Below are 121,762 nucleotides of genomic sequence, written 5' to 3' on the forward strand. Positions count from 1 at the left end.
TTGTTGCCAACTCACAATAAGATAATAATAATTTATAATATGTAAAATAATAAAACTGTGTATTCAAAACACAATTAAACATAACTCCTTGTTTGTGTGAACAATCTGAGAACGTTTCGTGATATGAGAAATGAGAACTGTTATATTCAAACCTGTACATAATTTGAATGACGCGCCACACACAAAATCAAGTGCGATTGGATTGGTCAGGATTATCCTGACCTGCCAACGGCTAGACGCTGCTAGTATAAAACTGCAATAATTGTTTGTTACATAAAACATAAAATCAAATTTAATAATATGGAAATAAAACAAGAAGTTAGTGAGAAAACTTGTAAATTAGAAATAGATAATGGCACGTATATTATCCCTTTTGATGCCTCCAAAATTGAAATTAAGGAAGAACCCAAGACAGAAACTGCTTACCAAGCATTTGATTATTTAGACTTAAATGAATTGACTATAAACACTGAAGTAGAAGGTGAAGATAAATTTATACCATTTGAAGAAAAGCAAACAACAAATGAAGAAAGTAAGTATAATCACTGACGAATAAAATAACATGGTAACAAATTAATGTAGGATGAGGAAGTTTATTTTTAAATTAAAATTTATAGAATACATATACAATAATTACTTAAAATAGATTTTAAAGAATATTTTGTGATACCTAAGAATAACTTTTACAAGGTATCACAAAAAGGATGGTCATAGATTATACCACGATTTTTAAGGATGAAAATAAGTTGATTTGGCCTCACTTATCATCATCATTTTGGCTTTACAACCCTATGTGGGTCCTAGCCTCCTCAAGAATTTCTCTCCAGTTATCCCTCTCCATCACCCTTCTCCGCCAATCACATATTCCCATATTTCTCATGTCTTCATCAATGTTATCAAGAAACCTTGATCTAGACCTCACTTGCAAAAGTCCACCCAGAAAAAGTTATGAGGTAACTTTTTTACAGCATAACATTGGATTAAAAATGAGACATTGAAGGAATGAAATACCTATTATACATTTTTTTTTTGTATATTATTAGCATTCTGTGATTTTGGGATATAAATTATTTGATAATTAAGAATTTTTTGAAGAATTTTTGTTGTTTAACTAGTTTTATGTAGCGGTACTTTATTTTTGTTTATTCAAAAATGCAGTACACATTATTAGGATTTTGATAAATTGAAACTATCATGTTCTGTTATTTTGTGGCTACTTGTAAAAATAAAAATGAACAAACTCAAGAAAACATTTTTTATTAATAAGCTTGTTTGTGGGAGAAACAAGCTTACAGTCTCTGGCCAAATTATTAGATGCACTGCAAGATTTCATGTAAAATATTAACTTTTAACTGAGTTACTAACATTGTACCGTTTTATTATTTTCAATTGATTTGTTTTTTATTTTTATATTATCCAATCAATTACTAATATATTTGACATAAATAAACAGCATTTATTTAGAAAAGCAACTGTTTATTACGCTTTAAAGAAAAGTGAAATTAATGCTAGTAAAAGTCAGTATTTAGTTGAGCAACCTCCAGCCACTATCAATGCTTTAATTCTGAATGGCATGCTATCAATGCAAGACTACTGTTTCCTGCATTTAAAGATGATGATGCCACACATAAATAATCTTTTCTAGGAGCTGGTTTTTGTTGGTAATCACATCTTCTCTTTTCATCAGCTCACACACATTTTCAGTTGGGTTCATATTAGGGCTATTACCCAACCAATTCAACAGGTGGATATTTTTTCTGCCAAAAAAGCTAACAGACCGAGCAGTGTGACAGGGAGCTCCATCTTGCATGAAAGTGAAGGGTTCCCCATTTGTAATACTTCTTTGTACTGATCTTGCCTCATTATTCCTTTGAAAACATACATATGTCTAGTGCCCTTGCCGCTGATGACTAGCCAAATCATCACTTTGGTGGGATGTTTAACTGTCAGGATCACACAATCAGGATGAAACTTTTCTTCATGATGACTACAGATACTGAACTTTATTCTGCAAAATTTCGAATGTGATAAAATAGGAAAAATATATAAATTTCCATATTTATTTGCTTTATTTAACTATAAATAATAATGTATCAATTTTTGATTGAATGGCTGTATCTTACTCATCTCCAGAAGTCCATATCTTTGTCTTGCCATTGTTTTGCCTATTTCCGGCATTTTTCTTTAATTGCAGCTGTTAATTTAAGCTTCCTGGCTGGGTGACAGGCTTTTAAATCTAATTCTTTCAATTTTCTTTGAAAAGTGTACTCAGAAACATTTACGCTAGCATCCCGGAGTTGTAATTTTATTACCTTTGTGGCTATCAAATCTGTTTTATAGACAAATTTTCTTCAAATGTCTCTCTGACTGTGGAGTGAAAATTGGTTTTCTACCACGCATCTTTTCTTTCTTTTCGGGCTTAATTCCTCCCTTGACTAAATTTTCTTTTTTTTCTGCGTCATACACTAGCTTCAGAAACCTCCAATCTTCTTGATATTTCTCGGTTATATATATATATATATATATATATATATATATATATATATATATATATATATATATATATATATATATATATATATGCTGTCACTATTTTTCCGGGTTTGACTCCGCATTGTATAATGCTGGTTTTCTTGAAAACCATTGTTTTGGCGACGTTTCGGCAAGGTCTCACTTGCCATTCTCAAGCCTGGTGGATCTACTTCTCGTCGTTACTCGATTAGTACTGGTCGACTGGGCATTTCGGCGCTCGTTTAAATTTAGTCACTTTAAATTTAAACGAGCGCCGAAATGCCCAGTCGACCAGTACTAATCGAGTAACGACGAGAAGTAGGTCCACCAGGCTTGAGAATGGCAAGTGAGACCTTGCCGAAACGTCGCCAAAACAATGGTTTTCAAGAAAACCAGCATTTTACAACGCGGAGTCAAACCCGGAAAAATAGTGACAGCACATATAGCTCCCGCGGAAACCTCAAAACAAACATATATATATATATATATATATATATATATATATATATATATATATATATATATATATATATATATATAATATATATATATATATATACAACGCAAAAGTCTAAGCATATTTTAATAATTTGACAATACCAATGACAGAAATTTCATGACCATATAAATTTGCTTGTATTATAATTGTTGATACAGACATTTCTAACCAAAAAAAAAATTGTAAAACTGATAGCAACACGTGTTTTAGAATGTTTTTTATAAGGGACAAAAAAATCTACATTTTTATATTTTGTTTATTTTTAATTTTAGTCACTTTATACCATTCTTGCTTAATAGGTGAGTTAAAAATATTGACTTTTTGCCATGCAACGACAACATTTAATGTTGGACGGGATGAATAGAGCCGTGGGCCTCCTTCAAGCTGGTATGAGACAAACTCAAGTTGCTGACCAGCTGGGTGTCTCCCAAAGCGTCGTAAGTCGTTTGTGGAGTTCGTTTAGGGACACTGGGAGTCCAGCCAAGCAACATCCAGGACGTGGTCGCTCTACAACTGTCGCTCAAGACCGATATTTAATTTTAAATGCCAGAAGGCAGCCAAAAATCACAGCACTCGAACTGGTTAATGAATTACAGCTTGCACATAATGTAACAATTAGAATAGAATAGAAAAAAGCTTTATTCTCAGGATTCACAAGTTACACACAAATATAAATTATCAATAGAGAGAATGGTGTCAATTATAATTTGTAATGGTTGCTGTAACAACCTACACTTAACATAAAAGTAATATTAAAATATAAGGATAATAACAGTGACATTTAGATTCAGATAAGAGCCCTCAATTTCCCTGCAGGTCAGCTTGAAGGTATTCTTCCACTTTGTATGGTTCAAGGTGTATGAGCAACTGTTGAACAGACTTTCTATATTTATTTATGTCAGTTTCTATTTTGATGCTATAAGGCAGTTTATTAAAGAATTTAATACAGGCATATTCTGTGGTTTTCTCAGATGCTGTTAGTCTGTGTATTGGTATATTATAGTTTATGAGATTGTTTCGTGTATTAGTATTATGGTTTGTTATGTGTTTCAAGAATTTATGTCTATTTTTAAAAATGAAAACTAAGCATTCATATATGTATGTTCCAGCCATTGTTAGTATGTTTTAGTTTTTTGAAATTACCTCTACATGAATCCCTCTATTTCAAGTTAAGTAGAGTTCTGATTGCTCTTTTTTGTAATATAAAAACCTGTTCAGCGTTACCACTTCCCACCCAGAAAACTATTCCAAATCGCATTACAGAATGAAAATTTGAAAAATATACAACTCGTTTACATTTTTCGTCCAAATAATTTGCTGTTATTCTGAAAGAATAGCAGATAGATGTTAACCTGTTACATATCTCATTTATATGCACTCCAAAATCTAAATTTTGGTCAATATGTACCCCCAGAAATTTTGTGCTTTGGTTTAGAGTAACCATTTGCGATTGAATTGAGACAGTTTCTGGTAAGGTACTATTATTTGTTTTAGTGACGAAACAATTATAATTTGTTTTTTCTCTATTCAGTATGAGTTTATTCATATTGAAGCCATCTCTGTGCTTTATCCAATCTATTATTAGCAATATTCAATAAATTATTCAAGGATGACCCTATAGTTAAAATGTTAGTGTCATCTGCAAATTTCACAATAAGAGTATTCTGATTGTTGGCTGTAATGTCGAAAGCTAAATCATTTACATAAAAAACAAAGAGAAGAGGATCCATAATACTTCCCTGAGGAATTCCCACCGAAATGAGTCCTTCATCAGAGAAGCAATTTCTTCCCTCGTACTCAAATTTTACTTTCTGTTTTCTGTTTGATAGGTATGATTTTATCCAATTGTAACCAGGCCCTCTAATGCCATATCTGTAAAGCTTTTCCATTAGTATTTTGTGATTTAAAGTATCAAATGCCTTTGATAAATCTAAAAATATGCCCATGGATATATCTTTGTTTTCATAACCCCCATTTATCTTTGTTATAAAATCATAAATGGCAGTCTCTATAGATTTTCCCTTAAGGTACCCATGTTGTGCATGGCACAACAGTCCCTCACTATAGAAAAAACTGAGAAGCCTGACACACATGACTGTTTCAAAAACCTTAGAGAATGATGGTAAGAGGCTTATAGGACGATAATTTTCTAGTAAAGTAGCATCATCTTTTTTATACACTGGTTTTACTACAGCTATTTTTAAGTTGTCTGGAAATTTCCCATTTATGAAGGTATTGTTTATTATATGACATAAACAATACCTTTATATCATTCATATCATATCATTCATAATTAGCAGCAGTACTGTGAGGAATCGTCCATGAAGCCAATCTTCGTTGTCGGCGACCACTAAGATGTCCACCTCTATCTAGAGGCAATCGCGCTGCAAGATTAACCTGGTGTCAAGAGTTTCAGAATTGGACTGACAATGACTGGGCCACAGTTTTGTTTAGTGGCGAGTCTTGATATGGATTTCATCCAGATTCTCGTGGGACAAGAGTTTGGAGACGACCCGGAAATGAATATGTATGCATGAGTATGCATACAGAGGTGGTACATTAATGGTATGGGGCGAAATCATGATTGACGGAAGAACCGACCTCATTTTCCCACGTGGCTTTCCCACAAGTCAGCAATATTTGGACACTGTTCTTGAACCTGTTGTGCGCCCGTTTGCTGCTGCTATTGCAGAAAAGTTTTACTTTATGCATGATAACGCTCAACCACATGTTGCGCATATTGTAACAAACTGGTTGGATAACGAGGGTATTGATGTATTGCCGTGGCCAGAACAATCACCAGCCCATTGAGCATGTATGGGACATGCTCCAACGAAGAATTACTCCACATATGGGCAATATCTACAATGAGTTTCAATTAAAAGAGCTTCTGAGAGAACAATGGACACAACTACCTCAAGCAGACATTAACAATGTGATTCGGAGCATGAACAGTAGATGTGATAAACCAACGTGGTGGCCATACTTTATTTTAAGTTTATATTTCGTATTTTTGACATTTTATGGTGGTATGTGAAACATGGGTGATTTGCAATATATTTTTTTTGCTCCAATTTTCTGTTTTTTGCAATTTATGGTTTTTGACATATTAAACAACAATTTAAACTACAAATTTTGTATTACTTTTTTTAAGTTGATTACAGATAAACAAAATACATCTATTTATAAAAATACCCCTAGTAGACTATATATATATATATATATATATATATATATATATATATATATATATATATATATATATATATATATATATATATATATATTGAGATGATTGGTGTTTATAATTTATAAATTATATACTAGATAATATTAGATATAAAAAGTATTTGGTTATTTTAAGAAGTTATATACTAGAGAATTTAATAAAAATTATTTATGTGAGGGCATTTTTAAGAAATTAGCATGTAATAAGTGTAAGAAGTTTTTTTTATTATAATGTTGTAGATATATTTAAGTGAGCCATGTGATTAGGCAACCAAAAATACTCTATAAAGTGACGTTTAAGGAATGGTTGCGAATATAAAGTGGGGTTATAATAATAGGTTGTTTAAAATGTGTAGTTTATTAAATTAGAATGTTAAGTTACTGATTTAAGTGTATATTCTGATCTGAAAAGCCTAAATGTCGACAAAATTCTCGATAGAAAAGTAAGGAATTCTCTAGATCACCAAAGATGGCCTTGTTGCGAAATGGATTGTTCCAGAAAATTCAAACATTTATATATAGAACAAAATCGAATATGATTTATTGCCAGATGGTTCTGGAACATTGAAAAGGTATAAATACTCGGTGATTTAGTTTCAAGATGGCCAGTTTTAGTATGAAAGTTAGTTAGAGTCAGTCAATAAGTTACAATTCAGTAAGTTCAAGATAGTCAGAAGGTCCAATTGTTCAATATAGTGAGTTAAATGAAGGTTAAGAAACAGTATAAAGAAAATATTATTGAAGATTAAAAATTATGTTATGTATAAATGGTGATTGGATAATGGAAGAAGTATTAATTGAATATTAAAATTATATAATATATTTGGTGATTGGATATTGGTATATTGAAAAGAAGAATAAATATAAATGCTGTTTGCTGGTTTGCTTGGTGGTTTATAAATGCTTAAGAAGAAATATATTTTAAATTGGTGGAAGCTGATAATTGGAAAAAGTAATTTCACAAAAACAAGGATAACCGAAGCACGAAGACATTGAGTGGTGATTAGAATCTATATAGTGGAAAACAGTTCATTTAGGCATTCAGTGACAGAAAGGTACAAAATTTTGTTAATATAATTTAGTTAGTGTCATAACAATTTCAATTTTGAAGATAGTTTGTTTAAATTTTACATTGTCTATAGAATTTAATTAGTTTCATAAGAATTTCAATTTAAAGATAGTTTATTTTAAATTTACATTGGCTAGGTTAGATATATATGTGTGTTTCATAATAGTTATAATAAAGATAATTTAAAAAAGTACTTACAAACTAATTCTTTGAGAACCGCGATAAAAACCCTATATATATATATATTAGTAAAAAACACTCATTGCTCATCATTCACAAATAATACATCATAACAATATATATATATATATATATATATATATATATATATATATATATATATATATATATATATATCTTCTTCTTCAAGTGCCGTCTCCATCAATGGAGGTTAGCGGTTATGGTGGCAAACGTTTGTCTATCTTCAGCTGTTCTTAAGAGTTCCTCAAATCCAAGTCCTGTCCAGTTTCTGATATTACGTAACCAGGACAATTTTTTTCTTCCAATTCCTCGCTTTCCTTCTATTTTGCCTTTTATTATCAACTGAGGGATGTAGTATTTCTCGTTGCGCAACAAATGCCCTAAATAACTGGTTTTTCTTCTTTTGACTGTTCTCAATAGTTCTTTTTCTAAATTGAGTCTCGCTAGTACTTCTTCATTTGTTTTTCGTGCTGTCCAAGGAATTTTTAAAATTCTACGGTACACCCACATTTCCACCCACATATATATATATATATATATATATATATATATATATATATATATATATATATATATATATATATATATATATATATATATATATATATATATATATATTGTTACGATAAATTCTGACCCAAAACCGTAAATATATTTATTACTAATATTTTCATTCATTCACGTATTTTTTAGGTAATGCCTACCTGACACACGATGGGTCCCCCTTTGTAATAAAAACAACAATTCGAACCTTCTGGAGACAAGCCGATTTAACCATACCGGTTCTGAGAACAATTCGCCGCTCTGTCTAGAAGGCCGTAGACATTTCCAGTCTAACAGTAGTGAATATATAACAGGACTTTTTGGAGAATAGAAAACAGTTAATTCTGAAGACGCGCTCGCGATAAAATGTTACGTTCGCTTTTTAATAAATTATGTATATTCAGTGATAAATAAATTAATATCAGTTATTGTGCTTTTTAATGAATTAAGATAAGAACAAGACATTATAAATTAAATAGACATTGAAATAAAAGCATCACAGTGGTGTCAGAAGTGAGATCGAACATAAATTAGACTTATAATAATAATACAAGTGAATATAAAATAAATTGTGAAAATGGCTACGATTTATGAGCTGACAGTGACTAATTTAAGAAGACATCTTGAAGACAGAGAATTAGCTTCTACCGGAAAAAAGGCTGAGTTAGTCCAACGACTAAAGAACGCTTTGCTAGAAGAAGGACTAGATCCAGAGACTTATATATTTGAAGATGCTGTCCTCTCGTCGATTTCGAAAGTTTCCGGCGACATCGCATCATTAGAGAACAAAGTTTCTGACGATATTTCGAAAGTTTCTTCTGATGTAGCCAAAGTTTCTGGTGATGTAGCCAAAGTTTCCGGCGACATCGCTTCGTTGGAAGACAAAGTTTCTAACGAGATTTCTTCGCTGGAAAGCAAAGTCTCTGCTAACATCTCTTCGGAAATCTCTAAAGTCACTTCTGAGATGTCTGCCCTCGACGATAGAATATCTTCGTTAAAAAATCAAGTTGCTGCCGATATGTTGGCCTTCGAAGAAAAGATGAAAGAAATGGAAAGGAAGATGGAGGAAACAGGGACAGCAGAGAGAGGTAACAATCCGATTACAGTGGAGATAAAAGAAGACGAGACGAAATGTAAGTTGGAGACACGGCCGAAATTTGAAGGAAGTGGAGGTTCTATTCATGTTAAAGTCCCAACTTTCGATGGAAAATCGTCATGGAACAACTACATGAAACAGTTCGAATCAGCCGCAAGAGCAAATGGATGGTCTGAAAAAGAAAAGGCGGTAAACCTGACTATCGCTCTTCGAGGAGATGCCTTAGATGTGCTTCAGACCATAGCCGTAGAGGAGACCGATGATTTCGAACAACTGAAGAAGAGGTTAAATATGCGATATGGCCACGAACATTTGGAGCATGTATATCAGTCGCAGCTTAAAAATCGTAGACAGAAGAAAGATGAGGCTCTTCAAGAATATGAGGTAGATATTGCCAGATTAGTACGATATGCTTATCCAACAGCTCCCGAAGACATGATGGAAAAATTGGCCGTTCAAACGTTTATTGATGGTCTTCGTGATCATGAAATGCAGAGAACACTACGATTAGCTCGTCACAAGACGCTGGTTGATGTCTTATCCGCCGCCCTCGAATACGAGTCAGCTACGCAGGCATCTGGCGGGTACAGTAAAGTTAGGACTGTAAAAGAGGAAGGAGATGAAGATAAACTTGACCAGCTCGTTAATATGATAAAAAGCATGACATACAAGAAAACGAAGACCATCAGATGCTGGAATTGTGGCGAAATAGGACACGTACGAAGCTCCTGTAAGCACCCTAGGTACGACGCAAATCAAGAAACTCACCATCAGGAAAACTAGAACGGGTCAGCCTTAGGGGGACAGCTTCGACCCAGAACTTTTCCAAAGACCCTCTCATACTAATAGCTTCTTTGAAATGTCGTGAAGATAGTATATATGTGGATGGAGACATAAATGGTAAAAAGCATACGTTGTTGGTGGATACCGGAGCGACCAGAACCATTATACGCCCGACAGTTATAAACAGCCGAAAGAAACTGTTACCAACGAGGTTGCGACTTCGGACCGCTACAGGTGAAAATGCTAACATTCATGGAGAAATCCAGGTACAATTGGGAATTGGAGCAGAAAAGTTCGTCCATACTGTTATAGTTGCTGACATCGAAGAGGATGTTATATTAGGAATGGACGTAATGAATATGCATGGATTCCAATTGGATTTTAAGAATAAGGTAATCAAAGTTGGCAACGAGGAGGTATTTCTCCATCCACATAATGACAACACTGTGCAAGCAGCCATTACAGAAGATACAGTCGTGCCTGCGAGAAGCGAAACGATCATAGTAGCGCGGCTACAGGGAATTGTGGACGAAGGGAGACCTGTTATGATGGAGCCTTGGAACCACGACGATGAGGTTGGCCGTGGAATCATAATTGGAAAGGAATTGGTGACTTCGGCTAAAGAAATTCCTGTGAGACTTATCAATGTCAACTACTACCCAGTGACCATAAAGAAAGAGACAAAAGTAGGAACTTGTGTACCTGTGACATCCATAATCCGTCAGGCGACAACATCTGATAATTCCAACGACAAATTCGACCAAATGGTTGCAGTTGCAGGACAGTCTCTAAATCAGATGGAGAAAAGGAAATTAAGGGAATTTCTGCGGCAGTATCGTGATATTTTCGTACCGAAAGGAGGAAAGACGGGAAGAACTACCGTTGTTAAGCATAAAATTGATACTGGTAATGCTAAGCCAATTCGTCAAACAGCTCGACGATTACCACAGGCGAAGAGAGAGGAAGCTGAAACGATTGTTCAGGAAATGAAGAAAGACGGGGTGATAGAACCTTCTACGAGCCCATGGGTCTCTCCGGTGGTCCTGGTTAAGAAGAAAGACGGAACGACGAGGTTCTGTGTGGATTACCGTTTGCTGAACAACGTTACCAAGAAAGATAGTTATCCTCTGCCTCGGATCGATGACACATTGGACACATTGGCTGGAAGTAAATTGTTTTCTACTTTAGATTTGAAGTCTGGATACTGGCAGGTAGAAATGGACCCAGTCGATAAAGAAAAGACAGCCTTCACCACAGGATCTGGATTGTGGCAATTCAACGTTATGCCATTTGGACTTTGTAATGCTCCTGCGACATTTGAGAGGCTTATGGAAAATGTGTTGAGAGGGTTATCTTGGAAAACATGCCTGGTTTATTTAGATGACATAATCGTCTTGGGGGAGACATTCGAAGATCATTTGAGGAATTTAGAAAACGTTTTTAATCGACTTAAAGCTGCCCAATTGATGCTAAACCCCAAGAAGTGCCAGCTATTTCAAGGTAAAGTCAATTATCTGGGTCATATAGTCAGTAAAGAAGGAGTGGCCGTGGATAAGGGAAAAATCGATTCCATTAAGGAATGGCCAAAACCAACTGACAAACATCAAGTGAGAAGTTTTCTTGGACTATGTACTTACTACCGGAGGTTTATTAAGAAGTTTGCAGATATCGCTAAGCCATTAACGCGACTTACAGAGGAAGCAAGAGAATACCGCTGGGATACAGACTGCCAAAATGCCTTTGAGACCTTAAAAAAACATCTAATAACAGCACCAATTTTAGGGTATCCACTGCCAGAAGGAGAGTTCATCTTAGATACGGATGCAAGTAATGTGGGAATTGGAGGAGTGCTGTCTCAGATTCAAGGAGGACAGGAACGAGTCCTCGGATATTTTAGTAAAGTTCTTTCAAAACCTGAGCGGAATTATTGCGTCACGAGAAGAGAACTTCTAGCAGTAGTTAAATCAGTAGAGCACTTCTATCAATACCTCTATGGCAGAAAGTTTCTAATCCGAACCGACCATGCCGCCCTTAAGTGGTTGATGCAGTTTAAGAATCCAGAGGGTCAGATAGCCAGGTGGATCGAACGACTCCAAGAATACGATTTTAAGATTGAGCACCGGGCCGGAGTTAGCCACAGAAACGCTGATTCTCTTTCCAGAAGGCCATGCCCAGCAGAGTGTTCCCACTGCAACAAAACGGAATCCAAGGAAGCAGCAGTGCTAAGAACGACGATTGTCAACGACGACTGGACGCCTACTAAGATAAGGGCAGAACAAGAGAGAGATCCAGTTATACAGAAAATCCGAAAATGGAAAGAGGAAAACCGTCGACCACCTTGGCAGGAAATATCAAACCTATGCTCAGTAGTTAAGACGTATTGGGCCCAGTGGGACTCATTTATCATCGAAGATGGCTTGCTCAAACGAGTCCTGGAAAATGATGACGGTTCAGAGAAGAGAAGACAGTTGGTGATCCCAAAGAGCAGAATAGCCGAAGTACTTCGTCAGTTACACGACAGTCCATCGGGAGGGCATTTTGGTGTAAGGAAAACCCTTCAGCGAATTCGGGAACGGTTTTATTGGATGGACACAATGGCCTACAGATCTGCTGTTAACGAATCAACAGGCCAGACACCAGCCAAAGTCCTATTCGGACGCGAAATGCGACTACCTTGTGATCTCGAGTTTGGATGTAAACCTGGAGAAGATGTAGCAGGTGAAGATTATGTGATCGAATTACGAAGAAGAATGGACGATGTACATGAGTTGGTCCGTTCCCACCTTCAGATCGCTAGCGACAGAATGAAGAAACGGTACGATACACAAGCCGAAAAGGGTTGCTTTAAGAAGAACGACAAAGTATGGCTGTATAATCCCAAGAAGCGAAAAGGTTGTTCTCCCAAATTGCAGCAGTTTTGGGAAGGTCCATACCTCATTATGGAGAAGATCAACGATGTCATCTACCGAATAAGCAAGATTCCGAGGGGAAAGCCGATGATAGTACACCATAACCGGTTGGCGTCTTTCGAAGGTGACCACAACGTAGATGGAGAAGTGGAAGTAAACCAAGTCCACGATGTGTCTGACCTCACGTTTGAGGAATTCATGGGTGCCTATGGAGGTACCGGTAAAGCGAGACATGGTGTTACTACTGAAGAAAAGCAAGATCTACTCGTGCTCCCCGATGACTACTCGCTGGCCCTTACCATCCCGGCCAGTATCAAAGACGCACCAGGGTTGGCATCCGTCTTTCGAAGGAAGTTTGGTCGAGTTGCAGAACTTCAATGCCAAGTGCCAGCTCCCGGTAAAACCTTGAAACTCCAAGATGCATCACGTTACCTTTTCTACCTGGTAACAAAAGACACTGCCCGTGACCAACCTACCTACCGAGATGTATGGGAAGCCTTACTTCAATTGAGAGAGCACGTACTGGAGTCCGACGTGCAAAAGTTAGCCATGCCAAAGTTGGAGTGCCGCCAATTAGATTGGAGGGTTATCCGAAATATGGTGGAAGAGATCTTTAAAGACACCGAAGTCCAGGTGTTAGTCTGTTGCAATCCGCATAGTTACTGGTGCGGAGAGAAAACCGTCCCTTGTCATTTTTATACAACTGGAAGTTGTACAAGAGGGTCCAGTTGCCGATACCAGCATACCGTTCCGGTTCCAGTCCCGACAAGGTTCCAGGAGGAACAATCTTTTAAGAGGGGGGCAATGTTACGATAAATTCTGACCCAAAACCGTAAATATATTTATTACTAATATTTTCATTCATTCACGTATTTTTTAGGTAATGCCTACCTGACACACGATGGGTCCCCCTTTGTAATAAAAACAACAATTCGAACCTTCTGGAGACAAGCCGATTTAACCATACCGGTTCTGAGAACAATTCGCCGCTCTGTCTAGAAGGCCGTAGACGTTTCCAGTCTAACAGTAGTGAATATATAACAGGACTTTTTGGAGAATAGAAAACAGTTAATTCTGAAGACGCGCTCGCGATAAAATGTTACGTTCGCTTTTTAATAAATTATGTATATTCAGTGATAAATAAATTAATATCAGTTATTGTGCTTTTTAATGAATTAAGATAAGAACAAGACATTATAAATTAAATAGACATTGAAATAAAATCATCACAATATATATATATATATATATATATATATATATATATATATATATATATATATATATATATATATGTATATTCTGTTCCTTTACTTCTGCAATAATTTTTCTGTTTCAGTAAAATGTTTATAGTTGGTTTATATTTCAGGTTGTCCCCAAGAGGAGAACAAAATGAAAATTATGGAAAAGTTACTTTCATCTCATAAAGGAAAATATACAGGTCAACAAGCTGAAGAACAAATATTAAATAAAAATATGAAAGTTGGGACTGGCCAAAGACCTTATAAATGTGAAATTTGTTTCAAACAGTTTTCTCAAACACAACACTTAAAACAACACTTGTTGGTACATACTGGAGAAAAATCTTACAAGTGTAAAATTTGTTTTAAGCAGCTTACTGCTAAAAGGAATTTGAAAAGACATTTGACTAATCATATTCGTGAGAAACTTCACAAGTGTGAAACTTGTTTAAAGCAGTTTATTACTAAATATGAGTTGAAAATACATTTGAGATGTCACACTGGAGAAAAACCGTATAAGTGTGAAACTTGTTTAAAGCAATTTATTACTAAAAGTAAATTAAATGTACATTTGAGAGTGCATACTGGAGAAAAACCATACAAGTGTGAAATTTGTTTAAAGCAGTTTATTACTACAAGTGATTTGAAAAGACATTTGATGAGAGTGCATACTGGACAAAAAACATACAAGTGTGAGATTTGTTTTAAACAGTTTAGTGAAGCAGGTAGTTTGAAAACACATTTGAGAGTGCACACTGTAGAAAATCCTTACAAGTGTGAAACTTGTTTAAAGCAGTTTATTACTACAGGTAATTTGAAAACACATTTAAGAGTGCACACTGGAGAAAAACCTTATATATGTGAAATTTGTTTAAAGCAGTACACTAGTTCAAGTGTTTTGAAAAGACATTTGATAACACATACTGAAAAAAAACATAAGTGTGAAATTTGTTTTAAACAGTTTAGTGAAGCTGGTAGTTTGAAAATACATTTGAGATGGCACACTGGAGAAAAACCGTATAAGTGTGAAACTTGTTTAAAGCAATTTATTACTAAAAGTAATTTAAATGTACATTTGAGAGTACACACTGGAGAAAAACTGTACAAATGTGAAATTTGTTTAAAGCAGTTTATTAATATAAGTGGTTTGAAAATTCATTTGAGAATACACACTGGAGAAAAACCATACAAGTGTAAAATTTGTTTAAAGCGATTTGTTACTACAAGTGATTTAAAAACACATTTAAGAGTGCACACTGGAGAAAAACCTTATGCATGTGAAATTTGTTTAAAGCAGTACACTAGTTCAAGTGTTTTGAAAAGACATTTGATAACACATACTGAAAAAAAACATAAGTGTGAAATTTGTTTTAAACAGTTCAGTGAAGCTGGTAGTTTGAAAACACATTTGAGAGTTCACACCGGAGAAAAACCTTATACATGTGCAATTTGTTTAAAGCAGTGTATTACTGTAAGTTTTTTAAAAAGACATTTAAGAACACATACTGGAGAAAAACTTCACAAGTGTGAAATTTGTTTTAAACAGTTTAGTGAAGCTGGTAGTTTGAAAACACATTTGAGAGTTCACACTGGAGAAAAACCATACAACTGTGAAATTTGTTTAAAGCAGTTTATTAATATGAGTGCTTTGAAAATTCATTTGAGAATACACACTGGAGAAAAACCATACAAGTGTGAAATTTGTTTAAAGCAGTACACTAGTTCAAGGGTTTTGAAAAGACATTTGATAACACATACTGGAAAAAAACATAAGTGTGAAATTTGTTTTAAACAGTTTAGTGAAGCTGGTAGTTTGAAAACACATTTGAGAGTGCACACTCTAGAAAAGCCTTACAAGTGTGAAACTTGTTTAAAGCAGTTTATTACTACAGGTAATTTGAAAACACATTTGAGAACACACACTGGAGAAAAACCATACAAGTGCGAAACTTGTTTAAAGCGATTTGTTACTACAAGTGATTTAAAAACACATTTAAGAGTGCACACTGGAGAAAAACCTTATACATGTGAAATTTGTTTAAAGCAGTGTATTACTGCAAGTGTTTTAAAAAGACATTTAAGAACACATACTGGAGAAAAACTTCACAAGTGTGAAATTTGTTGTAAACGGTTTAGTGAAGCTGGTAGTTTGAAAACACATTTGAGAGTTCACACTGGAGAAAAACCGTACAAGTGTGAAATTTGTTTTAAACAATTTAGTCAAACAAGTAATTTTAAAAAACATTTGAGAGTGCACACTGGAGAAAAACCGTACAAATGTGAAATTTATCTAAAACAGTTTATTTACTAGATCAAGTAATTTAAAAATACATTTGAGTGTACACACTTGAAAAAACTGTACATACCTTAAACTTGTTTAAAGTAGTTTGTGTTGCATTTTCGCAACTATACATAAAGATTTATATAACATTAACAGACTTTGTGGTAGTTTTGATTCTCCCCGTATTTAAAGATTACAGCTTACAGTCCGGACAAAATACATCTGTGTTAAAAACTGCATATTACGAGACGGGCCATCTGCAAAATGACATAAATGCGTATTTGAGATAAGCGACGCATCTACAAAATAAGAGTCGAATTTTATCTTCGAACCAGCACAGATGTGTATGTGTGTGGTTTAAGAGTACCTGAGACACTTGGTATCGCTCTTGCGGCCGAGAGAGTCGTAAAATGCAGTAAGGGTGGTGCATTATCAACTTGTGGTTCCTGTGTATGTCGCTGAAGACGTCGTTTGCGATAGCGGTGGTGCTATTATTTCATGGGGTAAAGTACACCTTATACTATTTGTTGCCAAAATTAAATTGCTGCATATCAAGTACTGTTTAACTGGTATATGCATATTGTTAAGAAATTCATCTTGTGTACTGAACTAGCTATTTCGCATTTGTGTCGTGATTTGAACTTTTAAAATAACATTTTACGTATATATAAACATTCATTTTAGCGTGTTTATTGTATAGTTTAATTGTATATTTTATTTTACTATAAATTGATTTGTGTAACTATGCTTATTACTTATAATATTGTTTGGTTTTGTTTACCTTTATATATACACAAAAGTATTCTATTGCATTGACTTTGGTATTGCCTGTGGTATCATATTCTAGCATATCCCTGTTATGATTTCATCCGGAGACAAGCGGTTTGTGTGATATATAGATATCCATCTTATCATATTAAGTTCCAAACAGCTGTGTTTTTTTTACGTTAATTCATTATCTTCATTCATTCATTCTCATTTGTTTGAGATATGGCAAGGTCTCAATAGGACTGGATAGAATTCTTCCCTTAACACGTTAAGCGCCACCATGTTAAAAACAAATACAGTTCCGGGGGACACTTGGTAAAAATCATAAATATGTATTAAAAATGCCCCACTTAACTGTGTCTTTTATAATTTATATGTTATAATGTTATTTTCTCATAAAAACATTCTTCTTCTTCTTCTTCCTACTTTATAAATAGGCTTAATGCCTGTTTTACTTCGGTTTTTAGCCTCAATTGACGTTGTCTGACCATCTTTTCCTCGGTCGTCCCAATGATCTTCTTCCATTTGGCGATTTGTCTCTTGCTATTCGTACCATTCTATTTTCTGTCATTCTTTCGATATGTTGATTCCATTCCACTTTTCTTCTTTTGGTCCACGCGTTTATTTCCTCTATACCACATTTCGCTCGTATTTTCTCCCTTCTTACTCTGTCTCTTAGAGTTTGGTTTGTTATTTTTCGTAAGACTTTCATTTCTGTTTTTCCAGTAGTCTTTGTGTTTTCGCCGTATCTGCTGTAGTTTCCGCTGTGTACGTCATTATCGGTCTTATTGTTGATTTATATATCCTGGTTTTCCATTTCCGTTGTGAGGTATTTGTTTCTCCAGATGGTGTTGTTGAGACATCCTGCTGCTCTGTTTGCCATGTTCACTTGTTTTTGTACTTCCACTTTTCCGTAGCTTGACAGTTTTATTCCCAAGTATTCAGTTTCCATCACTTGTTCTATTATTTTGTTATTTACGACTAGTTTACATCGTCTCGGTTCCGCTGATATCACGATCGCTTTAGTTTTCTCTGTTGAGATCTTCATGTTGTATATTAGCGCCGTATCTTCGAATTCTTTAATTAATCTTTGTAGGTCATCTTCATTTTCGGCTGTTATTATGGCGTCGTCGGCGACGCATATTATCCTTATTTCCTTTTCTTTATGTATTAGTAGTATAAACAAATTTATTTCAAGTTGGAAATTTATCAGGTAACGTATCAAGAATTACGTATTTATAATATAACTTTTTAGTTATATTCATTTAAAATTTTCAGAGATATAAAAATGTTTCCTTAAGTTGTTTGAACAGTATTTTATTTGTAAAATATCATGATAAAATGTTTATTATAGTTATTGAAATTAAATATTGTTAGTACATATACGCTTTATTTTATGTAATTACAAAATAAAACTATAATCGATCATTGATCATTATGCAAATGTGCAATTTTTCAACATGGGGAATTTGTTTTATTTTCTTTACAAAATCAATTCTAGTTGAAATGTTGTTTCCTAACGGAGGTTAGATATCATCCTGATTTTGATATTATCCACTTCTATTCTAAACAGTTCTATTAAACTGGATTGGAACCACTCCCTTAAATACTGCATTATTTCTCTTATTTTTACTTGTATTGAAATAAGTGGAAAAGTTTATGGGGGCCGATGTTCCGCAGTGGACAAATATAGGCTAATTGATTAGACCAAAATATAGACACGATGGACAGCAATGAGTGGCGACAACGAGTAAGGAACAGCGATCCCTGAAAAGGGAAAAGCTGAGGAGGAAGAGGATGGGACCAAAATAAGAATAAAACTAGAAAATAGGAAAAATTACCAAAAATTAGAAACTCGAGAAGACTTAAAAGGAACAAACCAAAGTTGGAATTAGAAGAGAGATAGAAAGAATATTATATAAGATAATAAGAAATTCTAATAAAACAAAACAATGAAAATATGTAGAGTAGTCAATATAATTCAATGAATTAAAAAAAAGTACGATATTGTGGAATAAGTATGTTCAAATAGTAGTTAAAAGAAAGAAAGAGGCGTGGAAAAAATAAGTGGAAACAAAAAATGAACACGATATTATATTAACTCTGTGTCCCCTAAGAGAGCAAAAAGGATGTTGGGAAGAATTTGAAAGATAATTTAGTCAATGTTATTGCAAAAATAATAGAATATTCTAGAATAAAATGAAATATTTGAAGGGAAAATGAAAAGAAATATGAGGATTAAAAGACCAAATAATAAAATTATGACAGAAACAATGAAAATAAATTTAAACTAAGTAATGGGGGATATAAAAGCGAGAGAGACGACAAAATCTCACCAACAAACGAAGATGATGAAATAAATACAGAAGAATTTAGAGAAGCTTTAGTGAATTTGAAAATTGTAAAAGCAGGTGGAGCGGATCACATGGCACCAGACATATTGAAATACATAGGAAAAGAAGGAGAAGCATGGTTGCTCAACTATGATTCTCTATAGAAACGGCACTGTACCATCTCTTACAGAGGGTGGAGTATGTTCTGAAAAACCAAGCGGTGATGTTTGGTGAATTTCTCTATACTTATGGAAGAAGCATTCGACAACACCTACGAAGCAATGTCAAGGGTGATTCGTCTAAAAGAAATAGTCGAAAAAAGCAGCGTGCAGAGGAAACGTGTGACATACACAACGTTACTGGAGGATACAGTGTCAGCACAGACATGTGGGAGTTTTATCTTCTCTCTTGTAGAATCGGGTGATTAATGCTTTGATATCTAGACTCAGCAACGACAGGCATCATGTTCTGGGCTATGCGGAAGACCTCTTTATCTTATCATCCTGGCTCTTAACAACCCGGCGTGGGTCCTAGCCTCCTCAAGAATTTCTCTCCAATCGTCCCCTATCCATCGCCTTCCTCTGCCAAGCACGTATCCCCATATTTTTTCATGTCTTTATCGATTACGACTTTTTTATGAGTAAAAAATTTTAGTATATAACCAATCAACTAAAAAATGTGTTTTTATAAATAAGTACATATGACGGTTGTTCGGTGATATGACATATAATATTTATTATAAGTCATTGTTAAATATGTCTGTACGAAAAACATGGCGACTGATGAAAAGGTATTTTTGAAGCATACCACATATACATTATAAAAACATTGCAACACAGCCAAACCGAAAATTCTTGTTCCATGAGTGACACTTGCGCCTATCTTCAGGTTATACTTTCCTGAATGCTGATTTTGCTTTTTGGAATTGGATTGGATGTAAACACAAAACAACAATATATTTATACAATCTGCATAAAACTGCAATTTGTTAATAAAATCTCAAGTTTAATAATATGGAAATAAAACAAGAAGTTAGTGAGAAAACTTGTAAATTACAAATAGATAATGACACGTGTGTTGGTCCTTTGGATGCCTTCAAAATTGAAATTAAGGAAGAACCCAAGATAGAAACTACTTACCAAGCATTTGATTATTTAGACTTAAATGAAATCACTGTAAACACTGAAGTAGAAAGTGAAGATAAATTTATACTATTTGAAGAAAAGCAAACAACAATTGAAGAAAGTAAGTAAATACACTGATTAATACAATAACATAACAAATTATTTGTATGTTGAGGAAGTTTGTTTTTCAATTAAAGGTTAAATAATAACAATACATATACAATTACTTATAGTAGATTTTAAATGTATTGGATATGCTGTTTATGTTATACAGGGTATCACAAAAAGAATAGTCATAGATTATACCGAGATTTTTAGGGATGGAAATAAGTCGATTTAGCCTTTACCTACAGCCAAAAGCCCACCCAGAAAAAGTTACAAGGTAACTTGTTTCTAGTATATTTAATTAAAAACGGGACGTCAATGAAGCGAAATACTATTATACAATTTTTTTGTCTCTTAGCATTTGTTTGTAAAATGAATTTTTACTGTTTTGGAGCACTATTAAAAGCAAATATAGTCGCACTTTCCAACAGGCCCTCAATAGTCTTATCACTTCAGTTGTCCATTTTTTTGAATACTGCAGAAGGTAATTTTAACCTCCGATAGGAGCCTCATCAAGTGCGTGCTCCAGTTTGTTAATGATCAAATTTGCTTGAGCCCGATCTAGTTGAGTATCAGGATGATGTCTGTGTACTACCACCATTCTGAATACTTTTGTCACAGTGCTTTATGGCCTAGTCTGCTCGTTAGAACCCCTTGGTTTCTTAGCAACTCTGTTATGAGGGGGCTCATGGTGTTCTCCTGAAGTCTCTTTTTATCCTCAGATGTTGCTGATTTGGTTTTCTTGGGATTTGCTATGGTCCATGTCCTAGCAGCCATTTTTGCCTTTTTTCTCATCTTCCTTTGATGAGCTCTAGTAAGGCATATTTGAGACTTACTTATTTATTTTTTTAATTTAAAAATCCAAAATTATACTTCACAATTACTAATTTTCAAATTGTAAAAAATAATTCTTTGGTGTATGTTCTAAAACGCAATTCTATCATACTAACAAGATCAGAAATTGTTACGAAACCCCTTACAATTTTTTGAGCTTTCTCTCCTGGTGATTGACTTTTAATTAATTTTATTTATAGTTTATAAGTAGAGAGTTTTAATTATATTATTTGTAAATATTTAAATTAAAAATTTGAATCATATTTTTTTTTGAAGATTCATTTATTAATAGTTAAAATAATATTTTATTGTCTTAAAAAAATTTTATAAAATGCAAAAATTAAAAATATAGGAAAATTAAATCATTTACTTTTCAAGTGATTGGAATTAAATTTTAAAGCCACTGTTTGAGGTATACACATCATCGCTTAAGTAATTACTTATCAGGCTTCATATATCGTTTTACCTTTATGCTTATACTGTTTCGTATTTGAGTGTTTGAACCATTATTATTGTGAAATATTTTAATTGAGTTTTGATATTGTGTGTTTATAATTTGGGATTCTCATTTTTATTGCTAAAAAAGATAGTAAGATGTAAATTTAATACATTTTCATGTGTACAAATATCATATTTCAGACATGGTGGAAAAGTTTAGAATTTGTTAAAGTTTCTGATTCAAAATTAGAATATTCAATTCAACAGATGTTCAACATAAAGTGTATTAATAATACAAACTGATCCAACACAATAAAACAAAGGATTGAATATTTATTGTTGAAATTTTATTGTTGTTTATAGAATAGTATTTATAAATGGAATATCTTCTGTGTCAACTTCCTCTATATCAATATCAACAACATCCGTTTGCTAGCCATAACTATATAAAAACAGCCTGTAGCATAAATTCGTTAAGTTGTTAAAACTTATGCTGTGATATCAAGCCGATGGTACCTAAAACAAAAAGATTTTTACTGTTACTCTACATATAAAAAAAATTTGACTAAATATGTTTCAATGAAAGAAAGGTAATGTATACTTGCTGAAGATTTGTATGTCATAAAGCAGGACCCACCTATTGTATGAATTGTCTCACTGTATTTTTATGGAAATCTTAACAAAAATTCGTTATCATCAAATTCTTCCATATAATTTTCTCGTTCTCGTAAATAGGTTCGGCCGTTATTTAAAAAGTATGTTATTCTTTCATTATCATCAAAATGTTCCTCAAATTCGTTAAGGTCTATTTTGTCGATATAAAATGTAGATTTTGCCAAAAATAAATTAAAATAATAGTTCAAACACTGACACGCGAAACAAAACGAATATATAATAGTTTATTTTATAAATTTAAGGTTATAATGTCTTGATTATCTATAAACGGCTCTTAATTGTACTACTTTTGGCTGATTAAAGTTAATTGGCTAACAAAATTGGTCTAATCAGGGTTTAATCAGAACTGAAAGTATCGGCCCTACTAACATTTTAAAGATGATAAACTCAAACCTTCAAAAATGCTTTGTGCTGATATTATAGAATCTCCAAAAAAACGGTTTATGTCACAACTTTAAGACAACCAGGGATACAATAACTTCACTGCAATGAGGGTACGCAAATTTGTTATAGGCAACCAACATTCCATTTATATCGTGCCAGAGCAGAACAATACACGAATTTTAAAGCGACCGGTATTCCCCCACTGTACCCCATATATACTACTATTGTATTCCTTTATTTCTGCAATATTTTTTCTGTTCCAGTAAAATGTTTATAGTTAGTTTGTATTTTAGGTTGCCCCCAGGAGGAAAACAAAATGAAAATTATGGAAATGTTCCTTTCGTCTCATAAAGGAACATATACTTGTCAACATGCTGAAGAAAAATTATTAAATAAAAATATGAAAGTTGGGACTGGACAGAGACCTTCCAAATGTGAAATTTGTTTTAAACAGTTTAGTGATGCAGGTGGTTTGAAAAAACATTTGAAGGTGCACACTGGAGAAAAACCGTATAAGTGTGAAATTTGTTTAAAGCATTTTATTACTATGCATGACTTGAAAGTACATTTGAGAGAACACACTGATGATTTGAAAGTACATTTGAGAATACACACTGGAGAAAAACCATACAAGTGTGAAATTTGTTTTAAACAATTTAGTGAAGCAGGTGGTTTAAAAAAACATTTAATGGTGCACACCGGAGAAAAGCCATACAAGTGTGAAATTTGTTTTAAGCAGTTTTCCCAAACAAGTCATTTGAAAATACATTTGAGGTGGCATGCTGGAGACAAGCCTCATAAGTGTAAAACTTGTTTAAAACAGTTTATTACTACAAGTGATTTAAAAAGACATTTGAGAATACATACTGGAAAAAAACTTCACCAGTGTGAAATTTGTTTTCAACAGTTTAGTGAAGCAAGTAGTTTGAAAACACATTTGAGAGTGCACACTGGAGAAAAACCATATAAGTGTGAAATTTGTTTAAAGCAGTTTATTAAGATGAATGCTTTGAAAATTCATTTGAGAATACACACTGGAGAAAAACCATACAAGTGTGAAATTTGTTTAAAGCAGTGTATTACTGCATTTGTTTTAAAAAGACATTTAAGAACACATACCGGAGAAAAACTTCACAAGTGTGAAATTTGTTTTAAACAGTTTAGTGAAGCAAGTAATTTGAAAACACATTTGAGAGTGCACACTGGAGAAAAACCTTATACATGTGAAATTTGTTTAAAGCAGTGTATTACTGTAAGTGTTTTAAAAAGACATTTAAGAACACATACTGGAGAAAAACTTCACAAGTGTGAATTTTGTTTTAAACAGTTTAGTGAAGCTGGTAGTTTGAAAACACATTTGAGAGTTCACACCGGCGAAAAACCATACAACTGTAAAATTTGTTTAAAGAAGTTTATTAATATAAGTGTTTTGAAAATTCATTTGAGAATACACACTGGAGAAAAACCATATAAGTGTGAAATTTGTTTAAAGCAGTTTAATGATATGAGTGCTTTGAAAATTCATTTGAGAATACACACTGGAGAAAAACCATACAACTGTGAAATTTGTTTAAAGCAGTTTATTAATATGAGTACTTTGAAAAGACATTTGAGAACACATACTGGAGAAAAACCTCACAAGTGCGAAATTTGTTTTAAACAGTTTAGTGTAGCAAGTAGTTTGAAACGTCATTTGAGAGTGCACACTGGAGAAAAAACCTAAAAGTGTGAAATTTGTTTAAAACAGTTTAGTGATGCAAGAAATTTGAAAACACATTTTTTGAGAGCAGTTTATTACTGCAAGTGATTAAAAAGAAACACGTGAGCATGCTCTGGAGGAAAATTTCACAATTTTGAAATTTGTTTTAAACAGATTATTACTAAAAGTAATTTGAAAACATGTGAGAGTGCACAGTGAATATTTATAAGCTTAAGATAATATGGATGTTGGTGTAGTATTATATAAATCAGAATTTACTCTTCGTAGTGTTTGTGGCAGATGAGTCTAGAATTTTCAATCTCATAAGCAGTCATAGTAGCAGTTGTAATATTATGTAATATAATATAAATGTAAAATAATGATAAATATATAAACTATTGTAAATTGATTTATTTTAAAATAAATAATAGTTTTTTTAATTTTATCTATGGTGAATAATAACATATAATATATATAAACAGATTTTTTCAAAATTAATAATTAAACACTGATATAATGTTCACGTTTTCAACACGATTTTATCATTGGATATTTTTAGTAGATCGATATAGTGTTTATTCCCACTTAACGTGTGTGTGTTTGTACTTAAACTAATACGCTCCTGTACGCGCCGCCCCTATGAAACTTAAGGGAGGCGAAGCTATTTCAGACTACACGCATCTCAGTTTTGTATAGATCAGCGCGATAAACACTCCAGTTTTTTGTGTAAAATCAACCACGCAACTTTAAGAAGACTCTGCCCCCCTGAGATTCACTTAAATTTCATTCCTTGTCTTACTCCGTTTCATATTTTTATTATTTCTCTCTAGGAAACGTATGTGTTTCTCCGTCGCACTTATAGTTTTCTCTATTACTTGTTTTAGCGTATGTATATCTATCGTGGATCTTCCTTTTCTGAAACCGTACTGATAATCTCATATGCTTTGTTCTGTGTACATTGTTAGTCTGTCTAATTATACCAGCCATACTTTATGTTCAATCAATTAGTTTATAACGTTCTACGCCGTCTTCTGATTTCCAGTCTCCATTTATCTCGGTCGTTCCAAAGGTTTTCTTCAACTCACCTCTCCCTTAAGTCTTTATCTATTCCTTCTCTCCAACTTAATCTCGGTCTACCTTGCTTTCTTCTTCTATTTGGTGCCCAGTTCAATACTTTCTTTGGTATTCTGTGTTCATTCATTCTTTGTACCATACCATCTTAGTTGATTTATTCTGATGTCCTCTGTTATATTGTGCTTAATACCCGTAGTTTCTCATATTTTTTCGTTTTTAACTCTGTCTAATTTTGATTTTCCAGCCGCTCTTCTCCAGATGTCCATTTCTGTTGCTTCTAATGCTTTTAAGTTTTTTTCCTTTCAGAGGCCATACCTCACTTCCATATGTAACAATGCGTTTTATAATGCTGTTATAGATTTTGTGTTTGTTTTCTTTGAAAATTGTTTATTCCACAGTACACTGTTTAATTGCATAATGGTTTGTCTTCCCTGGTTATTTCTATGTTTATTTTCTTCGTCTAATTTGCCATCGTTGGTTATTTCAGTGCCTAAATATTTGTATTTTGACAGTGATTTATTTCTCGCAGTATTTCTTTTAAGATTAGATTTTGTTGAATTCCCCCAATACACATGTATTCAGTTTTCTTAATATTTACTTCTAGCCCCTATAGTTATTCTTCGATAAGTTTACAGGTCATATATTCGAAGGCTTCATAGTCTTGGGCCATCACTATCTGGTCGTCTGCACAACTCAACGTATACAATATTGCGTCTTTTAGAGAAATTCCCGTGTTTCTGCATTTTTTTTCCACATTTTCATCGCTTACTCCGAGTAGATCTTAAACAAAGTAGGAGACACGCAACATCCTTGTTTGAATCCTTTGCTGATAGTGAAACTCTTGGATACGACTTTTCTTTATTGTACTTGTGTTGTTCTTGTAGAGGTCTTTAACAGCCTTGATAGAGGTCTTGAGAAGCCTCACAAACAAAGATGATGAAATAAATACAGAAAGGAAGGAGAAGCAGGGTTGCTCAATCATGAGTCTCTATAGAAACTGCAGTACACCTTCTCTTACAGAGTGTACAACTACGAAGCAATCACAAGGGCGATTCGTCTAAAAGAAATAGACGAAAAAAGCTGCATATGGATATACAGCATGCTGAGGGAACGTGTGATATACACAACGTTACTTGGGGATACAGTGTCATCACAAATATGTGGGAGCTTTATCTTCTCTCTTGTAGAATCGGGTCATTGATGTTTTAATAGCTAGACTCAGCAACGACAATCATGTTCTGGGCTATGCGGAAGACCTCTTCATCTTATCATCCTGACTTAACAACTTGACGTGGATCCTAGCCTCCTCAAGAATTTCTCTCCAGTCGTCCCTATCCATCGCCTTCCTCTGCTAAGCATATTTCTCATGTCTTTATTACGCCTTTTTTATGTCTAAAAAATTTTCGTATATCACCAATCAACTAAAAATATTTAATAAATATTTCTTTACAAATTTATAAACATGTACGTATGAAGTATGTGGTATTTATTATACGTCATTGTTGAATCTGTCTACGAAAAATATGGCGGCTGATGAAAAGTCAACCTTAGTAAGTCTACGAACCGTGAGTATAGTGTGTATTCATTGTACCATGAGTATAGACAACTTTATACTGTGCTTGTCATGTGCTTGTACTTTCTTTAACCTAACACCAAAGAATATAGACGTCTATTCTTTGCTAACACTGAACCTAACCCACGGTTTCTAGACTGAGAACTAGATTCTAGGAACCGTGAACCTAACCCCCCTTTCCCTTGTCTGATCTTGCTTTTTGGATGTAAACATAAAGCTGCAATTGTTTGTTACATAAATTCATATTTAATATGGAAATGGAACAAGGTCCTAACCTCAAGAATTTCTCTCCAGTCGCCCCTATCCATCGCCTTCCTCTGCCAAGCACGTATTCCCATATTTCACATGTCTTTATCGATTACGTCATTTTTATGCGTAAAAAATGTTGGTATATAACCTATCAACTAAAAAATATTTATAAATTTATAAACAAGTACATACATTATACGTCATTGTTAAATCTGTCTGTTCGAAAAACATGGTGGATGATGAAAAGTCCTTTTTGAAGCATTCAACATAGCCATTATAAAAATATGGCAACACTGCTAAATCGAAATGTTATTCCATTCCATGGTACACTGTCTACAATGATGTTATTCCATCCATGGTTGACATTTGCGGCTATCTTCAGTTTTTTTTGTACTTCTACCAACGAATATAGACTAGACGCTTATCTATATTCTTTGCTTCTACTTCATAAATCTGCAATAATTGTTTGTTACATAAAACATAAAATCAAATTTAATAATATGGAAATAAAACAAGAAGTTAGCGAGAAAACTTGTAAATTAGAAATAGATAATGGCACGTATATTATCCCTTTTGATGCCTTCAAAATTGAAATTAAGGAAGAACCCAAGACAGAAACTGCTCACCAAGCATTTGATTATTTAGACTTAAATGAATTGACTATAAACACTGAAGTAGAAGGTGAAGATAAATTTATACCATTTGAAGAAAAGCAAACAACAAATGAAGAAAGTAAGTAAATATCACTGACGAATAAAATAACAGGTAACAAATTATTGTAGGATGAGGAAGTTTATTTTTAAATTAAAATTTATAGAATACATATACAATAATTACTTAAAAGAGATTTTAAAGAATATTTTGTGATACCTAAGAATAACTTTTACAAGGTATCACAAAAAGGATGGTCATAGATTGTACCACAATTTTTAAGGATGAAAATAAGTTGATTTGGCCTCACTTATCATTATCATTTTGGCTTTACAACCCTATGTAGGTCCTATTCTCTTCAAGAATTTCTCTCCAGTTATCCCTCTCCATCACCTTTCTCTGCCAAGCACATATTCCCATATTTCTCATGTCTTCATCTATGTTATCAAGAAACCTTGATCTAGACCTCACTTGCAAAAGTCCACCCAGAAAAAGTTATGAGCTAACTTTTTTACAGCACAACATTGGATTAAAAATGAGACATTGAAGGAATGAAATACCTATTATACATTTTTTTTTGTATATTATTAGCATTCTGTGATTTTGGGATATAAATTATTTGATAATTAAGAATTTTTTGTTGTTTAACTGGTTTTATGTAGCGGTACTTTATTTTTGTTTATTCAAAAATGCAGTACACATTATTAGGATTTTGATAAATTGAAACTATCATGTTCTGTTGTTTTGTGGCTACTTGTAAAAATAAAAATGAACAAACTCAAGAAAACATTTTTTATTAATAAGCTTGTTTGTGGGAGAAACAAGCTTACAGTCTCTGGCCAAATTATTAAATGCACTGCAAGATTTCATGTAAAATATTACCTTTTAACTGAGTAACTAACATTGTACTGTTTTATTACTTTCAATTGATTTGTTTTTTATTTTTATATTATCCAATCAATTACTAATATATTTGACATAAATAAACAGCATTTATTTAGAAAAGCAACTGTTTATTACGCTTTAAAGAAAAGTGAAATTAATGCTAGTAAAAGTCAGTATATAGTTGAGCAACCTCCAGCCACTATCAATGCTTTAATTCTGAATGGCATGCTATCAATGCAAGACTACTGTTTCCTGCATTTGAAGATGATGATCACACACATAAATAATCTTTTCTAGGATCTGGTTTTTGTTGGTAATCACATCTTCAGCCACTTCTCTTTTCATCAGCTCCCACACATTTTCAGTTGGGTTCATATTAGGGCTATTACCCAACCAATTCAACAGGTAGATATTTTTTCTGCCAAAAAAGCTAACAGACTGAGCAGTGTGACAGGGAGCTCCATCTTGCATGAAAGTGAATGGTTCCCCATTTGTAATACTTTGTAATACTTCTTTGTACTGATCTTGCCTCATTATTTCTTTGAAGACATACATATGTCTAGTGCCCTTGCTGCTGATGACTAACCAAATCATCACTTTGGTGGGATGTTTAACTGTCAGGATCACACAATCAGGTTGAAACTTTTCTCCATGATGACTACAGATACTGAACTTTATTCTGCAAAATTTCGAATGTGATAAAATAGGAAAAATATATAAACTTCCATATTTATTTGCTTTATTTAACTAAAAATAATAATGTATCAATTTTTGATTAAATGGCTGTATCTTACTCATCTCCAGAAGTCCATATCTTTGTCTTGCCATTGTTTCGCCTATTTCTGGCATTTTGCTTTAATTGCAGCTGTTAATTTGGGCTTCCTGACTGGGTAACAGGCTTTTAAATCTAATTCTTTCAATTTTCTTTGAAAAGTGTTTTCACAAACATTTACGCTAGCATCCCGGAGTTGTGATTTTATTACCTTTGTGGCTATCAAATCTGTTTTCTAGACAAATTTTCTTCAAATTTCTCTCTGACTGTGGAGTGAAAATTGGTTTTCTACCCCGCATCTTTTCTTTCTTTTCGGGCTTAATTCCTCCCTTGACTCAATTTTCTTTTTTTTTGCGTCATACACTAGCTTCAGAAACCTTCAATCTTTTATTTATTTATTTATTTAATTAACGGATATACCATTTTTACAGAAATATGACGTCAACCTTTACAAAGCTTATATATAGGTTGCGTTAATAAAAAACAAACCAAAATTAAAATCAAACAAAATTCAATTAAAGTAGTACCTTAAGTTATTAAACAATGCTCAAAATCTCTCAAATGATTTCTTAAATGTTGCTGTAGATATTCCAAATAACTCTAAACTATTGCTGTACTCATTGGCAGTTCATAAAATTCTTGTAATGGGTTCATTTTGGCCATAATTCGTAGTGTGGAATGGAATGTTGAAAATCTCAGTGTTACGAGTTCTTCTAGTATTAACATTAAAATTTAATAAACTTAGTAACTCTGGATCTTGAACATCTTACTTACTTACTTAGTCCTAAGCCTTTCTACCGTTAGGTGTAAGGCTGGTGGGGTTAAGATTTGCACTGTTGTCTCCATGCTATCCGGTCTTGTGTTAGATTTCGTGCACTTTCCCATGTCAATCCTTTCTTCTCAACTTCTTTTCTGATTTCGTCTACCCACCTAACTCTTGGTCTTCCTCGTTTGTTTTTCCCTTGCATTCTCGTTTCAAACACTCGTTTTGTTAATCTTTCATTCGACATTCTACACACGTGTCCGAACCATCTTAGTTGCCCCTCTACTATTTTTTCGTTTATTGGTTCTAGTTTTAGGTTTTGTCTGATTGTTTCGTTTCGAAACGATCTTGAACATATCCATTTATAATTTTAAAAAGGAAACATAAATCCGCTTGACATCTTCTATCATGTAGTGATTGGATATTTAGTATTGACAGTATATCATCATATGTGTATTGATGTCTAATAAAACCAATTTTGTAAGCACATACCCTCAAGAATTTATTTTGAACTCTCTCGATACTGTAGATGTCACTGTTATATGAAGGAGACCAAATGAGAGAACCATACTCCAAAACTGATCGAACTAAACTACAGTATAACATTTTTAAAGTTTGTACTGAAAACTGATTACAGTTTCTAAGAATAAATCCCAACATTTTTAAAGCTTTAGCTGAAGATTCGTTAATGTGATATTTAAAAGTTAGTTTAGAATCAAAATTTATACCTAAATCTTTAATATTATGACGTGCCTCTAAAGGTACATTATTTATACAATAATCATAATTTACAAACTCTCTTGTTCTTCCAAAAGTAATTTTAAAACATTTTTGTATATTTAAGTATAGCATGTTTACCTCACACTAACTAGCTAAGCTTTTAATGTCATTCTGTAACAAAGAGGCATCAACTAGGTCATTAACTATTCGAAATATTTTAAGGTCATCAGCAAACATTAGAAATTTACTATTTTTAATCACTGAGGATATATCATTAACAAATATATTAAATAAGAGAGGTCCAATATGAGACCCCTGAGGTTACAGATATTCGTTGAGATAAACAATTTCCATATTTAACATACTGACATCTACCAGATATATAACTACCTATCCACTCAATTATTTTACCTCCAAATCCATAGCCATTTAATTTAGCAATAAGCACATCATGGTTAACTCTATCGAAGGCTTTTGAGAAGTCTGTGTAGATAGCGTCAACCTGACCCTTCTATTCCACTGAATTAGCTATAAAATTCGTATACAATATTAAGTTCGTGCATGTAGACTTACCTTTAGAAAAGCCATGTTGTCCAACATCAATTAAATCTTTACAATTCCATGTCAAAAAGTTATTTACAAGACACTCAAAAAGTTTGGGTAATACAGATTGGTTACAAACCGCTTGATAATTTTCAACATCATTTTTATTACCAGATTTGAAAATTGGTGTTAGATAACTAGTCTTCCAAAGATCAGGAAAGATGCCGGTACTCAATGAGGAATTAAATAATAAGCAGATAGGTTTTACAAGAGTGAAAATGCAATGCTTGAGAACATAAGCTGGCAAACAATCAGGTCCAAGCGATAATTTCCAAGGCATCTTTAAAACACTATCAATTATGTCAGAGACCTCAATACTATAATTATTTACATTTACACTCTGCTGATAGTTAAAAATTGGGGTCTGATTAATTATAGAATTAGAATATGTAGTTGAGAAAAACTTACTAAATAGATTAACTACGTCTTGAGTATTATCCCTTGTACTATCACCGTAGAACATATCAAATGGCAGATTATAACTTTTACGTTTATTATTGATATACTTCCAAAAATGTCGAGGATTAGATATAATCCCATTCTCAATATTATTCAAATAGTTACTATAACATTGAGAGGAGACTTGCTTACATTCATTTCTTAACTGAGAAAATCTTAAATAATCATCCCTTCTGCCAAACAATTTATACTGCTTATGTATTTTCTTTTTTAAATATATCAACTTCCTTAATTTACCATTAAACCAAATCGGAAACGAACTTGTTTTAAATGTTTTGATCGGAACAAAGAAGTCAAAACCTATAAACATAAAATCATAAAATACTGCTAAGCATAATCTTCTTGATATTTCTCGGTTTATATATATATATATATATATATATATATATATATATATATATATATATATATATATATATATATATATATATATATATACAACGCAAAAGTCTAAGCATATTTTAATAATTTGACAATACCAATGACAGAAATTTCATGACCATATAAATTTGCTTGTATTATAATTGTTGATACAGACATTTCTTATCAAAAAAAAAATTGTAAAACTGATAGCAATACGTGTTTTAGAATGTTTTTTATAAGGAACAAGAAAATCTACATTTTTATATTTTGTTTATTTTTAATTTTAGTCACTTTATACCATTCTTGCTTAATAGGTGAGTTAAAAATATTGACTTTTTGCCATGCAACGACAACATTTAACGTTGGATGGGATGAATAGAGCCGTGGGCCTCCTTCAAGCTGGTATGAGACAAACTCAAGTTGCTGACCAGCTGGGTGTCTCCCAAAGCGTCGTAAGTCGTTTGTGGAGTTGGTTTAGAGACACTGGGAGTCCAGCCAAGCAACATCCAGGACGTGGTCGCTCTACAACCGTCGCTCAAGACCGATATTTAATTTTAAATGCCAGAAGGCTGCCAACAATCACAGCATCCGAACTGGTTAATGAATTACAGCTTGCAGATAACGTAACAATTAGAATAGAATAAAAAAAAGCTTTATTCTCAGGATTCACAAGTTACACACAAATATAAATTGTCAATAGAGAGAATGGTGTCAATTATAATTTGTAATGGTTGCTGTAACAACCTACACTTAACATAAAAGTAATATTAAAATATGTATAAGGATAATGACAGTGACATTTAGATTCAGATAAGAGCCCTCAGCTTCCCTGCAGGTCAGCTTCAAGGTATTCTTCCACTTTGTATGGTTCAAGGTGTATGAGCAACTGTTGAACAGACTTTCTATATTTATTTATGTCAGTTTCTATTTTGATGCTATAAGGCAGTTTATTAAAGAATTTAATACAGGCATATTCTGTGGTTTTCTCAGATACTGTTAGTCTGTGTATTGGTATATTATAGTTTATGAGATTGTTTCGTGTATTAGTATTATGGTTTGTTATGTGTTTCAAGAATTTATGTCTATTTGTAAAAATGAAAACTAAGCATTCAAATATGTATGTTCCAGCCTTTGATATTATGTTTAGTTTTTTGAAATTACCTCTACATGAATCCCTGTATTTCAAGTTAAGTAGAGTTCTGATTGCTCTGTTTTATAATATAAAAACCTGTTCAGCATTACCACTTCCCCCCCCAGAAAACTATTCCAAATCGCATTACAGAATGAAAATTTGAAAAATATACAACTCGTTTACATTTTTCGTCCAAATAATTTGCTGTTATTCTGAAAGAATAGCAGATAGATGCTAACCTGTTACATATCTCATTTATATGCACTCCAAAATCTAAATTTTGGCCAATATGTACCCCCAGAAATTTTGTGCTTTGGTTTAGAGTAACCATTTGCGATTGAATTGAGACAGTTTCTGGTAAGGTACTATTATTTGTTTTAGTGACGAAACAGATATAATTTGTTTTTTCTCTATTCAGTATGAGTTTATTCATATTGAAGCCATCTCTGTGCTTTATCCAATCTATTATTAGCAATATTCAAGGATGACCCTATAGTTAAAATGTTAGTGTCATCTGCAAATTTCACAATAAGAGTATTCTGATTGTTGTCTGTAATGTCGAAAGCTAAATCATTTACATAAAAAACAAAGAGAAGAGGACCCATAATACTTCCCTGAGGAATTCCCACCGAAATGAGTCCTTCATCAGAGAAGCAATTTCTTCCCTCGTACTCAAATTTTACTTTCTGTTTTCTGTTTGATAGGTATGATTTTATCCAATTGTAACCAGGCCCTCTAATGCCATATATGTAAAGCTTCCCCATTAGTATTTTGTGATTTAAAGTATCATACATATCTTTGTTTTCATAACCCCTTATTTATCTTTGTTATAAAATCATAAATGGCAGTCTCTATAGATTTTCCCTTAAGGTACATATGTTGTGCATGGCACAACAGTCCCTCACTATAGAAAAAACTAAGAAGCCTGACACACATGACTGTTTCAAAAACCTTAAAGAATGATGGTAAGAGCAAAGAAGATAGACGCTTATATAAGACCAGTTCAAATGGGCGATTTGGTTACGGTTTAAGAGGGTGGCTGCATAAACTCACAGCGTGGTGCCGTGGCCGTCGGCTTAAAACTATCTTGAAAATTTCATAATGAAATATGTAGTTAGGGGGAGGTGGGAAAGGAGTACGAACGGGTAACTTTGCATCTAGGCCTAAACAAATTTTGATGCCATTGATTTGCAAACTGTCTTTTTTTTTGTTTTTTCACAATAAAATCTTTATTTTCAATATATTAAATTGTTAAATTTTTAATTTTAAAACTTAAAAATGTATGATATTTACAATATTCAAAGTATTTATTTTTTTAATTGTATAACTTTGAATTAAAAATTGGTTTGTTCCAACACAACGAAAAACAGTCACATAACTTTTTATTATACTGTTTTTCTGCCCAGAAATTAACGAAACAATTTTAAAAAATTTCAATTTAAAAAAAAAGTATTCAATGAAACTTTTTACTAAATTATGAAATTTTCCATTTCGCCAAAACTTCCATTTCATCCATAATTTTTCAATAACAACAAAAAGCATTCCTGATTTATTTTTGAAATAACAAAATAAACTTTAACAGTACATTTTAATGAATAGTACCTATATGTGAAAGTTTTTACGCTGTATGGGTAATATTTAATCTTGTTTTAAAATAACAACTAATAGTATCTAAAACATAATTTTCACAATGAATGAATATTGGTGAAATTATTACAATATAGTCTTAAACTGATTTATACTTAAGATTTGTACATATTTCAATTAAAAATTTGAATTATAATAATTTTTCTAAAAAGATTAATTTATTAAAAGTTAAAATAATATTATTTTCTTTAAACAATTTTATAAAACGCAAAAATTTAATCCTATTCTACGACCACGCGGCATCTACATATAAAAATATCTAAAGTTGCATTTATTGCCCCACTCTTTCATATTTTAGAAGCAAACCGCTCCTTAGTGGTACCACGTGCAACACGTGCGTTCCACTCGACCCACTTTTCTTTATCTATGTCCCATCTTTTGCTAACACTCAAAAATAACAGTGAACAATTCTTCTATAAGCGTCTATCTTCTTTGGTAAGAGGCTTATAGGACGATAATTTTCTAGTAAAGTGGCATCACCTTTTTTATACACTGGTTTTACTACAGCTATTTTTAAGTTGTCTGGAAATATCCCATTTATGAAGGTATTGTTTATTATATGACATAAACAATACCTTCATATCATATCATTCATAATTAGCAGCAGTACTGTGAGGAATCGTCCATGAAGCCAATCTTCGTTGTCGGCGACCACTGAGATGTCCACCTCTATCTAGAGGCAATCGCGCTGCAAGATTAACCTGGTGTCAAGAGTTTCAGAATTGGACTGACAATCACTGGGCCACATTTTTGTTTAGTGGCGAGTCTTGATATGGATTTCATCCAGATTCTCGTCGGACAAGAGTTTGGAGACGACCCGGAAATGAAGAATGATTACAACATCTTCAAGAAGTGTATGCATACAGAGGTGGTACATTAATGGTATGGGGCGGAATCATGATTGACGGAAGAACCGACCACGCATATTGTAACAAACTGGTTGGATAACGAGGGTATTGATGTATTGCCGTGGCCAGAACAATCACCAGACTTGAATCCCATTGAGCATGTATGGGACATGCTCCAACGAAGAATGACTCTACATATGGGCAATATCTACAATGAGTTTCAATTAAAAGAGCTTCTGAGAGAACAATGGACACAACTACCTCAAGCAGTGATTAACAATGTGATTCGGAGCATGAAGAGTAGATGTACAGCTGTGAGAAACCAACGTGGTGGCCATACTTTATTTTAAGTTCATATTTCGTATTGTTGTGAATTTATTAAAAGGTTCAATATTTATAACACTTACGAATTTAATTTATTTTTTATTTATATTAATTTATCTGACAATAATTTATATATATCCGAACGTAACAATTAAATCGCGGGCGCGGGTCCTCAAATATTAACTGACTTCTTCCAAATAAAATGTCCTGTTATATACTCAGTACCGTTAGACTCGAAAAGTCGACGGCCCTCTCGACTAGACAGAGCGGCGAAATGGTCTCTCAAAACTGGTATATACATCGGCTCGTGTCCAGAAGGTTCGAATCGTGTTTTTATAACAAAGGGGGACCCATCGTGTGTCAGGTAGGCATTACCTGAATCGGATGATTCATCTACATCCTTCGTCGAAATTTCTACAACAAAACAGAATTAGTCATAATATTTAGTTATTTCAGGCCATGATAATTATCGTAACAGTATTTTTGACATTTTATGGTGGTATGTGAAACATGGGTGATTTGCAATATATTTTTTTGCTCCAATTTTCTGTTTTTTGCAATTTATGGTTTTTGACATATTAAACAACAATTTAAACTACAAATTTTGTATTACTTTTTTTAAGCTGATTACAGACAAACAAAATACATCTATTTATAAAAATATCCGTAGTAGACTTTATATATATATATATATATATATATATATATATATATATATATATATATATATAAATATATATATATATATATATACATATATATATATATATATATATATATATATATATATATATATATATATATATATATATATATATATATATACTTACAGTAAAATCTTCGTTAACCGAAATAATTGGGGGGAAGGCCGTTTCGGATAACAAGAATTTTGGTTAAAAATGACATTGTTTTTCCTAGTATCCTTGGTCACAGTATTGGTACTTATTTAAAAATACGATGAGGTGGTTTTTAATGTTTTCTAATAATCAAATACAGAATAAAGTAATAAAATTAAGGAAAATGAACAAGTTTAACAAGCTTTTTTAAAGAAATCTTCTGTTTTCATTTGACAACGATGTTTTGCAGCTATATCTCCATCGTTCATTTCCAGAACGTTATGATTTGCCTCATTCGATTGTTCGACGAAACGTAAAACAATCTGAAAAGGACAAAACTTTATACAATGACAACAAAAATTAAGAACCTAGTTGTGTCCCTAACTAATTAGGCCTACTGTATAAAATTCTTACCTCTAAGGCATTGAAAATATCGTCGGCGGTCTCGTGCTGCCTGTTGTCTGTTGGGTCCTCATCTTCGTCGTCTGATACGCTCAGGTTGTCTGTATGAAGAACCATATCATTGATGTCCTGATCGGTGAATTTACTTTCTGAGTCATCGGCTGCTAACCACTCACGCATCTCTTCTTGGTTAATTTCGTCACATGCCGGCAAATTTTTTATTAAAGGTTTAATTTCTTCTGCCGTTTCCATACCATTTTCTTCTTTAGGATCGTCAATCAAAATCCCATCAAACAGTTTGTTCCAGCATTTTTTCAAAATTGAAAATTTGATCTTGACCCACGACTTAGGACACCAATAAACAACATGTTTCATTGTTAAAGATTTGAGAATTTCGGGAACACTTTTGGATTTATTCGTCTGCTGTTATAACAGATGTCTTAAAAATACTCCTCTATAATGTCTCTTGGATGTCTCTATTACCCCCTGGTCTAACGGCTGAATTAAGCTCGTGACATTCGATGGCAAAAATCTGACAATTGTCACCATTTCGTAGATTTTGAGGGTGAGTTGGTGTATTGTAAACAAGCAACAATGCTTTGATGGGAAGGTTTTTTAATTTTAAAAAGGATTTTACACTCTGAACGAATTTATTTTCAAACCATTCTGATAATAAAGTGGTCGACATTCATGACCTTATTTGGCTTCTATAAAAAAATGGAAGTGCTTTTTCGGAAATATCTTTTAGAACTCTTAGTTTTTTTTTTATTTACATAAATAGGCATCAATCAGTAAGTGAAATTAATGGAGTTGTTACGTTTTACGATAAAAATTTATTTTTTTTGACGAAATTATTGAAACTCTCAGCCGTTTCGGTTAAACGATGTTTCGGTTTAAAAGGTTTCGGTTAAGGGAGGTTTTACTGTATATAAATATAAATAAATAAATAAATAAATATATATATATATATATATATATATATATATATATATATATATATATATATATATATATATATATATATATTCTGTTCCTTTACTTCTGCAATAATTTTTCTGTTTCAGTAAAATGTTTATAGTTGGTTTATATTTCAGGTTGTCCCCAAGAGGAGAACAAATTGAAAATTATGGAAAAGTTACTTTCATCTCATAAAGGAAAATATACAGGTCAACAAGCTGAAGAACAAATATTAAATAAAAATATGAAAGTTGGGACTGGCCAAAGACCTTACAAATGTGAAATTTGTTTCAAACAGTTTTCTCAAACACAACACTTAAAACAACACTTGTTGGTACATACTGGAGAAAAATCTTACAAGTGTAAAATTTGTTTTAAGCAGCTTACTGCTAAAAGACATTTGAAAAGACATTTGACTAATCATATTCGTGAGAAACTTCACAAGTGTGAAACTTGTTTAAAGCAGTTTATTACTAAATATGAGTTGAAAATACATTTGAGATGGCACACTGGAGAAAAACTGTATAAGTGTGAAACTTGTTTAAAGCAATTTATTACTAAAAGTAAATTAAATGTACATTTGAGAGTGCATACCGGAGATAAACCATACAAGTGTGAAATTTGTTTAAAGCAATTTATTACTACAAGTGATTTGAAACGACATTTGAGAATACATACTGGAGAAAAATTTCACAAGTGTGAAATTTGTTTTAAACAGTTTAGTGAAGCTGGTAATTTGAAAACACATTTGAGAGTTCACACCGGAGAAAAACCATACAACTGTGAAATTTGTTTAAAGCAGTTTATTAATATGAGTGCTTTGAAAATTCATTTGAGAATACACACTGGAGAAAAACCATACAAGTGTGAAATTTGTTTAAAGCAGTACACTAGTTCAAGGGTTTTGAAAAGACATTTGATAACACATGCTGGAAAAAAACATAAGTGTGAAATTTGTTTTAAACAGTTTAGTGAAGCTGGTAGTTTGAACACACATTTGAGAGTGCACACTCTAGAAAAGCCTTACAAGTGTGAAACTTGTTTAAAGCAGTTTATTACTACAGGTAATTTGAAAACACATTTGAGAACACACACTGGAGAAAAACCATACAAGTGCGAAACTTGTTTAAAGCGATTTGTTACTACAAGTGATTTAAAAACACATTTAAGAGTGCACACTGGAGAAAAACCTTATACATGTGAAATTTGTTTAAAGCAGTGTATTACTGCAGGTGTTTTAAAAAGACATTTAAGAACACATACTGGAGAAAAACTTCACAAGTGTGAAATTTGTTGTAAACGGTTTAGTGAAGCTGGTAGTTTGAAAACACATTTGAGAGTTCACACTGGAGAAAAACCGTACAAGTGTGAAATTTGTTTTAAACAATTTAGTCAAACAAGTACTTTTAAAAAACATTTGAGAGTGCACACTGGAGAAAAACCGTACAAATGTGAAATTTATCTAAAACAGTTTACTAGAATCAAGTAATTTAAAAATACATTTGAGTGTACACACTTGAAAAAACTGTACACATCTTAAACTTGTTTAAAGCAGTTTGTTGTTACAAATTATTAGAAAAAACACTTGAGAGTGGACACTGGAGCAAAATCATACAAGTGTGAAACTTGTTTAAAGCAGTTTGCGATTGGAAGTGAATTGAAAAATATTTGATAATGTCCACTGGAGAAAAACCCTACAGTGTGAAATTTTATTTTAATTGGTTTTCTCACAAAAATATATTTGGGGGTGCACAGTACATAAAAACAAGTATGACAGTTGTTTTAAGCAGTTTTCTCAAGTATTTAATATGAAACTGCATATAAGAATGTTCACTGGAGAACAATTTCTTTTAAATAATTTGATGCTGCATATGATTTGAAACAGCATACAAGAACCTTAAATTAATTTTGCTCACCTCTCAATATTTGCAATTCACAAAATACTTCATTCATATCACCTTTTGCATCTTCGACTGTCATATCAGTAGGTTATGATTACGGTCACGGGGCTCTAGGCACAATGTATGGAGACTCTTTGTCAGTTGTCACTACTTGTCAAGATCATTGTTAGAACTTAGAACATGGGTTTTGGGACATTGTTGATTCTTGGAGACTTTGTTAAAAAGTATGTTTAAATAAATGTATTAAACCCAATGAAATATTATTACTTGGCGCAGTCAGTAGGATATTAAACAAAAATCATGGAAGCAAGGTTACCAAATCCATTATCATTTGAAGGCAATGTGGCCGAAAATTTTAATGGATTTGGTAACCTTGCTTCCATGATTTTTGTTTAATATCCTACTGACTGCGCCAAGTAATAATATTTCATTGGGTTTAATACATTTATTTAAACATACTTTTTAACAAAGTCTCCAAGAATCAACAATGTCCCAAAACCCATGCATTACTTTTTTTTAAGAGTTCTCTTAAGGGCGTGGAAATCTCTGACAAGTGTGGAATGAATGCCCTTAAATAATTTACCATTCCCAAAATTTGTTGTAATTCCTTTTTATTTTCTGGATCCTTCAATCTTCTTATCGCTTCTACTTTTTTGTTGTCAGCTCTCATCCCATCTTTATCAAAGATATGACCCAAGTATCTAACACTTTCAACGCAATATTGTATTTTGTTTGGGTTAAATTTCACATTTAGTTCTCTAGCCCTATCTAACACCTTATTCAGTGTATTATTATGCTCTTCTATTGACTCACCACAAATTAATAGATCATCGAAGTAGACTATACAACCTGGAATATCTGCAAAATTTTCAGAATTTAATTTCTGGAAGTATTCAGGTGCTATGTTAAGACCAAATGGCAGGCGGCAAAATTTATATGTGCCAAATATAGTGCCAAAAGCACATAAATTACTGGATTGCTCATCCAGTTCTACTTGGTAAAAACCCTCCTTAATATCTAGAACTGTAAAAAATGACTTACCCTGTAACATTGAACGAATCTCATCAACAGTAGGTATTATATAAAATTCCCGTTCCAATGCCTTGTTCAGGTCACGAGGATCTAGGCAGATACGTAATGATTTATCAGTTTTCTCAACAATTACCAGGTTACTAAGCCACTGCGTAGGACCATCAACCTTTGCTATGATTCCTCGCTTTTCAAGATCAATTAGTTGATCTTGAATACCCTATGAAGTCATATCAGATAACATGCCTTATAATTCGTGGCATTGTCAGCAATTTGCTAAAGACTGGGATTTTCGGTTTGTAACGTCCAGTCCCCGCTATCCACGGTCTAATGGGCAGGCAGAACGAGCCGTTCAAATTGCAAAAAACATGCTTAGAAAGTGTGACGACTTAGATATGGCGCTCCTGGAGTATCGAAATACTCCAATAAATGGAACAGATAAAACACCGGCCCAATTAGTGACTAACAGGGTTCTTAGATCGAAGCTACCATCAAATAAAAAGCACAAAGACGTTAATCTAAAGGAAGAGTGGGAGAAACTAGAGGCAAAAAGAAACGAATATAAAAATTATTATGATAGAAACACCAAGGTAAGAAGAGAAATAGTGCCAGGAGAGAATGTAGGTGTCAGAGAGGGTAGAGAATGGAGACCAGGTAAAATTCTGGAAAAAATAGATGAGGCACCCAGATCTTATTTAGTGCAGAAAGAAAATGGGGAAGTGGTCAAACAGTTATCACTTGAGGCCTTCCCTAGTTAAAGCGGAAATTAAGAAGAATACTGATTTCGCACATAATGATAGATCATTAAACTCCTCATCTGGGAATCAGAGTTGTGGAGTAGAGGAATCTTCAACCTCCCAGATGAATGCTGAAAATAGAACTAGTGCTAGAATCAAAAGGCCTCCAGTGCGTTTTAAGGACTATCAAATGTAAGGGGAAAGATGTCATATCAGTAGGTTATGATTACGGTCACGGGGCTCTAGGCACAATGTATGGAGACTCTTTGTCAGTTGTCACTACTTGTCAAGATCATTGTTAGAACTTAGAACATGGGTTTTGGGACATTGTTGATTCTTGGAGACTTTGTTAAAAAGTATGTTTAAATAAATGTATTAAACCCAATGAAATATTATTACTTCGACTATTGTTAGTAACCTGTCTAATTGATCCTCACATCTTAATTTTATTGATGTTCTAAGCAACTTCCTACTTCTCGGAAATAATTCCGCTTCAACTTCATCTCCCTTTCTTCTTCTCTTACTATCGTCATCTCTCTTTTAAGTCAGACAATATGTATTCTACATTGTGAGACCAAGAGAAAAAGTCAATTTCCAATCAATTTGTCGAAGCTGTTTTCTTTAACTATTATGTTATTTTTTTATTTAAATTAATTATATGTATTTTATTTTTAACAAAATGTGTTTAATTATCAACTTGTAAAAAAAATCGTTAGCCAAAAACAAATTTTGGACCAACCGGTTATGCTTTATAAATCCCCCATTCAATTAAATACAAACCCTGCATTCTTTTGAATTCACCTAGCCTAAAGTGAACATATTCCTTTGTATTTGTTTGAATACAGGTGGCCAAAAATGATCAAAGTCATTTGTATCTAATAGCATACAGAGTGTTAATAACCTTTGTAGCATGTTGAAATTACTTAAAATATCGATATGCATGTATAAAAATTTTCTAAGACGTCCCTGGACCAAGTATTAAATATTCCCCAATTTTGTTTACATTGTGAGGTAAAAGAAGAAACATTCCAAAATATGGTTTTATTGATTTGTACGTGTTATTTCTACAATTTGAAAAGTAGTTTCAAGATTCAAGGTCGTTTTGTGATATGTTTAACGAGAATTTTGGTTTATTCCGGTTGCGAAAACAGGTTAGATTTGAAAAGGGAGACGCAAAACTGGCCCCGGCCGATATCGAGGGTCGAGTTAATTCAAGGCAGGTTGAAAGATTTGGTCAAAGGGAATGGTCGTTATGTAGTTTTGCGAAAAACCGGCAAATTTGTCGAAGAATAAGTGATGTACACCCAAAGTAATGTGTCAACTCTGATAGGTGTAATCACTGTTTTGTTTGTTTGTAAGCCGTCTCTCATATGAGACATTTGTAATATGGCGAGTACAACAAATTGGAAGGATAACAACATGTTCCATTGTTAAGTTTTTAAGAAGCCCAGTCTGAAGTCTGTATCCAGTGCCGTCCATTTTAACCTCACTTTATTTGTCCGTGGATGTCGTTCCAGACCATAGAAGCAGTCATTTTTGTTCATGTGGTGGAGAGTTTAACCCCAGTTCTACCCCAGAAATTTTAGTAGGTTCAGTTTTCGACCCCAGAAATCATCTAAAGAACTTAGTGCAATCCAGGTAACTTTTTTGTTTGAGCTCTTGAAGTAAAAATAAACAGTTTAAAAAAATAATTGCTTTCATAACAATTTAAATTTTGATAATTAATATTGTAAATCTTATGACAGTTAGTTTTATAATTTTTGTGTTTTTTGTTGTGTTTTTTAAAAAAGGTGATATGAATATGTAGTTTCATTTTAAAGATATTTCTTTATTTGTAATAAATTATTTCTGCCCCATGTTTATAGTCCAGTAACTATTTTTGTAGTTTTTTTCCCACTTGTAAAACAAAGTTTGTAAACGGATGACATGTAAGTTTTCTTTGATATTTTTTGGTATAAATCTTTGTAGCTATTAATATAGTATTTCTTGTGCCATCTATATTTTTGTAACTGTTTGTAGAGAGACAACAATAAATGTTTAATTTATTTCTCTAACCAATTTGATTATTATTTATTTTAAAAAAGTCTCCCAACCTCTTTTTGTGTTTCTTATTTTAGAAAGGAAGAGCCTCATTTTCCTTTATCCAGCAAGACTAGGATCCCTCGAAGCGGTGTCCATTTTAAATTGCTAGTGGTCTTTCTTGTTGTTTTTGTAACCCCTTTGTTTAGGAGATTCACTCAAGTATCCATTTGTTTCATTTTGTAGTTGCCCCAATTCGACCCCTTGCTATTCACTTATCCAAGACCCAGCTCTCCAAACAAGCCCTGAGTGCCGTTCGCAGAGTATCGTTTATTTTGCTTGCCCTATCTCCACCCCAGTAACTTCTGTTCCAATTTTCAAACCCCTATAATTATACCCTATGTGGTAGGCAAAAAATAATTCGTTACACCTTGGCTTTTTAGCTTTCAGCTGTACTTAGCCACAGGCTTTTTCTTACTTATGACCTTCGGTAATCTCTCATTTGATTTATTGTAAGATAAGGTAAGGGACATTTATCAATTTTTGGATGTATAGTTTCCTTCAAGATATAAGAAATTTTGCCTGACGCTGGTGGAATACCGATTTAGTATTATAATAACACCGATTTAGTATTATAATAACAAACTACCGATTTAGTATTATAATAACAAACAACAGACCCTCCAGGAGCAGATTCGCTAAAATTAACAAAAAAGTTCAAGTACAATATAATATTTTAATAGGGTTGGAATAATAAATATAAAATTAAATATCATATCATGTATTTAATACGTATTTATATCTAAGTAGTTATAGGTATGTTATGTACATACAATGAAATAAGAGAAATGAACAAATTAAAGAAATTAAGGAAAATAATGTTTATAACAAAAAAAGATGAAAAGAGTGGTAGCAATAATCAGAATTAAAAAAGATAACGTAATAAAATTAAACATAAAAAAATCAAATTTGAAGTTTAGATGGAAAAAAATAATTACAAATTACAACTTTATGTCACTATCACTGTCATCTTCAGTAGAATTTCCATAATCTAATGTTATAATTATTGGTTGATATGCCAGGTTAATGTTCTGTAATTATCTTCCGTTTTTAGTGTTGTGGAAATCTTTATTTCTTCTACAACATGTGATACCGATTGGCTACTAAATTTGGGACAGCAGCTGTTTGGCCGTAAACTTCCCTTAAGTTGGCTCCAGATTAATTCAATAGGGTTGAAAAAGAGGCTCAAATTACATATATTGCAGGAAGAATCAATAAAAGATTTATACAAAAGAAGACTAGACCAAAAACTAGAAGAATTCAGATATGACACGTTAGATGAAATGCATGAACACATAAAAACCTGCCTGATTTCAGCGGCCTTAGAAGCTCTTGGAAGAGACGACCAAAGGAACACCCATCAGAATATCAAATTAAGGGAAGACACATTGAAATGCATAAAAGAAAAGAAAAAACTACACATAAAATACCTAAACACCAAAAAACAGGAAGACTTAGACCTATATAGATCGAAAAACAGAGAGGTAAAGAAAAGAGTAACAAATGAAAAGAACGAACGATGGGAACAAGCATGCACAGAGATAGAACGACATATCGGAGGAACGAGAAATTCAGAATCATGGCGAATATTAAAAGCACTTCAACGAAATAAGACAGAGAAAACCCAGATCGGCAAAATTAGTGAAAACGAGTGGCAAGAATACTACGTAGAACTACTTACAGAAAACCGTCCCCAATTTCAGGAAGAGAATATAGAACATGCAGGAAATGGGGCATACGACCAGATAGAAATAAGCCTGGCAGAAGTTAAGAGAGCAATCAAGACATTGAAGAAGAAAAAAGCCAAAGGACCCGGAGGAATACCAAACGAACTAATTAAAAACGGAATGGAAAAGTTATTCCGCATGCTACATAGAATGTTCGAAAGAGGACTACATGGAGAAGAAATACCTGCGGAATGGACACAAGCATACATCACATCCATACATAAGAAAGGAAACAGGAAAAAATGTGAAAACTATAGAGGAATTAGTATAATATCGTCGGTAGGTAGACTTTACGGGAAAATTATTAAGGAAAAACTAGAAACTGAAATAATAGGAAAAATTGGAGAAGACCAAGCAGGGTTCACAGTAGGAAAATCATGCCTAGATCATACGTACACATTAGAACAACTGATAGAGAAGAAAATGGCAAAAGGTAGACCGGTCCATCTGGCCTTTGTTGATCTAAAGAAAGCATATGACTCAATACCTAGAGTCAAATTATGGGAAGCAATGAATGATCTCGGAATCCGACAAACACTAATAAAAGCAGTTAAAGCACTATACAAAGAAAACAAAGTAGCTATTAAATGTGGAAATAAAGCCTACAATCCATTTAAGACGACAAAAGGACTTCTACAAGGCTGTGCTACGTCCCCTACTCTGTTTAAAATATTCTTGGAAAAGACACTCAAACCATGGAGGAGAAAGTGCGAAGGAATGGGCATACCAGTAAGAGACGAATACCTATACACCTTAAGTTTTGCCGACGATCAAGTAGTCATCGCACAAGATGAAGAAGATCTCAGCTTTATGCTCAGAAAACTAGAAGAAGAATATAAAAACAACGGAATAGAAATAAACTTAGAGAAAACCGAATACCTAACAACAGAAAACAAGGATATGAGAAACCTAGAGATAGACGAGGGAAGACAAATATATGGAACAGATAAATTCAAGTATTTAGGAACCATAATATCGAACCAGGGAACAACAGAAGAAGATATAAACAACAGACTGAGACAAACAAGAAACTGTATAAGACAACTAAACTCAGTGTTGTGGGATAAGAACATTACGATAAAGACAAAAAAGAGAATATATAATACCCTGACAAGAAGTATCCTGACATATGGGTCCGAAAACTGGACAATAAACAAGAGAAATAGAGGTAGAATAAGAGCAGTAGAAATGGAGTTCCTGAGGAGAAGCTGTAGACTTACAAAAAGAGACAGAATTGAAAACGCAGAGATTAAGCGGAGAATGGGAGTGCAAGCAGACATAATCGACTATATAGAGGAGAAGAGACTATCCTGGTACGGCCACGTCAGAAGAGCGGACAGAGGACGCTGGATAAACAGAATCACAGAATGGAGCCCGATTGGAAGAAGAAAGAGAGGAAGACCCCGAAGGTCATTCAGAGATGAAATCGACGAGGCTATGGAGAAAAGAACCCTGCGAGATGGAGACTGGAATGACAGGGAAAATTGGAGAAAACGGTTGAGTGAAGGAAGACAGTGAAAACTGTGGAAATCCTTAGTAGTAGTAGTAGTGAACACAGAGCTTATATTCAAGAATGCACTTTTTGCCTTTCCCATGCGACATTTAAGCTCTTGGATGTTGTCCTACGACTCAACAAATCAATATCAAAAAGTTTAAAAAATTAAACTAAAACTCTTACATAGTACAAATATAACAAGAACCAAATTCAACAATACCAATATACATATTACAAAATAAGAGATCTTTTTAACTGAGTTAAAGTTATATTGAAAATATCAAAACCGAAAACCTTTAATAGCCCCATGTATCTATCCAATGGGTTTGTATACCATAGGTTGTTCTGTGGAAAGGGTTATTGAAAACATTTAGGTAATGTAGAGCTTGATGGGGAACATTAAAGTTAATCTGGTTTAACAGGTTTGGACAATCAATAAATCCATGTATGATCTCATATGTAAATATAGCTCCTGACATATCACGACGGTTCTGGAGTGAGAGTAAAGATAATTGTTGTTCAATACGATACGGGAATAATCATGATTTTCAATAATAGTGTCAACATAATAAGCACAACATCTCAAAAATGTATGCAGGACTTTTTATTGTTTAGTTTAGATGCCTTTATTGAAATAGAGTTTATATGGTAACAGAAAGTAAGCTTTTCATCAAAAATTACACCTAAATTCCGATTAGAAGAAACATAATTTAGTGGCTGATTATTAATAGTATTGCTTGTTTTAATTCTTTTGACTTTACAAGAAAAAAGAGGTTGTTCTGATTGCACCAATTTTGTAATCTAAGTCATCTTGCAACAAGGCTTGATTTTTTAAGTTATCTACAACTTTCCAAATTTTCAAGTCATCTGCCAACATTAGACATTTGCTATTTAGGAAACAGGAAGTGATGTCGTTAACGAAGATATTAAAAAGAAGTGGAGAAGTGTGGCCTCCTTGAGGAACTCCAGATGTTACTGAGATACTGTCAGATAGATGACAACCTATCTTGACTCTTTGATTTCTACCAGATGTAGAGTTTTAATTCATTCAACAAACCTGACATGAAAGACTACATTAATTAATTTGCCCAAAACTATTTGAATATCTACACGATCAAATGCCTTGAAAAAATCTGTATATTGCATCTACCTGCTTACGGTCTTCCATTTGAGATTATATATCAGATTGATAGCAAACGAAGTTTGTTTCAGTGAATTTTTTGCTATGAAAACCATGTTATGATTGAGATATTAAGCCTTTACATAACCAAGAAAGTTACTTTGCTATCGAAGAGCTTAGAGATTGCAGATTGTATACAAATGCTACGATAATTTTCAATGTTGTCTTTCTGATCATTTTTAAATATAGGAACAACATAACTTTCTTTTCATGAACAAAGAAACATAAAGGTTTCCAGAGATCTATTAAACAATATAACAACGGATACAGGCACACTTTTTTAATAAAAAATTGGCACCCCATCTGGGCCAGTAGTAAGCTTATTGGGCAGCTCATTTATGCCATTAAAAATATCAGTTATGGTAATCTTAGAAGGACAAATATGTGTACTAAAGTTGCTATTTAACGGATGGATAGGTATGTAAATGTTGTTATTTGGTGAATACACAGTTTGGAAGAAGTTCCTAAATAAATTAACTATGTCTTGACCATTTTTTGTAGATTGGACTTGATAAAATAAGGAGTAGGTAGGTTATGACTGGATCGCTTATCGTTGATGTACTTCCAAAATGATTTTGGTTCATTTTTAGGCCAGATCTTTGATATAGTTGCTAAAGCAACTTTCAGACAGTTGTTCACATTCAGCTCTTAGGTTGGAAAATCTAATATAGTCATGGGAACTCATATAGGGCTTGAATATACTTTGAAAACGGGAAAAGTTTTTAGAAAAATAAAGCAGCAAAATTTTGTTTTGTTTTGATTCTGTAGCTGTTGCAGGATTATTATCTCTGACTAATATAGCAGTGTGGTCTGCGAATGTTGTAGTCGTTACATTTTCATTTGTTGGTACACACCTCGTGCATAAATATCAAATATAATATAGGATACAGAACACTACCTTGCTTTGAATTACCATTATTTGCTGTATGTCCAGTAACTAAATACTTATGAGTGACACTGTCTGTATCTAATTTTTTCACACAATACAGATACATACAGAAAATATATTTGTTTTTATTTTGACGTACACAGTTATCATTATAAAATATATTTTGTTTTCGTTTATTTTCTGAAACCGTTTTCAAATACTGATAAACACAAGTAGAGATTTCATTCGCGCCTCTTTTTACAAGTCAACCTTCTTTTTGAAATAGGTCAAATGTGGTAAAATTTATAACGTTCAATCGAGATTTATGTTAAAATTTTGCACCTTGAGCTAGAATCATGACAGCTTGAAGATCGTAACAACAAGCCACGAGATCGATCTTCCACCTCTTTGTCCGATTGCTTACTTTCTCTAGACAATTTAACTACCTTTTGATGAGTTTAATGTCCTAAAATTATATCTTCCTGTTTCCTTGCACTATTATTAAAAGACTCACATGTAGAGCATTGGTCCTTCTTTGGTTTATGGAATGCTATATTGAATTTTGTATTGAAAACTCTTTCATATATTGATTTTTTAAAATAATCTTGTTTTTCTCCAAATACATTTTTCTTTGTACAGCCTATACATCATTGCTAAATTCAGTGACCCATCCAGGTATTCTTTTTGTGTTCTCGATCTACAGTAATGTGACTCAATGCGAGGGAACGAATTTATATGCTGCATAATATATTCAGTTTTGTTTATTTGGTTGTCGTGTTTTCCCCTTCTTTCTTCCTCCACACATCCGGTTTTGGTTGTTTTAGCAACAATTGTTGCCACAGCATTGTTTGAAATATCAAGCGTAGCAGTAAAAAACTTTTTACAGACTTTTTTTATTGCTAGGTGAAATAGGAGTCATATATTTTGATATGTAATCTTCCTGGCGAGTCTTGTTCCCTAACTCATAACATTTTCTTAGCAGTGATTCCCTATAATCTTCATTTATTTTTTCTTGACATTTATTTATATAAACAGTTATCGCATGCCAGTTTTAGTTTTTTTGGCTTCGTGCAATCTGCCCAGTCTTGACAAATAGCTTTGCCCTGTTGCAATCTTATGTTTCTTTACATTTCTCTTCAGAAGGTGCCTTCAATTCATCGATTATAAGCGGATATTCATTTTCACGAACAACATTTTTTAGTACAAAATAAATCTTACTTGATCTTTCGTCAGGTAAATTGTAATCAGGATCATCATCTGTATTAATCACATCTAAGTTACTTGGATTAAAACCATGAAAATACTAGGCTGTCTTCTGCAGTATATTCCGCTGTGGATTGGCAAGCTGTTCCAGCAAGGCCGAACTCTTCCTTTTCTACATCATCTGAAAACCAAAATTATTATATCTGTATAAAATGTTTGCTTACCTATTTCTTAATTGAACTTTGAAAATTAAAGGCAGATATCGAGCACAGTTTTATTAATTAAATCTTGCCCAAGTACTTTCGCTCCCTAGAACATCTTCAGGGTCATTTCGTCAATTTTGTGCTATCCAACAATTGCAGAATGTCATAAACATAAATTTAAACATAAAGTTGAACATAACACTACACTAAACAAGGACAAACAATTTAAAATTATTTAAAAAGTCGAAGCTAAATTATGGTCGGCAATAGGAGAGAGAATGGAACAAAAATTTCTTAATTCGCTCACCATACATAGCCACAAACACGCTACTTTTGCAGATTGGTTATTTATAGGATAAACATTATTAATGATTATCACGTACGTACCTTTTGATTCATTTTTGTTATCCTTCAACAGGGTTACTATAAATTTTCCTCTTTCGTTCATTCTACGAAACTACTTTTCACAGCTAGAGCTTTTTAGTAGAAACAGATTACTAATACGTGACTAAATGCAAATAAACCTCTTTCTACAAGTCTATTACGGTGTGGCATTGGCAAGATATCCCAGTGTCCCTGTGACATCGAAAATTATTTGAAGTCACGATTTCGTTCAACACTGAGGTATCTCACTGTTGTTGTTTTCACTGTGAAGGGACACAGTGGTTTAATCATTGCAGAGCACGATTTTGTGTAGTTATACATGTATCCGTGTTACCAGTATAGAGTGCAAGCAATTCTATGTAAATAGTGTACTTTCAAAAAATTAAATTTGGGACTTATCTCACTGTTGCTTTGAGGTGTCGATATATTGATAGCAGATAAAAACAGTTAGTAACTGACCCTAGAATGTTACAAGATGTGAATATTGACTCCAACCAAATCCTAGTAGTAAAAATAGAGTGAAATTTAAGGAAAATAAAATAAGAAGGATATGCACAGGCAATGAAATTTCTATTAATATTTTAATATAGAATCCACAAATAGCAGGAACTATATACGTACGCAACATAACTACCAGGCGTAACGTTCAAAAAAGGGCGAGGTTGTTCTTTGCTTTCAAATATGGTACCAGATATATTAGTAGTATAAACAAATTTATTTCAAGTTGGAAATTTATCAGGTTACGTATCAAGAATTACGTCTTTATAATATAACTTTTTAGTTATATTCATTTAAAATTTTCAGAGATATTAAAATGTTTCCTTAAGTTGTTTGAACAGTATTTTATTTGTAAAATATCATGGTAAAATGTTTATTATGGTTATTGAAATTAACTATTTTTAGTAGATACATATGCGCTTTATTTTATGTAATTACAAAATAAAACTATAATCGATCATTGATCATTATGCAAATGTGCAGTTTTTCAACATTTGTTTTTATTTTCTTTACAAAATCAATTCTAGTTGAAATGTTGTTTCCTAACGGAGGTTAGATATCATCCTGATTTTGATATTATCCACTTCTATTCTACACAGTTCTATTAAACTGGATTGGAACCACTCCCTTAAATACTGCATTATTTCTCTTATTTTTACTTGTATTAGTACAAGTCATATTTCGCGAATTAGATGCGACAAGTCCAAAATAGAAATAAGTGGAAAAGTTTACGGGGGCCGATGTTCCGCAGTGGACAAATATCGGCTAATTGATTAGACCAAAATATAGACACGATGGACAGCAATGAGTGGCGACAACGAGTAAGGAACAGCGATCCCTGAAAAGGGAAGAGCTGAGGAGGAAGAGGATGGGACCAAAATAAGAATAAAACTAGAAAATAGGAAAAATTACCAACTAGAAACTCGAGAAGACTTAAAAGGAACAAAACAAAGTTGGAATTAGAAGAGAGATAGAAAGAATATTATATAAGATAATAAGACATTCTAATAAAACAAAACAATGAAAATATGTGGAGTAGTCAATATAATTCAATGAATTAAAAAAAGTACGATATTGTGGAATAAGTATGTCCAAATAGTAGTTAAAAGAAAGAAAGAGACGTGGAAAAAATAAGTGGAAACAAAAAATGAACACGATATTATATTAACTCTGTGTCCCCTAAGAGAGCAAAAAGGATGTTGGGAAGAATTTGAAAGATAATTTAGTCAATGTTATTGCAAAAAATAATAGAATATCCTAGAATAAAATGAAATATTTGAAGGGAAAATGAAAAGAAATATGAGGATTAAAAGACCAAATAATAAAAATATGACAGAAACAATGAAAATAAATTTAAACTAAGTAATGGGGGATATAAAAGCGGGAGAGACGACAAAATCTCACCAACAAACGAAGATGATGAAATAAATACAGAAGAATTTAGAGAAGCTTTAGTGAATTTGAAAATTGTAAAAGCAGGTGGAGCGGATCACATGGCACCAGAAATATTAAAAAAGGAAAAGAAGGAGAAGCATGGTTGCTCAACTATGATTCTCTATAGAAACGGCACTGTACCATCTCTTACAGAGGGTGGAGTATGTTCTGGAAAACCAAGCGGTGATGTTGGGTGAATTTCTCTATATGGAAGGAGCATTCGACAACACCTACGAAGCAATGACAAGGGTGATTCGTCTAAAAGAAATAGTCGAAAAAAGCAGCATGCAGAGGAAACGTGTGACATACACAACGTTACTGGGGGATACAGTGTCAGCACAGACATGTGGGAGTTTTATCTTCTCTCTTGTAGAATCGGGTCATTATTGATTTGATAACTAGACTCCTATCATCCTGGCTCTTAACAACCCGGCGTGGGTCCTAGCCTCCTCAAGAATTTCTCTCCAGTCGTCCCCTATCCATCGCCTTCCTCTGCCAAGCACGTATCCTCATATTTTTTCATGTCTTTATCGATTACGACTTTTTTATGAGTAAAAAATTTTAGTATATAACCAATCAACTAAAAAATGTGTTTTTATAAATAAGTACATATGACATATAATATTTATTATAAGTCATTGTTAAATATGTCTGTACGAAAAACATGGCGACTGATGAAAAGGTATTTTTAAAGCATACCACATATACATTATAAAAACATTGCAACACAGCCAAACCGAAAATTGTTGTTCCATGAGTGACATTTGCGCCTATCTTCAGGTTATACTTTCCTGAATGTCTGATTTTGCTTTTTGGATGTAAACACAAAACAACAATATATAGGTACACTCTGCATAAAACTGCAATTGTTTGTTAATAAAATCTCAAATTTAATAATATGGAAATAAAACAAGAAGTTAGTGAGAAAACTTGTAAATTAGAAATAGATAATGACACGTGTGTTGGTCCTTTGGATGCCTTCAAAATTGAAATTAAGGAAGAACCCAAGATAGAAACTACTTACCAAGCATTTGATTATTCAGACTTAAATGAAATCACTGTAAATACTGAAGTAGAAAGTGAAGATAAATTTATACTATTTGAAGAAAAGCAAACAACAATTGAAGAAAGTAAGTAAATACACTGATTAATACAATAACATAACAAATTATTTGTATGTTGAGGAAGTTTGTTTTTCAACTAAAGGTTAAATAATACCAATACATATACAATTACTTATAGTAGATTTTAAATGTATTGGATATGCTGTTTATGTTATACAGGGTATCACAAAAAGAATAGTCAAAGATTATACCAAGATTTTTAGGGATGGAAATAAGTCGATTTAGCCTTTACCTACAGCCAAAAGTCCACCCAGAAAAAGTTACAAGGTAACTTGTTTCTAGTATATTTAATTAAAAACGGGACGTCAATGAAGCGAAATACTATTATACAATTTTTTGTCTCTTAGCATTTGTTTGTAAAATGAATTTTTACCTTTTTGGAGCACTATTAAAAGCAAATATAGTCACACTTTCCAACAGGCCCCTCAATAGTCTTATCACTTCAGTTGTCCATTTTTTTGAATACTGCAGAAGGTAATTTTAACCTCCGATAGGAGCCTCATCAAGTGCATGCTCCAGTTTGTTAATGATCAAATTTGCTTGAGCCCGATCTAGTTGAGTATCAGGATGATGTCTGTGTACTACCACCATTCTGAATACTTTTGTCACAGTGCTTTATGGCCTAGTCTGCTCGTTAGAACCCCTTGGTTTCTTAGCAACTCTGTTATGAGGGGGCTCATGGTGTTCTCCTGAAGTCTCTTTTTATCCTCGGATGTTGCTGATTTGGTTTTCTTGGGATTTGCTATGGTCCATGTCCCAGCAGCCATTTTTGCCTTTTTTCTCATCTTCCTTTGATGAGCTCTAGTAAGGCATATTTGAGACTTACTTATTTATTTTTTTAAATTAAAAATCCAAAATTATACTTCACAATTTCTAATTTTCAAATTGTAAAAAATTATTCTTTGGTGTATGTTCTAAAACGCAATTCTATCATACTAACAAGATCAGAAATTGTTACGAAACCCCTTACAATTTTTTGAGCTTTCTCTCCCGGTGATTGACTTTTAATTAATTTTATTTATAGTTTATAATTAGAGAGTTTTAATTATATTATTTGTAAATTTGTAAATATTTAAATTAAAAATTTGAATCATATTTTTTTTTAAATATTCATTTATTAATAGTTAAAATAATATTTTATTGTCTTAAATTTTTATAAAATGCAAATATTAAAAATATAGGGAAATTAAATCATTTACTTTTCAAGTGATTGGAATTAAATTTTAAAGCCACTGTTTGAGGTATACACATCATCGCTTAAGTAATTACTTATCAGGCTTCATATATCGTTTTACCTTTATGCTTATACTGTTTCGTATTTGAGTGTTTGAACCATTATTTTTGTGAAATATTTTAATTGAGTTTTGATATTGTGTGTTTATAATTTGGGATTCTCATTTTTATTGCTAAAAAAGATAGTAAGATGTAAATTTAATACATTTTCATGTGTACAAATATCATATTTCAGACATTGTGGAAAAGTTTAGAATTTGTTAAAGTTTCTGATTCAAAATTAGAATATTCAATTCAACAGATGTTCAACATAAAGTGTATTAATAATACAAACTGATCCAACACAATAAAACAAAGGATTGAATATTTATTGTTGAAATTTTATTGTTGTTTATAGAATAGTATTTATAAATGGAATATCTTCTGTGTCAACTTCCTCTATATCAATATCAACAACATCCATTTGCTAGCCATAACTATATAAAAACAGCCTGTAGCATAAATTCGTTAAGTTGTTAAAACTTATGCTGTGATATCAAGCCGGTGGTACCTAAAACAAAAAGATTTTTACTGTTACTATACATATAAAAAAAATTTGACTAAATATGTTTCAATGAAAGAAAGGTAATGTATACTTGCTGAAGAGTTGTATGTCATAAAGCAGGACCCACCTATTGTATGAATTGTCTCACTGTATTTTTATGGAAATCTTAACAAAAATTCGTTATCATCAAATTCTTCAAAATAATTTTCTCGTTCTCGTATATAGGTTCGGCCGTTATTTAAAAAGTATGTTATTCTTTCATTATCATCAAAATGTTCCTCAAATTCGTTAAGGTCTATTTTGTCGATATAAAATGTAGATTTTGCCAAAAATAAATTAAAATAATAGTTCAAACACTGACACGCAAAACAAAACGAATATATAATAGTTTATTTTATAAATTTAAGGTTATAATGTCTTGATTATCTATAAACGGCTCTTAATTGTACTACTTTTGGCTGATTAAAGTTAATTGGCTAACAAAATTGGTCTAATCAGGGTTTAATCAGAACTGAAAGTATTGGCCCTAAGAACATTTTAAAGATGATAAACTCACCTTCAAAAATGCTTTGTGCTGATATTATAGAATCTCCAAAAAACGGTTAATCTCACAACTTTAAGACAACCAGGGATACAATAACTTCACTGCAATGAGGGTACGCAAATTTGTTATAGGCATCCAACATTCCATTTATATCGTGCCAGAGCAGGACAATACACGAATTTTAAAGCGACCTGTATTCCGCCCACTGTACCCCATATATACTACTATTGTATTCCTTTATTTCTGCAATATTTTTTCTGTTCCAGTAAAATGTTTATAGTTAGTTTGTATTTTAGGTTGCCCCCAGGATGAAAACAAAATGAAAATTATGGAAATGTTACTTTCGTCTCATAAAGGAACATATACTTGTCAACATGCTGAAGAAAAATTATTAAATAAAAATATGAAAGTTGGGACTGGACAGAGACCTTCCAAATGTGAAAAACAGTTTAGTGATGCAGGTGGTTTGAAAAAACATTTGAAGGTGCACACTGGAGAAAAACCGTATAAGTGTGAAATTTGTTTAAAGCATTTTATTACTATGCATGATTTGAAAGTACATTTGAGAGAACACACTGATGATTTGAAAGTACATTTGAGAATACACACTGGAGAAAAACCATACAAGTGTGAAATTTGTTTTAAACAATTTAGTGAAGCAGGTGGTTTAAAAAAACATTTAATGGTGCACACCGGAGAAAAGCCGTATAAGTGTGAAATTTGTTTTAAGCAGTTTTCCCAAACAAGTCATTTGAAAATACATTTGAGGTGGCATGCTGGAGACAAGCCTCATAAGTGTAAAACTTGTTTAAAACAGTTTATTACTACAAGTGATTTAAAAAGACATTTGAGAATACATACTAGAAAAAAACTTCACAAGTGTGAAATTTGTTTTAAACAGTTTAGTGAAGCAAGTAGTTTGAAAACACATTTGAGAGTACACACTGGAGAAAAACCATATAAGTGTGAAATTTGTTTAAAGCAGTTTATTAAGATGAATGCTTTGAAAATTCATTTGAGAATACACACTGGAGAAAAACCATACAAGTGTGAAATTTGTTTAAAGCAGTGTATTACTGCATTTGTTTTAAAAAGACATTTAAGAACACATACCGGAGAAAAACTTCACAAGTGTGAAATTTGTTTTAAACAGTTTAGTGACGCAAGTAATTTGAAAACACATTTGAGAGTGCACACTGGAGAAAAACCATATAAGTGTGAAATTTGTTTAAAGCAGTTTAATGATATGAGTGCTTTGAAAATTCATTTGAGAATACACACTGGAGAAAAACCATACAACTGTGAAATTTGTTTAAAGCAGTTTATTAATATGAGTACTTTGAAAAGACATTTGAGAACACATACTGGAGAAAAACCTCACAAGTGTGAAATTTGTTTTAAACAGTTTAGTGTAGCAAGTAGTTTGAAACGTCATTTGAGAGTGCACACTGGAGAAAAAACCTAAAAGTATGAAATTTGTTTAAAACAGTTTAGTGATGCAAGAAATTTGAAAACACATTTTTTGAGAGCAGTTTATTACTGCAAGTGATTAAGAAGAAGACGTCATCGAAGCAGTTAACGAATTTGTATACCTGGGAACGCGCGTCAATTCTGAAAATGACACTACCGCAGAGATAAACCGCAGAATTTGCACGGCTAATAGATGCTATTTTGGGCTTAATCTCCTTTTTAAATCTACAGGTATATCAAGAAATATAAAAGTAAAACTCTACAAAACAATAATACGCCCAGTCCTAACATATGGTTCAGAAACCTGGACTTTAACAAAAAGCAATGAAAACATGTTAGGATGTTTCGAAAGAAAAATACTAAGGCGCATCTATGGAGCGGTAAATGAAAATGGTGTCTGGAGAAGACGATACAACTTCGAACTCTATAGGATATACCAGGAACCAGATATCGTAAAACACATAGACCCAGCTAGAAAAACGCTCCTTGATAGACCTATTGGTCAAAGAAGAAGAGGAAGACCCAGAACAAGATTCCTAGATAACATCGATGAAGACATGAGAAATATGGAAATACATGCTTGGCGAAGGAAGGCGATGGATAGGGACGACTGGAGAAAAATTCTTGGGGAGGCTAGGACACAGGGTTGTAAAGCCAAAATGATGATGATGATTAAAAAGAAACACGTGAGCATGCTCTGGAGGAAAATTTCACAAGTTTGAAATTTGTTTTAAACAGTTTATTACTAAAAGTAATTTGAAAACATGTGAGAGTGCACAGTGAACATTTATAAGGTTAAGATAATATGGATGTTGGTGTAGTATTATATAAATCAGAATTTACTCTTCGGAGTGTTTGTGACAGATGAGTCTAGAATTTTCAATCTCATAAGCAGTCATAGTAGCAGTTGTAATGTTATGTAATATAATATAAATGTCACGTTTTCAACACGATTTTATCATTAGATATTTTTAGTAGATCGATATAGTGTTTCAGTAAATTAGTAAATTGAATGAAATCGTAGGCTTCCACGGCCAGAGTCAGAATTATAGTTTATTCGTCTTCCGGGTTTGGACCGTGTCATTTGTGAGTGACCCAAAAGTGGGTTCATCTCGACGTTTCGCTACAATTGTATGTAGCTTCTTCAGGAGAACAAAAAAGAAAAAGAAAACAAAAGACAGGAAGATGGGTAGTTAGCAACGGTAACTCAGTTACTCAACGCAACCAGAGGCGAATACTAACTACCAAGATGGGCATTTGGTCACAGTAACTCAACTACTTAACGCAGCCAGAGGTGAAAATTTTCTTTTCTCCCATTCTGCAGTTGCAGAACACTGCCAAGAAACCGGTCATTCCATATTGTTCGAAAAAACCCATATTATTTCTAAGAGCCTCTTCTTTTATTCCAGGAAAATCCGCGAATCTCTAGAGATCCGAAAAAATCCACATAACATCAATCGAGAGGAAGGATACTACTTGTCTCCCATCTGGAATCTCACTCTAGAGCCGCCGTCCAGTCCCGCTACCACGATGCAGCCACATGATTGGCCAGCGCGCGCTTCTTGACGTTCGCGCCACGGAGTGTGCCGATACGTCCTGACACGACAGGTCACCGCGACTATAAATAGAGCGGTAGCGGAGTAATCGTCGGATTCACTCCCCGCCTCTCGACTCGTTAGTGTTCTGAGCTGTTGGACGTGAATCCCTGTCCTGGCATTTGGTTTTCACCTCTGGCTGCGTTAAGTAGTTGAGTTACTGTGACCAAATGCCCATCTTGGTAGTTAGTATTCGCCTCTGGTTGCGTTGAGTAACTGAGTTACCGTTGCTAACTACCCATCTTCCTGTCTTTTGTTTTCTTTTTCTTTTTTGTTCTCCTGAAGAAGCTACATACAATTGTAGCGAAACGTCGAGATGAACCCACTTTTGGGTCACTCACAAATGACACGGTCCAAACCCGGAAGACGAATAAACTAGTAAATTGAAGTTGAAATCATTAGACCTGGTGTTCCGTCTCTCCACACATATTATTTTTTTTATTAATTATTTTTTATTATTCTATTTTATATTTAATTCCCACTTAACGTGTGTGTGTACTTAAACTAATACGCTCCTGTACGCGCCGCCCCTATGAAACTTAAGGGAGGCGAAGCTATTTCAGACTACACGCATCTCAGTTTTGTATAGATCAGCGCGATAAACATTCCAGTTTTTTGTGTAAAATCAACCACGCAACTTTAAGAAGACTCTGTCCCTCTGAGATTCACTTAAATTTCATTCCTTGTCTTACTCCGTTTCATATCTTTATTATTTCTCTCTAGGAAACGTATGTGTTTCTCCGTCGCACTTGTAGTTTTCTCTATTACTTGTTTTAGTGTATGTATCGTGGATCTTCCTTTTCTGAACCTGTACTGATAATCTCATATGCTTTGTTCTGTGTACATTGTTAGTCTGTTTAATTATACCAGCCATACTTTATGTTCAATCAATCAGTTTATAACGTTCTACGCCGTCTTCTGATTTCCAGTCTCCATTTATCTCGGTCGTTCCAAAGGTTTTCTTCAACTCACCTCTCCCTTAAGTCTTTATCGATTCCTTCTCTCCAACTTAATCTCGGTCTACCTTGCTTTCTTCTTCTATTTGGTGTCCAGTTCAATACTTTCTTTGGTATTCTGTATTCATTCATTCTTTGGACGTGTCCATACCATCTTAGTTGATTTATTCTGATGTACTCTGTTATATTGTGCTTAATACCTATAGTTTCTCATATTCTTTCGTTTTTTACTCTGTCTAATTTTGATTTTCCAGCCGCTCTTCTCCAGATGTCCATGTCTGTTGCTTCTAATGCTTTTAAGTTTTTTTCCTTTCAGTGGCCATACCTCACTTCCATATGTAACAATGCGTTTTATAATGCTGTTATAGATTTTGTGTTTGTTTTCTTTGAAAATTGTTTATTCCACAGTACACTGTTTAATTGCATAATGGCTTGTCTTCCCTGGTTATTTCTATGTTTATTTTCTTCGTTTAATTTGCCATCGTTGGTTATTTCAATGCCTAAATATTTGTATTTTTGACAGTGATTTATTTCTCGCAGTATTTCTTTTAAGATTAGATTTTGTTGAATTCCCCCAATACACATGTATTCAGTTTTCTTAATATTTACTTCTAGCCCCCGCAGTTCGTATTCTTCGATAAGTTTACGGGTCATATATTCGAAGGCTTCATAGTCTTGGGCCATCACTATCTGGTCGTCTGCACAACTCAACGTATACAATATTGCGTCTTTTAGAGAAATTCCCGTGTTTCTGCATTTTTTTTCCACATTTTCATCGCTTACTCCGAGTAGATCTTAAACAAAGTAGGAGACACGTTTGAGTTCTTTGCTGATAGTGAAACTCTTGGATACCTCCTGACTTTTCTTTATTGTATACTCAGGTGCAAAAAAATCGATCCATTCCTTATTTCTTAATTATTTAAAGTTGTATAATTTTAGAGACATTAAATTATGTATGTAAATTTAGGTGTACCCTCGTATACGAGAAATAAAATAATATTTTTAATATTGCTTTTTATATTTCTTAAAACAAATTGGTATTTCAGGTTTTTGTCAAAAAGGGTCTGAAGCAAGTAGATATTTATTGAATGTTATTTTTAATTCAACAACCATACTAGTGGTTTTTAGTGGTGATTTTATTTTCAAAATGTGTTATATTTTTATTTAATTATCCTTCCTAAATATCTCTAACTCCGACAGATGCTGCAAGGGCGGTGACTTTAGTTCAAGATGGTCGTAGCCAATATTATGCAGCTGAAATGTTGGGTGTTGAAATGTTGGGTCGATCTTCGGTTCAAAGAGCAGTTCGGCGTTTTAGCGACACCGGTAACTTCACAAGAAGACCAGGATCAGGTCGTAGAAGGGTAACATCCGAATGAGGTGATCGATTTCTGGTCTCATCATGTTTGAGAAATCGGCATCTAACTTCAGTTGAACTGGCAAATCGTCTGAGCGAAGTGAGAAATGTGGAGGTAAGCAGATGGACAGTTCGTCGACGACTTGTAGAAGGTAATTTATTATACAGAAGGCCAGCGCTATCTCCAATACTATCCATAGAACATCGCAGAGCTCGCCTTGCTTTTGCAAGAGAAAATGAACACTGGAGTGATGCAGATTGGAGCAATGTATTGTTCTCAGATGAGCCCAGATTTTGTCTAAGGTTACCAGACGGCCGAGAAAAGGTTTGGAGAAGACACGGAGAGAGATATTTTCAATGTAATAGTGAGAAAGAATAAGTTATCGGGCGGGCTCCGTTATGGTTTGGGCTGGTATCAGTTCAGAAGCCCATACTGATTTAGTTATTGTAGATAGAGGTTCTATGACTGCTGCAAGATATATAACAAGTATTTCAGATTAGCATGTGGTACCTTTTGCTCCTTTCATTGGACCTAATTTTATTTTTATGGACGACAACGCGCTTCCTCACCGTGCTAGAATCGTCAACCAATATATAGAGGAGGTGAGAATTGTCCGTATGAACTTGCAGTCCCGATCAGCTTGCAGTCCCGATCTCAATCCCATAGAACATCTATGGGATATGATGGGAACAAGTCTTCGAGTACGAGTACCCCGTCCAAACAACTTGGCTGAACTTACAGCGGCTCTTCAAGAAATATGGGACCAATTGGATCAATTTGATATCCAGAGGTTAATTACCTCAATGTCTAGACGTGTACAGGCTGTTATAAGGGCCCGAGGGGGAAACACTAGATATTGATTTATTATCAATGTTGGGTGCATTTCTCGATGTGGAAGGAGCATTCAATAACAACTACGAAGCAATCACAAGGGCGATTCGTCTAAAAGAAATAGACGAAAAAAGCTGCATATGGATATACAGCATGCTGAGGGAACGTGTGATATACACAACGTTACTTGGGGATACAGTGTCATCACAAATATGTGGAAGCTTTATCTTCTCTCTTGTAGAATCGGCTCATTGATGTTTTGATAGCTAGACTCAGCAACGACAATCATCATGTTCTGGGCTATGCGGAAGACCTCTTCATCTTATTATCCTGACTTAACAACTAGACGTGGATCCTAGCCTCCTCAAGAATTTCTCTTCAGTCGTCCCTATCCATCGCCTTCCTCTGCTAAGCATATTTCTCATGTCTTTATCGATTACGCCTTTTTTATGCGTAAAAAATTTTGGTATATCACCAATCAACTAAAAATATTTAATAAATATTTCTTTACAAATTTATAAACATGTACGTATGACGTATGGTATTTATTATACGTCATTGTTGAATCTGTCTACGAAAAATATGGCGGCTGATGAAAAGTCAACCTTAGTAAGTCTACGAACCGTGAGTATAGTGTGTATTCATTGTACCATGAGTATAGACAACTTTATACTGTGCTTGTCATGTGCTTGTACTTTCTTTAACCTAACACCAAAGAATATAGACGTCTATTCTTTGCTAACACTGAACCTAACCCACGGTTCTTAGACTGACTTAATCTAGGAACCGTGAACCTAACCTCCGTTTCCCTTGTCCGATTTTGCTTTTTGGATGTAAACATAAAGCTGCAATTGCTTGTTACATAAATTCATATTTAATATGGAAATGGAACAAGGTCCTAACCTCCTCAAGAATTTCTCTCCAGTCGTCCCTATCCATCGCCTTCCTCTGCCAAGCACGTATTCCCATATTTCACATGTCTTTATCGATTACGTCATTTTTATGCGTAAAAAATGTTGGTAACCAATCAACTAAAAATATTTATAAATTTATAAACAAGTACATACATTATACGTCATTGTTAAATCTGTCTGTTCATAAAACATGGTGGATGATCAAAAGTCCTTTTTGAAGCATTCAACATAGACATTATAAAAATATGGCAACACTGCCAAACCGAAATATGTTATTCCATGGTACAATGTGTACCATGATGTTATTCCATCCATGGTTGACATTTGCGGCTATCTTCAGTTTTTTTTGTACTTATACTTGCTTCTACTTCATAAATCTGCAATAATTGTTTGTTACATAAAACATAAAATCAAATTTAATAATATGGAAATAAAACAAGAAGTTATTGAGAAAACTTGTAAATTATAAATAGATAATGGCACGTATATTATCCCTTTGGATTCCTTCAAAATTGAAATTAAGGAAGAACCCAAGACAGAAACTGCTTACCAAGCATTTGATTATTTAGACTTAACCGTACAATGCGCAATGTAGCTAATCTGATACAAATGTATTCAAACTCACTTGATTTATTTGTGTATACAAATATTTCTCCGCTGCACATTGTAGACTTTCAGGTACACCTTTATGCAGCTCTTCAACAAGAAACTATTTTTATTACCGTTGCGCGTTCGAACTTTTGATGCTTTTGGTGCATTCCACTACCGTTGTCGGCTTATGTTGCATGTGGTGATTCTTTAGTGCAGAATTTTATAATTTGTGATTATTTTCGTTGATTTTTTTCTAAGTTTTTGGACGATTCAAGTGCTATAAGGTTTGTATTTAAAAATCAAAGTCATACATTATTCAAATAATATACTTTTTTCACTGTACATCCCTTTAAAATAGACGTATCAGATCTGATACATTATGCTTGAACGTAAATTTTATTTGCAGCGCCAATTTCATTCAAAATGATGCGGAAGTTCGATATGAAGAAGATTCTCAGTGAGAAAGAATTGGAAGAAATTGCTGAACAGTTTTTCGATAGTGAAGACGACTTAGATGATCCAGATTTTAATGAAGATGACTTAGGTGAGTTGAATGATAATGACTTACATTCTCTACCAATTGAAATGGAAGACGGCACGGTTTTACAAGATGTCGTTAATGATGATATGCGAGTAGAGGAAGAAGAATATGTCGAAAATGATGAAATTCCAGAACTAGTTCCAGAAGTTCCCAAATTTGATAAGGCAGTGTATAAAAATATTTTATGGCGTAAGAAAAATCTAATTCCAAACGAGGATGCCTTTAAATTGTTGATGAAACCAACTATTATGCTTTGGATAAGGATCCAAACAGACCAGCTAATGTAACTGAACATGACATCAAACAATTCATAGGAATATGCATTTATATGTCTATAGTACATATGCCCGACGTGAGAAATTATTGGTCACCTACACTTGGGTTTGATAAAATAAGTAGTGTTATGAGTTACAATAAGTTTGTGAAGATTCGAAGTTACCTGCATTTTAATAAAAACTCAGAAATGAAACCAAGAGATCACCCTGAGCATGATAGATTACATAAGTTACGACCCATCATCGATGAGCTGAATGAAAAATTCCAATCTGTTCCATTACAGGAATACCTTTGTGTTGACGAGCAGTTATGTGCAACTAAAGGTAGACATTACATAAAACAGTATCTTCCTGCGAAACCTCATAAATGGGGATACAAACTATTTGTACTTTTCGAAACAGACGGTTTTTCGTATAAGTTTGAGATTTTTACTGGAAACGAAAATAATCCCAAATACAGAAAATCAGAAGTGCCAGATTTGGGATCCAGTGCTAATGTGGTCGTTCGATTATGTAGAAGTGTAGCACGTAATTTAAATTATAGAATATATTTTGATAATTACTACACATCAATACCTCTTGTTACTTATCTTGCACAAAATGGAATTCTATCTCTAGGAACAATTCGAAGAGGACGAATTCCCAACTGTAAATTGCCTAGTGATAAGGAGTTGATGAAGAACAATCGAGGCGTTTCCCAAGAATATGTGGCTAATGTTGATGGGGTAGAAATTTCGTCAGTAGTGTGGAAAGACAATAAAATAGTGACGCTTGTATCTTCCTTCACGGGAAAATTACCTCTATCGCAAGTGAAACGCTTTGACAGAAAAGAAAAGAAATCAACTGAAATAGAATGTCCTAATTTAGTAAAAGAGTATAATAGACACATGGGAGGTGTCGATTTACTAGATGGATTGATAGGAAGATATAAAATCAAAATGCGCTCTAGGAAATGGTATTTACGAATTTTTTATCATTTGATTGACATGACCATAATAAATGCCTGGCTGTTATACAGGAAAGTCACAAAAAGTCGCGGAGGCAACCATTTATCTTTGGCAAAATTTTGGGTAGACATTGCATATTGCTTATGTAATCAAGGCTCTTCAAATTCGAATAAAAGAGGACGACCAAGCGATCTTGAGAAGAGTATTCAAGAAAAAAAGAAAAAATCTGTGTCTACTTCTTTTATACCGCCTAAAGATGTTCGTCTAGATGGATTTGACCATTGGCCTGTTTATGATGAAACACGTCAAAGATGTAAAAAACCCAATTGCAAATCGTTTTCGTTCATTAAGTGTTCAAAATGCGGTTTACACTTCTGTTTAAATAAGAACAATAACTGTTTCGTGAGTTTTCATAAGGACTAATTTTTTTTTTCATATTTACATGATGTAGCAAATCTGATACATGTGAACTTTTTTCTGTATAAACATTTTTATTTGACATAGATTTTTTTTGTTATTTTTTTATTATTTATAGATGAACATTCAGTAAGAAAAAATTTTTTTTGACTCGAAAAAAAAAATTGCGCATTGTAGGGTTAAATGAATTGACTATAAACACTGAAGTAGAAGGTGAAGATAAATTTATACCATTTGAAGAAAAGCAAACAACAAATGAAGGAAGTAAGTAAATATCACTGACGAATAAAATAACATGGTAACAAATTATTGTAGGATGAGGAAGTTTATTTTTAAATTAAAATTTATAGAATACATATACAATAATTACTTAAAATAGATTTTAAAGAATATTTTGTGATACCTAAGAATAACTTTTACAAGGTATCACAAAAAGGATGATCATAGATTATACCACGATTTTTAAGGATGAAAATAAGTTGATTTGGCCTCACTTATCATCATCATTTTGGCTTTACAACCCTATGTGGATCCTAGCCTCCTCAAGAATTTCTCTCCAGTTATCCCTCTCCATCACCTTTCTCCGCCAAGCACATATTCCCATATTTCTCATGTCTTCATCGATGTTATCAAGAAACCTTGATCTAGACCTCACTTGCAAAAGTCCACCCAGAAAAAGTTATGAGGTAACTTTTTTACAACATAACATTGGATTAAAAATGAGACATTGAAGGAATGAAATACCTATTATACATTTTTTTTGTATATTATTAGCATTCTGTGATTTTGGGATATAAATTATTTGATAATTAAGAATTTTTTGTTGTTTAACTGGTTTTATGTAGCGGTACTCTATTTTTGTTTATTCAAAAATGCAGTACACATTATTAGGATTTTGAAAAATTGAAACTATCATGTTCTGTTGTTTTGTGGCTACTTGTAAAAATAAAAATGAACAAACTCAAGAAAACATTTTTTATTAATAAGCTTGTTTGTGAGAGAAACAAGCTTACAGTCTCTGGCCAAATTATTAGATGCACTGCAAGATTTCATGTAAAATATTAACTTTTAACTGAGTAACTAACATTGTACCATTTTATTATTTTCAATTGATTTGTTTTTTATTTTTATATTATCCAATCAATTACTAATATATTTGACATAAATAAACAGCATTTATTTAGAAAAGCAACCGTTTATTAAGCATTAAAGAAAAGTGAAATTAATGCTAGTAAAAGTCAGTATTTAGTTGAGCAACCTCCAGTTACTATCAATGCTTTAATTCTGAATGGCATGCTATCAATGCAAGACTACTGTTTCCTGCATTTAAAGATGATGATGCCACACATAAATAATCTTTTCTAGGAGCTGGTTTTTGTTGGTAATCACATCTTCAGCCACTTCTCTTTTCATCAGCTCACACACATTTTCAGTTGGGTTCATATTAGGGCTATTACCCAACCAATTCAACAGGTAGATATTTTTTCTGCCAAAAAAGCTAACAGACCGAGCAGTGTGACAGGGAGCTCCATCTTGCATGAAAGTGAAGGGTTCCCCATTTGTAATACTTCTTTGTACTGATCTTGCCTCATTATTCCTTTGAAGACATTGGTGGGATGTTTAACTGTCAGGATCACACAATCAGGATGAAACTTTTCTTCATGATGACTACAGATACTGAACTTTATTCTGCAAAATTTCGAATGTGGTAAAATAGGAAAAATATATAAATTTCCATATTTATTTGCTTTATATAACTATAAATAATAATGTATCAATTTTTGATTAAATGGCTGTATCTTACTCATTTCCAGAAGTCCATATCTTTGTCTTGCCATTGTTTCGCCTATTTCCGGCATTTTTCTTTAATTGCAGCTGTTAATTTGGGCTTCCTGGCTGGGTAACAGGCTTTTAAATCTAATTCTTTCAATTTTCTTTGAAAAGTGTACTCAGAAACATTTACGCTAGCATCCCGGAGTTGTCATTTTATTACCTTTGTGGCTATCAAATCTGTTTTCTAGACAAATTTTCTTCAAATGTCTATCTGACTGTGGAGTGAAAATTGGTTTTCTACCCCGCATCTTTTCTTTCTTTTCGGGCTTAATTCCTCCCTTGACTCAATTTTCTTTTTTTTTCTGCGTCATACACTAGTTTCAGAAACCTCCAATCTTCTTGATATTTCTCGGTTTATATATATATATATATATATATATATATATATATATATATATATATATATATATATATATATATACAATGCAAAAGTCTAAGCATATTTTAATAATTTGACAATACCCATGACAGAAATTGCATGACCATATAAATTTGCTTGTACTATAATTGTTGATACAGACATTTCTTATCAAAAAAAAAATTGTAAAACTGATAGCAATACGTGTTTTAGAATGTTTTTTATAAGGGACAAAAAAATCTACATTTTTATATTTTGTTTATTTTTAATTTTAGTCACTTTATACCATTCTTGCTTAATAGGTAAGTTAAAGAAATTGACTTTTTGCCATGCAACGACAACATTTAACGTTGAACTGGATGAATAGAGCCGTGGGCCTCCTTCAAGCTGGTATGAGACAAACTCAAGTTGCTGACCAGCTGGGTGTCTCCCAAACTGTCGTAAGTCGTTTGTGGAATTGGTTTAGAGACACTGGGAGTCCAGCCGAGCAACATCTAGGACGTGGTCACTCTACAACCGTCGCTCAAGACCGATATTTAATTTTAAATGCCAGAAGGCAGCCAACAATCATAGCACCGCCAATCTTCGTTGTCGGCGACCACTGAGATGTCCACCTCTATCTAGAGGCAAACGCGCTGCAAGATTAACCTGGTGTCAAGAGTTTCAGAATTGGACTGACAATGATTGGGCCAAAGTTTTGTTTAGTGACGAGTCTTGATATAGATTTCAACCAGATTCTCGTCGGACAAGAGTTTGGAGACGACCCGGAAATGGAGAACGATTATGACATCTTGCTGCTGCTATTGAAGAAAAATTTTACTTTATGCATGATAACGCTCGACCACATGTTGCGCATATTGTAACAAACTGGTTGGATAACGAGGGTATTGATGTATTGCCGTGGCCAGCACAATCACCGGACTTGAATCCCATTGAGCATGTATGGGACATGCTCCAACGAAGAATTACTCCACATATGGGCAATATCTACAATGAGTTTCAATTAAAAGAGCTTCTGAGAGAACAATGGACACAACTACCTCAAGCAGACATTAACAATGTGATTCGGAGCATGAACAGTAGATGTAGAGCTGTGATAAACCAATGTGGTGGCCATACTTTATTTTAAGTTTATATCTCGTATTTTTGACATTTTATGGTGGTATGTGAAACATGGGTGATTTACAATATATTTTTTTGCTCCAATTTTCTGTTTTTTTTTGAAATTTAGGTTTTTGACATATTAAACAATAATTTAAACTACAAATTTTGTATTACTTTTTTTAAGTTGATTACAGATAAACAAAATACGTCTATAAAATTATCCCTAGACTTTTGCATTGTGTATATATACACACACACATATATATATATATATATATATATATATATATATATATATATATATATATATATATATATATATATATATATATATATATATATATATATATATATATATATATATATATATATATATATATATATGTATATATATATATATTCTATTCCTTTACTTTTGCAATAATTTTTCTGTTTCAGTAAAATGTTTATAGTTGGTTTATATTTCAGGTTGTCCTCAGGAGGAGAACAAAATGAAAATTATGGAAAAGTTACTTTCATCTCATAAAGGAAAATATACAGCTCAACACGCTGAAGGAAAAATATTAAATAAAAATATGAAAGTTAGGACTGGCCAAAGACCTTACAAATGTGAAATTTGTTTCAAACAGTTTTCTCAAACACAACACTTAAAACCACACTTGTTGGTACATACTGGAGAAAAATCTTACAAGTGTAAAATTTGTTTTAAGCAGCTTACTGCTAAAAGGCATTTGAAAAGACATTTGACTAATCATATTCGTGAGAAACTTTACAAGTGTGAAACTTGTTTAAAGCAATTTATTACTAAAAGTAAATTAAATGTACATTTGAGAGTACACACTGGAGAAAAACTGTACAAATGTGAAATTTGTTTAAAGCAGTTTATCACTGCAAATATTTTGAAAATTCATTTGAGAGTACACACTGGAGAAAAACCATACAAGTGTGAAATTTGTTTAAAGCAGTTTATTAATATGAGTGCTTTGAAAATTCATTTGAGAATACACACTGGAGAAAAACCATACAAGTGTGAAATTTGTTTAAAGCAGTACACTAGTTCAAGTGTTTTGAAAAGACATTTGATAACACATACTGAAAAAAAACATAAGTGTGAAATTTGTTTTAAACAGTTTAGTGAAGCTGGTAGTTTGAAAACACATTTGAGAGTTCACACCGGAGAAAAACCATACAACTGTGAAATTTGTTTTAAACAGTTTAGTGTAGCTGGTAATTTGAAAACACATTTGAAAGTTCACACTGGAGAAAAACCATACAAGTGTCAAATTTGTTTAAAGCAGTACACTAGTTCAAGTGTTTTGAAAAGACATTTGATAACACATACTGAAAAAAAACATAAGTGTGAAATTTGTTTTAAACAGTTTAGTGAAGCTGGTAGTTTGAAAACACATTTGAGAGTTCACACCGGAGAAAAACCATACAACTGTGAAATTTGTTTTAAACAGTTTAGTGTAGCTGGTAATTTGAAAACACATTTGAGAGTTCATACTGGAGAAAAACTGTATAAGTGTGAAACTTGTTTAAAGCAATTTATTACTAAAAGTAAATTAAATGTACATTTGAGAGTACACACTGGAGAAAACCTGTACAAATGTGAAATTTGTTTAAAGCGGTTTATTAATATAAGTGTTTTGAAAATTCATTTGAGAATACACACTGGAGAAAAACCATACAAGTGTGAAATTTGTTTAAAACAGTACACTAGTTCAAGTGTTTTGAAAAGACATTTGATAATACATACTGGAAAAAAACATAAATGTGAAATTTGTTTTAAACAGTTTAGTGAAGCTGGTAGTTTGAAAACACATTTGAGAGTTCATACTGGAGAAAAACCGTACAAGTGTGAAATTTGTTTTAAACAATTTAGTCAAGCAAGTAGTTTTAAAAAACATTTGAGAGTGCACACTGGAGAAAAACCGTACAAATGTGAAATTTATCTAAAATAGTTTATTTACTAGATCAAGTAATTTAAAAATACATTTAAGTGTACACACTTGAAAAAACTGTACATACCTTAAACTTGTTTAAAGTAGTTTGTGTTGCGTTTTCGCAACTATACATAAAAATTTATATAACATTAACAGACTTTGTGGTAGTTTTGATTCTCCCCGTATTTCAAGATTACAGCTTACAGTCCGTACACAATACATCTGTGTTAAAAACTGCATATTACGAGAGGGGCCATCTGCAAAATGACATAGATGCGTATTTGAGATAAGCGACGCATCTACAAAATCAGAGTCGAATTTTATCTTCGAACCAGCACATATGTGTATGTGTGTGTGTTAAGAGTACCTGAGGCACTTGGTATCGCACTTGCGGCCGAGAGAGTCGTAAAATGCAGTAAGGGTGGTGCATTATCAACTTTGTGGTTCCTGTGTATGTCGCTGAAGACGTCGTTTGCGATAGCGGTGGTGCTATCATTTCATGGGGTAAAGTACACCTTATACTATTTGTTGCCAAAATTAAATTGATGCATATCGAGTACTGTTTACTGGTATATGCATATTGTTAAGAAATTCATCTTGTGTGCTGAACTAGCTATTTCGCATTTGTGTCGTGATTTAAACTTTTAAAATAACATTTTACGTATATATAAACATTCATTTTAGCGTGTTTATTGTATAGTTTAATTGTATATTTTATTTTACTATGAATTGATTTGTGTAACTATGCGTATTACTTATAATATTGTTTGGTTTTGTTTACCTTTATATATACACAAAAGTATTCTATTGCATTGACTTTGGTATTGCCTGTGGTATCATATTCTAGCATATCCCTGTTATGATTTCATCCGGAGACAAGCGGTTTGTGTGATATATAGATATCCATCTTATCATATTAAGTTCCAAACAGCTGTGTTTTTTTACGTTAATTCATTCTCTTCATTCATTCATTCTCATTTGTTTGAGATATGGCAATGTCTCAATAGGACTGGATAGAATTCTTCCCTTAACACGTTAAGCGCCACCATGTTAAAAAGAAACACAGTTCCGGGGGACACTTGGTAAAAATCATAAATATGTATTAAAAATGCCCCACTTAACTGTGTCTTTTATAATTTATATGTTATAATGTTATTTTCTCATAAAAACATTCTTCTTCTTCTTCCTACTTTATAAATAGGCTTAATGCCTGTTTTACTTCGGTTTTTAGCCCCAATTGACGTTGTCTGACCATCTTTTCCTCGGTCGTCCCAATGATCTTCTTCCATTTGGCGATTTGTCTCTTGCTATTCGTACTATTCTATTTTCTGTCATTCTTTCGATATGTTGATTCCATTCCACTTTTCTTCTTTTGGTCCACGCGTTTATTTCCTCTATACCACATTTCGCTCGTATTTTCTCCCTTCTTACTCTGTCTCTTAGAGTTTGGTTTGTTATTTTTCGTAAGACTTTCATTTCTGTTGTTTCCAGTAGTCTTTGTGTTTTCGCCGTATCTGCTCTTGTTTCCGCTGTGTACGTCATTATCGGTCTTATTGTTGATTTATATATCCTGGTTTTCCATTTCCGTTGTGAGGTATTTGTTTCTCCAGATGGTGTTGTTGAGACATCCTGCTGCTCTGTTTGCCATGTTCACTTGTTTTTGTACTTCCACTTTTCCGTAGCTTGACAGTTTTATTCCCAAGTATTCAGTTTCCATCACTTGTTCTATTATTTTGTTATTTACGACTAGTTTACATCGTCTCGGTTCCGCTGATATCACGATCGCTTTAGTTTTCTCTGTTGAGATCTTCATGTTGTATATTAGCGCCGTATCTTCGAATTCTTTAATTAATCTTTGTAGGTCATCTTCATTTTCGGCTGTTATTATGGCGTCGTCGGCGACGCATATTATCCTTATTTCCTTTTATTTATGTATTAGTAGTATAAACAAATTTATTTCAAGTTAGAGATTTATCAGGTAACGTATCAAGAATTAAGTCTTTATAATATAACTTTTTAGTTATATTCATTTAAAATTTTCAGAGATATAAAAATGTTTCCTTAAGTTGTTTGAACAGTATTTTATTTGTAAAATATCATGATAAAATGTTTATTACAGTTATTAAAATTAAATATTTTTAGTACATATGCGCTTTATTTTATGTAATTACAAAATAAAACTATAATCGATCATTGATCATTATGCAAATGTGCAATTTTTCAACATGTTTTTTTTTATTTTCTTTACAAAATCAATTGTAGTTGAAATGTTGTTTCCTAACGGAGGTTAGATATCATCCTGATTTTGATATTATCCACTTCTATTCTAAACAGTTCTATTAAACTGGATTGGAACCACTCCCTTAAATACTGCATTATATTTATTTTTACTTGTATTGAAATAAGTGGAAAAGTTTATGGGGGCCGATGTTCCGCAGTGGACAAATAGAGGCTAATTGATTAGACCAAAATATAGACACGATGGACAGCAATGAGTGGCGACAACGAGTAAGGAACAGCGATCCCTGAAAAGGGAAAAGCTGAGGAGGAAGAGGATGGGACCAAAATAAGAATAAAACTAGAAAATAGGAAAAATTACCAAAAATTAGAAACTCGAGAAGACTTAAAAGGAACAAACCAAAGTTGGAATTAGAAGAGAGATAGAAAGAATATTATATAAGATAATAAGAAATTCTAATAAAACAAAACAATGAAAATATGTAGAGTAGTCAATATAATTCAATGAATTAAAAAAAAGTACGATATTGTGGAATAAGTATGTTCAAATAGTAGTTAAAAGAAAGAAAGAGGCGTGGAAAAAATAAGTGGAAACAAAAAATGAACACGATATTATATTAACTCTGCCTCCTAAGAGAGCAAAAAGGGTATTGGGAAGAATTTGAAAGATAATTTAGTCAAGATTATTGCAAAAATAATAGAATATTTCAGAATAAAATGAAATATTTGAAGGGAAAATGAAAAGAAATATGAGGATTAAAAGACCAAATAATAAAAATATGACAGAAACAATGAAAATAAATTTAAACTAAGTAATGGGGGATATAAAAGCGAGAGAGACGACAAAATCTCACCAACAAACGAAGATGATAAAATAAATACAGAAGAATTTAGAGAAGCTTTAGTGAATTTGAAAATTGTAAAAGCAGGTGGAGCGGATCACATGGCACCAGAAATATTGAAATACATAGGAAAAGAAGAAGCATGGTTGCTCAACTATGATTCTCTATAGAAACGGCACTGTACCATCTCTTACAGAGGGTGGAGTATGTTCTGGACAACCAAGCGGTGATGTTTGGTGAATTTATCTATATGGAAGAAGCATTCGACAACACCTACGAAGCAATGTCAAGGGTGATTCGTCTAAAAGAAATAGTCGAAAAAAGCAGCGTGCAGAGGAAACGTGTGACATACACAACGTTACTGGAGGATACAGTGTCAGCACAGACATGTGGGAGTTTTATCTTCTCTCTTGTAGAATCGGGTGATTAATGCTTTGATATCTAGACTCAGCAACGACAGGCATCATGTTCTGGGCTATGCGGAAGACCTCTTTATCTTATCATCCTGGCTCTTAACAACCCGGCGTGGGTCCTAGCCTCCTCAAGAATTTCTCTCCAGTCGTCCCCTATCCATCGCCTTCCTCTGCCAAGCACGTATCCCCATATTTTTTCATGTCTTTATCGATTACGACTTTTTTATGAGTAAAAAATTTTAGTATATAACCAATCAACTAAAAAATGTGTTTTTATAAATAAGTACATATGACGGTTGTTCGGTGATATGACATATAATATTTATTATAAGTCATTGTTAAATATGTCTGTACGAAAAACATGGCGACTGATGAAAAGGTATTTTTGAAGCATACCACATATACATTATAAAAACATTGCAACACAGCCAAACCGAAAATTCTTGTTCCATGAGTGACATTTGCGCCTATCTTCAGGTTATACTTTCCTGAATGCTGATTTTGCTTTTTGGATGTAAACACAAATCACAAAACAACAATATATACACTCTGCATAAAACTGCAATTGTTTGTTAATAAAATCTCAAATTTAATAATATGGAAATAAAACAAGAAGTTAGTGAGAAAACTTGTAAATTAGAAATAGATAATGACACGTGTGTTAGTCCTTTGGATGCCTTCAAAATTGAAATTAAGGAAGAACCCAAGATAGAAACTACTTACCAAGCATTTGATTATTCAGACTTAAATGAAATCACTGTAAATACTGAAGTAGAAAGTGAAGATAAATTTATACTATTTGAAGAAAAGCAAACAACAATTGAAGAAAGTAAGTAAATACACTGATTAATACAATAACATAACAAATTATTTGTATGTTGAGGAAGTTTGTTTTTCAATTAAAGGTTAAATAATAACAATACATATACAATTACTTATAGTAGATTTTAAATGTATTGGATATGCTGTTTATGTTATACAGGGTATCACAAAAAGAATAGTCATAGATTATACCGAGATTTTTAGGGATGGAAATAAGTCGATTTAGCCTTTACCTACAGCCAAAAGTCCACCCAGAAAAAGTTACAAGGTAACTTGTTTCTAGTATATTTAATTAAAAACGGGACGTCAATGAAGCGAAATACTATTATACAATTTTTTTGTCTCTTAGCATTTGTTTGTAAAATTAATTTTTACTGTTTTGGAGCACTATTAAAAGCAAATATAGTCGCACTTTCCAACAGACCCTCAATAGTCTTATCACTTCAGTTGTCCATTTTTTTGAATACTGCAGAAGGTAATTTTAACCTCCGATAGGAGCCTCATCAAGTGCATGCTCCAGTTTGTTAATGATCAAATTTGCTTGAGCCCGATCTAGTTGAGTATCAGGATGATGTCTGTGTACTACCACCATTCTGAATACTTTTGTCACAGTGCTTTATGGCCTAGTCTGCTCGTTAGAACCCCTTGGTTTCTTAGCAACTCTGTTATGAGGGGGCTCATGGTGTTCTCCTGAAGTCTCTTTTTATCCTCGGATGTTGCTGATTTGGTTTTCTTGGGATTTGCTATGGTCCATGTCCTAGCAGCCATTTTTGCCTTTTTTCTCATCTTCCTTTGATGAGCTCTAGTAAGGCATATTTGAGACTTACTTATTTATTTTTTTAATTTAAAAATCCAAAATTATACTTCACAATTACTAATTTTCAAATTGTAAAAAATAATTCTTTGGTGTATGTTCTAAAACGCAATTCTATCATACTAACAAGATCAGAAATTGTTACGAAACCCCTTACAATTTTTTGAGCTTTCTCTCCTGGTGATTGACTTTTAATTAATTTTATTTATAGTTTATAAGTAGAGAGTTTTAATTATATTATTTGTAAATATTTAAATTAAAAATTTGAATCATATTTTTTTGAAGATTCATTTATTAATAGTTAAAATATTTTATTGTCTTAAAAAAATTTTATAAAATGCAAAAATTAAAAATATAGGAAAATTAAATCATTTACTTTTCAAGTGATTGGAATTAAATTTTAAAGCCACTGTTTGAGGTATACACATCATCGCTTAAGTAATTACTTATCAGGCTTCATATATCGTTTTACCTTTATGCTTATACTGTTTCGTATTTGAGTGTTTGAACCATTATTATTGTGAAATATTTTAATTGAGTTTTGATATTGTGTTTATAATTTGGGATTCTCATTTTTATTGCTAAAAAAGATAGTAAGATGTAAATTTAATACATTTTCATGTGTACAAATATCATATTTCAGACATTGTGGAAAAGTTTAGAATTTGTTAAAGTTTCTGATTCAAAATTAGAATATTCAATTCAACAGATGTTCAACATAAAGTGTATTAATAATACAAACTGATCCAACACAATAAAACAAAGGATTGAATATTTATTGTTGAAATTTTATTGTTGTTTATAGAATAGTATTTATAAATGGAATATCTTCTGTGTCAACTTCCTCTATATCAATATCAACAACATCCATTTGCTAGCCATAACTATATAAAAACAGCCTGTAGCATAAATTCGGTAAGTTGTTAAAACTTATGCTGTGATATCAAGCCGATGGTACCTAAAACAATAAGATTTTTACTGTTACTCTACATATAAAAAAAATTTGACTAAATATGTTTCAATGAAAGAAAGGTAATGTATACTTGCTGAAGATTTGTATGTCATAAAGCAGGACCCACCTATTGTATGAATTGTCTCACTGTATTTTTATGGAAATCTTAACAAAAATTCGTCATCATCAAATTCTTCCATATAATTTTCTCGTTCTCGTAAATAGGTTCGGCCGTTATTTAAAAAGTATGTTATTCTTTCATTATCATCAAAATGTTCCTCAAATTCGTTAAGGTCTATTTTGTCGATATAAAATGTAGATTTTGCCAAAAATAAATTAAAATAATAGTTCAAACACTGACACGCGAAACAAAACGAATATATAATAGTTTATTTTATAAATTTAAGGTTATAATGTCTTGATTATCTATAAACGGCTCTTAATTGTACTACTTTTGGCTGATTAAAGTTAATTGGCTAACAAAATTGGTTTAATCAGGGTTTAATCAGAACTGAAAGTATCGGCCCTAATAACATTTTAAAGATGATAAACTCAAACCTTCAAAAATGCTTTGTGCTGATATTATAGAATCTCCAAAAAAACGGTTTATCTCACAACTTTAAGACAACCAGGGATACAATAACTTCACTGCAATGAGGGTACGCAAATTTGTTATAGGCAACCAACATTCCATTTATATCGTGCCAGAGCAGGACAATACACGAATTTTAAAGCGACCGGTATTCCCCCACTGTACCCCATATATACTACTATTGTATTCCTTTATTTCTGCAAAATTTTTTTCTGTTCCAGTAAAATGTTTATAGTTAGTTTGTATTTTAGGTTGCCCCCAGGAGGAAAACAAAATGAAAATTATGGAAATGTTACTTTCGTCTCATAAAGGAACATATACTTGTCAACATGCTGAAGAAAAATTATTAAATAAAAATATGAAAGTTGGGACTGGACAGAGACCTTCCAAATGTGAAATTTGTTTTAAACAGTTTAGTGATGCAGGTGGTTTGAAAAAACATTTGAAGGTGCACACTGGAGAAAAACCGTATAAGTGTGAAATTTGTTTAAAGCATTTTATTACTATGCATGACTTGAAAGTACATTTGAGAGAACACACTGATGATTTGAAACTGCATTTGAGAATACACACTGGAGAAAAACCATACAAGTGTGAAATTTGTTTTAAACAATTTAGTGAAGCAGGTGGTTTAAAAAAACATTTAATGGTGCACACCGGAGAAAAGCCGTACAAGTGTGAAATTTGTTTTAAGCAGTTTTCCCAAACAAGTCATTTGAAAATACATTTGAGGTGGCATGCTGGAGACAAGCCTCATAAGTGTAAAACTTGTTTAAAACAGTTTATTACTACAAGTGATTTAAAAAGACATTTGAGAATACATACTGGAAAAAAACTTCACAAGTGTGAAATTTGTTTTAAACAGTTTAGTGAGGCAAGTAGTTTGAAAACACATTTGAGAGTGCACACTGGAGAAAAACCATATAAGTGTGAAATTTGTTTAAAGCAGTTTATTAAGATGAATGCTTTGAAAATTCATTTGAGAATACACACTGGAGAAAAACCATACAAGTGTGAAATTTGTTTAAAGCAGTGTATTACTGCATTTGTTTTAAAAAGACATTTAAGAACACATACTGGAGAAAAACTTCACAAGTGTGAAATTTGTTTTAAACAGTTTAGTGACGCAAGTAATTTGAAAACACATTTGAGAGTGCACACCGGAGAAAAACCTTATACATGTGAAATTTGTTTAAAGCAGTGTATTACTGTAAGTGTTTTAAAACGACATTTAAGAACACATACTGGAGAAAAACTTCACAAGTGTGAATTTTGTTTTAAACAGTTTAGTGAAGCTGGTAGTTTGAAAACACATTTGAGAGTTCACACCGGCGAAAAACCATACAACTGTAAAATTTTTTTAAAGAAGTTTATTAATATAAGTGTTTTGAAAATTCATTTGAGAATACACACTGGAGAAAAACCATATAAGTGTGAAATTTGTTTAAAGCAGTTTAATGATATGAGTGCTTTGAAAATTCATTTGAGAATACACACTGGAGAAAAACCATACAACTGTGAAATTTGTTTAAAGCAGTTTAATTATATGAGTACTTTGAAAAGACATTTGAGAACACATACTGGAGAAAAACCTCACAAGTGCGAAATTTGTTTTAAACAGTTTAGTGTAGCAAGTAGTTTGAAACGTCATTTGAGAGTGCACACTGGAGAAAAAACCTAAAAGTGTGAAATTTGTTTAAAACATTATTACTAAAAGTAATTTGAAAACATGTGAGAGTGCACAGTGAATATTTATAAGGTTAAGATAATATGGATGTTGGTGTAGTATTATATAAATCAGAATTTACTCTTCGTAGTGTTTGTGGCAGATGAGTCTAGAATTTTCAATCTCATAAGCAGTCATAGTAGCAGTTGTAATATTATGTAATATAATATAAATGTAAAATAATGATAAATATATAAACTATTGTAAATTGATTTATTTTAAAATAAATAATAGTTTTTTTAATTTTATCTATGGTGAATAATAACATATAATATATATAAACAGATTTTTTCAAAATTAATAATTAAACACTGATATAATGTTCACGTTTTCAACACGATTTTATCATTGGATATTTTTAGTAGATCGATATAGTGTTTATTCCCACTTAACGTGTGTGTGTTTGTACTTAAACTAATACGCTCCTGTACGCGCCGCCCCTATGAAACTTAAGGGAGGCGAAGCTATTTCAGACTACACGCATCTCAGTTTTGTATAGATCAGCGCGATAAACACTCCAGTTTTTTGTGTAAAATCAACCACGCAACTTTAAGAAGACTCTGCCCCCCTGAGATTCACTTAAATTTCATTCCTTGTCTTACTCCGTTTCATATTTTTATTATTTCTCTCTAGGAAACGTATGTGTTTCTCCGTCGTACTTGTAGTTTTCTCTATTAGTTGTTTTAGCGTATGTATATCTATCGTGGATCTTCCTTTTCTGAAACCGTACTGATAATATCATATGCTTTGTTCTGTGTACATTGTTAGTCTGTCTAATTATACCAGCCATACTTTATGTTCAATCAATTAGTTTATAACGTTCTACGCCGTCTTCTGATTTCCAGTCTCCATTTATCTCGGTCGTTCCAAAGGTTTTCTTCAACTCACCTCTCCCTTAAGTCTTTATCGATTCCTTCTCTCCAACTTAATCTCGGTCTACCTTGCTTTCTTCTTCTATTTGGTGCCCAGTTCAATACTTTCTTTGGTATTCTGTGTTCATTCATTCTTTGTACCATACCATCTTAGTTGATTTATTCTGATGTCCTCTGTTATATTGTGCTTAATACCCATAGTTTCTCATATTTTTTCGTTTTTAACTCTGTCTAATTTTGATTTTCCAGCCGCTCTTCTCCAGATGTCCATTTCTGTTGCTTCTAATGCTTTTAAGTTTTTTTCCTTTCAGAGGCCATACCTCACTTCCATATGTAACAATGCGTTTTATAATGCTGTTATAGATTTTGTGTTTGTTTTCTTTGAAAATTGTTTATTCCACAGTACACTGTTTAATTGCATAATGGTTTGTCTTCCCTGGTTATTTCTATGTTTATTTTCTTCGTCTAATTTGCCATCGTTGGTTATTTCAGTGCCTAAATATTTGTATTTTGACAGTGATTTATTTCTCGCAGTATTTCTTTTAAGATTAGATTTTGTTGAATTCCCCCAATACACATGTATTCAGTTTTCTTAATATTTACTTCTAGCCCCCGCAGTTCGTATTCTTCGATACGTTTACGGGTCATATATTCGAAGGCTTCATAGTCTTGGGCCATCACTATCTGGTCGTCTGCACAACTCAACGTATACAATATTGCGTCTTTTAGAGAAATTCCCGTGTTTCTGCATTTTTTTTCCACATTTTCATCGCTTACTCCGAGTAGATCTTAAACAAAGTAGGAGACACGCAACATCCTTGTTTGAATCCTTTGCTAATAGTAAAACTCTTGGATACGACTTTTCTTTATTGTACTTGTGTTGTTCTTGTAGAGGTCTTTAACAGCCTCACAAACAAAGATGATGAAATAAATACAGAAAGGAAGGAGAAGCAGGGTTGCTCAATCATGAGTCTCTATAGAAACTGCAGTGCACCTTCTCTTACAGAGTGTGGAGTTGTTCTGAAAAACCAAGAGGTGATGTTGGGTGCATTTCTCGATGTGGAAGGAGCATTCAACAACTACGAAGCAATCACAAGGGCGATTCGTCTAAAAGAAATAGACGAAAAAAGCTGCATATGGATATACAGCATGCTGAGGGAACGTGTGATATACACAACGTTACTTGGGGATACAGTGTCATCACAAATATGTGGGAGCTTTATCTTCTCTCTTGTAGAATTGGGTCATTGATGTTTTGATAGCTAGACTCAGCAACGACAATCATGTTCTGGGCTATGCGGAAGACCTCTTCATCTTATCATCCTGACTTAACAACTAGACGTGGATCCTAGCCTCCTCAAGAATTTCTCTCCAGTCGTCCCTATCCATCGCCTTCCTCTGCTAAGCATATTTCTCATGTCTTTATTACGCCTTTTTTATGTGTAAAAAATTTTCGTATATCACCAATCAACTAAAAATATTTAATAAATATTTCTTTACAAATTTATAAACATGTACGTATGAAGTATGTGGTATTTATTATACAACATTGTTGAATCTGTCTACGAAAAATATGGCGGCTGATGAAAAGTCAACCTTAGTAAGTCTACGAACCGTGAGTATAGTGTGTATTCATTGTACCATGAGTATAGACAACTTTATACTGTGCTTGTACTTTCTTTAACCTAACACCAAAGAATATAGACGTCTATTCTTTGCTAACACTGAACCTAACCCACGGTTTGTAGAATCACGGTTTGTTAATCTAGGAACCGTGAACCTAACCCCCCTTTCCCTTGTCTGATTTTGCTTTTTGGATGTAAACATAAAGCTGCAATTGTTTGTTACATACATTCATATTTAATATGGAAATGGAACAAGGTCCTAACCTCCTCAAGAATTTCTCTCCAGTCGTCCCTATCCATCGCCTTCCTCTGCCAAGCACGTATTCCCATCCCATATTTCACATGTCTTTATCGATTACGTCATTTTTATGCGTAAAAAATGTTGGTATATAACCTATCAACTAAAAAATATTTATAAATTTATAAACAAGTACATACATTATACGTCATTGTTAAATCTGTCTGTTCGAAAAACATGGTGGATGATGAAAAGTCCTTTTTGAAGCATTCAACATAGCCATTATAAAAATATGGCAACACTGCCAAACCGAAATGTTATTCCATGTGGTACAATGTGTACAATGATGTTATTCCATCCATGGTTGACATTTGCGGCTATCTTCAGTTTTTTTTGTACTTCTACCAGAGAACAACCCAACACACACTGTTATTCTAGGCTTCTACCAACGAATATAGACTAGACCAGTGGTCGCCAACCTCTTCAATGTGTTGAGCTACTTTGTTAATTTTGGAATAAACAGCGAGCTACCCACACGGAAGCCACGTAACGCAACGTAAATGAAATATTCCACAGTTAATCTATCATTATATGTATTTATTTTACTGTTTAACTGGTAATACATAATACATAGGTACTAATAATAAACTAATAACAAAATAACTAATATTACTAGTACGTACTTGTTTATAGCTACATTCCTACCTATCAAACCAAGGTATTTGAAAAATAAACACCAACTTTTATCCAGCCATAACGGCATGTCACGTATGATTTAAAAATACTTAATAGTAACAACAAAAAAGTAACGCACTATTATAAACATAAACATTGAAAAATAAAAAAGCACGTTCAATGAGAAGGCTGACACTCAGACTCATCGATAATTTTTTTAATGTTTGCAGTAAAATTTGATGCAGCCATTCGAATACAATTATCCAAATGTTCATCTCTAAGTCGATTGCGATACTTGTTCTTAATAAACTTCATATTGGAAAAACAAGATTCACACAAATAGGTTGAACTGAATAATGCTTTCACTTTCAAGGCAACACGGCATAGAACTGAATATTTGTCTTTACTTACAATAGGCCAGATACATTCAGTACTTGAGACTAACGATTTTAAGTCTAAATCATTTTGAAACTCAATGACTTCCATTCTGTTGCAGCGATGTCTTCGCCAAAGTTCTGCATAACACAAGCTGCAAACTGCTGGATATCAATTTCCATAAAGGGTGAAATAACAAACTGCGCTACTAAAGCCATTTCATTGAAATCCTTAAAACGATTTTTGAAGTTACTCTTCAGGGTAGAAATTATTTATACATGATATTTGTTGTCATAGGGTTCTAATGGATTTTGAGGTATTTTTCCTGAAAGAATAGAAAAATTTTAATTTCTCTGTAATGTCCACGAGAAAACCAAAATCTCTAAGCTAGATTGAATTTTCTAGTTCCGGAGTCGGTTCATCGCGTTGTTTGAAAAATTGAACTATGCCAGATAGGACATCATTAAAACGTTTCAGCACCCGTCCTCTACTTAACCATCGGACTTCAGAGTAAAGGAGTAGGTCCCCGTATTGACAGTCAACTTCATCGGCCAAGGTTCTGAATAATCTTCTTTGTAACGCTTGAGCTCTAATCTTGTTCACAATTTTTACCACCAGTTTCATAACGTTGTTTAGTTTCAGGAAATTTCCACATAATGCTTGCTGATGGATAATGCAGTGGTAACAGAGAAATTGCGGAAAAGTTTCATCTTTACGACATAACTTCACCAGACCCTTATCCCAACCCACCATAGCTGGAGCGCCATCGGTTGTCAAGCCTACCATTTTCGATATTGGAATTTTCTCCGAAGAAATAATATTTTTTAAATGAGAAAACAACTCATGTCCAGTAGTGTGTCCTTTCAGTGGAATGAACTTCAAAAGATCTTTAATCGTTAAATCACTAAAAACCATCCTGACGAACACGGCCATCTGGGCAGTGTCAACGACATCTGTTGATTCATCCAGTTGAAGTGAAAAATAAACACAGTTATCTAAGTCAGTTCTTAACTGTAAAAAAATATCATTGCTCATTACTTCTACACGTCTCATCACTGTATTAGCAGAAAGTTGCATAGATTTTATAGCTGAAACTATCTCGACTTTATTTCTAAAGTGGGCAAATAACGAATCAGCAGCTTCTAAAAACGCCTGTTTTATCATTTCCACGTCTTCATAAGGTTTCTTTTTTTGTGCAATTATCTGGGACACACAGTACGATGCTTCAGTTGCAGCCTTATTTTTGTCGACTGTTCTTAAAAATATTGATTGTTGTCCAATTAACTGTTTTTTTAACAGTTTCAGTTTGATTTTGATTGAATGATTTTTCAAAATTAGAATGTACAGTTTTATGATGTCTCTCAATATTTCCTTTTTTAGCAACGGAGACCGAAGTATTACATAACAAACACACATTTTTATCTTTATCTTCTGTAAAAAAGTATTGTTCTTCCCATTCCGAATGAAAATGGTATGTCTTTACCTTCTTACAACTGCTTGCCATAATATTATTTTTGATGTTCTCTACTAACCCAACCGCTGGACGTTGGTTACGCGTTCAGTTTTAAACTAAGTGCAATGTCGCCACGCCGTGCGTATTTATCCCGTTCAAAGCAATCGAGATCGTTCTCGAACACCAACGCTCTGATCCGGCTGGTCGGTTCTATAAATAGCCGATTCTAGCTTGACGGCGTCAGGGGCAGATCGCTCACCGCAACGTTGCCGCTGTTTATGTTTAATATTATGACAATTAGATTTTTTTGTGGAATTTTCGGAAGCTTCTCTGATTTTTGCAGTTTGTATTTTTTAAACTCAAATCGTTGTGAGAGCTACCAGAATTGCCTCCGCGAGCTACCGGTAGCTCGCGATCGACAGGTTGGCGACCACTGGACTAGACGCTTATCTATATTCTTTGCTTCTACTTCATAAATCTGCAATAATTGTTTGTTACATAAAACATAAAATCAAATTTAATAATATGGAAATAAAACAAGAAGTTAGCGAGAAAACTTGTAAATTAGAAATAGATAATGGCACGTATATTATCCCTTTTGATGCCTTCAAAATTGAAATTAAGGAAGAACCCAAGACAGAAACTGCTCACCAAGCATTTCATTATTTAGACTTAAATGAATTGACTATAAACACTGAAGTAGAAGGTGAAGATAAATTTATACCATTTGAAGAAAAGCAAACAACAAATGAAGAAAGTAAGTAAATATCACTGACGAATAAAATAACAGGTAACAAATTATTGTAGGATGAGGAAGTTTATTTTTAAATTAAAATTTATAGAATACATATACAATAATTACTTAAAATAGATTTTAAAGAATATTTTGTGATACCTAAGAATAACTTTTACAAGGTATCACAAAAAGGATGGTCATAGATTATACCACGATTTTTAAGGATGAAAATAAGTTGATTTGGCTTCACTTATCATCATCATTTTGGCTTTACAACCCTATGTAGGTCCTAGCCTGCTCAAGAATTTCTCTCCAGTTATCCCTCTCCATCACCTTTCTCCGCCAAGCACATATTCCCATATTTCTCATGTCTTCATCTATGTTATCAAGAAACCTTGATCTAGACCTCACTTGCAAAAGTCCACCCAGAAAAAGTTATGAGCTAACTTTTTTACAGCACAACATTGGATTAAAAATGAGACATTGAAGGAATGAAATACCTATTACACATTTTTTTTGTATATTATTAGCATTCTGTGATTTTGGGATATAAATTATTTGATAATTAAGAATTTTTTGTTGTTTAACTGGTTTTATGTAGCGGTACTTTATTTTTGTTTATTCAAAAATGCAGTACACATTATTAGGATTTTGATAAATTGAAACTATCATGTTCTGTTGTTTTGTGGCTACTTGTAAAAATAAAAATGAACAAACTCAAGAAAACATTTTTTTTTAATAAGCTTGTTTGTGGGAGAAACAAGCTTACAGTCTCTGGCCAAATTATTAAATGCACTGCAAGATTTCATGTAAAATATTACCTTTTAACTGAGTAACTAACATTGTACTGTTTTATTACTTTCAATTGATTTGTTTTTTATTTTTATATTATCCAATCAATTACTAATATATTTGACATAAATAAACAGCATTTATTTAGAAAAGCAACTGTTTATTAAGCTTTAAAGAAAAGTGAAATTAATGCTAGTAAAAGTCAGTATATAGTTGAGCAACCTCCAGCCACTATCAATGCTTTAATTCTGAATGGCATGCTATCAATGCAAGACTACTGTTTCCTGCATTTGAAGATGATGATCCCACACATAAATAATCTTTTCTAGGATCTGGTTTTTGTTGGTAATCACATCTTCAGGCACTTCTCTTTTCATCAGCTCCCACACATTTTCAGTTGGGTTCATATTAGGGCTATTACCCAACCAATTCAACAGGTAGATATTTTTTCTGCCAAAAAAGCTAACAGACCGAGCAGTGTGACAGGGAGCTCCATCTTGCATGAAAGTGAATGGTTCCCCATTTGTAATACTTTGTAATACTTCTTTGTACTGATCTTGCCTCATTATTTCTTTGAAGACATACATATGTCTAGTGCCCTTGCTGCTGATGACTAACCAAATCATCACTTTGGTGGGATGTTTAACTGTCAGGATCACACAATCAGGATGAAACTTTTCTCCATGATGACTACAGATACTGAACTTTATTCTGCAAAATTTCGAATGTGATAAAATAGGAAAAATATATAAACTTCCATATTTATTTGCTTTATTTAACTAAAAATAATAATGTATCAATTTTTGATTAAATGGCTGTATCTTACTCATCTCCAGAAGTCCATATCTTTGTCTTGCCATTGTTTCGCCTATTTCCGGCGTTTTGCTTTTTAATTGCAGCTGTTAATTTGGGCTTCCTGACTGGGTAACAGGCTTTTAAATCTAAGTCTTTCAATTTTCTTTGAAAAGTGTTCTCACAAACATTTACGCTAGCATCCCGGAGTTGTGATTTTATTACCTTTGTGGCTATCAAATCTGTTTTCTAGACAAATTTTCTTCAAATTTCTCTCTGACTGTGGAGTGAAAATTGGTTTTCTACCCCGCATCTTTTCTTTCTTTTCGGGCTTAATTCCTCCCTTGACTCAATTTTCTTTTTTTTGCGTCATACACTAGCTTCAGAAACCTCCAATCTTTTATTTATTTATTTATTTAATTGACGGATATACCATTTTTACAGAAATATGACGTCAACCTTTACAAAGCTTATATATAGGTTGCGCTAATAAAAAACAAACCAAAATTAAAATCAAACAAAATTCAATTAAAGTAGTACCTTAAGTTATTAAACAATGCTCAAAATCTCTCAAATGATTTCTTAAATGTTGCTGTAGATATTCCAAATAACTCTAAACTATTGCTGTACTCATTGGCAGTTCATAAAATTCTTGTAATGGGTTCATTTTGGCCATAATTCGTAGTGTGGAATGGAATGTTGAAAATCTCAGTGTTACGAGTTCTTCTAGTATTAACATTAAAATTTAATAAACTTAGTAACTCTGGATCTTGAACATATCCATTTATAATTTTAAAAAGGAAACATAAATCCGCTTGACATCTTCTATCATGTAGTGATTGGATATTTAGTATTGACAGTATATCATCATATGTGTATTGATGTCTAATAAAACCAATTTTGTAAGCACATACCCTCAAGAATTTATTTTGAACTCTCTCGATACTGTAGATGTCACTGTTATATGAAGGAGACCAAATGAGAGAACCATACTCCAAAACTGATCGAACTAAACTACAGTATAACATTTTTAAAGTTTGTACTGAAAATGTTACGTTGTCTCTGTGGGCTTTTAATAATATTGACGACCAGTTTCTTTTTAATATCTTTTATTAAAGACCAACTAAACTTAATACATGATTATATCTAACGAGCCATCTTTTTCGCCTCCTGTCCGCTGTCCATCTCCTTCACCTGTCACTCATGTTAAGGTAGGTTTACAAATATTAAGGTAGGTTCACATAACATAACATGCCCCTTTTTTTTTTACAAAAAAAACTAAACTATCCCAACAACCTAAATCTACCCGCAACACTACACTGCCGCATTACTCTTCTGAAAATGAAAACCTTTTTGGTCTATTTACAATTCGACCACTCCTGGTACAAAATTGATTACTTACATTTGGTCTATGTGACCTATTTAAGCTAACATTTAAATTGTCATAACTTTGATTTGAAATTGATGTATCGTTGTTCATATTTGGAGCCTCATACAAATTGGAACTAGCTGCTGTACTATTTTCATGCTTAACTATCACCTCACTATTTTGTCTACTAATTGTACTGGCAGGCTTTAATATGTGTTGTCTGTTCCTACGATAATGTACACCTTCAGGTGTTCTGACGACATATGATCTTGGAAAAGGACCTATTTCTATCACAGTAGCTGGTAACCACGGTGATGATGGAACCTTTTTATAAAATACATTTTCTCCAACAAACAGATTCGGTAAGTTTCTAGCTGACCTATCATGATATTCTTTTACTTTCCTTTCTTTTTCCTTAATAAATTTGTTATATTCGTCCCTATCAATTGTTGTTGGTATGAGTATTTTTTCACTAACAGGTAATTTCATTCTTAAATTACGTGACATTAATAACTGTGCTGGAGAATAACCACATTCTAACGTTGTATTTCTGTATTGCAACATTCCCTGATATGGATCAGAGCCTGACTCTATACACTTATTAAAAATATTCTTTACAGTTTGAACTGTCCTCTCTACCAAACCATTACTTTTTGGATAATAAGGACTAGAACTTTGATAAGTAATGTCCCAATCTACTAAAAATGACTGAAACTCTTTTGATGAGAATGGGGGACCATTATCAGACATTAAGATCAATGGTATTCCATGCCTCGCAAATATAGACTTCATTGTACTAATGACCTCTTTTGCTGAAGTATTATTTAAAGGCGCTATTTCAAAGTATTTAGAATAATAATCTACTAATAATATATATGTGACTTTACTATAATAAAAAAAATCAACACCAATTTTCTGCCAAGGCAAAGTTGGTATTTCATGTGGTAATAGTTGTTCTGGACTATTTGATCTATGATATTTAATACATGCTGGACACTGTTCAACTTTATTCTTTATATCTACTGTCATGCCTGGCCAAAAAACTACTGTACGTGCTTGTCGAATACATTTTTCATATCCTAAATGTCCTTCATGAATTATTTCTAATATAACTTGACGCAATGATTCAGGAATTATTATTTGATTTCCTCTAAAGACTAATCCATCCACAACATGTATTTCATGATTGAAATTGTAATATGGTTTAACCTCCGTTTCCAATTTATTTTTTGAACTTGGCCAACCTTCATTATAATATCTTATTATTGACTGTAAAACTCTATCAGTTTTGGTTGCTGCCTGTATTTCCATTAATTTCTTTGAAGACACAGCTAAATTGTTAACTAATAAACTTCCATGTATAAGTAACTCTTCATCTCCACTATCAGTATTATCTGGACCTTCTACTGGTGCCCTACTTAATGTATCTGCGATGAAAAGAAATTTTCCTGGAGTATAGCTAACTTCTAAATCATAAAGCTGTAAGTTTAGCATCATCCTTTGCAAACGTGCTGGAACCTCAGATAATGGTTTTTTAAAAAGACTGACTAATGGTTTATGATCTGTTTCAACTTGAACTTTTCTACCATAAATGTATTGTTTAAATCTAGTACATCCGAACTGGATTGCATATAACTCTTTCTCTATTTGTGCATAATTTGACTGTGCCTGTGACAAAGATTTAGATGCATATGCTATAGGTTTTTTGTTTTGTAAAATCACTGCACCAACTGCAAATTGTGAACTATCAACTGATAATGTTAAAGGTAAATTGTTATCAAAATATGCTAGTACTGGCGTTTGACTAATCATTTCTTTAAGCGACTCAAATTCTCTTCCATGCTCTTCTGTCCAATGAAAACTAATATTTTTTTTCAATAACAACCTTAAATTTTTTGTACGCTCTGCTAAATTATCTATGTACTCACCTAAATAATTAATCATTCCCAAAAATCTTCTAATATCAGCTACACTGTTAGGAATAGACATTTGACAAATTGCACTTATTTTACTAGAATCTGGACATATGCCTTCTGCACTAAAAATATGACCCAAATATTTTATATCTGATAATAGAAATTTGCATTTGTCCATATTGAATTTTAAATTGAATTGTTTTGCCCTTTCTAGTACTAGTTCTAGTATTTTATTGTGACCTTCCAAAGTTTCACTATAAATTAAAATATCATCTATATATAAACAAACTCCTTCTATGTCTCCAACTATTTCATTCATTACTTTATGAAAAATTTCAGGAGCGCAGCTTATACCGTAAGGTAATCTTGTAAATCTAAACCTTCCAAAGGGTGTATTAAATGTGCATAGCTTAGAACTCTCTAAATCTAATGGTATCATCCAAAACCCTGACTGTGCATCTAGTGTTGAAAAATATTTTGCTTTTGCTAATTTTGACCTAATCTCATTAAATGTTGGTATAGGATAATGACATCTTTTTATAGCTTTGTTTAAATTACGGGGATCCAGACAAACTCTCAAACTTTTATTACTTTTTTCGACTAAGACTATTGAATTTACCCATTCACTTGCTTCATTGACTTTTTCTATTACTCCCGTAGACAACATTCTGTTTAATTCTTCTTTTAATTTATCATGTAAAGAAAAAGGTATTCTTCTTGGCGGTTCTATTATAGGTTTAATATTTTTATCAATTTCTAAGTGACATACATTAGGTAGACAACCTAGACCAGTAAAAACTTGTTTATTTTTCTCTATTATAGACTCATGACTTACTAGACCAACTCTTTTAATTAATTTTAATTTATGACAAGTATCTAGACCCAAAATTGTTTGACACTCCAAATTCACAATAATGAACTCAATACTTTCTAACCTATTCTCAATTTCACATAACAAATTTACTTTTCCTACTATAGGTATGACATCATTTGAAAAAGACTTTAAATTTATACATGTAGGTACCAGTTCTAACTTTTCTACATTAACCTCATTAAAAATTTTTATTGACATCACATTAGCTTGTGCACCTGTATCTAAATAACATACTACATTTATTTTATTGATTCTGGCTACAATTGACCAATTCTGATTAATACTATTCTGACTAATAGTTTTAATAACAAAACATGGATCACTTCCATTATTAGATGATTGTACTGTACTTTCTCTTAAATTTATTTTATTTACTCTTTTAGTTTGACAACATTTTGCATAATGACCTTGTTTTTTACAATAATGACAAATAGCTACTAATGCTGGACATTTATTTCTATGGTTTTCACCACATCTTTGACAAACTTTTCTTACCACTTGATTATTTTCACTATTCTTACTCTGATTTGCACATCCATTATATCTTGATTTAAAATTCTGACTCGTTACCTGACTTTGACTGTTTGTGTTCGTACCATCTATGTTGTACCTTTGACTATCATCATTTCTCCAACTTGGACCTGGGACTTCATTTCTATACCTTGAATGATTTGAATTGTGACTCTTGTTACTACTATTTTGGTAAAAATTCGGACCTGGACCATCTTTATTCTTCTCTACTTTGTATACCACTGCTTCTGAATTTTTATTTAACTGTTGTGCTTGCATTTGAGTTGTAATTATATTTTGAGCAATTTGTAATACCTTTTCTGTCTTCAGATCTACTTCTTGCAATAGTTTTTGCTTAATTGAATGGTATTTAGGATTTAAACCAATAATGAACATGTCACACACCAAACTTTCTTTTAAAATTCCTAATTCACATGTTAAACTCAAATTCTTTAGACTAGTCATGAAATCTTCAATGGTTTCACCATCTTTCTGTACTCTAGTAAGAAAATAATGTCTTTCTACTGTTAAATTTTTCTTCGGGTTACAGTATTTTTCAAATTTCCCTACAACTTCTTGAAATGTTACAGTATCCATGTTAACCTCAAATGACTTGTAAATATTTCTTGCATCTGTACCAATATAGTGCAATAATAAAGCTACTTTTCTCGCATCGTTTTCTTCCTCTAAACCTGTGGCCCTCAAAAATATTTTGAAATTTATGCTCCACTCTCCCCAGTTGTGTGCCAAATTTCCTTGCATTGACAATGGTTGGATTTCATTTCCTATTACGTTACTTTTTATTTTTACAACGACAGGTTGATTCTGCTCTATAGAATCTTGTTCCGACATGGTTGAACTTTATCTTTTGACCGTTTTTAATTCAATTTCTTTTAAAACCAACCAGACCACCACGTGCTGTTAGACCATGTTTCGACTTTTGTATGACTATTATAATACTCGTTGCTATAATCTGACCTGAATTTCTTCTGACACCATGTTACGTTGTCTCTGTGGGCTTTTAATAATATTGACGACCAGTTTCTTTTTAATATCTTTTATTAAAGACCAACTAAACTTAATACATGATTATATCTAACGAGCCATCTTTTTCGCCTCCTGTCCGCTGTCCATCTCCTTCACCTGTCACTCATGTTAAGGTAGGTTTACAAATATTAAGGTAGGTTCACATAACATAACAGAAAACTGATTACAGTTTCTAAGAATAAATCCCAACATTTTTAAAGCTTTAGCTGAAGATTCGTTAATGTGATATTTAAAAGTTAGTTTAGAATCAAAATTTATACCTAAATCTTTAATATTATGACGTGCCTCTAAAGGTACATTATTTATACAATAATCATAATTTACAAACTCTCTTGTTCTTCCAAAAGTAATTTTAAAACATTTTTGTATATTTAAGTATAGCATGTTTACCTCACACTAACTAGCTAAGCTTTTAATGTCATTCTGTAACAAAGAGGCATCAACTAGGTCATTAACTATTCGAAATATTTTAAGGTCATCAGCAAACATTAGAAATTTACTATTTTTAATCACTGAGGATATATCATTAACAAATATATTAAATAAGAGAGGTCCAATATGAGACCCCTGAGGTTACAGATATTCGTTGAGATAAACAATTTCCATATTTAACATACTGACATCTACCAGATATATAACTACCTATCCACTCAATTATTTTACCTCCAAATCCATAGCCATTTAATTTAGCAATAAGCACATCATGGTTAACTCTATCGAAGGCTTTTGAGAAGTCTGTGTAGATAGCGTCAACCTGACCCTTCTATTCCACTGAATTAGCTATAAAATTCGTATACAATATTAAGTTCGTGCATGTAGACTTACCTTTAGAAAAGCCATGTTGTCCAACATCAATTAAATCTTTACAATTCCATGTCAAATAGTTATTTACAAGACACTCAAAAAGTTTGGGTAATACAGATTGGTTACAAACCGCTCGATAATTTTCAACATCATTTTTATTACCAGATTTGAAAATTGGTGTTAGATAACTAATCTTCCAAAGATCAGGAAAGATGCCGGTACTCAATGAGGAATTAAATAAGAAGCAGATAGGTTTTACAATAGTGAAAATGCAATGCTTGAGAACATAAGCTGGCAAACAATCAGGTCCAAGCGATAATTTCCAAGGCATCTTTAAAACACTATCAATTATGTCAGAGACCTCAATACTATAATTATTTACATTTACACTCTGCTGATAGTTAAAAATTGGGGTCTGATTAATTTTAGAATTAGAATATGTAGTTGAGAAAAACTTACTAAATAGATTAACTACATTTTGAGCATTATCCCTTGTACTATCACCGTAGAACATATTAGATGGCAGATTATAACTTTTACGTTTATTATTGATATACTTCCAAAAATGTCGAGGATTAGATATAATCCCATTCTCAATATTATTCAAATAGTTACTATAACATTGAGAGGAGACTTGCTTACATTCATTTCTTAACTGAGAAAATCTTAAATAATCATCCCTTCTGCCAAACAATTTATACTGCTTATGTATTTTCTTTTTTAAATATATCAACTTCCTTAATTTACCATTAAACCAAATCGGAAACGAACTTGTTTTAAATGTTTTGATCGGAACAAAGAAGTCAAAACCTATAAACATAAAATCATAAAATACTGCTAAGCATAATCTTCTTGATATTTCTCGGTTTATATATATATATATATATATATATATATATATATATATATATATATATATATATATATATATATATATATATACAACGCAAAAGTCTAAGCATATTTTAATAATTTGACAATACCAATGACAGAAATTTCATGACCATATAAATTTGCTTGTATTATAATTGTTGATACAGACATTTCTTATCAAAAAAAAATTGTAAAACTGATAGCAATACGTGTTTTAGAATGTTTTTTATAAGGAACAAGAAAATCTACATTTTTATATTTTGTTTATTTTTAATTTTAGTCACTTTATACCATTCTTGCTTAATAGGTGAGTTAAAAATATTGACTTTTTGCCATGCAACGACAACATTTAACGTTGGATGGGATGAATAGAGCCGTGGGCCTCCTTCAAGCTGGTATGAGACAAACTCAAGTTGCTGACCAGCTGGGTGTCTCCCAAAGCGTCGTAAGTCGTTTGTGGAGTTGGTTTAGAGACACTGGGAGTCCAGCCAAGCAACATCCAGGACGTGGTCGCTCTACAACCGTCGCTCAAGACCGATATTTAATTTTAAATGCCAGAAGGCTGCCAACAATCACAGCATCCGAACTGGTTAATGAATTACAGCTTGCACATAACGTAACAATTAGAATAGAATAAAAAAAAAGCTTTATTCTCAGGATTCACAAGTTACACACAAATATAAATTGTCAATAGAGAGAATGGTGTCAATTATAATTTGTAATGGTTGCTGTAACAACCTACACTTAACATAAAAGTAATATTAAAATATGTATAAGGATAATGACAGTGACATTTAGATTCAGATAAGAGCCCTCAGCTTCCCTGCAGGTCAGCTTCAAGGTATTCTTCCACTTTGTATGGTTCAAGGTGTATGAGCAACTGTTGAACAGACTTTCTATATTTATTTATGTCAGTTTCTATTTTGATGCTATAAGGCAGTTTATTAAAGAATTTAATACAGGCATATTCTGTGGTTTTCTCAGATGCTGTTAGTCTGTGTATTGGTATATTATAGTTTATGAGATTGTTTCGTGTATTAGTATTATGGTTTGTTATGTGTTTCAAGAATTTATGTCTATTTGTAAAAATGAAAACTAAGCATTCATATATGTATGTTCCAGCCATTGATATTATGTTTAGTTTTTTGAAATTACCTCTACATGAATCCCTGTATTTCAAGTTAAGTAGAGTTCTGATTGCTCTGTTTTATAATATAAAAACCTGTTCAGCATTACCACTTCCCCCCCAGAAAACTATTCCAAATCGCATTACAGAATGAAAATTTGAAAAATATACAACTCGTTTACATTTTTCGTCCAAATAATTTGCTGTTATTCTGAAAGAATAGCAGATAGATGCTAACCTGTTACATATCTCATTTATATGCACTCCAAAATCTAAATTTTGGTCAATATGTACCCCCAGAAATTTTGTGCTTTGGTTTAGAGTAACCATTTGCGATTGAATTGAGACAGTTTCTGGTAAGGTACTATTATTTGTTTTTGTGACGAAACAGATATAATTTGTTTTTTCTCTATTCAGTATGAGTTTATTCATTTTGAAGCCATCTCTGTGCTTTATCCAATCTATTATTAGCAATATTCAATAAATTATTCAAGGATGACCCTATAGTTAAAATGTTAGTGTCATCTGCAAATTTCACAATAAGAGTATTCTGATTGTTGCCTGTAATGTCGAAAGCTAAATCATTTACATAAAAAACAAAGAGAAGAGGACCCATAATACTTCCCTGAGGAATTCCCACCGAAATGAGTCCTTCATCAGAGAAGCAATTTCTTCCCTCGTACTCAAATTTTACTTTCTGTTTTCTGTTTGATAGGTATGATTTTATCCAATTGTAACCAGGCCCTCTAATGCCATATATGTAAAGCTTTCCCATTAGTATTTTGTGATTTAAAGTATCATACATATCTTTGTTTTCATAACCCCTTATTTATCTTTGTTATAAAATCATAAATGGCAGTCTCTATAGATTTTCCCTTAAGGTACATATGTTGTGCATGGCACAACAGTCCCTCACTATAGAAAAAACTAAGAAGCCTGACACACATGACTGTTTCAAAAACCTTAAAGAATGATGGTAAGAGGCTTATAGGACGATAATTTTCTAGTAAAGTGGCATCACCTTTTTTATACACTGGTTTTACTACAGCTATTTTTAAGTTGTCTGGAAATATCCCATTTATGAAGGTATTGTTTATTATATGACATAAACAATACCTTCATATCATATCATTCATAATTAGCAGCAGTACTGTGAGGAATCGTCCATGAAGCCAATCTTCGTTGTCGGCGACCACTGAGATGTCCACCTCTATCTAGAGGCAATCGCGCTGCAAGATTAACCTGGTGTCAAGAGTTTCAGAATTGGACTGACAATCACTGGGCCACATGTTTGTTTAGTGGCGAGTCTTGATATGGATTTCATCCAGATTCTCGTCGGACAAGAGTTTGGAGACGACCCGGAAATGAAGAATGATTACAACATCTTCAAGAAGTGTATGCATACAGAGGTGGTACATTAATGGTATGGGGCGGAATCATGATTGACGGAAGAACCGACCTCATTTTCCTACGTGGCTTTCTCACAAGTCAGCAATATTTTAACACTATTCTTGAACCTGTTGTGCGCCCGTTTGCTGCTGCTATTGCAGAAAAGTTTTACTTTATGCATGATAACGCTCAACCACATGTTACGCATATTGTAACAAACTGGTTAGATAACGAGGGTATTGATGTATTGCCGTGGCCAGAACAATCACCAGACTTGAATCCCATTGAGCATGTATGGGACATGCTCCAACGAAGAATTACTCTACATATGGGCAATATCTACAATGAGTTTCAATTAAAAGAGCTTCTGAGAGAACAATGGACACAACTACCTCAAGCAGTGATTAACAATGTGATTCGGAGCATGAAGAGTAGATGTACAGCTGTGAGAAACCAACGTGGTGGCCATACTTTATTTTAAGTTCATATTTCGTATTGTTGTGAATTTATTAAAAGGTTCAATATTTATAACACTTACGAATTTAATTTATTTTTTATTTATATTAATTTATCTGACAATAATTTATATATATCCGAACGTAACAATTAAATCTCGGGCGCGGGTCCTCAAATATTAACTGACTTCTTCCAAATAAAATGTCCTGTTATATACTCAGTACCGTTAGACTCGAAAAGTCGACGGCCCTCTCGACTAGACAGAGCGGCGAAATGGTCTCTCAAAACTGGTATATACATCGGCTCGTGTCCAGAAGGTTCGAATCGTGTTTTTATAACAAAGGGGGACCCATCGTGTGTCAGGTAGGCATTACCTGAATCGGATGATTCATCTACATCCTTCGTCGAAATTTCTACAACAAAACAGAATTAGTCATAATATTTAGTTATTTCAGGCCATGATAATTATCGTAACAGTATTTTTGACATTTTATGGTGGTATGTGAAACATGGGTGATTTCCAATATATTTTTTTGCTCCAATTTTCTGTTTTTTGCAATTTATGGTTTTTGACATATTAAACAATAATTTAAACTACAAATTTTGTATTACTTTTTTTAAGCTGATTACAGATAAACAAAATACATCTATTTATAAAAATATCCGTAGTAGACTTTATATATATATATATATATATATATATATATATATATATATATATATATATACTTACAGTAAAATCTTCGTTAACCGAAATAATTGGGGGGGAGGCCGTTTCGGATAACAAGAATTTCGGTTAAAAATGACATTGTTTTTCCTAGTATCCTTGGTCACAGTATTGGTACTTATTTAAAAATACGATTAGGTGGTTTTTAATGTTTTCTAATAATCAAATACAGAATAAAGTAATAAAATTAAGGAAAATGAACAAGTTTAACAAGCTTTTTTAAAGAAATCTTCTGTTTTCATTTGGCAACGATATTTTGCAGCTATATCTCCATCGTTCATTTGCAGAACGTTATGATTTGCCTCATTCGATTGTTCGACGAAACGTAAAACAATCTGAAAAGGACAAAACTTTATACAATGACAACAAAAATTAAGAACCTAGTTGTGTCCCTAACTAATTAGGCCTACTGTATAAAATTCTTACCTAGGCATTGAAAATATCGTCGGCGGTCTCGTGCTGCCTGTTGTCTGTTGGGTCCTCATCTTCGTCGTCTGATACGCTCAGGTTGTCTGTATGAAGAACCATATCATTGATGTCCTGATCGGTGAATTTACTTTCTGAGTCATCGGCTGCTAACCACTCACGCATCTCTTCTTGGTTAATTTCGTCACATGCCGGCAAATTTTTTATTAAAGGTTTAATTTCTTCTGTCGTTTCCATACCATTTTCTTCTTTAGGATCGTCAATCAAAATCCCATCAAACAGTTTGTTCCAGCATTTTTTCAAAATTGAAAATTTGATCTTGACCCACGACTTAGGACACCAATAAACAACATGTTTATAACAGATGTCTTAAAAATACTCCTCTATAATGTCTCTTGGATGTCTCTATTACCCCCTGGTCTAACGGCTGAATTAAGCTCGTGACATTCGATGGCAAAAATCTGACAATTGTCACCATTTCGTAGATTTTGAGGGTGATGGGTGTGTAAACAAGCAACAATGCTTTGATGGGAAGGTTTTTTAATTTTAAAAAGGATTTTACACTCTGAACGAATTTATTTTCAAACCATTCTGATAATAAAGTGGTCGACATTCATGACGTTATTTGGCTTCTATAAAAAAATGGAAGTGCTTTTTCGGAAATATCTTTTAGAACTCTTAGTTTTTTTTTATTTACACAAATAGGCATCAATCAGTAAGTGAAATTAATGGAGTTGTTACGTTTTACGATAAAAATTTATTTTTTTTGACGAAATTATTGAAACTCTCAGCCGTTTCGGTTAAACGATGTTTCGGTTTAAAAGGTTTCGGTTAAGGGAGGTTTTACTGTATATAAATATAAATAAATAAATAAATATATATATATATATATATATATATATATATATATATATATATATATATATATATATATATATATTCTGTTCCTTTACTTCTGCAATAATTTTTCTGTTTCAGTAAAATGTTTATAGTTGGTTTATATTTCAGGTTGTCCCCAAGAGGAGAACAAATTGAAAATTATGGAAAAGTTACTTTCATCTCATAAAGGAAAATATACAGGTCAACAAGCTGAAGAACAAATATTAAATAAAAATATGAAAGTTGGGACTGGCCAAAGACCTTACAAATGTGAAATTTGTTTCAAACAGTTTTCTCAAACACAACACTTTAAACAACACTTGTTGGTACATACTGGAGAAAAATCTTACAAGTGTAAAATTTGTTTTAAGCAGCTTACTGCTAAAAGACATTTGAAAAGACATTTGACTAATCATATTCGTGAGAAACTTCACAAGTGTGAAACTTGTTTAAAGCAGTTTATTACTAAATATGAGTTGAAAATACATTTGAGATGGCACACTGGAGAAAAACCGTATAAGTGTGAAACTTGTTTAAAGCAATTTATTACTAAAAGTAAATTAAATGTACATTTGAGAGTGCATACCGGAGATAAACCATACAAATGTGAAATTTGTTTAAAGCAATTTATTACTACAAGTGATTTGAAACGACATTTGAGAATACATACTGGAGAAAAATTTCACAAGTGTGAAATTTGTTTTAAACAGTTTAGTGAAGCTGGTAATTTGAAAACACATTTGAGAGTTCACACCGGAGAAAAACCATACAACTGTGAAATTTGTTTAAAGCAGTTTATTAATATGAGTGCTTTGAAAATTCATTTGAGAATACACACTGGAGAAAAACCATACAAGTGTGAAATTTGTTTAAAGCAGTACACTAGTTCAAGGGTTTTGAAAAGACATTTGATAACACATGCTGAAAAAAAACATAAGTGTGAAATTTGTTTTAAACAGTTTAGTGAAGCTGGTAGTTTGAACACACATTTGAGAGTGCACACTCTAGAAAAGCCTTACAAGTGTGAAACTTGTTTAAAGCAGTTTATTACTACAGGTAATTTGAAAACACATTTGAGAACACACACTGGAGAAAAACCATACAAGTGCGAAACTTGTTTAAAGCGATTTGTTACTACAAGTGATTTAAAAACACATTTAAGAGTGCACACTGGAGAAAAACCTTATACATGTGAAATTTGTTTAAAGCAGTGTATTACTGCAGGTGTTTTAAAAAGACATTTAAGAACACATACTGGAGAAAAACTTCACAAGTGTGAAATTTGTTGTAAACGGTTTAGTGAAGCTGGTAGTTTGAAAACACATTTGAGAGTTCACACTGGAGAAAAACCGTACAAGTGTGAAATTTGTTTTAAACAATTTAGTCAAACAAGTACTTTTAAAAAACATTTGAGAGTGCACACTGGAGAAAAACCGTACAAATGTGAAATTTATCTAAAACAGTTTACTAGAATCAAGTAATTTAAAAATACATTTGAGTGTACACACTTGAAAAAACTGTACACATCTTAAACTTGTTTAAAGCAGTTTGTTGTTACGAATTATTAGAAAAAACACTTGAGAGTGGACACTGGAGCAAAATCATACAAGTGTGAAACTTGTTTAAAGCAGTTTGCGATTGGAAGTGAATTGAAAAATATTTGATAATGTCCACTGGAGAAAAACCCTACAGTGTGAAATTTTATTTTAATTGGTTTTCTCACAAAAATATTTTGATAATACATTTGGGGGTGCACAGTACATAAAAACAAGTATGACAGTTGTTTTAAGCATTTTTCTCAAGTATTTAATATGAAACTGCATATAAGAATGTTCACTGGAGAACAATTTCTTTTAAATAATTTGATGCTGCATATGATTTGAAACAGCATACAAGAACCTTAAATTAATTTTGCTCACCTCTCAATATTTGCAATTCACAAAATACTTCATTCATATCACCTTTTGCATCTTCGACTATTGTTAGTAACCTGTCTAATTGATCCTCACATCTTAATTTTATTGATGTTCTAAGCAACTTCCTACTTCTCGGAAATAATTCCGCTTCAACTTCATCTCCCTTTCTTCTTCTCTTACTATCGTCATCTCTCTTTTAAGTCAGACAATATGTATTCTACATTGTGAGACCAAGAGAAAAAGTCAATTTCCAATCAATTTGTCGAAGCTGTTTTCTTTAACTATTATGTTATTTTTTTATTTAAATTAATTATATGTATTTTATTTTTAACAAAATGTGTTTAATTATCAACTTGTAAAAAAAATCGTTAGCCAAAAACAAATTTTGGACCAACCGGTTATGCTTTATAAATCCCCCATTCAATTAAATACAAACCCTGCATTCTTTTGAATTCACCTAGCCTAAAGTGAACATATTCCTTTGTATTTGTTTGAATACAGGTGGCCAAAAATGATCAAAGTCATTTGTATCTAATAGCATACAGAGTGTTAATAACCTTTGTAGCATGTTGAAATTACTTAAAATATCGATATGCATGTATAAAAATTTTCTAAGACGTCCCTGGACCAAGTATTAAATATTCCCCAATTTTGTTTACATTGTGAGGTAAAAGAAGAAACATTCCAAAATATGGTTTTATTGATTTGTACGTGTTATTTCTACAATTTGAAAAGTAGTTTCAAGATTCAAGGTCGTTTTGTGATATGTTTAACGAGAATTTTGGTTTATTCCGGTTGCGAAAACAGGTTAGATTTGAAAAGGGAGACGCAAAACTGGCCCCGGCCGATATCGAGGGTCGAGTTAATTCAAGGCAGGTTGAAAGATTTGGTCAAAGGGAATGGTCGTTATGTAGTTTTGCGAAAAACCGGCAAATTTGTCGAAGAATAAGTGATGTACACCCAAAGTAATGTGTCAACTCTGATAGGTGTAATCACTGTTTTGTTTGTTTGTAAGCCGTCTCTCATATGAGACATTTGTAATATGGCGAGTACAACAAATTGGAAGGATAACAACATGTTCCATTGTTAAGTTTTTAAGAAGCCCAGTCTGAAGTCTGTATCCAGTGCCGTCCATTTTAACCTCACTTTATTTGTCCGTGGATGTCGTTCCAGACCATAGAAGCAGTCATTTTTGTTCATGTGGTGGAGAGTTTAACCCCAGTTCTACCCCAGAAATTTTAGTAGGTTCAGTTTTCGACCCCAGAAATCATCTAAAGAACTTAGTGCAATCCAGGTAATTTTTTTGTTTGAGCTCTTGAAGTAAAAATAAACAGTTTAAAAAAATAATTGCTTTCATAACAATTTAAATTTTGATAATTAATATTGTAAATCTTATGACAGTTAGTTTTATAATTTTTGTGTTTTTTGTTGTGTTTTTTAAAAAAGGTGAGCCTCTTTATGAATATGTAGTTTCATTTTAAAGATATTTCTTTATTTGTAATAAATTATTTCTGCCCCATGTTTATAGTCCAGTAACTATTTTTGTAGTTTTTTTCCCACTTGTAAAACAAAGTTTGTAAACGGATGACATGTAAGTTTTCTTTGATATTTTTTGGTATAAATCTTTGTAGCTATTAATATAGTATTTCTTGTGCCATCTATATTTTTGTAACTGTTTGTAGAGAGACAACAATAAATGTTTAATTTATTTCTCTAACCAATTTGATTATTATTTATTTTAAAAAAGTCTCCCAACCTCTTTTTGTGTTTCTTATTTTAGAAAGGAAGAGCCTCATTTTCCTTTATCCAGCAAGACTAGGATCCCTCGAAGCGGTGTCCATTTTAAATTGCTAGTGGTCTTTCTTGTTGTTTTTGTAACCCCTTTGTTTAGGAGATTCACTCAAGTATCCATTTGTTTCATTTTGTAGTTGCCCCAATTCGACCCCTTGCTATTCACTTATCCAAGACCCAGCTCTCCAAACAAGCCCTGAGTGCCGTTCGCAGAGTATCGTTTATTTTGCTTGCCCTATCTCCACCCCAGTAACTTCTGTTCCAATTTTCAAACCCCTATAATTATACCCTATGTGGTAGGCAAAAAATAATTCGTTACACCTTGGCTTTTTAGCTTTCAGCTGTACTTAGCCACAGGCTTTTTCTTACTTATGACCTTCGGTAATCTCTCATTTGATTTATTGTAAGATAAGGTAAGGGACATTTATCAATTTTTGGATGTATAGTTTCCTTCAAGATATAAGAAATTTTGCCTGACGCTGGTGGAATACCGATTTAGTATTATAATAACACCGATTTAGTATTATAATAACAAACTACCGATTTAGTATTATAATAACAAACAACAGACCCTCCAGGAGCGGATTCGCTAAAATTAACAAAAAAGTTCAAGTACAATATAATATTTTAATAGGGTTGGAATAATAAATATAAAATTAAATATCATATCATGTATTTAATACGTATTTATATCTAAGTAGTTATAGGTATGTAGGTATGTTATGTACATACAATGAAATAAGAGAAATGAACAAATTAAAGAAATTAAGGAAAATAATGTTTATAACAAAAAAAGATGAAAAGAGTGGTAGCAATAATCAGAATTAAAAAAGATAACGTAATAAAATTAAACATAAAAAAATCAAATTTGAAGTTTAGATGGAAAAAAATAATTACAAATTACAACTTTATGTCACTATCACTGTCATCTTCAGTAGAATTTCCATAATCTAATGTTATAATTATTGGTTGATATGCCAGGTTAATGTTCTGTAATTATCTTCCGTTTTTAGTGTTGTGGAAATCTTTATTTCTTCTGGGACAGCAGCTGTTTGGCCGTAAACTTCCCTTAAGTTGGCTCCAGATTAATTCAATAGGGTTGAAAAAGAGGCTCAAATTACATCTATTGCAGGAAGAATCAATAAAAGATTTATACAAAAGAAGACTAGACCAAAAACTAGAAGAATTCAGATATGACACGTTAGATGAAATGCATGAACACATAAAAACCTGCCTGATTTCAGCGGCCTTAGAAGCTCTTGGAAGAGACGACCAAAGGAACACCCATCAGAATATCAAATTAAGGGAAGACACATTGAAATGCATAAAAGAAAAGAAAAAACTACACATAAAATACCTAAACACCAAAAAACAGGAAGACTTAGACCTATATAGATCGAAAAACAGAGAGGTAAAGAAAAGAGTAACAAATGAAAAGAACGAACGATGGGAACAAGCATGCACAGAGATAGAACGACATATCGGAGGAACGAGAAATTCAGAATCATGGCGAATATTAAAAGCACTTCAACGAAATAAGACAGAGAAAACCCAGATCGGCAAAATTAGTGAAAACGAGTGGCAAGAATACTACGTAGAACTACTTACAGAAAACCGTCCCCAATTTCAGGAAGAGAATATAGAACATGCAGGAAATGGGGCATACGACCAGATAGAAATAAGCCTGGCAGAAGTTAAGAGAGCAATCAAGACATTGAAGAAGAAAAAAGCCAAAGGACCCGGAGGAATACCAAACGAACTAATTAAAAACGGAACGGAAAAGTTATTCCGCATGCTACATAGAATGTTCGAAAGAGGACTACATGGAGAAGAAATACCTGCGGAATGGACACAAGCATACATCACATCCATACATAAGAAAGGAAACAGGAAAAAATGTGAAAACTATAGAGGAATTAGTATAATATCGTCGGTAGGTAGACTTTACGGGAAAATTATTAAGGAAAAACTAGAAACTGAAATAATAGGAAAAATTGGAGAAGACCAAGCAGGGTTCACAGTAGGAAAATCATGCCTAGATCATACGTACACATTAGAACAACTGATAGAGAAGAAAATGGCAAAAGGTAGACCGGTCCATCTGGCCTTTGTTGATCTAAAGAAAGCATATGACTCAATACCTAGAGTCAAATTATGGGAAGCAATGAATGATCTCGGAATCCGACAAACACTAATAAAAGCAGTTAAAGCACTATACAAAGAAAACAAAGTAGCTATTAAATGTGGAAATAAAGCCTACAATCCATTTAAGACGACAAAAGGACTTCTACAAGGCTGTGCTACGTCCCCTACTCTGTTTAAAATATTCTTGGAAAAGACACTCAAACCATGGAGGAGAAAGTGCGAAGGAATGGGCATACCAGTAAGAGACGAATACCTATACACCTTAAGTTTTGCCGACGATCAAGTAGTCATCGCACAAGATGAAGAAGATCTCAGCTTTATGCTCAGAAAACTAGAAGTAGAATATAAAAACAACGGAATAGAAATAAACTTAGAGAAAACCGAATACCTAACAACAGAAAACAAGGATATGAGAAACCTAGAGATAGACGAGGAAAGACAAATATATGGAACAGATAAATTCAAGTATTTAGGAACCATAATATCGAACCAGGGAACAACAGAAGAAGATATAAACAACAGACTGAGACAAACAAGAAACTGTATAAGACAACTAAACTCAGTGTTGTGGGATAAGAACATTACGATAAAGACAAAAAAGAGAATATATAATACCCTGACAAGAAGTATCCTGACATATAGGTCCGAAAACTGGACAATAAACAAGAGAAATAGAGGTAGAATAAGAGCAGTAGAAATGGAGTTCCTGAGGAGAAGCTGTAGACTTACAAAAAGAGACAGAATTGAAAACGCAGAGATTAAGCGGAGAATGGGAGTGCAAGCAGACATAATCGACTATATAGAGGAGAAGAGACTATCCTGGTACGGCCACGTCAGAAGAGCGGACAGAGGACGCTGGATAAACAGAATCACAGAATGGAGCCCGATTGGAAGAAGAAAGAGAGGAAGACCCCGAAGGTCATTCAGAGATGAAATCGACGAGGCTATGGAGAAAAGAACCCTGCGAGATGGAGACTGGAATGACAGGGAAAATTGGAGAAAACGGTTGAGTGAAGGAAGACAGTGAAAACTGTGGAAATCCTTAGTAGTAGTAGTAGTGAACACAGAGCTTATATTCAAGAATGCACTTTTTGCCTTTCCCATGCGACATTTAAGCTCTTGGATGTTGTCCTACGACTCAACAAATCAATATCAAAAAGTTTAAAAAATTAAACTAAAACTCTTACATAGTACAAATATAACAAGAACCAAATTCAACAATACCAATATACATATTACAAAATAAGAGATCTTTTTAACTGAGTTAAAGTTATATTGAAAATATCAAAACCGAAAACCTTTAAGAGCCCCATGTATCTATCCAATGGGTTTGTATACCATAGGTTGTTCTGTGGAAAGGGTTATTGAAAACATTTAGGTAATGTAGAGCTTGATGGGGAACATTAAAGTTAATCTGGTTTAACAGGTTTGGACAATCAATAAATCCATGTATGATCTCATATGTAAAGGGAGTGAGAGTAAAGATAATTGTTGTTCAATACGATACGGGAATAATCATGATTTTCAATAATAGTGTCAACATAATAAGCACAATATCTCAAAAATGTATGCAGGACTTTTTATTGTTTAGTTTAGATGCCTTTATTGAAATAGAGTTTATATGGTAACAGAAAGTAAGCTTTTCATCAAAAATTACACCTAAATTCCGAATAGAAGAAACATAATTTAGTGGCTGATTATTAATAGTATTGCTTGTTTTAATTCTTTTGACTTTACAAGAAAAAAGAGGTTGTTCTGATTGCACCAATTTTGTAATCTAAGTCATCTTGCAACAAGGCTTGATTTTTTAAGTTATCTACAACTTTCCAAATTTTCAAGTCATCTGCCAACATTAGACATTTGCTATTTAGGAAACAGGAAGTGATGTCGTTAACGAAGATATTAAAAAGAAGTGGAGAAGTGTGGCCTCCTTGAGGAACTCCAGATGTTACTGAGATACTGTCAGATAGATGACAACCTATCTTGACTCTTTGATTTCTACCAGATGTAGAGTTTTAATTCATTCAACAAACCTGACATGAAAGACTACATTAATTAATTTGCCCAAAACTATTTGAATATCTACACGATCAAATGCCTTGAAAAAATCTGTATATTGCATCTACCTGCTTACGGTCTTCCATTTGAGATTATATATCAGATTGATAGCAAACGAAGTTTGTTTCAGTGAATTTTTTGCTATGAAAACCATGTTATGATTGAGATATTAAGCCTTTACATAACCAAGAAAGTTACTTTGCTATCGAAGAGCTTAGAGATTGCAGATTGTATACAAATGCTACGATAATTTTCAATGTTGTCTTTCTGATCATTTTTAAATATAGGAACAACATAACTTTCTTTTCATGAACAAAGAAACATAAAGGTTTCCAGAGATCTATTAAACAATATAACAACGGCTACAGGCACACTTTTTTAATAAAAAATTGGCACCCCATCTGGGCCAGTAGTAAGCTTATTGGGCAGCTCATTTATGCCATTAAAAATATCAGTTATGGTAATCTTAGAAGGACAAATATGTGTACTAAAGTTGCTATTTAACGGATGGATAGGTATGTAAATGTTGTTATTTGGTGAATACACAGTTTGGAAGAAGTTCCTAAATAAATTAACTATGTCTTGACCATTTGTTGTAGATTGGACTTGATAAAATAAGGAGTAGGTAGGTTATGACTGGATCGCTTATCGTTGATGTACTTCCAAAATGATTTTGGTTCATTTTTAGGCCAGATCTTTGATATAGTTGCTAAAGCAACTTTCAGACAGTTGTTTACATTCAGCTCTTAGGTTGGAAAATCTAATATAGTCATGGGAACTCATATAGGGCTTGAATATGCTTTGAAAACGGGAAAAGTTTTTAGAAAAATAAAGCAGCAAAATTTTGTTTTGTTTTGATTCTGTGGATTATTATCTCTGACTAATATAGCAGTGTGGTCTGCGAATGTTGTAGTCGTTACATTTTCATTTGTTGGTACACACCTCGTGCATAAATATCAAATATAATATAGGATACAGAACACTACCTTGCTTTGAATTACCTTTATTTGCTGTATGTCCAGTAACTAAATACTTATGAGTGACACTGTCTGTATCTAATTTTTTCACACAATACAGATACATACAGAAAATATATTTGTTTTTATTTTGACGTACACAGTTATCATTATAAAATATATTTTGTTTTCGTTTATTTTCTGAAACTGTTTTCAAATACTGATAAACACAAGTAGAGATTTCATTCGCGCCTCTTTTTACAAGTCCCTCGTGCCATTAGTAACAATAACCTTCTTTTTGAAATAGGTCAAATGTGGTAAAATTTATAACGTTCAATCGAGATTTATGTTAAAATTTTGCACCTTGAGCTAGAATCATGACAGCTTGAAGATCGTAACAACAAGCCACGAGATCGATCTTCCACCTCTTTGTCCGATTGCTTACTTTCTCTAGACAATTTAACTACCTTTTGATGAGTTTAATGTCCTAAAATTATATCTTCCTGTTTCCTTGCACTATTATTAAAAGACTCACATGTAGAGCATTGGTCCTTCTTTGATTTATGGAATGCTATATTGAATTTTGTATTGAAAACTCTTTCATATATTGATTTTTTAAAATAATATTGTTTTTCTTCAAATACATTTTTCTTTGTACAGCCTATACATCATTGCTAAATTCAGTGACCCATCCAGGTATTCTTTTTGTGTTCTCGATCTACAGTAATGTGACTCAATGCGAGGGAACGAATTTATATGCTGCATAATATATTCAGTTTTGTTTATTTGGTTGTCGTGTTTTCCCCTTCTTTCTTCCTCCACACATCCGGTTTTGGTTGTTTTAGCAACAATTGTTGCCACAGCATTGTTTGAAATATCAAGCGTAGCAGTAAAAAACTTTTTACAGACCCTAATTTTTTTGTCACTTAATAGGAAATGGTAAGCCTGATTAATTGAAAGTTTACGGTTACTATCTTTATTGCTAGGTGAAATAGGAGTCATATATTTTGATATGTAATCTTCCTGGCGAGTCTTGTTCCCTAACTCATAACATTTTCTTAGCAGTGATTCCCTATAATCTTCATTTATTTTTTCTTGACATTTATTTATATAAACAGTTATCGCATGCCAGTTTTAGTTTTTTTGGCTTCGTGCAATCTGCCCAGTCTTGACAAATAGCTTTGCCCTGTTGCAATCTTATGTTTCTTTACATTTCTCTTCAGAAGGTGCCTTCAATTCATCGATTATAAGCGGATATTCATTTTCACGAACAACATTTTTTAGTACAAAATAAATCTTACTTAATCTTTCGTCAGGTAAATTGTAATCAGGATCATCATCTGTATTAATCACATCTAAGTTACTTGGATTAAAACCATGAAAATACTAGGCTGTCTTCTGCAGTATATTCCGCTGTGGATTGGCAAGCTGTTCCAGCAAGGCCGAACTCTTCCTTTTCTACATCATCTGAAAACCAAAATTATTATATCTGTATAAAATGTTTGCTTACCTATTTCTTAATTGAACTTTGAAAATTAAAGGCAGATATCGAGCACAGTTTTATTAATTAAATCTTGCCCAAGTACTTTCGCTCCCTAGAACATCTTCAGGGTCATTTCGTCAATTTTGTGCTATCCAACAATTGCAGAATGTCATAAACATAAATTTAAACATAAAGTTGAACATAACACTACACTAAACAAGGACAAACAATTTAAAATTATTTAAAAAGTCGAAGCTAAATTATGGTCGGCAATAGGAGAGAGAATGGAACAAAAATTTCTTAATTCGCTCACCATACATAGCCAATAGCCACAAACACGCTACTTTTGCAGATTGGTTATTTATAGGATAAACATTATTAATGATTATCACGTACGTACCTTTTGATTCATTTTTGTTATCCTTCAACAGGGTTACTATAAATTTTCCTCTTTAGTTCATTCTACGAAACTACTTTTCACAGCTAGAGCTTTTTAGTAGAAACAGATTACTAATACGTGACTAAATGCAAATAAACCTCTTTCTACAAGTCTATTACGGTGTGGCATTGGCAAGATATCCCAGTGTCCCTGTGACATCGAAAATTATTTGAAGTCACGATTTCGTTCAACACTGAGGTATCTCACTGTTGTTGTTTTCACTGTGAAGGGATACAGTGGTTTAATCATTGCAGAGCACGATTTTGTGTAGTTATACATGTATCCGTGTTACCAGTATAGAGTGCAAGCAATTCTATGTAAATAGTGTACTTTCAAAAAATTAAATTTGGGACTTATCTCACTGTTGCTTTGAGGTGTCGATATATTGATAGCAGATAAAAACAGTTAGTAACTGACCCTAGAATGTTACAAGATGTGAATATTGACTCCAATCAAATCCTAGTAGTAAAAATAGAGTGGAATTTAAGGACAATAAAATAAGAAGGATATGCACAGGCAATGAAATTTCTATTAATATTTTAATATAGAATCCACAAATAGCAGGAACTATATACGTACGCAACATAACTACCAGGCGTAACGTTCAAAAAAGGGCGAGGTTGTTCTTTGCTTTCAAATATGGTATCAGATATATTAGTAGTATAAACAAATTTATTTCAAGTTGGAAATTTATCAGGTTACGTATCAAGAATTACGTCTTTATAATATAACTTTTTAGTTATATTCATTTAAAATTTTCAGAGATATTAAAATGTTTCCTTAAGTTGTTGGAACAGTATTTTATTTGTAAAATATCATGATAAAATGTTTATTATAGTTATTGAAATTAAATATTTTTAGTACATATGCGCTTTATTTTATGTAATTACAAAATAAAACTATCATTGATCATTATGCGAATGTGCAGTTTTTCAACATGTTTTTTTTTTATTTTCTTTACAAAATCAATTCTAGTTGAAATGTTGTTTCCTAACGGAGGTTAGATATCATCCTGATTTTGATATTATCCACTTCTATTCTACACAGTTCTATTAAACTGGATTGGAACCACTCCCTTAAATACTGCATTATTTCTCTTATTTTTACTTGTATTAGTACAAGTCATATTTCGCGAATTAGATGCGACAAGTCCAAAATAGAAATAAGTGGAAAAGTTTACGGGGGCCGATGTTCCGCAGTGGACAAATATCGGCTAATTGATTAGACCAAAATATAGACACGATGGACAGCAATGAGTGGCGACAACGAGTAAGGAACAGCAATCCCTGAAAAGGGAAGAGCTGAGGAGGAAGAGGATGGGACCAAAATAAGAATAAAATTAGAAAATAGGAAAAATTACCAACTAGAAACTCGAGAAGACTTAAAGGAACAAAACAAAGTTGGAATTAGAAGAGAGATAGAAAGAATATTATATAAGATAATAAGAAATTCTAATAAAACAAAACAATGAAAATATGTGGAGTAGTCAATATAATTCAATGAATTAAAAAAAGTACGATATTGTGGAATAAGTATGTCCAAATAGTAGTTAAAAGAAAGAAAGAGACGTGGAAAAAATAAGTGGAAACAAAAAATGAACACGATATTATATTAACTCTGTGTCCCCTAAGAGAGCAAAAAGGATGTTGGGAAGAATTTGAAAGATAATTTAGTCAATGTTATTGCAAAAAATAATAGAATATCCTAGAATAAAATGAAATATTTGAAGGGAAAATGAAAAGAAATATGAGGATTAAAAGACCAAATAATAAAAATATGACAGAAACAATGAAAATAAATTTAAACTAAGTAATGAGGGATATAAAAGCGGGAGAGACGACAAAATCTCACCAACAAACGAAGATGATGAAATAAATACAGAAGAATTTAGAGAAGCTTTAGTGAATTTGAAAATTGTAAAAGCAGGTGGAGCGGATCACATGGCACCAGAAATATTAAAAAAGGAAAAGAAGGAGAAGCATGGTTGCTCAACTATGATTCTCTATAGAAACGGCACTGTACCATCTCTTACAGAGGGTGGAGTATGTTCTGGAAAACCAAGCGGTGATGTTGGGTGAATTTCTCTATATGGAAGGAGCATTCGACAACACCTACGAAGCAATGACAAGGGTGATTCGTCTAAAAGAAATAGTCGAAAAAAGCAGCATGCAGAGGAAACGTGTGACATACACAACGTTACTGGGGGATACAGTGTCAGCACAGACATGTGGGAGTTTTATCTTCTCTCTTGTAGAATCGGGTCATTATTGATTTGATAACTAGACTCCTATCATCCTGGCTCTTAACAACCCGGCGTGGGTCCTAGCCTCCTCAAGAATTTCTCTCCAGTCGTCCCCTATCCATCGCCTTCCTCTGCCAAGCACGTATCCTCATATTTTTTCATGTCTTTATCGATTACGACTTTTTTATGAGTAAAAAATTTTAGTATATAACCAATCAACTAAAAAATGTGTTTTTATAAATAAGTACATATGACATATAATATTTATTATAAGTCATTGTTAAATATGTCTGTACGAAAAACATCTCGACTGATGAAAAGGTATTTTTAAAGCATACCACATATACATTATAAAAACATTGCAACACAGCCAAAGCCAAACCGAAAATTGTTGTTCCATGAGTGACATTTGCGCCTATCTTCAGGTTATACTTTCCTGAATGTCTGATTTCTGATTTTGCTTTTTGGATGTAAACACAAAACAACAATATATACACTCTGCATAAAACTGAAATTGTTTGTTAATAAAATCTCAAATTTAATAATATGGAAATAAAACAAGAAGTTAGTGAGAAAACTTGTAAATTAGAAATAGATAATGACACGTGTGTTGGTCCTTTGGATGCCTTCAAAATTGAAATTAAGGAAGAACCCAAGATAGAAACTACTTACCAAGCATTTGATTATTCAGACTTAAATGAAATCACTGTAAATACTGAAGTAGAAAGTGAAGATAAATTTATACTATTTGAAGAAAAGCAAACAACAATTGAAGAAAGTAAGTAAATACACTGATTAATACAATAACATAACAAATTATTTGTATGTTGAGGAAGTTTGTTTTTCAACTAAAGGTTAAATAATACCAATACATATACAATTACTTATAGTAGATTTTAAATGTATTGGATATGCTGTTTATGTTATACAGGGTATCACAAAATGAATAGTCAAAGATTATACCAAGATTTTTAGGGATGGAAATAAGTCGATTTAGCCTTTACCTACAGCCAAAAGTCCACCCAGAAAAAGTTACAAGGTAACTTGTTTCTAGTATATTTAATTAAAAACGGGACGTCAATGAATCGAAATACTATTATACAATTTTTTGTCTCTTAGCATTTGTTTGTAAAATGAATTTTTACCGTTTTGGAGCACTATTAAAAGCAAATATAGTCACACTTTCCAACAGGCCCCTCAATAGTCTTATCACTTCAGTTGTCCATTTTTTTGAATACTGCAGAAGGTAATTTTAACCTCCGATAGGAGCCTCATCAAGTGCATGCTCCAGTTTGTTAATGATCAAATTTGCTTGAGCCCGATCTAGTTGAGTATCAGGATGATGTCTGTGTACTACCACCATTCTGAATACTTTTGTCACAGTGCTTTATGGCCTAGTCTGCTCGTTAGAACCCCTTGGTTTCTTAGCAACTCTGTTATGAGGGGGCTCATGGTGTTCTCCTGAAGTCTCTTTTTATCCTCGGATGTTGCTGATTTGGTTTTCTTGGGATTTGCTATGGTCCATGTCCCAGCAGCCATTTTTGCCTTTTTTCTCATCTTCCTTTGATGAGCTCTAGTAAGGCATATTTGAGACTTACTTATTTATTTTTTTAAATTAAAAATCCAAAATTATACTTCACAATTTCTAATTTTCAAATTGTAAAAAATTATTCTTTGGTGTATGTTCTAAAACGCAATTCTATCATACTAACAAGATCAGAAATTGTTACGAAACCCCTTACAATTTTTTGAGCTTTCTCTCCTGGTGATTGACTTTTAATTAATTTTATTTATAGTTTATAATTAGAGAGTTTTAATTATATTATTTGTAAATTTGTAAATATTTAAATTAAAAATTTGAATCATATTTTTTTTAAAATATTCATTTATTAATAGTTAAAATAATATTTTATGGTCTTAAAAAATTTTTATAAAATGCAAATATTAAAAATATAGGGAAATTAAATCATTTACTTTTCAAGTGATTGGAATTAAATTTTAAAGCCACTGTTTGAGGTATACACATCATCGCTTAAGTAATTACTTATCAGGCTTCATATATCGTTTTACCTTTATGCTTATACTGTTTCGTATTTGAGTGTTTGAACCATTATTATTGTGAAATATTTTAATTGAGTTTTGATATTGTGTGTTTATAATTTGGGATTCTCATTTTTATTGCTAAAAAAGATAGTAAGATGTAAATTTAATACATTTTCATGTGTACAAATATCATATTTCAGACATTGTGGAAAAGTTTAGAATTTGTTAAAGTTTCTGATTCAAAATTAGAATATTCAATTCAACAGATGTTCAACATAAAGTGTATTAATAATACAAACTGATCCAACACAATAAAACAAAGGATTGAATATTTATTGTTGAAATTTTATTGTTGTTTATAGAATAGTATTTATAAATGGAATATCTTCTGTGTCAACTTCCTCTATATCAATATCAACAACATCCATTTGCTAGCCATAACTATATAAAAACAGCCTGTAGCATAAATTCGTTAAGTTGTTAAAACTTATGCTGTGATATCAAGCCGGTGGTACCTAAAACAAAAAGATTTTTACTGTTACTATACATATAAAAAAAATTTGACTAAATATGTTTCAATGAAAGAAAGGTAATGTATACTTGCTGAAGAGTTGTATGTCATAAAGCAGGACCCACCTATTGTATGAATTGTCTCACTGTATTTTTATGGAAATCTTAACAAAAATTCGTTATCATCAAATTCTTCAAAATAATTTTCTCGTTCTCGTATATAGGTTCGGCCGTTATTTAAAAAGTATGTTATTCTTTCATTATCATCAAAATGTTCCTCAAATTCGTTAAGGTCTATTTTGTCGATATAAAATGTAGATTTTGCCAAAAATAAATTAAAATAATAGTTCAAACACTGACACGCAAAACAAAACGAATATATAATAGTTTATTTTATAAATTTAAGGTTATAATGTCTTGATTATCTATAAACGGCTCTTAATTGTACTACTTTTGGCTGATTAAAGTTAATTGGCTAACAAAATTGGTCTAATCAGGGTTTAGTCAGAACTGAAAGTATTGGCCCTAAGAACATTTTAAAGATGATAAACTCACCTTCAAAAATGCTTTGTGCTGATATTATAGAATCTTCAAAAAACGGTTAATCTCACAACTTTAAGACAACCAGGGATACAATAACTTCACTGCAATGAGGGTACGCAAATTTGTTATAGGCATCCAACATTCCATTTATATCGTGCCAGAGCAGGACAATACACGAATTTTAAAGCGATCGGTATTCCGCCCACTGTACCCCATATATACTACTATTGTATTCCTTTATTTCTGCAATATTTTTTCTGTTCCAGTAAAATGTTTATAGTTAGTTTGTATTTTAGGTTGCCCCCAGAAGGAAAACAAAATGAAAATTATGGAAATGTTACTTTCGTCTCATAAAGGAACATATACTTGTCAACATGCTGAAGAAAAATTATTAAATAAAAATATGAAAGTTGGGACTGGACAGAGACCTTCCAAATGTGAAATTTGTTTTAAACAGTTTAGTGATGCAGGTGGTTTGAAAAAACATTTGAAGGTGCACACTGGAGAAAAACCGTATAAGTGTGAAATTTGTTTAAAGCATTTTATTACTATGCATGATTTGAAAGTACATTTGAGAGAACACACTGATGATTTGAAAGTACATTTGAGAATACACACTGGAGAAAAACCATACAAGTGTGAAATTTGTTTTAAACAATTTAGTGAAGCAGGTGGTTTAAAAAAACATTTAATGGTGCACACTGGAGAAAAGCCGTATAAGTGTGAAATTTGTTTTAAGCAGTTTTCCCAAACAAGTCATTTGAAAATACATTTGAGGTGGCATGCTGGAGACAAGCCTCATAAGTGTAAAACTTGTTTAAAACAGTTTATTACTACAAGTGATTTAAAAAGACATTTGAGAATACATACTAGAAAAAAACTTCACAAGTGTGAAATGTGTTTTAAACAGTTTAGTGAAGCAAGTAGTTTGAAAACACATTTGAGAGTACACACTGGAGAAAAACCATATAAGTGTGAAATTTGTTTAAAGCAGTTTATTAAGATGAATGCTTTGAAAATTCATTTGAGAATACACACTGGAGAAAAACCATACAAGTGTGAAATTTGTTTAAAGCAGTGTATTACTGCATTTGTTTTAAAAAGACATTTAAGAACACATACCGGAGAAAAACTTCACAAGTGTGAAATTTGTTTTAAACAGTTTAGTGACGCAAGTAATTTGAAAACACATTTGAGAGTGCACACTGGAGAAAAACCATATAAGTGTGAAATTTGTTTAAAGCAGTTTAATGATACGAGTGCTTTGAAAATTCATTTGAGAATACACACTGGAGAAAAACCATACAACTGTGAAATTTGTTTAAAGCAGTTTATTAATATGAGTACTTTGAAAAGACATTTGAGAACACATACTGGAGAAAAACCTCACAAGTGTGAAATTTGTTTTAAACAGTTTAGTGTAGCAAGTAGTTTGAAACGTCATTTGAGAGTGCACACTGGAGAAAAAACCTAAAAGTATGAAATTTGTTTAAAACAGTTTAGTGATGCAAGAAATTTGAAAACACATTTTTTGAGAGCAGTTTATTACTGCAAGTGATTAAGAAGAAGACGTCATCGAAGCAGTTAACGAATTTGTATACCTGGGAACGCGCGTCAATTCTGAAAATGACACTACCGCAGAGATAAACCGCAGAATTTGCACGGCTAATAGATGCTATTTTGGGCTTAATCTCCTTTTTAAATCTACAGGTATATCAAGAAATATAAAAGTAAAACTCTACAAAACAATAATACGCCCAGTCCTAACATATGGTTCAGAAACCTGGACTTTAACAAAAAGCAATGAAAACATGTTAGGATGTTTCGAAAGAAAAATACTAAGGCGCATCTATGGAGCGGTAAATGAAAGTGGTGTCTGGAGAAGACGATACAACTTCGAACTCTATAGGATATACCAGGAACCAGATATTGTAAAACACATAGACCCAGCTAAAAAAACGCTCCTTGATAGACCTATTGGTCAAAGAAGAAGAGGAAGACCCAGAACAAGATTCCTAGATAACATCGATGAAGACATGAGAAATATGGAAATACATGCTTGGCGAAGGAAGGCGATGGATAGGGACGACTGGAGAAAAATTCTTGGGGAGGCTAGGACACAGGGTTGTAAAGCCAAAATGATGATGATGATTAAAAAGAAACACGTGGGCATGCTCTGGAGGAAAATTTCACAAGTTTGAAATTTGTTTTAAACAGTTTATTACTAAAAGTAATTTGAAAACATGTGAGAGTGCACAGTGAACATTTATAAGGTTAAGATAATATGGATGTTGGTGTAGTATTATATAAATCAGAATTTACTCTTCGGAGTGTTTGTGACAGATGAGTCTAGAATTTTCAATCTCATAAGCAGTCATAGTAGCAGTTGTAATGTTATGTAATATAATATAAATGTCACGTTTTCAACACGATTTTATCATTAGATATTTTTAGTAGATCGATATAGTGTTTCAGTAAATTAGTAAATTGAATGAAATCGTAGGCTTCCACGGCCAGAGTCAGAATTATAGTTTATTCGTCTTCCGGGTTTGGACCGTGTCATTTGTGAGTGACCCAAAAGTGGGTTCATCTCGACGTTTCGCTACAATTGTATGTAGCTTCTTCAGGAGAACAAAAAAGAAAAAGAAAACAAAAGACAGGAAGATGGGTAGTTAGCAACGGTAACTCAGTTACTCAACGCAACCAGAGGCGAATACTAACTACCAAGATGGGCATTTGGTCACAGTAACTCAACTACTTAACGCAGCCAGAGGTGAAAATTTTCTTTTCTCCCATTCTGCAGTTGCAGAACACTGCCAAGAAACCGGTCATTCCATATTGTTCGAAAAAACCCATATTATTTCTAAGAGCCTCTTCTTTTATTCCAGGAAAATCCGCGAATCTCTAGAGATCCGAAAAAATCCACATAACATCAATCGAGAGGAAGGATACTACTTGTCTCCCATCTGGAATCTCAGTCTAGAGCCGCCGTCCAGTCCCGCTACCACGATGCAGCCACATGATTGGCCAGCGCGCGCTTCTTGACGTTCGCGCCACGGAGTGTGCCGATACGTCCCGACACGACAGGTCACCGCGACTATAAATAGAGCGGTAGCGGAGTAATCGTCGGATTCACTCCCCGCCTCTCGACTCGTTAGTGTTCTGAGCTGTTGGACGTGAATCCCTGTCCTGGCATTTGGTTTTCACCTCTGGCTGCGTTAAGTAGTTGAGTTACTGTGACCAAATGCCCATCTTGGTAGTTAGTATTCGCCTCTGGTTGCGTTGAGTAACTGAGTTACCGTTGCTAACTACCCATCTTCCTGTCTTTTGTTTTCTTTTTCTTTTTTGTTCTCCTGAAGAAGCTACATACAATTGTAGCGAAACGTCGAGATGAACCCACTTTTGGGTCACTCACAAATGACACGGTCCAAACCCGGAAGACGAATAAACTAGTAAATTTAAGTTGAAATCATTAGACCTGGTGTTACGTCTCTCCACACATATTATTTTTTTTATTAATTATTTTTTATTATTCTATTTTATATTTAATTCCCACTTAACGTGTGTGTGTACTTAAACTAATACGCTCCTGTACGCGCCGCCCCTATGAAACTTAAGGGAGGCGAAGCTATTTCAGACTACACGCATCTCAGTTTTGTATAGATCAGCGCGATAAACATTCCAGTTTTTTGTGTAAAATCAACCACGCAACTTTAAGAAGACTCTGTCCCTCTGAGATTCACTTAAATTTCATTCCTTGTCTTACTCCGTTTCATATCTTTATTATTTCTCTCTAGGAAACGTATGTGTTTCTCCGTCGCACTTGTAGTTTTCTCTATTACTTGTTTTAGTGTATGTATCGAGGATCTTCCTTTTCTGAACCTGTACTGATAATCTCATATGCTTTGTTCTGTGTACATTGTTAGTCTGTTTAATTATACCAGCCATACTTTATGTTCAATCAATTAGTTTATAACGTTCTACGCCGTCTTCTGATTTCCAGTCTCCATTTATCTCGGTCGTTCCAAAGGTTTTCTTCAACTCACCTCTCCCTTAAGTCTTTATCGATTCCTTCTCTCCAACTTAATCTCGGTCTGCCTTGCTTTCTTCTTCTATTTGGTGTCCAGTTCAATACTTTCTTTGGTATTCTGTGTTCATTCATTCTTTGGACGTGTCCATACCATCTTAGTTGATTTATTCTGATGTACTCTGTTATATTGTGCTTAATACCTATAGTTTCTCATATTCTTTCGTTTTTTACTCTGTCTAATTTTGATTTTCCAGCCGCTCTTCTCCAGATGTCCATGTCTGTTGCTTCTAATGCTTTTAAGTTTTTTTCCTTTCAGTGGCCATACCTCACTTCCATATGTAACAATGCGTTTTATAATGCTGTTATAGATTTTGTGTTTGTTTTCTTTGAAAATTGTTTATTCCACAGTACACTGTTTAATTGCATAATGGCTTGTCTTCCCTGGTTATTTCTATGTTTATTTTCTTCGTCTAATTTGCCATCGTTGGTTATTTCAATGCCTAAATATTTGTATTTTTGACAGTGATTTATTTCTCGCAGTATTTCTTTTAAGATTAGATTTTGTTGAATTCCCCCAATACACATGTATTCAGTTTTCTTAATATTTACTTCTAGCCCCCGCAGTTCGTATTCTTCGATACGTTTACGGGTCATATATTCGAAGGCTTCATAGTCTTGGGCCATCACTATCTGGTCGTCTGCACAACTCAACGTATACAATATTGCGTCTTTTAGAGAAATTCCCGTGTTTCTGCATTTTTTTTCCACATTTTCATCGCTTACTCCGAGTAGATCTTAAACAAAGTAGGAGACACGTTTGAGTTCTTTGCTGATAGTGAAACTCTTGGATACCTCCTGACTTTTCTTTATTGTATACTCAGGTGCAAAAAAATCGATCCATTCCTTATTTCTTAATTATTTAAAGTTGTATAATTTTAGAGACATTAAATTATGT

At 32.8% G+C, this 121,762-nt stretch overlaps 5 protein-coding genes across 8 annotated transcripts; all 5 read left to right on the forward strand.

The window, feature by feature from the left end:
- Positions 1–233: 233 nt before the first annotated feature.
- Positions 234–20,171, forward strand: LOC140440038 (uncharacterized). Its single transcript, XM_072530279.1, has 2 exons — positions 234–532; positions 14,209–20,171. The coding sequence occupies exons 1-2, from the start codon at positions 301–303 to the stop codon at positions 16,389–16,391; spliced, it is 2,415 nt and encodes an 804-aa protein (XP_072386380.1). The 5' UTR covers positions 234–300; the 3' UTR covers positions 16,392–20,171.
- A 146-nt stretch (positions 20,172–20,317) lies between these two features.
- LOC140440039 (uncharacterized) lies at positions 20,318–41,177 on the forward strand. Of its 3 annotated transcripts, none has more exons than XM_072530283.1 (2): positions 20,318–20,707; positions 39,117–41,177. In XM_072530283.1, exons 1-2 carry the CDS (start codon positions 20,476–20,478, stop codon positions 40,466–40,468), a joined length of 1,584 nt encoding a protein of 527 aa, XP_072386384.1. In that variant the 5' UTR covers positions 20,318–20,475; the 3' UTR covers positions 40,469–41,177. The 3 variants fall into 3 exon arrangements, with proteins under 3 accessions (XP_072386384.1, XP_072386383.1, XP_072386382.1); XM_072530282.1 differs by lacking the exon at positions 39,117–41,177 and adding an exon at positions 23,316–25,253 and having other exon boundaries at positions 20,321–20,707; XM_072530281.1 differs by lacking the exon at positions 20,318–20,707 and adding an exon at positions 27,682–28,349.
- Positions 41,178–54,490: 13,313 nt separating this feature from the next.
- Positions 54,491–74,368, forward strand: LOC140440040 (uncharacterized). Of its 2 annotated transcripts, none has more exons than XM_072530284.1 (2): positions 54,491–54,847; positions 70,821–74,368. In XM_072530284.1, exons 1-2 carry the CDS (start codon positions 54,616–54,618, stop codon positions 72,314–72,316), a joined length of 1,728 nt encoding a protein of 575 aa, XP_072386385.1. In that variant the 5' UTR covers positions 54,491–54,615; the 3' UTR covers positions 72,317–74,368. The 2 variants fall into 2 exon arrangements, with proteins under 2 accessions (XP_072386385.1, XP_072386386.1); XM_072530285.1 differs by lacking the exon at positions 70,821–74,368 and adding an exon at positions 57,459–58,734.
- A 1,883-nt stretch (positions 74,369–76,251) lies between these two features.
- Positions 76,252–81,032, forward strand: LOC140440042 (uncharacterized). The gene is made up of 2 exons (XM_072530287.1): positions 76,252–76,620; positions 79,223–81,032. The coding sequence occupies exons 1-2, from the start codon at positions 76,389–76,391 to the stop codon at positions 80,650–80,652; spliced, it is 1,662 nt and encodes a 553-aa protein (XP_072386388.1). The 5' UTR covers positions 76,252–76,388; the 3' UTR covers positions 80,653–81,032.
- A 5,014-nt stretch (positions 81,033–86,046) lies between these two features.
- LOC140440043 (uncharacterized) lies at positions 86,047–104,968 on the forward strand. The gene is made up of 2 exons (XM_072530288.1): positions 86,047–86,692; positions 100,781–104,968. The coding sequence occupies exons 1-2, from the start codon at positions 86,461–86,463 to the stop codon at positions 102,130–102,132; spliced, it is 1,584 nt and encodes a 527-aa protein (XP_072386389.1). The 5' UTR covers positions 86,047–86,460; the 3' UTR covers positions 102,133–104,968.
- The last annotated feature ends 16,794 nt before the right edge of the window (positions 104,969–121,762 follow it).

The sequence above is a fragment of the Diabrotica undecimpunctata genome, chromosome 4 (genome assembly GCF_040954645.1).
Source record: "Diabrotica undecimpunctata isolate CICGRU chromosome 4, icDiaUnde3, whole genome shotgun sequence".
Classification (NCBI taxonomy): Eukaryota; Metazoa; Arthropoda; class Insecta; order Coleoptera; family Chrysomelidae; genus Diabrotica; species Diabrotica undecimpunctata.

What these genes read in the sequence shown, in the direction of transcription:
- LOC140440038 (XM_072530279.1), top strand. Translation starts at nt 301, where the DNA reads ATGGAAATAAAACAAGAAGTTAGTGAGAAAACTTGTAAATTAGAAATA. An exon ending in GCAAACAACAAATGAAGAAA is followed by an intron (nt 533 to 14,208) that starts GTAAGTATAATC and finishes TTTATATTTCAG; the next exon opens with GTTGTCCCCAAGAGGAGAAC.
- LOC140440039 (XM_072530281.1), top strand. Translation starts at nt 27,902, where the DNA reads ATGGCAACACTGCTAAATCGAAATGTTATTCCATTCCATGGTACACTG. An exon ending in GCAAACAACAAATGAAGAAA is followed by an intron (nt 28,350 to 39,116) that starts GTAAGTAAATAT and finishes TTTATATTTCAG; the next exon opens with GTTGTCCCCAAGAGGAGAAC.
- LOC140440040 (XM_072530284.1), top strand. Translation starts at nt 54,616, where the DNA reads ATGGAAATAAAACAAGAAGTTAGTGAGAAAACTTGTAAATTAGAAATA. An exon ending in GCAAACAACAATTGAAGAAA is followed by an intron (nt 54,848 to 70,820) that starts GTAAGTAAATAC and finishes TTTATATTTCAG; the next exon opens with GTTGTCCTCAGGAGGAGAAC.
- LOC140440042 (XM_072530287.1), top strand. Translation starts at nt 76,389, where the DNA reads ATGGAAATAAAACAAGAAGTTAGTGAGAAAACTTGTAAATTAGAAATA. An exon ending in GCAAACAACAATTGAAGAAA is followed by an intron (nt 76,621 to 79,222) that starts GTAAGTAAATAC and finishes TTTGTATTTTAG; the next exon opens with GTTGCCCCCAGGAGGAAAAC.
- LOC140440043 (XM_072530288.1), top strand. Translation starts at nt 86,461, where the DNA reads ATGGAAATAAAACAAGAAGTTAGCGAGAAAACTTGTAAATTAGAAATA. An exon ending in GCAAACAACAAATGAAGAAA is followed by an intron (nt 86,693 to 100,780) that starts GTAAGTAAATAT and finishes TTTATATTTCAG; the next exon opens with GTTGTCCCCAAGAGGAGAAC.